Source organism: Rana temporaria, chromosome 4, assembly GCF_905171775.1.
Source record: "Rana temporaria chromosome 4, aRanTem1.1, whole genome shotgun sequence".
Classification (NCBI taxonomy): Eukaryota; Metazoa; Chordata; class Amphibia; order Anura; family Ranidae; genus Rana; species Rana temporaria.
Genome location: NC_053492.1, coordinates 119,713,563 through 119,841,983, shown reverse-complemented (window position 1 = coordinate 119,841,983; position 128,421 = coordinate 119,713,563). Strand labels below are relative to the sequence as shown.

The 128,421-nt window shown below is 43.2% G+C and overlaps 2 protein-coding genes and 1 long non-coding RNA gene across 3 annotated transcripts; 1 reads left to right on the top strand and 2 right to left on the bottom strand.

Annotated features, from left to right (window-relative positions):
• Positions 1 to 4,732: 4,732 nt before the first annotated feature.
• LOC120935317 (nodal homolog 2-A-like) lies at positions 4,733 to 10,243 on the bottom strand. Its single transcript, XM_040347448.1, has 2 exons — positions 9,394 to 10,243; positions 4,733 to 4,915 (listed from the first exon to the last, which is right to left on the bottom strand). Exons 1-2 carry the CDS (start codon positions 10,162 to 10,164, stop codon positions 4,763 to 4,765), a joined length of 924 nt encoding a protein of 307 aa, XP_040203382.1. The 5' UTR covers positions 10,165 to 10,243; the 3' UTR covers positions 4,733 to 4,762.
• A 45,106-nt stretch (positions 10,244 to 55,349) lies between these two features.
• On the bottom strand, positions 55,350 to 71,650 carry LOC120936519. Its single transcript, XR_005748612.1, has 3 exons — positions 71,426 to 71,650; positions 69,690 to 69,886; positions 55,350 to 56,623 (listed from the first exon to the last, which is right to left on the bottom strand). It is a non-coding gene; the product is annotated as an uncharacterized LOC120936519 (long non-coding RNA).
• Positions 71,651 to 79,971: 8,321 nt separating this feature from the next.
• LOC120935645 lies at positions 79,972 to 116,357 on the top strand. The gene is made up of 7 exons (XM_040347698.1): positions 79,972 to 80,134; positions 82,193 to 82,232; positions 85,283 to 85,373; positions 94,550 to 94,623; positions 101,707 to 102,184; positions 108,233 to 108,301; positions 116,272 to 116,357. Exons 1-7 carry the CDS (start codon positions 79,972 to 79,974, stop codon positions 116,305 to 116,307), a joined length of 951 nt encoding a protein of 316 aa, XP_040203632.1. The 3' UTR covers positions 116,308 to 116,357.
• The last annotated feature ends 12,064 nt before the right edge of the window (positions 116,358 to 128,421 follow it).

Genomic DNA, 128,421 nt, shown 5'->3' with positions numbered 1-128,421 from the left:
AAAGAAACGCTCCTCAATATTTGTGTGAGAAAATAAAGCATTACACCCCTAATCACATTCTCTGATCAACTAACCAAAACCTCCTCCACATCCCCAAGTCCCGCTACAAATCAAAGGGAGAACGAAGATTTGCAGTCCAAGGACCACGGCTATGGAACGCTCTACCCACAAACATCCGCATGGAAGAAAACCATCGAGCCTTCAGGAAAAAACTTAAGACTCATCTCTTCTGAAGGAGACTGGATGGAAATAAGTGCCCTGAGGCGATTCAGTTTGCATTTGTATCGCTATACAAGTTATTCACTCACTCACTCACTCACTGCGGCTGAGTGAGGGGTGTACCAAGATGACTGTGACGGAACATCACTTCTGTTACAAGATTTGACGGGTCGCCTAATCTAACGGCACACCGGCGTATGTCAAAAGACATGTACACAAAACATAAAACAAGACATCCGGACGCCAAGTAAATTGACACATGGGGTGCCACCACAGCAATTACCGTATATCGATAAATAACCTTGTTTTATGTTTTGTGTACATGTCTGTATGTTTTGACAGATGCCGGCTTGCTCCCACAGCAATGTTGAGCAACTCTATGCCCATTGCTGTTTTGGTTGTGATTGCAGCACCATGATTTTAGACTACATATCATATATTATTAATAAATGAGTTCTGTTTTTCAACTTACAACAGTCCGCACTCTCTGTCCCTTTTGCAGCCTTCCTCTTTCTTCTTTCCCCCCTCGGGGATAATATATTATTTTTTCTATCGCAGTTCACCTAGTAGACTAGTTAACTGCTTGCTGACCAGCAGCCGCAGTTATATGGCGGCAGGTCAGCTCCCCTGCATGAGAGCTCGTAGCTATACTTTGGCTCTCGCGCAGGCCACTAGGGGCATGTGCGCGCTGCCGGAGGCGCGTGTGCCCCCCCGCTCGCCCCCGACTCCCGTGCCCGGCGGGCACACACGATCGCTCGTTACAGAGCGAGGACCGGAAGCTGTGTGTGTAAACACACAGCTCCCGGTCCTGTCAGGGAGAGAAATGCTGATCTTCTGTTCATACAATGTATGAACAGAAGATCAGTCATTTCCCTTAGTGAGGCCACCCCCCCCTACAGTTAGAACACACCCAGGGAACATACTTAACCCCTTCCCTGCCCCCTAGTGTTAACCCCTTCACTGCCAGTGGCATTTTTATAGTAATCCAATGCATTTTTATAGCACTGATCGCTATAAAAATGCCAATGGTCCCAAAAATGTGTCAAAAGTGTCCAAATTGTCCGCCATAATGTCGCAGTACTGAACAAAAAATCGCTGACCGCCGCCATTACTAGTAAAAAAAAAACATTAATAAAAATGCCATAAATATACCCCCTATTTTGTAACCGCTATAACATTTGCGCAAACCAATCAATAAACGCTTATTGCGATTTTTTTTTTACAAAAAATATATAGAAGATTACGTATCGGCCTAAACTGAGGAAAAAAAACGTTTTTTTATATATCTTTGGAGGATATTTATTATAGCAAAAAGTAAAAAATATTCATTTTTTTCAAAATTGTCACTCTATTTTTGTTTAAAGCGCAAAAACTAAAAACCGCAGAAGTGACCAAATACCACCTAAAGAAAGCTCTATTTGTGGGGAAAAAAGGACACCAATTTTGTTTGGGAGCCATATTGCACGACCACGAAATTGTCAGTTAAAGCGACGCAGTTCCGAATCGCAAAAAGTGCTCTGGTCTTTGACCAGCAATATGGTCCGGGGGTTAAGTGGTTAAAGAACGCACATCCTAGACCCGTCTCAAACTAATGGGAGTGGGGTCCTGTCATTAGGAGCGAGGGTGGAGATATCCACTCATTCTGCCATGGTGTTTGATCAGGATCAGATCTTTTGTTTCCCCTACAGTTTGAATGTTATTCATTCATTAGAAATAGAGTGCTTCGGGAAAATACTGCATTATGACCTCTAGATGTTGCTGAAGATTATAAAAAAAAAATGATCCTAAACTCCATCTAGTGGCCATAATGTGGTATTTTTTCCTGAACCACCTTTTTTTCTGAATAAATAACTTTGAACCTCTTGAGGAAATAGAAAGTGAACATTCCATTTCACCCCATTAGCACAGAACAGATGTACCAGCAGATTTTTTGCACAACTAGCTATGCAATTCTTTTTTTTTTACACCCCCTTGTGTGGACCACTTACTTTAGCCTACAACCTGTCCCTACCATGAATGGGCCAGATGATTACGTTCACCCCCCTCAGTCCTCAGATATTGAGTTATTGATGCACATTTGTGATATTATGTATCATTCCAAACACTTGTTATGCATCCAGTGTGCTATACTGTCTGTTAATTCAGCTTGTATTTGGTTGTCTAGCTCCATGTTTCTTAACCAGGGTGTAGCAGCACCTAGGGTGCCTTCTGGGTTCCCCTGGGGTGTTGTCAGCACAGGATCCAGTTAAGTCTTGGATCTGCATCAGGAGTTGCCATGAAGGGACTTCTGATTTAATGGGGGACCTCTGATGTGATGGGGAGACCTTTGACATGGTGGGGAACCTCTGACATAATGGGGGGCCTCAAATGTGACTGGGGACTTCTGACTTGATGGGGGACCTTTGACATTATGGGGTACCGCTGATGTGATGGGGGGACCTCTGATATAATGAGGGACCTCTGACATGAAAGGAGACTTCCGATGTAATGGGGGACCTCTGATATGATGGGGAAAACCCTGATTTGAAAGGGGGCTTCTGCTGTAAAGTTAATTTCATCAAGGCGGTTGTGTGCTTTGTCCCAGGCTCAGGTTTCTCATTGATAAGTAACATTTACGTTTTTTTACGTTTTAGACTGGGGGCCTAGAGATTATGCTTAATTCAAAGGGTACCTCAACTGAACATAAGATTGAGAACTAATCTAGTTGTCATAAAGCTTTGTTAGAGCAAAAACAATCAAACTTCCTGCTACAATAAATCATTCTACTCAGTCTTTCAGAGTCTTCCATTTATTTAATAAATAATCCAAATTTATAACACAAGTTCTACATATAGCAGCATGTAATGTTTGTCACAGCATGTCCTGTTACTCTCCAAAAAACATTCTTGTGTCACAACATAAGTGTTAATGCCAATGACATGTATAAATAAACAGGCTCCACATGATTTTTATAAGGAAAACTGAAATATTGGACTATTACATAAAGTGCAAATTAGCAATATAAGGGAAGAGTCCACCCAAAACTGACACTCTAGTCTGAAGTAAGCGTTTACTACCATGTTGAATGAGCATCTGGCCAATATTAAAATATCAGTTTTGTGTGAACTGACAGTGTAGGACTTGTATATAGTAAATAAATAACAATACATTATAATATAAAAATAAAATCATGTTAATCATTGATTAACCACTTCTGGACCACCCACTGACATTTTACGTCGCTACTTTGAAAAGGAATACCGTTGTTATGGTAGCAGCTAGCTGCCATAACCCCGGTATTCTCTTCAAGAGCAGGCAGTTCGCTTTGACTCCTTTCACACTGAGGCGCTTTTCAGTCGCTTTCACGCTAAAAAAAGCACCTGAAAGGCTCACGAAAATCTATTTTCATTAAAATCAATGAATGCTTTAACACTGGGGCAGTGCGCTGACAGGGGCAGTGAAAAAACGCCCCTCTCCGTTAAAATGAATGGAAAGCTCTTCAAAAGCACCTGAAAAGCTCTTCAAAAGTGCTCAGTGTTTTTTCCTCGCAGTTTAGTAGCGCCTCAGTGTGAAAAGGGCATTCAAGATAAAAGTAGTATCTGCGGCAGATTTGCCGCGAGATCACGTTTATCGGCGCCGGGAGAGGGCCCAGCCACTTTTTGGTGCCCTCTGCTGCTTACCGGAGCCGCCGGTAGCGGCAGAGGCGATCAGATCCTTCTCCTCCCTGGTATGGAGACGAGTAAGGGGAAGATGGCCCATCCATCTCCATATTATTGCACGGCGGAAGCAACGTCAAAACGGCACTTTTGCCACATAGCTCTTAAAGGGACATTTTTTTATTTTTTTTAAATTACATTTCATTTTTTTTTTTTTTATTATTTCATTTTTTTTTTTTTCATTTTAGTGTAAATATGAGATCTGAGGTCTTTTTGACCCCATATCTCATATTTAAGAGGTCCTGTCATGCTTATTTTCTATTACAAGGGATGTTTACATCCCTTGTAAAAGGAATAAAAGTGACACGATTTTTTTTCAAAGAACAGTGTAAAAATTAAAAATAAAAGGTAAAATATATAAGAAAAAATTTTTAAACGCGCCCCCGTCCCGCTGAGCTTGCGTGGCAGAAGCGAGCGCATACGTGAGTAGCGCACCCATATGAAAACGTTGTTCAAACCACATATGTGAGGTATTACCGTGATTGGTAGAGCGAGAGCAATAATTATAGCCCTAGACCTTCTCTGTAACTCAAAACATGCAACCTATAGATTTTTTAAAACGTCGCCTATGGAGATTTGTACGGGTAAAATTTTGTCGCCATTCTACGTGGGGGGTGGGGGCCTAACTTTACTATTGTCTTATTTTTTCATTCAAAAAAAGTGCGCTTGTAAGACCGCTGCGCAAATACTTATTGCAACAAACTCCATTTTATTCTCTAGGGTGTTAGAAAATATATATATATATATAATGTTTGGGGGTTCTAAGTAATTTACTAGCAAAAAAAAAATGTTTTTAACTAAACACCAAATCTCAGAAAGAGGCTCGGTCTTTAAGTGGTTAAATGCATTCATGTACAACCACAGTCTTCCACAACCATGTCTTCGTGATGTTTGAGGACAATCTTCTCCCTTTCGTACATTAACATGGACAATGGCTTCATTTTTACAGGTGCACACAGCATGCATTCCACTTTATCAGGATTGTTAAATTTCACCAGACTCTGGAAGATAAAAAAAAAAGCATGTTAACTAATGTATTTGTCAGATATTTTAGTTTAAATATTGCAAAATTGATGATTTAAAGAATGTCTTGGCTGCCCATCGGAAATAAACACTACTTAGTACAAGGCTGCTAAAAGCTGAAATCTAATTATCTGGTATGTGTTTTTGTACAGTATTAAACGCCATAAAAAAAAAAAACACACACCTTAGAATTGTAAGGGGATTTTTTTTTCTTATGGACTTTCCACGCCAATATAGATTAAAAATCATAATACATGTAACAAATGTTTAGTGTATCTCCAATATGTCCTTATTTTTTGTAAAATAGCAAAAATTTCGTTTTTTTTTTTTGCATGAAGTGTTAACTGACTGAGCACAAATGAGTAGGATTACGACTGGTCACTTACTATTGTTAAACTGACAGCGTTATATAAGTACCTAAATAATAATAATAGTCTGCATCCTTGAGATCATCACCACCTCTTTTGCTCAGTAAGTAGTGCAGTAAAAACTTAGAAGTCACTTCCAGGCCAGTGATACTATTTAAAGCCTAAATCCATCAATGGAAGCTGCCATTGATGACTTGTTTTTAAAGGCACATGCTCTGTGAGTCCGAGACCCAGAGGACCATATACATAATATCTACCCTGACAGTTCACTGGTTGCCTGTTAGTCCCAAGTTAGTGATGCGCTAATATTGAAGAAAGGATTAGAAATGTCACCTAATACCCTGCGCCTTATATCAATATCAAGTCAACAATGCCAGCTCCTATAGCTTTGCCTTGACATCGTCCCTTCAGAGAAGGATAGCATATAGGGACAGATAATGTAAAACGCATGTTAAAGGGGTTGTAAAGGTTAGTTTTTTATTTTCTAAATTGGTTCCTTTAAAGCGGGGATTCACCCTAAAAAAAAAATCTAACATTACATTGAGCCGAGTTGTGAGAATGACATTATGCTGACCTTTTTTATCCTCTTGCCGTACATACCGTTTTATCTATATTTTCACCGCGGCTTACGGGTATGTAATCTTGCGGGACTGGGCGTTCCTATTCACATGCTAATTGATTGACATGCTTCCCACCGGCACATACAGCGCGTCACGAGTTGCTGAAAGAAGCCGAACGTTGGTGCACAGGCTCCGTATAGAGCCGACTCGCAGTCTGGCTTCTTTCGGCAACTCGTGACGCGCTGTATGCGCCGGTGGGAAGCATGTCAATCAATTAGCATGTGAATAGGAACGCCCAGTCCCGCAGGATTACATACCCGGAAGCCGGGGTGAAAATATAGATAAAACGGTATGTACGGCAAGAGAATAAAAAAGGTCAGCATAATGTCATTCTCACAACTCGGCTCAATGTAATGTTAGAATTTTTTTTTTAGGGTGAACCCCCACTTTAAGCTCGTGCATTGTTGGTTCACTTACCTTTTCCTTCCATTTCCCTTCTAAATGTTTTTTCCTTTGTTTTCTTTGTCTGAATTTCTCACTTCCTGTTCCTCCTCAGTAAGGTGTTCAGTAAGCTGTTCTAAATGACTTTCCACGGCTCGAATGATGGTGGAAAGCTTACTGAGGAGAAACAGGAAGTGAGAAATTCAAACAAAGAAAAAAAACATTTAGAAGGGAAATCGAAGGAAAAGGTAAGTGAACCAACAATGCACTAGCTTAAAGGAACCAATTTAGAAAATAAAAGACGAACCTTTACAACCCCTTTAAGTTGTCCTGATATACTTTTTTTGAAATGTTGGGTGGTATGATAGAATAGTATGACTCAAATGCAGTCCAAAGACTAAGGCTGGGTTCACACTAGTGCAATGTCATATATTGCATGTGATTCGCTCTGCTGTGCACATAACATGCAATGTCTGTGCAATACAAATTTAGCCATACAGTTTGCATGGCTTAAATTGCATTGCATTCACTCCAAAATGATGCAGGGCCCTTTTTTTGGTCCACACCCGCAGCAGTTTGCAGAGAGCAGTGTGAACTGCTTGCGAGTGAGATGTGATGTGGGAACTCGCTCAGGAATCGCACTGGTTCTTGCATCGCACCAGTGTAAACCCGGACTTAAGACACTTAAAGTGGTTGTTAACCCAGCTTTATTAAATGCTCCCATCCTCTCTGCACCATTATAATAATTGTCCCTCTGCCTGTGTTCTGTAAAAAAAAAACTGCACGATTATACCTGTATGAGCTTGGCTCTCGGCGCTGAGCTGATTCCTCTCCTCCCTTGTCTCTCTGGCTCACAGCTGCAGTGGGCGGGGCTGAGCCCTCCCACTGACGTCAGACAGGGAGGAGGGGGAAAAAGGAGAGAGAGAGTGCCGAGCCACCAACAATGAGCTGTGCGCCAGGAACGGAGCTCATACAGGTACAATCCTGCATTTTTTTTTTAAAAACATAGGCACGGGGGCAATTATTATAATGGTGCAGAGAGGATGGGAGCATTTAATAGATGAAATGAGAGCAGCGGGGGGAGGGGGGGCACTGGTATGGGCAGAGACAGGCAGAGGGGGGGGGGACACAGGAGACAGATAGCTGTCTGCGACTGGCAGAATCACGCAAACAGACCATGGTGTCAGGGCTCAGCAGCCATGATTATCGTGGATTGTTTGCAGAGTGGAGGGCATAGCCAGGCAGGATCAGCCAGGTATTTTAGGTTATACGGGGGTCCAAATGACACAGCACAAGCACTGTACTGTATAACATGCTTTAAGGGAACAGGATCTTTATTTTATTTTTCAGGGGGTTAACAAACACTTTAACCACTTCTCTACTTTGGGTGTTTTTCAGATTTGGTGTTTACAAGACTAAAACAGTTTTTTTTTCTAGAAAATTACTTAAAACCCACAAACATTATATATTTATTTTTTTCTAACACCCTAGAAAATAAAATGGCGATCATTGCAATACTTTTTGTCACACCATATTTGCGCAGTGGTCCTACAAGCGCACTTTTTTTGGAAAAAAATCACTTTTTTGAATTACAAAATAAGACAGCAATAAATTTGGCCCAATTTTTTTATATATTGTGAAAGATAATGTTACGCCGAGTAAAATGGTACCCAACATGTCACGCTTACAAATTGCGCCCGCTCGTGGCATGGCGTCAAACTTTTACCCTTAAAAATCTCGATAGGCGACGTTTAAAAAATTCTATAGGTTGCATTTTTTGAGTTACAGAGTAGGTCTAGGGCTATAATTATTGCTCTCGCTCTCACGATCGCGGCGATACCTCACTTGTGTCGTTTGAACACCGTTTTCATATGCGGGCGCTACTCGCGTATGCGTTCGCTTCTGCGCACGAGCTCGTCGGGACGGGGCGCTTTAAAAATTTTTTTTTTTTTTTCTTATTTATTTTTATTTATTTTATTATTTTTTACACTGGGAATGATCACTTTTATTCCTATTACAAGGAATGTAAACATCCCTTGTAATAGAAAAAAGCATGACAGGTCCTCTTAAATATTAGATCTGGGGTCAAAAAGACCTCAGATCTCATATTTAGACTAAAATGCAAAAAAAATAAAAAAAAAATTGAAACTGTCATTTTTTCAAATGACAAAAAAAAAATGTTTCTTTAAGAGGCTGGGCGGGACTGACGTTTTGACGTCACTTCCGCCCAGCAGAGCTATGGGGACGGGCGAAGGAGATTTTTCCTTCAGTCTCGTCCCCAGTCACCAGCCGAACGCACCCGATCTCCTCCTCCACTACCGACGACTCCGGTAAGCGGCGGAGGGCGTGGGAGAGTGGCGGGAGGCCCTCTCCCGCCGCCGATAACGGCGATCTCGCGGCGAATCCGCCGCGGAGACCGCCGTTATCGTTAACAGAACCGCTGACACTAAAGAGTGATACCTCAGTTGTGGCAGCAGCTGCTGCCGTTACCGAGATATCAATCTTTAAAGTTAGGCCGTATAAAGACGTACGGCAGTTTGGAAGTGGTTAATAACTGAGCAGAACCCAGCTGTTCTCTGATTAGAGGTCTACATGCTAGTTCCAGGACAGTGGTTTCTATCACATTACAGCCCTGAAACTGGTGGTGAATGATTATTTCCATCAGACATTCAAGTTGATTTACTAAACACAAGGCATTACACTTTGCAAGGGAATTTGCCCCAGAGTTTAGTGAATAAAGGGAAGCTCTGCTGACTTCCATCATCCAATCATGTGCAAGCACAAATGCTGTTTTTCTTATGTTTTGTGTATGTGATTGGGTATTCTTTGCAAAGCAAAACTCCACCACATTCACTAAGCTTTGGGGCAAATGCCCTTGCAGAGTGGCCAGCCTATTTGTCTTTAGTAAATCAACCCCAATTATTTTACTTCATGATAGCTTTTCATCAAGTATACTGACAATTGAATCAACATATTTGTATAACTCAAACCAAATAATGATTGCAGAAAGTAAAGTATTAGAATATAGATACATATAAATACACTGGTATTGCAAAATACTAGTAGAATAGTCTCCATTGATCTTACCTTTATGTAGGCATGGTTTGATGGTTTGAATAATTCATTCAGAGGTACAGGGCAGGATCCCTCACAGCGGTAGGCGTTATATCTTTTTGGGTAGACAATCTGCTCTCCCCACCCAATTGTTTCAAAATCCACAAACATGTCCACTTTCCTACAGAGATTTCCATTTTCTTCAGCTGTGAAAGGAACACTGTTTCTAATGATGCTTTGCTCTGCATCCCAGCTTCTCCGATGTCTTCTATGGTCAGTTTTCCTAATGGTATCATTTTCTGCTTTGACATACTTTGAGGATTCAACATCCTTGATAATGCTTGGAGACCCATAAAGAGTGAGAGATTGTCTCTCCTTTGAAAACACCACCAGTATGACTTTTTCATTTGCTATTCCATTACATTTAGAGCTTATACTAACATCTGATGTATCGTTGACCTTTTTTGATGCTTTACTAGCAGTTCCAGGGTGGTGAAGGTAGTTCCGAATAATGTTTGTCAGGTTATATGATTTCCATGTAGAATACGGTGTTATAGTTGAGGCGGACTGTAGTGAACCAATGAAGATCCTTTTGCTACCACCTGTGGCATGGTAAATGTTCAGTGTTATGTTGTTAAAGCCTCTCAAAGGTGTTGGGAGTATTCTTAGTTCGGCCAGCTTCAGCTCATTGTTTGCATCAATTGATGTCATGTCAAATGAAATTTCCCAAATACTACCCATTTCAGAACAGTCTGCAGAGACAGGAAGAGAAACATTATAAATAAATGTATAACTTCTAAACATACTGACTATCCCAGATATCCATTTCAGAACAGACACAGACAGGTTCTCTTAGGCCCCGTACAGACGAGCGGACAATCCGATGAAAACGGTCCGCCGGACCGTTTTCATCGGACACGTCCGCTGGGAGATTTCGGTCTGATGGCTGTACACACCATCAAACCGAAATCCGCACGGACAGAGAACGCGGTGACGTAGACAACACCGACGTTCTCTATCGTGCGAGTTCAAAGATTCCACGCATGCGTCGAATCAATTTGACGCATGCGCAGGATTTTTGTCCGCTGGTTAGACGTACTAACCAGCGGACCTGTACGCCGGACAGCTTCCCAGCGGACATGTTTCTTAGCATGCTAAGAAACATTTGTCCGCTGGAAATTTGTCGGATCTGCCGGAAAATTGTCCGGTCGGACGTACACACAACCGAACATGTCTGCTGAAACTGGTCAGCGGACCAGTTTCAGCGGACAGATCCGGTCGTGTGTACGAGGCCTTAGAAACAGACACAGACAAGTTCTCTTAGTTGGAGAAACTGCTGAAAAAGAATTACATTTCTAAAATAGTCACTTCATGTATTTCTCAATTAAAGGCTTCCCTTATACAGTAGCCCTTTCTAGAAAAACTTATATGAAATGATACTGTAATATTTTGATGGAAGTTGAAGTTACCTTATCTGTTGTGATTATATGCATAAAATATCAATCATATCAGTTATATTTTGTCCACTATTTGTATCATACACCTTATAATTGTACATGAGCTGCTAAATTCAATTTGTTTTAAGTGTATAGTAACTATAGCACATTTAGTTTTTTTGGGGAATGGAAACAGATAAATACATACGATGCACATTTTAAATAAATAAGTGAATAAATGTTGAAATTTACATTTATCAATCTACTTAAAGGTTCCAATGTACTACTTAGGTCTGCAGACTTTTACATGCCCTTTAACAATCTGATATTGTTTTCACATTCTGATTCCAGGGCAAAGTAAAATATTGAATGTGGAGAACTTGGCCCTGGAACTACCAAATTAAAGATACCCCTAGCAATTACTATGAGTGAGTATACAGTATATCAGGTATTTGGCACTTCTTCAGGCTTACTCCACACCCAGCTTTGTTTTGAATACACTAAATGTGATTTGCGTTACTGTGTAATTCACATCACAACTGTTTTAGCTTATTGGTTTAGCCATTATAATGCATCATTATATCTAAACAGATGGATAATGTCCAAAAAAACTATGTAAGTAATGTTGGCACAATAGTTCCATAGTCACTTAAGAGAGGGCTCTGTGAGAGAGGAGATGGCATATAACTACAAAATAAATGTTTTGTAGAAAACAGATAAAAGTACAATATGGCACTGGAATGTATAAGAAAAGAAAGTAACAATACTTACGTTTTGCAGTAAGACTTAGCACTGAATCGGATTCAAAGAGAATCGGATGTTCCAGCAAGGGTGAATCTGTGTCATTTCCCATGATGAGGGTCTTGTAGAGCTGCATCATGTACAGAGGAATCTTCATACCATTGAAATTAATGTTTTCATGATGTGTAAAAGAAGCATTCAGTTCCATTCTAGATGCTGTCAGAACATTGATAGCCTTCCTTCTTTCTAAACTTCTAGGTCTTCCCAAGACCAATGTGATTAGTAGTGTGAAGCCCAGGATTGCAGTACATTGCCAGGCCATTTCTGCTCAGCTCCTTCTGCCTCTACAAGCTTAAAAATGTTCCTGGCTTTGGTAGTAACTCTACTAAATCCTAGATAAATCTTCAAGTTTTATAGCCCAGAGCTTCAGTAGTAATTCACACTGAAAATCCCTTGATCTTTGCATGTTCACTCGCTACCTATTGAATGAATTGTTGTATAGATTGGCCTCCTATTGATATTCTAATGACACCTAGGTTCAGTTTATCCAATCATGTCACATAATAATAGTGAAATGACAATAATTAGTTGAGTGCTTATTTTAATGAGGCATTTAATGAATTATTATGTCCTGGCATGTTTCTGCGTTTGTGTCATGATTGGCCAGATCTGGATCAAATAACAGTTTTATAATATGGAAGTCATGAATGAGAGAGTAGAGCAGATTGTGGCCTTGTATGTCATACATTGTTATTACACTCATCTCTGTGCCAAAACTACATTTCCAACTAGATATTAGTTCATTTTGTTGGGGAGATTATTGTATATATTTGTACATAATATTATAAAAATAATATTGCGCATATTTTTATTGTAATTTTAATTTAAGAAACAGAAAAGTGATGGGAGATAAAGACCCATCGAGTCTGCCCGTTTTTTTTGTTATTGTTTTTTTTTTTTTTTTCGTTAACTGTCTTGTCTGACTATAGATCTATGTTTCTCCCAAGCATGTTTGAAGCCATTTACAGTTGACTGTCTCACTATCTCTGCTGGTAATTTATCCCGAGCATCAACTACCCTTTTAGAAAAATTATACTTTCTAAGATTAGTTTTAGGTACGAAGGTGAAGAGACCATGGCATGTCGGCTTCGGATCCCAACTCTAGGCAGTGCTTGAGCCAAGACTTCCTCATGCATTTTCCGTTCTCCATTCAACCTGCCATTCTGGATGGCACGCATGGCAGAGTTGCTGAATAATGTCCTTTCTAGCGGAAAAAGGAAAAAGGAAGTTGCTTTTGACCAACACATAAACCATGCACAGTTAAAGCATTAGGCAGCACCACTGTGCAACTTCCATGTCATGGAAGAATTTATTCCAGCACCCCTTTTTTGCAGGGTGCTTTCTGCATAGTTGCAAGCTTAACTATGTTACTGCTGCCAGGCAGAAAGTGCTTAAGGAGAAAGGTGATTTGATTAAAGGGAAGTTTGTAATTAGAAGTTGATCATTTCTTAGTGCTGAACAATATTTTTGCTTTACTTTTCACCTTTCAGTTTGGGCAGACTGCATACAAGGAAACCTCGCCCTTGAAAGCCTAAAAAATTGAAGATTGTCATGGTAGCTAGAAAATTGAATGGGAAGTGTAGCACAAGCCAAAAATAATCTGAATGAGCATGTTCTAACTGTACAGACTCCATGACCATTTTATCAATAGTACCCATAATATTTTCCATTCTCACCAATTTTTTTGTCCAGTTCAAGGAAAGCTCTGGTATCTGCCTATTTCTTAAGTACAGTGTGGAGATAGCACCGACAATAGTTCAGGCACAGATTTTCCATATATATATTTTTTTCTTACCTAATCCAATAAAATACATACAGAAAATCTCATCTGATGCTACATTACCAGCACAGATTTAAATCTTAGAAATTTATGTTAACTGAAAATCAATTTAGATTGGGCCAATTCTATTTTGTGAAAGTAGTTCACAAGGGTAACAAAGTTTTATGTAGAGACAGAAATTGCCGCTCCCGGCAGGTCTTGTTGGGTGCAAATCTTCTTCTCAGGAACTGAGGGTGTTGGCAATGCACATGGCAAATAAGAACAAAAGATGATCAGGACAGCCGCACTCCAATCCAACGTAACTTTAATGTAAAAAAATGAAAACAGGCACTACAAGTCACAGCAATGGAACCTAGGACCACTGACGCGTTTCACACTAACTTCAGTGTTTACTCATAGAGTAAACACTGAAGTTGGTGTAAAATGCGTCAGCTGTCCTAGGTTCCGTTGCTGTGACTGTAGTGCCTGTTTCCAGTTTTTTACATTAAAGTTACGTTGGATTGGAGTGCGGCTGTCCTGATCATAATTTTTATGTAGGAAAAGATATTGCCATTTAATAACAAATTAATCTAGCAGACATTTTCATATGTGTGAAAACACCAACATAGGGCCAGATCCAGAGAGAGAGTACGCCGGCGTATCTACTGATACGCCGGCGTACTTTCAAATTACACGCGTCGTATCTTTAGTTTGAATCCTCAAACCAAGATACGACAGCATCTGGGTTCGATCCGACAGGTGTACGGCTTCGTGCGCCTTCGGATCGTAGATGCAATACTTCGGCGTCTGCTGGGTGGAGTTTGCGTCGTTTTCCGCGTCGGGTATGCAAATTAGCTTTTTCCGACGATCCACGAACGTACGCGCGGCCATCGCATTCTCTTACGTCGTCTCTAGTCAGCTTTTTCCGGCTTATAGTTAAAGCTGCTATTTTGCGGCGTATAGATAGACTTTCCATGTTAAGTATGGCCGTCATTCCCGCGTCGAAATTTAAATTTTTAATTTATTTTTGCTTAAGTCGTCCGTGAATAGGGATGAACGTAAGTCACGTCTAAGTTCGAAAAATGATGTCATTTCGCGCAAAGCACGCCGATAAATTTCGAAACGGAGCATGCACAGTACAATCGGCGCGGGGACGCGCTTCATTTAAATGAATCACGCCCCCTAATCGCCGATTTGAATTCCGCCGCCAGAAATACACTACGCCGCCGTAACTTTCGGCGCGCAATCTTTCAGGATTGGAACCAAAGCCGGAAAAGTTACGGCGGCGTAGCGTATCTCTGATCCATTTTCTATGTGGATCTGGCCCATTGAGCCTAAATATACTAGACAATGAACAAATACTGGACCCATTAACACAGATGGCCTTTTTTAATAAACAGTTCTTATTCTTAAATGCAGTAAATCCAACTAATCAGAAGTATATGTAAAGATAATTGTTTTTAATTTGGATATTGAAGGGAAAAGTTAAGCGGGCAATACACTGTTAGTGCAAAAAAAGATGTGGATGGAGGATCCCCCTACACCCCCCACTGAAACATTGTACTCTGACAATAGCACCTGTAGCTGCAGACACTGAACAAAGAAAATGTTCCAACATGTCCCTTCGATAGAACTTGATCGAATGATCGACTTTGGTTGACCGTGAATAGCAACACACTAATCAAAATTGTGTGGGTTCCTGCTGAATTAGCAACATTTTGATGGGTATGGCTTTAGACCCTTTGTCGTTTTTTTTTTTTTTTGCCGTCTATGTCTGTAACCTGTGGTTGCAGGAAAGAAAATCGTATAATTTCTGGCCAGCTTAGGATGCAAATTATGTTCACATTGGAGAGATTTGCACTAATTTCTTGTTGTGTCTTCAGGACAGAAAGTGAAGAGAAATCTCCCCACAGATAGCAAACATTTACTTGGTAGGAGTTTTAACTTTCCCTACTCTATGTAAAACTAAAAACAAAAAATATTTGACTTTACCTACTTTAATGTAGTTTTAAAGGCAAAGGTTTTTTTTACCGTAAAGGCTTTCTCTGCATTAAGGTAAAACCCTTCCAATGTTTGTGCTTCCCCCCCAAAACCTTACCTGACGCCACTCTTGATCCAGTACTGTCCCGCTGGCAGCCCCACTCTCCTCTCTCCCTGCAGTCGTGGGCCATTGCATAGCATGTTTATTATTTTAAATACAAAAAAAAGAGTTTTACAATCATTTCAGGAATTAGCACTAGAGAACAAAGAACTCTTGGTGGCTAAGTCTTGAAATGACCCTCAACACTAAATGCCAACAATCATAACAAAACAATCAAGGCATAGAATAGAAGTCAGGCCACTGCCTTATAATCCTGGAAGTATGCTAAAGTTGTACGGTAGTAGCTATGTGAGTGATATATATGTCTATTGAGATGCACACGCCTTTACACGTCTTCTGTCCTAGCTGACTTGACACCTCTAATGATGAGATTATAAGGTGTGAAATGTGCTGTCTACTACAGGTGTGAAAGCCGTCACACTTACAGAGAAAACACTGCAACTTACAGAATTTTCGAGACACTTTCTTCTGAAAAATGGGCTTTACAGATAATACCAGTAAACATTTCATCATCATTCAATCTGGTCTTAAACTAAAAGACTTGTTAGAACCTTTGCTAAATACAAAATATTGTGTTATTTTAAAATATATAACAGATGGAACATCTAATTTTAGATGTGGATTCCAGTTCATGGCACAGTCAGGGTCAGGGTAGAGATCGTTTCAGTGGCTGCAATAGAGTTCTTTACAAACGTATGAATGTGAGTTAAGGACCTTAAGGCCCCGTACACACGACCAAACATGTCTGCTGAAACTGGTCCGCGGGCCAGTTTCAGCAGACATGTTCGGTCGTGTGTAGTTACGAGCGTACAGAATTTCAGCGTACATTTGCCCGCCGGGCCGTTTTTCAGCAGACATTTATTTCCAAACTTGTTTTAAAACCGTCCGCTGAAATCCTGTCCGCATGGACATGTTTGGTGGTTAGTACACAAAAGCAACGTACAAAATCCCCGCGCATGCTCAGACTAAATGAGGCCACGGGAGCGCTCGTTCAGGTAAAACTCACGTTTCTTTGGGATATGGCACATTCGTCAATAGAAAGATTAATTCTAGCAATAGAACACTGAAGAAAACGAGCCAATAAACAACAGTTGATGCCGTCGTTTTATTCATTCTTCTCTTGCTAGAAAAAACCCGTTCTTTTGCTGATGTTATTTCAACTGAGTTGTTCCATACTGAAAAGTGACATTTGTTGCCTGGGATGTAGTAAGATTTTAGCAATCTTTAATAGGCCCGACGTATGATATTTTTTAGGGTCCTCCACATGTATATCTTATTTTTTTATTTTTTAAATGTTTTTCTTTGCCACTTTTTTTGTGTTTATAGTTATGTCACCATTTAGATTTTTGTGTTACCTAATTTTTTATATTTTGCTTTTGTTTGTATATTTTCCTTGCTTATTTCTAAGGTTGTTTCAATTGTCTACCATGTTGGCACACCAAATGCACCCCCCCAAAGGACTTTGTGAAATTTTTAGATGAAACATTGGATTTGTTTGGAATGTTTGATGCGTAAAATAATCCCCACAGTATAACAACCAATAGGCACGTTTTTAAATTAAACAAAAAGCCATTTATTTTGGCAAATCTTAAAAAGGAAATAAAACTGAATGGCAGCACTTGAACAGCTAGCAAAATACATGCAGACTTGCATTTCAAACATGGTGAAGGATAAACTAGCAAACCTCAGGAGGCAAACAAAGTAAAATCTGAAGCAGCAGCACATAACCAAAGGAACCCAAGCTGTGGTAGTCCAAACAAGATGCCATTTGTGGGGGATCAAATGGAAGGCAGGGAATCAACGTCTCCTCTTCCTTGCAACCTTCCTTCCAGGCTGCCTTCCAGCGGATCTTCCCTGGCCCCTTGCAGGTGGGGATGATGTGGCAGCAGGAGGATGGTGTTCAGCAAGCCGGGCCGGGTCACATAGCCCAGTGTCTGTGGTCAGCAGCTCCCTCTCCATCCACCAAAGGGCCTGGTTGATCACGCCCTTTGCCAGTTGCTTCTGCTCCTCCGTCCCTTTGTTCAGATCGTGTGCCAGGGAGGCACTGTAGGCCTCAGTGGGGTTGAGGGGGGCCCTCATGATGGCACTCGCCTCCTTAATCATTTTGAGGCTGGCTTCCTCCACTGGCCCCAATTTCTTCTTTCGGCCTGGTGGCCTAATCTGGAGGGGAGGAGCCTGGCTGGTGGTGGTTGTCCTGGGGAGCTGCTGAACGCCACTGGGCCCGGCCTCCTCCTGGCTGCCACTGACCCCTTCGTCCTGGCTGACAGTGAGGAGAGGATCTGCCACCTCCTGGCTGGTCTCTTCTTCCTGTGTAAAAAAAAGGGACATGTTGTAATATATTTATAAATATAATCACTCACATTTTCATGCATGAATCTACTTTTTTGGGGCTAATTTAAACTTGAACAGACTCTCCCTCTGACCCCTGCAGTTGTCATCCCTGACACCTATTTCTTTGCCCACGAGTTTTGATTTTTTTTTCCCAGCTTGTCTTTTATTTTACAATATCAAGTCAATAATCCAACAATAATTAATATTCTTCGAAAAATAATTAGGAAACTACTATACCTCATCATCGTAGAGGCGCAGATCTGCCTCTCTGTCAGCCAGGCCCTCTTCATCCGACTCTGCAGGGCTGTGGTGATCTGGGGAAGTCCCGCTGGAAGGTAGCGTGGAGGGAAGGCTGGGAGTCAGACTTGACATTGATGGCCTGCCCTCCAGTTGATCCCGCAAAAAAGACATCTGGCTAAAATACCATAGCTTGGGTTCCTTTGGTGGTCTTGCTGCTGCTCCAGATCTTAGCTGCTTTTGGTGAGCTTTGTACGCTCTCCTATATGTGCCCCTGAGGTTGGCAAGTTTATCCTTCACCATGTTGGCACTGCATTCTGGCACCCATGTTCTCATGTATGCTGCTAGCTGCTCAAGTGCTGCCGCTCGTAGGTCCTTGTTGTGGTAATTGGCCTGCTTGGAATCCCACAGGATGGGCATTTCTCGAAATGTATCCAGCAAGTGCTGGATAATGTCTTGGGTCTGCAGTAGATCCATTTATAACTTATTTTATGTGTAATTTTAGTCTAGAATCCAAAAAGAAAAAGAAACCAAAAACACGATTTAAAAAAGGCTCAGCGTTTACATTGATAGAATATGTGGCACAAAATGTAGGACCTATAAAGAAATACAAACGCAGTGTCTCTTGTTTCCAAAATGCTGGCCAGCTCTGCCCCATTGGTTGTACCTAACATTGTTTTGATACATGCCGCCCCTTTGGTTCCATTGCAGTAAATAAGTGGAATCTAGAACCATACCCAATTCTTACAAATGAGAGCATTCATCAAGGCACTATTTCATGTGTAGATATCCTGCCCCTCAGCTTTGATTACATGAAAGACACTTCCTAATGACCTCTGTCCAACCAACACAGAACAAAACTTGGCCTGATCTGAATACACCCTACATAAATTGTAATGAGGTACAGCATTTTTGGCATCTATATTTTGTGATGTCTACAAAAGCATTTGGCTACTAAAATCACATTCTGGGATCCAAGAGACATAATAGCTTAATAAAACTGTGCAACCAACAGACCAAACCCCCATCCCATGGCTCTCCATTTTATAGCCCGCTGCTGATCCCATGTTTAAATTTCTTACCTTCCTCTCTCAAATTGTTTGTTTGTCACGCTCGATTAATGACCGCGTAACCTACGTAATCACGTCGTGCGCCTTTTATACACTCTGCGTATGTATGAAACGCCACCCTCGTCACCTTTGCCATGCCCCTAATCAATTGGAAATGTAAATATGGCGTTAACTGTGTAGGTTCTGGAATCGCGCAAATCTTCTCCGCGTAACCTACGTCAACACGTTATTTGCATTCTCGACACTCCGCATATGCATGAATCCCCGCCCTCATCTCCGCCCATGACGGGACATTTCCTCGTTTCCACGCCCCTAATCTCTGTGGGAAGGAAAGATGGCGATGTCACACGAGCGGGCACGGAGCTCTCATGGCGCAAGTGAAGGGACAGATGCAGGACCGTCCCGATCCAGGCCAAAAAGATATAAAGCCACTAATATGGCTTTCGAAGAAATGGTGGAGTTAGTTTACATCATGAGGAGGAAGGACTATGATGGTGAATTTGGGCCCTACAAAACACCTAACCGCAGAAAGTCACACATTATGGACAAGGTGGCGAGGAGAATGAGGAAGATGTTTGGTGTCACCAGGTCCAAGGAGCAACTCAGGAAGCGTTGGTCCGACTTGAAATTGAGGGAGCCACATCACATGAAGAAGATCCTCAAAATTCTGCGGAAAAGTAAGTCCATATTATTTAAGGGGGGGGGGGGGGAATGTCTGCAAGAATGTGTTGACATGTAGTTTTTGACATCTGCCTCCTTGGCCTGCTTGTACTTTTGAACACGTGTAGATACTGTATTGTGTTTCTGTAAAATAACAACCTTTACCAAATTTCGTGAAAAAGTAACACGCGTTAATATGACATTGTTTCGCAGAAATGCGAGGTTAGTCCAGGAACAACACACCTGGACATGGCTGACTGGCCACAAACTTTGTTAGAAAACATTGTTGAAAAGATAAATCACATAAATTAAATTGAGTGAATGTGACAGCCAAACAAGATTCATTCTCAACAGTGCTAATAAAGCATATGTTATAACATCTGAAAATGCAAAGCACCTGTGTCTCAACAATCAAAGGAGATTTTTTTGTAGGGTTTACGAGAATTAATGTTTTGGGGGGACATCCATGTGTGTCACTTCTTAGCAAAAAAGGGACAGGATCAGAGCTTGGCCTAGAACTCCGCCAAAAATGTAGTATTGCTGAAAGAAGAAACAAACAACAATCCTAGAAAATGTCTCGTCTAAGCAATGTGTGCGATTTCTGCTCTACAATATCTGTGTGCTGATGAGTATACCTTTTGTTTTTTCTTATTTCTTATAGGGGAAAGAAGACGCCAGCAATTGGAGGAGGCAGAGAGGGCCAGACACCCCCAAAATCAAACACCTCCGCATGTGGAGGAGGAGGAGGATGTGGAAGGAAGAGAGGAGGATGTGGAAGGAAGAGAGGAGGATGTGGAAGGAAGAGAGGAGGAAGGAAGAGAGGAGGAAGACTTAAATTTGGAGTTAGAATTCAGGGAAGATGAGGCGGAACTGGACGAAGCAGAATTGAGTGATTTTGAAGGGGTATTGATGGATAAAGAAGGAGTTCTGGAAGAAGATGGAGGAGTTGTGGAAGATGAGGGGGAGGTGGTGGAAGAAGGAGGAGTCGTGGAGGATGAGGCTGAGGTGGTGGAAGAAGGAGGAGTCATAGAAGATGGTGAAATTGTGGATGTGGAAATTATCAGGCCATCAGGTCAGTGTCACCCCAACTTTAATAGGGCCAAAGATCTGCAGATAGGCCGGAAACTCTTTACATATTTTGAATGCCAATTTGTTTCTTTTTAGGGGATGAAGATGGTGTAGCACATTTTTCATGTGCAAGTGCTTCAATAATAGTACAGCAGGTAATGGAGTGCAGCACGGAAATGGACAACATGCGGGAAAGGATGGTCGTCATGGACCAGAATGTTCGAAATGTCATTTTGGAGTGCAGCACGGAAATGGACAACATGCCCCAAAGGATGATAGTCATCGAACAGAATTTCAAAAATATCATTGACATGATGGGCCGTGTCAAAGACTGAAACACTCCCCGCCCATCCCCCGCCCCCCCCAACCATTTTTAATTTTTGTACTTAACAATACGCCAAAATTTCAAGATGCACACACAGTGTGCCAATATGTGCTATCTGCCATCACAGAATATCTATTGTCTGTGCTTTGTGGGTACAAACCCCTCCTCGATCCTCAAGTATTTGAGAGGAAGAAGGGTTTTCTCCCACAAAACACAGACATTGATCACCCATGATGTCAGATAGCACATGTGGCCATTTCTCTGTTTAACCAATGACATTTGGCGAATTCACACTGAATGTGTGCATCTTGAAATTTTGGCGTGTTCCAGTGTGAAAGCACACCATCCATGACTGACTGCTGTTTTGAAAAGATTATTATTTTTGGTGGTGATCTTGTTTTGGTTGTAAACGTTTACAGTTTCAGATCCCAAAACTAACAACAAATCAAAAAAAAAAAAAAAAGGGAACTAAATGAAAGAAAATAAAAGATTTATTGAGATTTCACAATTTTAAGAAGGACCCCCAAAAATATATGTAAATAGCTATATTTTTCGAAAAGATAAATCTCACATTTTTGTTGGGTTAAAAAAATAAAAAAAATATATAAAAAAATACTAACCAAAAAATATTTAGGAGAAAAACACAACCAAATTTTTTTTTAAGGTTAAAAAAATGTTTTTAAATACCCAAAAAATATTATCTTAAAAAAAAAATTTGGAATTGTTTTTGAAAAACACCCCAAAAATATGAGCTAAATAATACATCTTGGTTACAGAAAAACAAACCAAAAAATAAAAAAAGTTTGATGCTCAAAATAAAGAGTTGTACGTTTTGAAGTGTGTATATATATATATATATATATATATATATATATATATATATATATATATATATATATATATATAGAGAGACAAGCCAGCAAATTATTATGTAGATTTGCAAAAATAAAATTATAACATTGTGTTTCTATCAGTATTCTTGCTAATAACTGTAAAAAATAACAAAAAAATTTAAAAAATATGTAATAAAAATATTTTCACCACAAAATTCAGAAAAAATGTTGTAATCAAAAAATGCATATTTTTTTGGGAGTAAGGAATAAAATAAAAATACATTTGGTGACATCAAAAGCTGAAAAATGAGTGGCTTCTTATTTCTCGACTCAATACCCAGTTTGTAGATGAGTGAATAATGTGCAATTGTGGTTATTTACTAAATCTGCCTAACTAAAATTGGCACTAGAAGTGCAGAAGTTAGTTTGAGAACCAGGAAGACAGAAAAAAAGATAAAAAGCATTAATGACAAACAACTGTATAAAGTCCAATGGTCTAATTATTTATTAGTTATGTGAATATTCCTTTCTTTTGTGGGCCGAATTAGAAAGAAATATGATCTGGCATAGCAATGGCCCCCCCACCCATGAAGTACTCAACATATTTGTCGCGTACCTCACGAGCTGATTGGGTGGCCAAGCCAGCGCGACCAGTGTCCAGCCCAGGAATGTTATCTGAGGGTAGTCCTGCCTCAGAGCCCATGGGGGGTAGGTACGACTGGGAGTGCCTGCGTAGAAAATTGTGCAAAATGCAGCAGGCAAATACAATGGTGTTCAATTTATATTCCGCCAGATGTATCGATGTCAGGAACAGGCGGAACCGGTTGGTGAGGATCCCAAAGGCATTCTCGACTACCCTCCGAGCCCTGGACAAACGATAATTGAACACCTTCCTCTCTAAGGTGAGGGTCCTCTGGGGAAAAGGCCGCATTAGGTGAGGTCCAAGCCCGAAAGCCTCGTCCGCTAGGAACACAAACGGAAGTCCTTCCACATTATCTTCATCTGGTGGCAATGCCAGACCACCAGCTTGGAGACGATCATAGAATTCAGTCCGTGAGAACACTCCCCCATCTGACATCCGGCCGTTCTTCCCCACGTCCACATATAGAAACTCATACTGTGCCGACACCACCGCCATCAACACAATACTATAATAACCCTTGTAGTTATAATAGTAGGACCCCGAGTGGGATGGGGGCACTATGCGGACGTGTTTCCCATCTATTGCTCCACCGCAGTTTGGGAAATCCCACCGCTCGGCAAATTGGGAAGCCACAGACTGCCATTCCTGTGGTGTGGAGGGTAGCTGTGGGGACAAACAAAAAAAGAGATTTAGTACTTTGGCACATAAACATTGCAAACATAATCCTACAAGCATCCTTGTGCAAATTCACAGTTTTCAAATAGCTTTTTCAAATTGTGAAGGGAGAATTTTGGGGCACAAATATATAGGCCCACTTAATTAATAAGAGACTCCACAGCCCTCTGATGGGGACAAAAACACTTTTAAGGGGGGGTGGGGGGTGTTTAAACTGTTTAAAAAACAAAAATATTAACTACAAATAGGCAAGGTGGGGGTTGGCCCTAGGATAGCATGCTGGACAGGTTAATATTGGGTAAGGTACAAATATGCAGGTAGGCCAAAATAAAAAGAACATGGCAAGCTTATATCAACATGCATAGGGAGAAAAGGGAACGTTAGTTAAACACACAGCATATCTGGGAAATAAAATAAAAAGTTAGTTGCCCACATTATAAAAGACACATTGTGAGGTTAAAATGAGGAAACTTACCTTAATATACTCCTCCTGCAGAACTTTGATGATGGCAGCACACGTGTCCGGTATGATGACCCCAAGCGCCTGCGGAGAGATGCCTGTCGAGAACTTGAGGTCCTGCAGGCTCCTCCCAGTCGCCAGGTACCGCAACGTGGCAATAAGCCTCTGCTCGGCCGTGATGGCTTGGCGCATCACAGTGTCCTGCCTCGTGATATAGGGGGACAGAAGATCCAGCAGACTGTTGAATACAAGGTCCGTCATGCGTGTGATGCAATTGCCTATATGCTTCAGTCTAATGCTCTCCCTGCTAACTTAATGCTGTGGGTTACAGGTAACAGGTGTTTCATGTGTGATTCATCTCTCTCTGTAAGGACTGTTCATATGTTAAATAAGGCTAGCTTTTGAAAGGCCTTTAATTGTGTGATAACCCTGTCTAAAAACCTAGTGATTCTCAGAGGTGTTAATAGGTGTCAAACTGGAAGCAGACGAAACGTCTGCTTAGGAAACTCAGTGTGTGAAGATGGTTTGTTGTTTAAGGAATGTGCAGTGATTAGACATGATAATTGTTGGTCGGTGCCGACCTGTCTAGAATGTTTTAGTAATTAGCCTTAGTGTGTGATTAGGGGGGGTGGAGATTTCATTGTTGCTTCAATGTCTTGGACTGTATAAAAAGCTGAGAAGAAAAACCATTAAAGTCTGTCTTGTTCTAGCAGTAAGCTTGTCTCATGTGTGGCTTTCTGGGCGATTCCAGGGATATCCCTCCTCGTGGAATATTGGGGTGATTTTCGTTATGGGAAAAAGGGAACGTTGACGGGGATATCATACCAATACCGTCACAATTGGTTGGCAGCGGTGGGATTTTTCCCTTCTATTCCCCTTCACACCCGGATTCCAAGCAGACACTGGAAGAACTACTGGAAGTTCGTGGAAGGATTGCTAGCAACAAAACCAAGCGGGTCATCATAGCAGAATCAATGGAGATAGACCAGGAGGACGGGATTGCAGCAACGCCAGCAGTACAAGAGATGGAGACACCAGTGATTCAGGAGGAGGAATCGCCAGCCAACAAGCTAATGAGAGAGAAGCTAGCGTGGTTCGGCCCGAACCCAACGGCAGATGTGGTGCTGAGAGTGATGGACATGTTAGCGAAGGAGGCTAAAGAAATAAGGGACGCAGAACTACAGTTAAAACTGGCAGCAGTCCAACAAGCAGCCGCACCTTCTCCGAACAGTGAGTACAGCACAGCAGACGCAAGGAAGATTCCGTTTAGCGCTTTTAAAGCTTTTGATGAAAAGGACTGTGAAATTGATAACTACCTGGCGGATTTTGAGCGACAATGTAACCTGCACCGAATAGCTAGAAGAGAGTGGGTTGCAATATTGTCAGGCAAACTGTCAGGCAAAGCTTCTGATGCTTTCCGGACCGTGCCAGATCAGGATATCCATAGCTACGCCAGGGTTAAAGAAGTGCTCCTGGCTCGTTATGCGGTAACCCCAGAGTCCCACCGACAGAAGTTCAGGGACTCACGCAAAACCACGAAAGACTCTTACGCAGAATGGGCATGCCAGTTGTCCCTGTCGGCCTCTAACTGGGTTAACAGCAGCCAGGCCACCACCGCAGAGGACATTTTGCAACTAATGCTCCTGGAGCAATTTTACAATCACATCCAGACGGACGTCAAGGATTGGGTGAGAGATCGCAGGCCCATGACTCTACCAGAGGCCGCGAAGTTGGCGGATGAATATGCGGATACTCGCAAGACAAACCAGGTCACACCACGGGTACAACCCCCACAACCAACGGCGCCCTCACACCCACCAGCCGCTAGATACCAACCGCCTAACAGACCGATGACATATAGCCCTCGCTACCCACGCCAGGAGGACAACGAACAACGCTGCTTCCGGTGCAAACAGTTGGGTCACTTCAAGCAGAATTGCCCCATGAATGACAACACCAGGTCAAATTGGTCTCAACCTGAGTACCGCCCACCAGCAGCAGCCCATTGTGTAGACTCGGCTTGGGATCCCCAGGAGCTGGGTCAGGAAGAACCATTGGGCACCCCTTACGAAGCCCTCATGGTACAATCTGTTATTACGGACAACAGGGAACACCATTGTCAGCTGGTCATGGGCGACAGCCATGAGCCGGAGGGGCCTTGGAGGGAGCTGGGCAGAAAGAGGCACCGCCAGCTACCCTCCAAGAAGAAGAGGTCCTGGAAGTCATATAACCAGCGGACCTGGGAGGAGAAGAAGCGACTGGAGGAGATGGAATCGCAGCGGGCGCCCCAGATGCGGGCCGAGATGTTCGCCAAGGGCCCACCGGTGGCCCCTTACACCACCACCCAGTTCCTGATGATGAAGGACCACGTGGAAAGCCTGCAGGACATGAGCAAGCAGGATCTGATCCGTGAGTACATAGAGCTGGAGGAGTGCATAAGCCGCATGGAGGAGGAGAACAACCACCTGAGGTCACAGCGGGCTGACCCCCCCAGGCTCCATGAACTGGAGATGGAGCTGGAGAAGCTCAAAGAGGAGAACCGGCGGCTGCGGAGGGAGCAGGGGGTGGCTGACCTTATGGGGCTCTGAGTCCCCTCTCTCCCCCCCCCCCGGACTCTGAGCACCAGTGCTACAGCATTTCAACAAATATAACTTTTTCTTTTTACGAATCTCCTGTGACTGTCACTTCAGAGCCATAACCTGCCCCCTCCCATAGCGGGACACCTAGACGGCGGCGCACAGACCCATTCGCCGTCTTCACACTGACTTCTGGTGACTCTGCAGATCACACAAAGACTTGGGGACTGACCGGCGTGTGATCTGACGACCCGGTGACATACCTGAGTCGGGAGCAGTTGCCAAGGGAGGTCAGTTACGCCAAACGGAGTAAACCTCGGACTAAAAGCTCTGAACCCGTCAACCCTACTGGACCAGGGAAGGTCCAACCGGGTTTGCCGTAGCAGGGAGAAAAAGGGGGGCCATTGTGATGCAATTGCCTATATGCTTCAGTCTAATGCTCTCCCTGCTAACTTAATGCTGTGGGTTACAGGTAACAGGTGTTTCATGTGTGATTCATCTCTCTCTGTAAGGACTGTTCATATGTTAAATAAGGCTAGCTTTTGAAAGGCCTTTAATTGTGTGATAACCCTGTCTAAAAACCTAGTGATTCTCAGAGGTGTTAATAGGTGTCAAACTGGAAGCAGACGAAACGTCTGCTTAGGAAACTCAGTGTGTGAAGATGGTTTGTTGTTTAAGGAATGTGCAGTGATTAGACATGATAATTGTTGGTCGGTGCCGACCTGTCTAGAATGTTTTAGTAATTAGCCTTAGTGTGTGATTAGGGGGGGTGGAGATTTCATTGTTGCTTCAATGTCTTGGACTGTATAAAAAGCTGAGAAGAAAAACCATTAAAGTCTGTCTTGTTCTAGCAGTAAGCTTGTCTCATGTGTGGCTTTCTGGGCGATTCCAGGGATATCCCTCCTCGTGGAATATTGGGGTGATTTTCGTTATGGGAAAAAGGGAACGTTGACGGGGATATCATACCAATACCGTCACAATGCGGAGAAAGTTCCTATAGTCATTAGGATTATTCTCCTGGATTTCCCTAAGCAGAGGCATATGTGAGAACTGGTCACGCTGGCGCAACCAATTCTTGGTCCAGAAACGCCTCCGCCCCCTGTTTCTGGCCAAAGTACTGGAATAATGAACATATCCAGCAGCCATCCCATAAACAGCACCAACTCGCGAAAATTGACGCTGCTGCTCCATCATGGCTTCAAACCGGCCGGCTGGTCAGTCAAGAACACACTCCAACAGAAAGCACAATCAAATCCAGCGGTACCTGCAAAGAACGCACGACACACAGATACGATCGCACAGTACGAAGCTGCAAAGCAGAACGAACTGCACGCCTGTACCCGAATGCCAACTACGTACCCACAAGCACACGCACTGAACCAGAAAATACTACCTGCTAAAGCACGGAGACCGAGAAGCGCGAATCAGCTCTAACCAAACCTTCACTAACACGAGCAAAGCCGTAACTAGCAAAAGCGGAACAGAGGGCGTCGCCATTGACTTTGGCCTTTCCCTTTATAGTGACGTCAAACGTGGTTTACGTGCACGCGTTCTGGTCCGCCGGGAAATATGGTCCGCTGGTGTGTACAAGCCAGCGGGCCAAAAGACAAAACAGCCTTGTACGCCGGAAACAGCCCGTCGGACACTTTCCAGCGAACATGTTTGGTCGTGAGTACCCGGCCTAAGAGTGTTAGCTCCTTGAGGGCAGGGACTGATGTGAATGTACAATAAATATGTGTAAAGTGCTGCGTAAATTGAAGGCGCTATATAAGAACCTGTAAGAAATAAATAAAATAAATAAAAAAACATGGATACAAACAGGAGAGCTGAAGACTTTACACACTGAACCTCTCTGCTGTTGCTTAAGGCCTCATTCACGCTTCGGGCCATTCGGGTCCGACCCGCTAAAAACAGACGTATGGGGGCCACGTCCCCATCTGTCCATGCGGATCGGATCGGGTAAGATCTGATGAAAACGGACATGCTGTCCGTTTTCATCAGATCGCTCCATAAGGAGACAGCGGTGCCCGACAAGCCCCTCCCCGCTCAGTGAGCAGAGAGGAGCTTGTCATCCGTCGGCTCAGCGGAGATCTGCGGACTGATCCGCTAAGCCAACGGGAGCAGGCGGACTCCGTAGCGACGAAGTCCGCCAAGTGTGAATGAGGCCTAAAGTGGTTGTAAACTCTAATGACGGAAAAAAAATCCTGCAAGAGAAAGGCATAATGAGCTAGTATGCCTAGCATACTAGCTCATTATGTGTTACTTACCTCAGATCGAAGCCCCCACAGCGGTCCTCGTCTCCCCCTCCGGCCGCCGACATCTCTCCCGGAGTGAATTCCGTGTATCGCTGCTCCGGCGCTGTGATTGGCTGGAGCTGCGATGACGTCACTCCCGCGAATGCGTGCGCAGGAGTCGCCGGTAACGGCACACGGACTGAAGCAATGGCACATAGGTGCCATTGCTTCAGATTGCACCAGTGCGCATGTGCCAATGACATCGGCACATGCAGGGGACAGGGGATATCTCCTAAACTGTGCAGGTTTAGAAGATATCCTTGGTAGCTACAGGTAAGCCTTAATATAGGCTTAGCTGTAGCTTACAACCACTTTAATCAGCAGAATATATTGTTTGTTATCTTGAAAAGCCAATACAACAGAAAAAGTGTAAAAATATTATTTGAAGGCAGTTATTTTTTTGCATATGTAATCCCACATTGCAATTGCAATCCCACATCATGTAACTAGCTGGATAGTGCAACCAATCAGCTTCCAGGTTGTATTGTCAAAGCTTAATTGAACAAGCTGAAGTTAGAAGCTGATTGGGTACCATGCACAGCTGCACCAGATTCTAAAAGCATCAGCTTTAGTAAATCTACCCCTTTGTGTGTGATATATACAGTAATGGCCAAAAATATTGTCACCCCTACATTCCTGTCAGATAATGGACCACTTCGCCCAGAAAATCGTTGCAATTACAAATGTTTAGGCATTCCCATGTTTATTTCCTTTGTTTGTATTGGTATGAAACAAAAAATAGAGAAACAAAAAGCCTAATCTGACACATTCCATGCAAAACTCCAAAAATGGACAGGACAAAAATATTGGCACCCTCAATTTAATATTTGGGAGCACACCCCTTGGAAAAAAATAACTGAAATCAATTGCTTCCTGTAACCATCAATGAGTTTCTTACACCTCTCTACTGGAATTTTGGACCACTCTTCTTTCACCAACTGCTCTAGGGGTCTCTCAGATTGGAAAGGTTTATTTTCCCAACTGGTGTTTTGAGAGCTCTCTATGGGTGCTCTATGGCAGTGGTTCTCAACCCTGTCCTCAAGTACCCACAACAGGCCTAGCTTTGGGAATTTCTCTTAGATCAAATAGCTGTCCAAAATACCAAGCCATTGACTCTGAATTAATGCACCTGTACAAGATGAAGGAGAACCTGCAAACATATCCTGTATGGGGTACTTAAGGACAGGGTTAAGAACCATTGCCCTATGGGATTCAGATCTGGACCTATTGCTGGCCAGTTCAGTACTCTCCAGCGCTTTGTTTTAAACCATTTATGGGTGCTTTTTGATGTGTGATTTGGGTCATTGTCCTGCTGTAAGACCAATGACCACTGACGGAGACCCAACTTTCTGACACTGAGCCCTACATTGCACCCCAGAATTATTTGGTAGTCTTTAGATGTCATATTGCCATGCACACATTCGAGACATCCAGTGCCTGAAGCAGCAAAGCAACCCCAAAACATCAGTGAACCTCCACCATGTTTGACTGTAGGGACTGTATTTTTTTCTTTAACCTCCCTGGCGGTATGATTATGTCTGGAATTTTGTACCAAAAGCGGTACAATTATTTTGCATGGAAATTTGGCGTTTTACATTAGGCCTGTAATTCTTAGGAATAACTCACTTAAATCTGTCCAAACAAGAGTCTAGTAGACATCCCGGGTATGATAAAGTTTGAAACACAAAATCATAAATTATAATATAATAAATAACTATAAATAATTATAACAAATAATAATGTAATTATAATAAAAATTATTCAATAATATAATCAAATCAAAAACACTGAAATTTGCTCAGTTGCAGAATTGTCGCTGTCATTACTTTTATTTTTTTATGACGAATTTCCCAACAAATCGCTATCGCTCAATTCTGCAAGTGATTATTTTATTATATCGTTTTCTAGCTGCTCTAAAATCACTTTTGACATAAAGGGACACTTTTGGTTGCTATGGACAATCTCCAGTTTGCAGGCAGAAAGAACAGTTTTTATTTTATAAAAGTACATGCAGAACACTGGGCAGACCATTAGTAACAAAGGGGGTGTGTATTTTTTACATACAGTACTGTAATCTGTAAGATTACAGTATACTGTATGTAATGTGTTTATTTACTTTTTTGAATTTGGCGCCGTTCGGCGGCACACAGGCACTATGTGAATCGAGCGAGGACGATGCTCGCTCACACAGCGGGGATGCATCGCAGGATCCAGGGACAAGGTAAGTAACTTGTGCCTGTGGATGCTGCGAGGCGGCCCCGAGTCTGGCTCAGGGATACCGCTTTTGGTATTAAAAATTCCCCCCCGAGCCAGACTCGGGATTACCGCTAAGGAGGTTAAAGGCCTCATTTCTTTTTCTGAAAACAGTGGAATGATGTGGGCTTTACCAAAAAGCTGTAATTTTGTTTCATCTGTCCACAGCACATTCTCTCAAAAGGACTTTGGCTTCCTCAGGTATGTTTTGGCATCTCCAATTTGGCTTTTTTATGTTTCTGTGTCAGCAGTGGGGTCCTCCTCCTGGGTCTCCTACCATAGCGTCCCCTTTTCATTCTAATCGCGACGTATCGTGCAAGCTGACAGAGTTGTACCTGGTGCCTGAAGGTCCGCTTGAATTTGTCTGGAAGTTGATCAAGGTTCTTTATCCACCATTTAAACAATACTTTGTTGCAGTCTTTGATCAATTTTTCTCTTTAGTCCACGTCCAGGGAGATTAGCTACAGTGCCATGGGGTGTAAGCTCCTTGACAATGTTGCGCACAGTGGACAAAAAAACATTAAGATCTCTGGAGATGGACTTGTAACCTTGAGATTGTCCATGCTTTTCCACAATTTTTATTCTCCAATCCTCAGACAATTATTTGCTGTTCTTTCTCTTCTCCATGCTTTTTTTACAATTTTGAGAAGGTGCCAATCATCTTGTCCAGTCCATTATTGGAGTTTTGCATGGAATGTATCAGATTTGGCTTTTTGTTTCTCCACTTTTTTGTGTCATACCAATACAAACAAAATAAATAAACATGAGAATGCCTAAACATTTGTAATTGCAACAATTTTTTTGGGCAAAGTGGTGCATTATCTGACAGAAATGCAGGGGTGCCAATATTTTTGCCCATGGCTGTATATATATAGTTTCAATACCTGAATATCTATTTCAGAATTTTGATCATTTGAAAAGCTATAAAAACTTATATACATGATTGACTTAGAATGAGCTCAAAGACTGAAATGAAAATGTCCCTTTTATGCTACAGTGAAATCTGAATTGGGGATTACCAAAAAGTGAGTTGATCTGAAAAACATTTGTAGATGTTAATGGGGAACTACCAAGCTATTTTTATCATTTAGCTCTATTGTGGCATTAATTTCACAGCCCATCAGAAATGTTTCACATTTACTGTATACTACTTGTGCTACGATTTGTTATGTAATTTCCATTACACTTGATTTGTCATAGGTTATTTATTGATTAACATAAAGTGGGAAAAAGACATACGTTCACCTTAAAATATATATATATATATATATATATTATTTTCTCCAGGCGATAACAGGCTATAGTAAATATTCCCTTTACCCCACCCCTCTAAATTGTTCAGTTTGAGGTATTGCTACAAAGCTTCTATGCTGGCTATTCTGATAAGGCTCTCCCTTTAGATTCACCAAAAACATATTGAGGTCAAACCTAAACACTTTCAATTTGTATGCAATCAGGAACTACATAGTTGCACTACATAGTTGAAGGTAAATGTAAAGGAATTTTTATTTTTATTTTTGTTACTGAAATGACTGTTTACAGGGTATAGAGACATAATAGTTAACTGATTCCTTTTCAAATTGATTAGAAATAGATACAAATCAATCATATAATGTACCTCTAGTTTAGTTTTTGCATCTAGTTTAGTTTTTGCATCTAGTTTCGTCTTTGCATGTTATCCTGCCTCTGTGCATGTACAGAGCCATAGAGCAGTGATGGTTTGGAACATGCAACTGTGGTCATCAGGAAACAGACAACCAGGAAGTGTCCACAACAGAGAAGAATTACAGCAACATCAGAGCAAAAACGAACAATGAGGACATGAAACCAGGACTGCAGTAAAGTAAAGGAAGCTATTTAGCAAAAAAAAAAAATTCCTTTAGTGACCCTTTAAGTGCTGTGAGTGCATTAATACGTATTACATTTAATTGTTCTCAACATTACTTTAAACTTGGTATAAACCCAATAACAACAATGTAACTTTCTGATGCATCACCATGGCATCATATGATGGATCGTGGATCCTCTCTTTATACGACTAGCTGACTATAAATTGTAGCCCACTCTCTGCCAATCCCATAATTTTTTTTGTCTTCAGCATCAAGACTAGAATCCCCTAAAAAAAAAAATAACCTTACTGCTCTCTAGATAAACTTAGCTACCCAGGTTTAGCCTCTTCTGGATGAAAGCTATGTAACTTCTAGATGAGTTCCCATAGAGGCCCTCATTCTGTTGGTCTTGGGACTGTACTATTACCTATAATTCAAGTAGATTCTAAATGTGCCAAAATGAGTGGCTTTTTCTTACTGCTGCAACTGTTTTCTCTATGATTCCTCCTCATTGCTTCCTTCTTCTGCTGCTCTGGCCTTCCTAGAAATTGCAGGAGATAGGTGACTGGTGGGATGTGCTGAATATCTTCCCCCACACACAGCAGGAGCTAGATGGTCCCTTCTATAATAAAAATAAACTTTACTTTAACCACTTCAGCCCTGAAAGACTTTACCCGCTTCCTGACCAGAGCACTTTTTACAATTTGGCACTGCGTCACTATAACTGACAATTGCGGGGTCATGCAATGCTGTACCAAAAATAAATTTGCGTCCTTTTTTCCCCACTAATAGAGCTTACTTTTGGTGGTATTTGATCACCTGTGAGGTTTTTATTTTTTGCGCTATAAACAAAAAAACATGTACATTTGAGAAAAAAACGATATGTTTTATTTTTTGCTATAATAAATATCCCCAAAAATTTTTTTAAACAACTAATTTCTTCATCAGTTTAGGCCGCTGGCTCTGATAGACACTTCCAAAACACATCCACCACTGTTATTCAGATAACCGGCACTCAACAGGGGGCTGGCCACCTGAAAAGTGGGCGGCAGCGGCGAGTGACGGCGCAGGAGAGAGGGGGCAGCGCCCACTATGGACGCACCGCCACTGGACTTAAAGATTGCCACTATAATCAATATAGTGTTCCACTTCCAATATAGTGTTAAGCACAACACGCAGGCACTTTTCCTACCTAGTGGGTGGGTGATCAAGATCTAAGATTGAAGCATTTACAAATTTACTGAAATGAGAACTCATCCTTTGCTTTGTGAAAACAGTTGGGTTTCTTGAAATAACCAAAGTATTCCAACCATCTTTGTGTTGCAAAGCGGTTTCAGGGTCTCAGCTTACAGAAATAAAAGTTTATAATGGTTTATATAGACAACAGGATTTGTCATTCATTGATGATAAAATGAATAGACTGTTAGATCAGAAACCTGTCACATTAATATTGGAAGAAGGAGGATATGGTCATGTTGGTTCTTATCTTTTTTTCTCAATAAGTTTTTTATTGAAGTAAAATTTGAGTATCACAGTTATACAAACACTCTCTTTTGTATATGACATAACAATAGAAATAGGAATTCACAGATATGCAATATATCTTAGATCAGTGGTTCTCAACCTTTCTAGTGCTGTGACCCCTTAATAAAATTTCCCAAGTTGTGGGGACCCCTAACAGTAAAATGATTTTCCTATCACGGGTTGTCGGCACAAGTAATTTGCGCCCCTAACCTCCGGACATTTAGCGCTCCCTGAGTTCCTTCCACTCGTACAATATTAAAACCCCTTATAGTACATTTTAGGATGTACCACTCTTTCTCTTTGTTCTCCTTTCTTTCCCTTTTAATTCTCTCTATCCTCATTTCATGTTTGTTTTCACCATCCCTCTCTAGCCATCTTTTTTGTTCTTTCTCTTATTCTTTCTCTCCCTTTTTTTTTGTTCCTCCCCCTCTTTTCCTCTCCCTTCCATGTATTCTCTATTTTTATTCCTTCTCTTACTCCCTGGTGGGCAGTATGGGATCAGTGGCAGTGCTGGCGGGGAGTTGGGATCAGTGGCAGTGCTGGTGGGGAGTTCTGATCAGCCAACTTAGATGCTCTTGATCAAGGTCATCTGCTGATCTGAAAACTGTAGTGGGGACTTTTAAAGGCAACTCTAATCACAGGTAGTGTTACTCACTGTGTCTCCGACTTTGTGGTTTCTCATAGCAGTGACACCTATGCTGAAATCAGCAGATAGGGTCTCCTCCAGCCCCTCCCACTTCACATTCCTCACCAGTCAGCTGACCTCTAGTCCCTGCCCCCCAGCTATGCCGTGAACTAAATGGGCGGCTGTGAAGAGGCTGAGTGGGCGGCCACGTTCTTCAGGAACAGCCCAGGTTTTGGTGACCCCTGGAAAATCCTCATTTGACCCCCAAGGGGGTCCCGACCCCCAGGTTGAGAACCACTGTCTTAGATCTATTGATATTTGAGTGCATTTCTTTTGTTTCAAAGTTATTATAACAAAAGTCAATAACCTAGCAGGATTCCATGGTCACTCGACCAAGGACCAATACTATATAGGTTTTTGATAGCGGGTTACCTGTATTGGAAGAACCGCACACTATTACAAAGCCTTTCCGTCACTCTTGATACCACACCTCTTGAAATCCCTGAACTACCTGAAAGACCCTAGAGATATACCAGAAACTTTCCTGAGAGCACATGTCACGGTATTACCTAAGCCAAATAAAGACCCATTAGAATGTTCCAATTATAGACCAATCTCGCTTCTTAACATAGATCTAAAACTATTCACAAAAGTCCTGGCGAATCGATTGCGGGCGCTACTACACCTATTGAGATTGGGCCAGAACAGGTAGGCTTTATGCAGGGTAGAGAAGCCAGGGACAATGTGACAAAAGCCCTAAATCTAATACACAGAGCACATCGGATGGCTTTGAAGGCATGCTTCTCTCCACTGATGCAGAGAAAGCCTTAGATCGTGTATCGTGGGACTATATGCATGCAACGTGTAACCATATTGGATTGAAACCACATATGTTGTCGTGCATTTCAACAATATATCACAACCCAACGGCAAGAATTAAGGTGAATGGTGAATTATGTTGGTTATTATCTTACAGAATGTTTGCTTTAAGACATAAGTGGGCCAGGGTAAAGATTATGCCTCAAGCCCCCTCCACATCAGAGCCACGCTCATCAGACCCCTCCCTTCACATCAGAGCAAAGCAAGTTTGGACAGAGATCGGGAGGCAGAGTAGGTCCTCTTCTGAATGTTGGGGTTGTGAATACCACCACTCTGGATCAGCATTGTACATTTCCATGTTACAGTTGGACCAGCCACCAGCACCATGGAAATTATTGACTCTATGTGTTCTGGCTGCTTAGTGCCATTGGTTGTTATGATACTGGAGAACAGGCCACTTGTACCATGAAAAAAGCATGACCTAAATTGCTTCAGACTGGGTAAAATCTTGTAGTGGCCCAATGTGACCCACAGGCTGTAGTTTGGAAACCCCTGCTCTGTGTCCCAACTTAATCTGATTCTGTCTGCTATTCAACACAACTGTCCATTCTGGTCAAAAACTGATACATTTTGTCTGTACATGATTTATTAAATTTCTACATCTAATGCACTTGCAATTCATAAACTATCCAGTCTGACTAATATTATTTCCAGTATTTTTTTTTTAATATATATATATACTTTATGCCTTTCTATAATCCATTTCAGAACCCTGCTTTGGGTCCAGTCTGCAATTTTAAGGCATTCTTCTCTTTTTACTGTCCTTTTTTTGGGAATACAGCCATTTATTTAGACGATATACTATGAACAGATAAGTCTATTTTATAGAAGCTAACACTTTAACTACTTTAGTTTATTATGGATCACCTAAGGCCGACCATAGATGGAACAATTTTCTCTCCTACAACCTGTGGTCACTTGATTCCCCCATCAATACAGTCAGTGTGGACCGTCTATGGTCGGCTTAATTCTTATAGCCCCAGGCAAATAGATAGGGTGGCTTTATGTACAGTGTATTCATACCCCCCTTACATTTTCCACACTTTGTCATGTTACAACCAAAAACGTAAAATGTATTTTATTGGGATTTTATGTTATAGACCAACACAAAGTGGCACATGATTGTGAAGTTGAAGTTGAAGGAAAATTATAAATGGTTTTCAAATGTATTTTACGAATAAATATGTGAAAAGTGTGATGTGCATTTTTATTCAGCCCCCCTGAGTCAATACTTTCTAGAACTACCTTTGACTGCAATTATATCTGCAAGTCTTTTTGGGTATGTCTCTACCAGCTTTGCACATCTAGAGAGCCCATTCTTCTTCGCAAAATAATTCAAGCTCTGTCAGATTAGATGGAGAGTGTCTGTGAACAGCAATTTTCAAGTCTTGGCACAGATTCTCAATTGGATTTAGGTCTGGAGTTTGACTGGGCCATTCTAACACATGAATATGAATATGCTTTGATCTAAACCATTCCATTGTAGCCAGCGTTGTAAGTAACGGCGTTTAAATAAACGCCGTTACCTAACGATGCCTCTTTTGAGGGTAACGAGTAATCTACCTGATTACTCGTCCCCTCACGGTAACGCCGTTCCCATTACTTGGGCGGCGTTACCGCAATTACATTTTCCGCCACTAGATGGCAGCAGAGCATCCATCGATGTCACAGACACTACCGCCCGCGATCCTAGCATTGGCCAGTGTGCTGTCATGATGGACATCACAGTGGACCAATGAATGCGATTCGCGGCCGGGACGTGATGACGCGGAGACAAATCGTGCCGATCCCAGTCGATCCTATTGGGTGCCTAGGACGTATCAGCAGACAAGCTCACTGCATAGCAGCGGTATAACATCACGGACACAGCCGGTTCTCCCCGGCTCCCTCCGGCTCCTGAGCTCACACGCTTCACTGACTATCAGCTAAAGACCTACACCAGCCTCCCTGACTGCAGCATAATATTATGATGTAAGTGCTGGATAACTTTACTTTTTATAATAAAATACAGTATACTCAGAGGCACTTTTCTCTTCACTTTTTTCTTGCATATATTGAGCTGGCTTCGCTCCTGGATAGCTGCCCTGATCTACTGCCATCACCTGCACTGGCTCTCCACTGCCATCAACTATAGCCTTTTGGCACCCTGCTGGGACTGATCTTATTATGGACTCATGAATATTCATACCATACACCTCCGTTGTGGTCTGTTATTTTAATTATTTTATATATGCTTTTTACAAGTTTCAGCCCCATAATTGATTGTTTTGCGCAAACACCCTGAGCGCTGTACTCCTCCGCTATATTGGGTGCCTAGGAGGATGCACGGCAGAAGGGCACCGTGATCCACACCACAGAAGGAAGAAGAAACCTGCCGCTTTTCTGTCCCGGCTGTCCTCCCGGAGGGGTAACTGTCCCTGCTGACTGACCAGCGGGGGTGACTATTTGCCAGCATAGAGGGGGTAATGTACTGCCACTGGTCACTGATGCATTGGTGATCAGTGGCAGGTAATTAACCCCTTTGTGCTGCATTAGTGACACCAGTGTCAGTGTTTATTAACCCCTATATGGTGCAGCATGAAAGGGTTCATAAACACTGATACTGGTGTCACTAATGAAGCACAAAGGGGTTAACTGTCACTGGTCACCAATGCATCAGTGACCAATGGTGTATTTCATACTGCCCAACTTCCATACACTCCGCACCCCTCTCATGTACATACCACCCACCTCCATACACTCCGCACCCCTCTCATCTACATACCACCCACCTCCATACACTCCGCACCCCTGTATACTATACTGTATATAGTGTTTTTATTCTTCAATCAGTTAATATAAACATCTTTGATATTAAAGATGTTATAGAACGTAATTGCATTGTAGAATATAAAAAAAAATCTCAAACTAATTACTTTTTTAAAGGAAGATGAGCAACACTGATTGTAGCTCTGGTAGTATGTTTGAATGAATGAATGAATGAAAACTTATATAGCGCAGCACATGCGAATTTAATCGCCTCTGGGCCCATTCCAAAATTCTTTCACACTCAAGCGGTGCACTTGTGGGACGTTTTAATAAAAGTCCTGCAAGCAGCATCTTTGGGGCCGGTTTGGAGCTCTGTAAAAAGCGCTCAAAAAAAGCACTCCAAAAATGCCCCTGCCTGTTGAAACGATTAGGCAGCGCTTCCGAATCGCCTTAAAATCGTTTTGAAATATTTATTATATAAAAGTTTTTATACAGCATTGATTCTTTGTAATGACATGTATTAATTTACTTAAACCTTTCCTTATTTTTAAAACTAGATCTTTAGTATAAATTACATGCTCTTTGGATATCTGTTTTATACCATATCATACTATTTTAGCTGGTGCAGCTGTGCATGGTAACTTATCAGCTTCTAACTTCAGCTTGTTCAATTAAAGGGGTTGTATAGGTTAGATTTTTTTTTAAATAACAAACATGTCATACTTACCTCCACTGTGCAGTTCGTTTTGCACAGAGTGGCCCTGATCCTGCTGTTCTGGGGTTCCACGGCGGCTGTCTCGGGCTCCTCCCTACTAAAGCTAACCCCCTCTGGGAAACTCTTTCCCGAGGGGTTTGGCTTGCGGGTGCACTCCCATGTCATACACTTGGCATCAATAGACACCAAGTGTATGACTCGGTCCCGCCCCCGGCGGCTGCGTCATTGGATGTGATTGACAGTAGCAGGAGTCAATGGCTGCGCTGCAATCAATCTATCCAATCAACGGCCAGACTCCGTGGATAAGAGGACGCTGGGGGACTCGCACAGCAGGTGAAAGGGGTCAGTAAAACGGGGGGGCTGGGGGGCCCATGACAGGGAGTTGTTTTTTCACCTAAATGCACAGGATGCTTTTAGGTGAAAAAACACAAACACAAACCTTTACAACCCCTTTAAGCTTTGACAATAAAATCTGGAAGCTGATTGGTTTGGAGCTTTGGATTATGGTGTGCTACATCAGATTTTGCACTCTTCAGCTTTAGTAAATAACCCCCTTAGTATTTAAGGCTGGAGTTACACTGTTATGAAAATGTGTTTTATGCATCTTGGTACGGTGTGGTGCCATTTTTAACAGCACCTGAATGCACCTTACCCATGCATCTGCATTGCAGAATACCACAACACACAGTAACATTGTAAGTCCTTGTAACAAGGTGACGACAAAGTGCTTGAACAGGGATCTCCATGGAAGGATAACTAGGTATTACAGTAAAACTTTGGTTTGAGAGTAAATTGGTTTGAGAGCGTTTTGCAAGACAAACAAAATGTTTTAATACATTTTGACTTGATATACAAGCAATGTCTTGATATAAGAGTAGCGTCATATCACAACTGAGTATAAAATAGAAGAGAGGCGCCTCTAAGTGTAGCAATATTGTCACATTTAATGAAGGTACAACATTTAGAAACTCACATGGTTGATGATTAAAAGAGGCACATCTAAGTATGCAGGCATCCGGGATAAAGCTATCCACATAGACCATCCTCTGCACCACCATTGATGTTGTCCCTTCCACGAACGGTTCAAGCCTCTCTTTTTAGATTGCTCTACTGTCGGTCACAATTGCAGAATGACATCGGTGAGAGCCGGCGGTGAGGAGGACGATTGATGTGGATCGCTTTACCCCGGATGCCTGCATACTTAGATGTGTCTCTTTTAATCATCAACCATGTGAGTTGCTAAATGTTGTACTTTCATTAAATGTAACCATATTGCTACACTTATAGGTGCCTCTCTTCTCTTGTATACTCTTTAGCTCCTTCTGGATTTTGCTTCTAATCCCGTTGTGGAGGCTTCCATTTGGGGATGAACATTTTATGGTTACACAACTTATCACATTGCTATAATCTTTATATATGGACTATATAGACCGAAGGACTTATGAAAAAAATGGTTGTGTAACAAATCATTTGAGTTTCCATTATTTCCTATGGGAAAATGTTCTTTGATATACAAGTGCTTTGGATTAGAACCATGCTTCTGGAACGAATTATGCTCGCAATCCAAGGTTTTACTGTATTTTAAATGTTCACAATATATCTGTCCCAAACTCTGTCTGCCACTTCACTTAGGTAAAAGTCATACATTTTTCAGCTTTATTAAAATGTTCCATCAGGAAGGACTTTATCTACAGCTCTGTAAATCATTCTGTGTATATCTTTGTAAATTGTAGCCCACCCAGTAAAGTGAATGTGAAGTTTTCCTGGCAGAGTACAGCCAGAATCCCTAACCAAAGATTCACATGACCTATCCAACGTGGTTTAAATCCGCACCTGACAGCTCAGGCAATTAGATGTCTTCTTATCTCATAGTAGGACTTCCCGGACTTTCCAGGAGCCTTTACCCCTAGCCACAATTTAAATAAACATAAAAAAAAAAATTATTATTGCAACATGAGGAAACAGAAAGTTTTGGCAACATATAATAAAACAACATTTAGATAACTTTAACACCACAACATAAATTACGGTAGGTTACTTTCTGTTTGGATCCATTCTTATGAAAATAAGGTCTTCTTTAAGGCAAGAACTGAATATGAAGACTATACACATTTTTTATATCATTAAAGAATGGAAAAGTACAGAATTCGTGCTTTGAAATCATCTTCCATTGTTCTGAGTGCTTTAAAGCGGAAGTTCACCCGAAAAACTATTTTTAACATTAGATTGAGGCTCATTTTGTCAAGGGGAATCGGGTGTTTTTTTTTTTTAAATCAAAGCAGTACTTACCGTTTTAAAGATAGATCTTCTCCGCCGCTTCCGGGTATGGTCTTCGGGACTGAGCGTTCCAATTTGATTGACAGGCTTCTGACAGGCTTCCGACGGTCGCATACAGCGCGTCACGAGTAGCCGAAAGAAGCCATACTGTAGTCCAACCATACTGTAGTCCAACCTATTCTACTGGTAATGTGTGGGGTTTCAAGCATGTTACCATAGCGCACTAGTTGTGAACAGGCCATCAGTAAAAACACTTCCCAATGAAAGCTTCCAATGTATTACATGTTGTCACAGAATTTCATCAGGTTGTCCATTTCCTTTGTACAAATGTGGTTCTTGCATGAAAATATCACTAGGTTAAATATAGTAAATTGATAAGTATCTCCTTGTACTACTCCACAAGGAGGTTAAAAACCAAGTGACTATCATATGGAAAAGTCCTTCATATCACATCAATGGAAAATAAATATTGCCCATCTGAATTACCCAGCTGCATATCTCTTGGAGACCCAGGTAGAGAGATCTTTGCATCCACATTCCCTATTTAACCCACCTGTGACCATTAAACGAGGAGTCAATGTACATTTTTTTTACAAATACTACTTTAGAAAAATTGCAGCAGGATGATTGAGACAACAACAAGATGATTGAGACTTCATGGTGGCTGTGAGTAGGGGTGCAGAGGAAAGATCTCCGGTATGGAAATCTCACCTTTTCTGTAAGCATATGAGTGATTTAGCCCACTAGCATTACTATATATTTAAAAAAATAGTATTGGATGAACTGACCCATTGGTTTCACTTCTCCCACCTACCTTCTCCCCACTTTCTTCTTATTTTACCCTGTGTACGTCACTTTTTTGTATGTTTATGTTTGCTGTTACACGTTTGTCACTGTGTGATTAGTAGGGTGTGGGTCCTCGGGCCTACCCTGAAAGTCTTTGGAGAGGGTGGACATGGCCTTCTGGCTTAGTTCACCCTCTCTCATTGGGGTCTCCCTTCGGGGGAGCCCCACTGAGTACTTGAGTGGGTCTGTTTTGGCAGACCCTCCAGAGAAAGGGTGCTGTCTGGTTTCGGCCAGTCGGACCTAGTGAGTACCTCAGTCCCCTTCTGGAGCCTAACGCCCCGGGGATCAGGGTAAGGTCCTTCTTAGGGAGGATTGTGTAACACCCATTGCACGTTTTGTGTCACTCTGTATGTGCTTGCACTTTTTTTTGCACCGTTTGGGTGTGTTTCACACGCCACTGGCTTTTCAATTTTTTTTTAATAAATCTGTGTGTGTTATATTATGAACTGGAATGCATAAGAAGCAACATAATGACTTGATGCCAGTCTACCCAAACTCATCCAAAATCTTGTTATACTTTGTCTTTGTCTATCTTTCTTATTTGTTCCACTTTTAAAGGGTCACTAAAGGAAAACATTTTTTAGCTGAAATGACTGTTTACAGGGTATAGAGACATAATAGTTAACTGATTCCTTTTAAAAATGATTAAAAATAGATAAAAAACAATCATATAATGTACCTACAGTATAGTTTCGTTTTTGCTGTTGTTTCCTGGTTCTCTGATGTACAGAGACAAAGAGCCAATAGAGGGCAGTGATGCTTTGTAAAGCAAAACTGGATTGGTGCTGACACACAGTAATCACACCTCCTTGATTAGTCACCACAGTGAGAAATCTCCCAGTACTGTGGTGATCAGGAAACAGACAACCAGGAAGTGTCCAGAACAGAGAGGAATTACAGCAACATCAAAGCAAAAACTAACAATGAGGACATGAAACCAGGACTGCAGTAAGGTGAAGGAAGCTATTTAGCTAAAAAAAAAATCCTTTAGTGACCCTTTAAGGCTCCCCACTGTTGTTCAGAGGCGTTTGAGGCTGCATTTACACTTGAACTGAGCATCTTTGGTTGCCTTTGCAGGCTTTTTTTTTCGTGTGTTTGTCTATCATTTTTCTATTATTTTTTTTTTTTTAATTATTTTTTGCCAATAGAAAGCTAGTTACTAGGGAAACGTCATATGTGTGTTTTCATGTGTTTTGCATTTTTTCAGGCTCTCCAATTGAAGTCCACTGGAGGCAAAAATACTTGAAGCTTGTAGCTCAAAGAAGCTCATGTACTTTTTCGACCTTCAAGCTTTAAGTGACACTATGCCCAGATATAATCATACATAACTGAAAACCATGGCATTTTGGATATTGAGCATTTCCAATCTTTAAACTACCAAACGCTCACATGTAATTGGATTCTATAAGCCTGTCCTGGTCAAAAAATTGTGGAACCATATCTCTTTGGTTCCTAAATAAGCCCATGGGTTCTCACAAGTTCATTTTTGGGATCCAAGTACAGAGGTCACATGGATACCAGCATAAACAGAGCTCCGAAGAGAACAAAGCCACGGATGACATACATTGTACTTTCCCTCCCTTCATGTATGTGGTTTAAACACCCTTTTTCCCTTTGTATCGGTTTCAAAGTGTCAGCAATGAACCTTCACTTGACAGGTGACTAACTGAAAAATAAGAGGAGGACTCTCATTTTCCTAATATCATCTCTTAATGTTATTGGCTGAGTAATTATCACAACTATAATTTAAAGGAAATTATTACAGAGAGTGCCATCTACGAAGGGCAGAACTTCAGTGTCCAGGTAAGAATGCCATGAGGAATGTAAATATCTGATGGTTGTTTCTATACAGGAGCGATTACTTTATAGTGAGGGTTTTCCTTTTTTTTTTTTTTTTTTAAATCTTAGGTGATGGGGATTTTTTTTTCTTTTCTGTATATGCAGTAAAAAAATATATTTACCATGTTGGAAATTCTCATGCTTTATTGTCACAGAACATTGAATTACAGTGGATATTTTACACATTGCAGGGATCTTCTTTCTATTTGATATGAAAGTCTTTGTTTCTGTTGATTAGTGTAAAAAATGTGATTCAATGTTCTAGAACAATAAAAGATCAAAACTTCATAGGGTTAATACTTTTTTCTAAAGACTGTATTTATTTTATCCTAAGCATTGTCATGTATATGTGTGGTAGATTACCAGATGGCAGAGTGTGTCTCTGGTTGAGGCAAAACAATAACTTCAGCATGCCCCATAAGTCATAGTAAGAGTATGCTGAAGGATCCATAACTGCTGCAAAGTGGTGGTTTGTCTGCACCAGCAGTATATATTCCACAATGCCTAATGGAGAAAAGGAACATTCAGAGAAAATAATACAAAACATTGGCAGTTGAGCTCCAGGCATAAACTCATGGCCAAAATTGTTGGCACCCCAGAATTTTTTCCAGAAAATCAAGTATTTCTCACAGAAAAGTATTGCAGTAACACATGTTTTGCTATACACACACACGTTTATTCCCTTTGTGTGTATTGGAACAAAACAAAAAAATGGGGGGGGGGGGGGGAAGCAAATTGGACATAATGTCACGCAAAACTCCAAAAATGGGCTGGTCAAAATTCTTGGCACCCTTAACTTAATATTTGGTTGCACACCCTTTGGAAAAAATAACTGAGATCAGTCGCTTCCTATAACCATCAATAAGCTTCTTACACCTCTCACCCGGAATTTTGGATCACTTTTCCTTTGCAAACTACTCCAGGTCTCTCTATTGGAAGGGCGCCTTTTCCCAACAGCAATTTTAGGATCTTTCCACAGGTGTTCAATGGGATTTAGATCTGGACTCATTGCTGGCCACTTTAACCACTTAAGACCCGGACCTTTAGGCAGCTAAAGGACCTGCCCAGTTTTTGCGATTCGGCACTGCGTTGCTTTAACTGACAATTGCGTCCTTTTTTTCCCACAAATAGAGCTTTCTTTTGGTGGTATTTGATCACCTCTGTGGTTTTTATTTTTTGCGCTATAAACAAAAATAGAGCGACAATTTTGAAAATAATGCAATATTTTTTACTTTTTGCTATGATAAATATCCCCCAAAAATATATATTAAAAAAAAAATGTCCTCAGTTTAGGCCGATACGTATTCTTCTACCAGTTTTTTTTTTTTTTTTTTTGAAAATTCTGTTTATTAAAGGTTTTTGCACATATACAAAAAAAAACAACATTCCTTGGCACACCGCCAAGCTTAACTATCGGCCAACATGACCGGGAACACAAAAGCTGTGCCATCGCAGATGGCATATTCAATACAAAACCTTCCTAAATCCTCCCCCCCACCCCCCCTACTCAGTTCCCATCCCCGCCCAACCTTAAATCAGGACACCTTCAGCATCAATACTCCCCTCTGTGGCATGCCACTAACAGCTTCCCCGAAACACCTGGAACAGGAGCTCTACCTCACTTATTCTTCTACCTATTTTTGGTAAAAAAATCGCAATAAGCGTTTATCGATTGGTTTGCGCAAAATTTATAGCATTTACAAAATAGGGGATAGTTTTATTGCATTTTTATCAAAAAAAATTTTTTACTACTAATGACGGCGATCAGCGATTTTTTTCATGACTGCGACATCATGGCAGACACTTCGGACAATTTTGACAAATTTTTGGGACCATTGTCATTTTCACAGCAAAAAATGCATTGTTTACTGTGAAAATGACAATTACAGTTTGGGAGTTAACCACAAGGGGGCGCTGAAGGGGTTAAGTGTGACCTCATTTGTGTTTCTAACTGTAGGGGGTGTGGCTGTAGGTGTGACATCATTGATTGTGTTTCCCTATAAAAGGGATCACTCGATCGATGACGGCGCCATAGTGAAGAAAGGGGAAGCTGTGTTTACACACAGCTCTCCCCGTTCTTCAGCTCCGGGGACCGATCGCGGGACTCCAACGGCGATTGGGTCCCACGGTCACGGAGCTTCGGACCGGGTCGCGTGCCTGCAACCCACGGCTGGGCACTTAAAGAGGACGTACCTGTACGTGCTTGTGCCCAGCATGCCATTCTGCCGACGTATATGTGCAGGAGGCGATCCTTAAGTGGTTAAAACAACCCCAAAACATCATTGAACCTCCGTCATATTTCACTGTAGGTACTGTGTTCTTTTCTTTGTAGGCCTCATTCCGTTTTCGGTAAACAGTAGAATGATGTGCTTTACCAAAAAGCTCTATCCTGGTCTCATCTGTCCACAAGACGTTTTCCCAGAAGGATTTTGGCTTACTCAAGTACATTTTGGCAAACTGTAGTCTTGCTTTTTTATGTCTCTGTGTCAGCAGTGGGGTCCTCCTGGGTCTCCTGCTATAGCGCTTCATTTCATTTAAATGTCGACAGATAGTTTGCGCTGACACTGATGCTCCCTGAGCCTGCAATACAGCTTAAATTTCTTTGGAACTTGTTTGGGGTTGCTTATCCACCATCCGGACTATCCTGCGTTGCAACCTTTCATACATTTTTCTCTTCGGTCCACGCCCAGAGAGATTAGCTACAGTGCCATGGGTTGCAAACTTCTTGATAATGTTGCGCACTGTGGGCAAAGGCAAATCTAGATCTCTGGAGATGGACGTGTAACCTTGAGATTGTTGATATTTTTCCTCAATTTTGGTTCTCAAGTCCTCAGACAGTTCTCTTCTCCTCTTTCTGTTGTCCATGCTTAGTGTGGCACACACAGACACACAATGCAAAGACTAAGTGAACTTCTCTCCTTTTTATCTGCTTTCAGGTGTGATTTTTATATTGCCCACACCTGTTACTTGCCCCAGGTGAGTTTAAAGGTGCATCACATGCTTAAAACATTCTTATTTATCCACAATTTTGAAAGGGTGCCAAGATTTTTGACCAGCCCATTGTTGGAATTTTGTGTGAAATTATGTCCAATTTGCTTTTTTTCCCTCCCTTTTTTGTTTTGTTCCAATACACACAAAGGGAATAAACATGTGTATAGCAAAACATGTGATACTGCAATACTTTTCTGTGAGAAACACTTGATTTTCTGGAAAAATTTCTGGGGTGCCAACAATTTCAGCCATGACTGTATATAAAAAAACAGCTTTTTATTCAGTAATACATTTTTAAATGCATTTTTAACAAATGCAAGCAGTGTAAGCACCTGAATTGTGCTTGGTATTAGCCTCTTGCAGCCCCTGCACATCAGAGCTCAGACTGGGGGAGACAGAAGCAGCACAAGGAAGCAATCACTTGTATTCCTGTGCAATGAGCATGCTGATAGAAGGAAAGAGCAAGGTAAAATATAAGCTTCTCTTATTAGTCACTGTCAGAATGTTGGGAGGAGAACGGTTAAGCCCTGTACACACGATCGTAATTTCCGATCGTTTTTCCATCAGAAATTCCGACCGTGTGTATGTCCCATCTGAATAATTCCGATGAATTCCATCAGAGTTTCGATAGAGAACATGTTCTCTTTTACTCCTATGGAATTCCATCTGTGAGATTGGTCAGACAAAGGTCTGATCGTGTGTATGGGGCTTAAGTGTTGCTAAACTACAGCCAATGGTGCTACTTGGTAGGAATTTCAACTCCTTTGACAAGTAAAAGAACCCTGATACTTTATATGTGTTTCATTTGTGTATTTAGCTGTTTGTCTGGCGTTCAGATTTAAGCAAGTATATTTCTGTTTGTAGAAAATGTCTGAAAAAGACTCCTCTGAAGGGAAAGATCCCAAAGCGCTCCTGAAATGGCACCGCACAGAAATAGCAGTGGCGATTACTGACCTGTTCCCCCTTCTGTATGGTATGATGGACAGAGACCTTGTTTCTGAAGACAAATTTCAGGTAGATGTTATCATCTGCAAGTGTGTATCATAGTGACAAATATGTGACCTGCCATCAAATCTCTCTGGCCTGAAAAAAAATGTGTGCCTAAATTTGTATTCTGATGGCTGGCACCACCGTCATAATACCCAAACAGTGCCTGCAGCCAACAATAATCTACCTGGCTTCTTCGATTTTTTCTTTAAATGAAGGATGTTGTGCAGGAGGAAGCCGACGGGGCCACCCACAGAGTAATCGTTAGCCGACTCACCAGGATTTGGCTGAAATTCACTCCGTTATGGTCAGCTTAAGCTTTCATAACTTTTAGATCACGGGTGTCCAGCCTTTTGACCTTCCTGGGCATCGATGAAATAAGAAGATTGTCTTGGACCACACATAAAATACACTTAGACCCCTTCACACTGGAGTGCCGCTAAAACAGCGCTAAAGCACCGGTCGTTTTTGTGGTGCTATAGCTGCGTTTTAGCGGTGCTTTTCAGGCGCTAGTGGGCCAAGTTTTTTTAAGGTAACGTGACAACAAAATAATACGCTTTTAAGGTGCTTTGGAAGCGCTATCCATTCATTTCAATGGACAGGAGCGTTTTGGGAGCGCTGCCAACCCACCCCAAAGATGCTGCTTGCAGGATTTTTTCCTAACGTACCGCAAGCACACCGCCCGGGTGTGAAAGCACCCATTGCAATAAATGGGAGGCAGTTTTCAGGGGCTATTTCTCGTGCTAAAACGCCTAAAAAACTGCCAAAAGCTCTCCTCGCAGTTTTCCCGTCAGAAAACCCGGTCGTGTCTATGGGGCATCACATTCTTCTTCTGGGGCATGTGTTCACTAAATGTAACCACATTTTTACAAAAAAATCACTCCCCCCCCCCCCCCCCCCCAATTTTACGATTATGTGTTGCATTGCAATCATAGTCATCTTAGGCCACATGCCGCTTTGTGGGCTGCAGGTTGGGCAACCCTGTTTCAGATCTTTGCTTTTGGTAATACAGTTAAAGCTATCAATTTACAGTTAAAATAATTTCTTCCATTACTTTTTTCACAGGAAACTCAGCGGGCAGGTGAAGGGATGGGAGCACAGAAAGCCTTCCATGCTCTTCTTACTTGGCTTCTGACTTGTGACAAGGACAATGTCCGCAGCTTCTGGTCACTCTTATCCTCCGAATATATAATAAAGAGCTACCCCCGTCTCTCAGGAATTCACAAAGCACTACAAACTGGTAACTGTATACTCAATTGTTAACTAAAATGTTATTTTTTTTTAGAAAATATGTTTTTTTTAACGCTTAAGTAACAGGTGACTCAGTCAGTGTGTGGTAAATGACAGCAAATTGTCATCACTACTTACCTTCCTTGATGTAGGGCCACTTTAAGTCTTGCAGCTGCACACCCTTATGGGCTTTTCCTATCCAATCACAGCAATGCCCTTTCCTTGTACTGATTACAGCGTACTTATGGCGTGTTCCTCTGACCTCTGGCTTGTATCCTGGCTTATCCTTGCTACTGCCTGCCCTAACTTCTGGCTTGTATCCTGATTATTCATGTCTAATGCCTTTCTTGACTTCCAGCTTGTAGCCTGGTTATCCATTTCTGCTGCCTGCCCTGGCCTCTCGCTTGTATCCTGAGTATCTATGTCTGCTGCCTGTCCTGACCTCTTGTTTGTATCTTGGATGTCCCTGTCTGCTACTACTGAACTGACCTTTTAATGTTTAAAAAAAAAAGTGCCTTGCAATGCCCCATTCACAACTGACACTAGCCATGCAGGCTGGTGGAAACAATCACGTATAGAGAGTTTTCATACAGACTGTGATAAAACAGCCTGCTGGTGTAAGCAGACAACTCCTGTCCTGGAGCAATGTCGTACAGGGGATTGCTAGAGACTTGTACCATGTCAAATACAAATACTTGCACAAGTTGCATTTATATTCATGATTTACCAGTGAATACAAATCTGTATCTACAGTATCTCACAAAAGTAGGTACACCCCTCACATTTTTGTAAATATTTTATTATATCTTTTCATGTGACAACACTGAAGAAATGACACTCATACAATGTAAAGTAGTGAGTGTACAGCTTTTATAACAGTGTCAATTTGCTGTCCCCTCAAAATAACTCAACACACAGCCATTAATGTTTAAACCACTGGCAAAAAAAGTGAGTACACCCCTAAGTTAAAATGTCCAAATTGAGTCCAATCAGCCATTTTCCCTCCCCGTTGTCATGTGACTCATTAGTGTTACAAGGTCTCAGGTGTGAATTGGGAGCAGATTTGTTAAATTTGGTGTTATTGCTCTCACTCTCTCATACTGGTCACTGAAAGTTCAACAAGGCACCTCATGGCAAATAATTGTTGCACTACATAAAGATGGCCTAGGCCAGTGATGGCGAACCTTGGCACCCCAGATGTTTTGGAACTACATTTCCCATGATGCTCATGCACTCTTCAGTGTAGATGAGCATCATGGGAAATGTAGTTCAAAAACATCCTGGGTGCCAAGCTTCGCCATCACCGGCCTAGGTTATAAGGAGATTGCCAAGACCCTGAAAATGAGCTGCAGCACAGTTGCCAAGACCATACAACAGTTTAACAGGACGGGTTCCACTCAGAACAGGCCTCGCCATGGTTGCCCAAAGAAGTTGAGTGCACATGATTAGCATCATATCCAGAGATTGTCTTTGGGGCAATAGACATATGAGTGCTGCCAGCACTGCTGCCGAGGTTGAAGGGGTCAGCCTGTCAGTGCTCAGCCTATATGCCACACATTGCATCAAATTGGTCTGCATGGCTATCGTCCCAGAAGGAAGCCTCTTCTTAAGAGTATGCTCAAGTAAGGCCCAAACAGTTTGCTGAAGACAAGCAGACTAAGGACATGGATTACTGGCACCATGTCCTGTGGTCCGATGAGACCAAGATAAACTTATTTGGTTCAGATGGTGTCAAGCGTGTGTGGCGGCACCCAGGTGAGGCGTACAAAGACAAGTGTGTCTTTCCTACAGTCAAGCATGGTGGTGGGAGTGTCATGGTCTGGGGCTGCATGAGTGCTGGGGAGTTACAGTTCATTGAGAGAACCATGAATGCCAACATATACTGTGACATACTGAAGCAGAGCATGATCCCCTACCTTCGGCGACTGGGCCGTAGGACAGTATTCCAAGATGATAATAACCCAGAAAAACACTTCCAAGATGACCACTGCCTTGCTAAAGAAGCTGAGGGTAAAGGTGATGGACTGGCCAAGCATGTCTCCAGACCTAAACAATATTGAGCATCTGTGGGGCATCCTCAAACGGAAGGTGGAGGAGCACAAGGTCTCTAACATCCACCAGCTCCATGATGTCATCACAGAGGAGTGAAAGACGACTCCAGTGGCAACATGTGAAGCTCTGGTGAACTCCATACCCAAGAGAGTTAAGGCAGTGCTGGAAAATAATGGTGGCCACAAAAAATATTGACGCTTTGGGCCCAATTTGGACATTTTCACTTAGGGGTGTACTCACTTTTGTTGCCAGCAGTTTAGACAATAATGGCTGTGCGTTATTTTGAGGGGACAGTAAATTTACACTGTTATACAAGCTGTACACTCACTACTTTACATTGTAGCAAAATGTCATTTCTTCAGTGTTGTCACATGAAAATATATTATAAAATATTTACAAAAATGTGAGGGGTGTACTCACTTTTGTGAGATACTGTATGTATGTATTTTATATTTGCTGGAGTTCACCTTTAACTCTCATTTATCAGCATCTGACACCTTATCTCAGCGCAAGGCACGTCGTCATCCTTCTACCACCAAACGGTCAGATCATCATAAAGCTCAGGCAAAACGGAAAGCTGGAAGTGAGGAAAGTGGATCCGCAGCACATTTCTCTTCAACAGGTAAGCTGGGCTGAAGGGGAGGTTAGAAAGACTAGCTTATTTAGCAAAAAACAGTAGTAAAATGTTCACGGTCTAAACCGCTTTTTTTCTGTATTACCATATCTCAAATCAATATGATGTGCATCAAGGCTGGACTGTTTGTGTTGTGACGTGACCAGAATAAGGCCTCTCGCACTGCACTGCAACTTGAAAAGGCTCAGTACAACTTTTTTACTGAGCTAAAATATAGCCCATTAGTTGTTATGTGCCTATGCACAGACACAGGCATGTAAACAAGCGCCCTGCATTCTTCAGTAAAAAAAATTGAAAAATCTTCTTTTTTTGGTCAGTAAATAATCTCATGCGCGCAAATATGTATGAATGCGCACAAATGCGTTTAAATGCCCATTTACGTATTGTGCAGAACGAGAACGCGAGAATAAGTTTTCGTACATTTGAAAACTTATTCTCATGTTCTCATGAACATATTTGCACTCATGAGGCATAAATTACTGACCTTAATAGCAAATACGTGCAAATACATACACAAAGTTTCTGAAAAAGTATACTCAAACAAGAGTATCATGTGCAAGAGGACTAAAAATTGATTTTTTTTTAGTGTAAACCCACAACAGTTAATTCAGTCTATATATGTAGTAATGCATGCTTGTTATACTCACTGTGGCAGTTTGAGCCTGTCTGTTCTGATCCTCCCCTTCTTCCAATGTCCCCAATCCAATTTTGGAGGGTGCATGTGATCAGCACGGGGCCAATCAGCACTGTCCAGAGAGAGGTTCAAGGGTCCTGCAGCCTCTAAGGACAGTCAGTGTGGAATGAAAACTCATTTTACAAGCTTTAACCAGACACTGCTAGAAGTCACAAGACTGATATATACTGCTGATGAGAAAAGGTATTTAGCAGTCTATATTTACAAAAATAATTGCATTCCCATGTTCTGTGTACTGTGGGAGACCGGATATAGTGAATGCAGGTTCCTGGGTTTAGTAACACTATAAGCAAAGCATTATTTTTAAAATAATACTTCTGAATTTAGGCAAAGTGATTTTTTATTTTTTTTGTCAAGAGTAGTGTAGCACTGACCCCCGAAGGAGCTGCTGGTTTAATTTGGGCCTGCACTCTACCAATAAACCCCACTAACTTGGCTCAATCCCCTTGGCACAGCTGTGATGCAATGCAATACAATACAATGTAAGACAATACAAAATACCTGTATTATAACCCCAGGATCCACTGACTGCATTTGGAGTGAGAAAAACAGTACGCCACAACAACTGGATACTTAACCAGAGATATATTTTACTGTGAAATATGCAAATAAGTGATTACAGTAATTGTGCTGTCATCTCAACGTAAGACGACAGCACAATTGATTTAAACATAAGCTATTTGAAAACAGTATACATAAACATTTTATACCTGGGAGCTCCCCCTACTTTATTAGCTATGCGTGAGATCTCACTTAAAGTACTTGGTCTTGGATCTTCTTTTCTTCGCTAGCTAAAGTGATTTGTAATCCACAGTTTTGATGAGTCAAATTGAAGTGAAAATGCTCCTGGTGTAACTGCAACAACTATTTTAAAATCGCTTGAAACGTCAAATTAGATAGGCCTCAAGCCTTCTCAGTTTCAGTTCCTCTGTGGAACTATAAATCCCAGTGAGGCCTGTATATGAGTCTAACTGCGTGTAAACTTAGCAAACTGTGGGTCGTGACCCGCTCACCCACTGGATCGGAGCTCCGGGTAGTAACTTTTGTTCAGGGTCCTGTGACTGCAACTTGCTTCTCCGTCAGCTCTGCTGGATGGATCCGGTTCTCCCATGCTCGGATGAGTGTCTCTCGGTCTCTGCAATCCGGCCACTGTCCTCTAGCTCTCCAAGCTCAGCCTTCGCTCCCCAGCAGCTCGGCATCAGCATCCAGAAGCCTTTTTGTTTACACTCCTGTCTCCCCTCGTCTCCAAGGCAACCCAAAATCCTCAACCAAACATCTCTCTGCATTACCAGTATTTGGGTCACTAGATGGCTCCAAATACTTAAACATAGCAATGTCCATAGACGTTGTATTAAAGTATGCAAACACACATCAATATACAAGAATGTCAGCGCTACAGTAGTTTGGGACTTTACCTGATTTTGTGACCTTGTTGCATGTGCACTATAGAGTGCTGGCATTTAAAATGTGCACACCTATGCTGCTTCTCCAATGCTATTAAAGGGGTTGTAAAGGTTAATTTTTTTTTTTTTAAATAACAAACATGTTTTACTTACCTCCACTGTGCAGCTCGTGGCCCCGATCCTGGTCTTATGGGGTCCCTCGGCGACTGTCTCTGCTCCTCCGGCATCAGCTAACCCCCTTAATGGGAAGCTCTCTCCCAAGGGGGTTAGCTTGCAGGCGCGCTCCCGTGATACAGCCAGTGGCTATAGCCACCGACTGTATCACTCGGCCCCGCCATATCATTGGTTTAATTAACAGCAGCGGGACCCAATGACTGCGCTGCTATCAATTATCCAATGAATGCGCCAAAAAGCCCGGTCAAGAAGCCTGCTCGTTCACGATGCGGGACTTTCGAGGGCTCAGGTAAGTAAACAGGGGGCTGGGGGGCCGGCAAACATCATATTTTTTCAGGTGAACAAACATGAACCTTTACAGCCCCTTTAACTAATGTCTAAACCAGCCACACTCAGAAGTGGCATGGGCTTATCACAAAGGGCTTATCACTAAAAATGGGCTTGGCATTGTAAATTCTGACGCTCTCATTTTCTTTTTTAACCACTTGCCTACAGGGCACTTTCACCCCCTTCCTGCCCAGGCCATTTTTCAGCTTTTAGCGCTGTCAAACTTTGAATGACAATTGTGTTGTCGTGCAAGGCTGTACCCAAATGAAATGTTTATAATTTTTTTCCCCACAAATAGAGCTTTATTTTGGTGGTATTTGATCACCTCTGCGGTCTTTATTAATTGCGCTATAAACAAAAGAAGGACAAGTTTGAAAAAAAAACACAATATTTTTAAAAAGTTTCTATAATAAATATCCAATTTTGTTTTCCTCAGTTTTGGCCGATATGTGTTCTTCTACATATTTTTGGTAAAAAATCGCAATAAGCGTATATTGATTGGTTTGCGCAAAAGTTATAGCGGCTACAAAATAGGGGATAGGTTTAAAGCATATTTATTATTTATTTATTTTTTACTAGTAATGGCGGCGATCTGTGATTGTTATCGTGACTGCGATATTGTGGCTGACACATTGGACATTTTTGGGACCATTCACATTTATACAGCAATCCGTGCTATAAAAATGCATTGATTGCTGTATAAATATGACTGGCAGGGAAGGGGTTAACACTAGGGTACAGATGACGTCAGCACACGAAACTGGTCGAGCACAGATAGCAGAACGCCATAACACTTCCTGCTAGCATCAATGCCTTTTTAACTTTGCCAAATTGTGAGTACCCACTTTTTAAGTTTTATCAATAAACCTTTTTATAAACGATAAGACACTATTTGGGTCTTTTTTCTTCTGTACATGAGCCACACTGAAAAACAGCAGCAGCACAAGGGACGTTTTAATCGCCAGAGTGCTACACAGTGGCATAAACTGTGAAGGCTTCATACCCCAAGAGGGGGTGGAATATCCGGTGAGTGCAGGCTTTGCAGGGACACAAAGTGCAGTGACCACCTACTGAAAGAAGAGTGTTACTTTCACTGGGCACTAAGCATGCATTATATAATTCAGCACATGTGGGAACATTCAGGATTTGTGGTTTACCTGCCAACATGGACTTTTATGTGATTACAAAAGTTGTTTACAATTGATTGCATTAGCACTATTTATGCACTTTTTTGCATTGCACAAATTGATCATTTATTGTGACATTTTTCACATTGCACCATTGCACGTATGCACTTTAAAATCATTTAAATTATTTACATTTTCATATTTTTATTCCACAAGTGTCATTTTTAGTTTATTTATGGGAATGCAATAGAATAGCACGACATCTACTACTATTTTTTCCCTACACTTTTACTTCCCCAGGTGGCAGTAACAGGTAGAGGCTGCAATTCAATTAATTTTCCTTGGAACAACACACATATACATATAGCACCTGCTAGTAAACATATTCCATAGCACGGAATCATACATATCAACAAGAAAAATAAAAAACAGCATTTTATCTTGCACATGATTGGATGACAAAATCAGTAGAGCTTCTCCTCGTTCCAGATCTTCCCCTCAGATCTACAGCGGCTGAACTTTCAGTGCACTTGTAGTGCAAAGTGGATTTGCCTTTCGTAAATAACCCCCAATCTGTCAATCTGAGAAATGAGTTATATAACGATAGTAAAGCAAGGCATGCAGATGCTGATAACATTAGTGCTCAATAAGGTGCTCATGGTGGTTTTAGCTAAAGAAGAAACATAAAAGTCTGAATTAAATACTGCTTCTGAATTTCTGATAATTAACCCTATTTCTGTTCAAAATATATCCTAAGTTCGCAATTGATTTTATTATAACTGATTGGTTACTCTTTATGCCGACCAGGAACACCTTCCAAATCCAAGTTACCTCGTAAATCTGAAAAAAATGACAAGATGGGGATATCAGAGCTATCTCAAGTACAATGTAAGTAACATGAATTACTAACTAAGTAGATCGATTTGCTTATCTTCAGATGTGATATACAGTACAAGACAAAAAATACAAAGTTTTAAAAACTGAACTCTATGGACAGATGGAAGGAAAACTGTTGGTTATAACATCTAATACATTTTGCCATAGAGTGCATCCTACCAAGTCCTTCTTCAGGGGTGTAGTAGATACCTGGTAAGCGGGTGTGAATAGGTAGAAATGTACAGGAGGTGCTTTTTCCGCACACATAGGGCCAGATTCATTTAGACTTACGACTGGCATATCAGTAGATACGCCGTCGTAAGTCCGAATCCGCGCCGTCGCAACTTTAAGCGTATGCTCAAACTGAGATACACTTAAATGTTGCTAAGATACGGCCGGCAGAATTTTTCTATGCCGTCGTATCTTAACTGCCTATTTACGCTGGCCGCTAGGGGCGTGTACGCTGATTTACGCCTAGAATATGTAAATCAGCAAGATACGCCTATTCACGAACGTACGCTTGCCAGTCGCAGTAAAGATACGCCGTTTACGTAAGGCGTTTTCAGGCGTAAAGATAAACCACCAAAAACATGGCGCAGCCGTAACTTCGGCCGCAAAATCTTTCTGAATACCATACTCGCCTCTCAAAGTTACTGGCGGCGTAGCGTATTGGAGATACGCTATGCCCGCATAAAGGTATCTGAATCTAGCCCATACTATTTACATCTATGTCACTTTTTCTTTTTTTTTATTAATTCATCTTTTATTATTATTTTTTCCCATTACAATAACATTTACATTCCAAAAGAAAAACATAAATGTATACATATACAGATAATGAGAGGTAGTTCCCCATGTGTTTTCCATATTGCCTCCCTTTATTAATAGAAACAAATTAAATAAAAATGATTAATACATGGGACAGGGATGGGATGGGAGGAGGGGGATAAAGAGGATATATATAAATATATAGAGAGAGGGAGAGGGAGAGAGAGGGATAAAGTGTAATGTGAAGTACTTTGCTTACTGTCTTCCAGTGATAATATTTTATGTGTTTCTTTTTATTTAAGTATGTGTCTATCCTAAAGAAAGAAAAAGAAGGGGGAAGGGAGAAGGGAAAAAAAAGGACGTGATAAGGATAGGGGTTACTCTTCTCCTTCCCTTTGTACCCTAAGATTATCCCCTTTAACTAAATTTTTGTCATATTCGTGTGTGTCTGCCAAATTTTCCTTTTTTTTGTGTTCATATATATTGTTCAAACCTTACGTGTTTTAAATATATATATGTTAATATCGTGTCTCTCCTCTTGTCTCCACCTACTCATCCCCCCCCCCCCCAAAAAAAGGAGGGGCAATCTCTCACCATTAACACATAACATTTAATCCTATACTTAATCTTAAAATGTTGCAGTTCATTCCTCATCCATCTTCCTAATATCAGGTATCCTCTAAGACAAGGCTCAAAATTTCAAGTCCTGAGCTACTAGCCAGGCCTCAAGAGTTACTCGCCACCAGTTGCCCCACCTAATTCATACACTGCCCTGCGCCTAATTGCACCCGTAAACACGCCCTCGTAGATTATCTCATGGAATGACAATGTTTTATGCAGAATCAAGTTACAACATTAAATATTACCAACAACAACTTAAAAAAAATTGCACAGGGCACTGGGGGCAGACCAGAGGGACAGGACACTGGGGGCAGACCAGAGGGACAGGGCACTGGGGGCAGACCAGAGGGACAGGGCACTGGGGGCAGACCAGAGGGACAGGGCACTAGAACTGGGTCTCTTCCCCATTCTCTTGCTGTCTCCTCTGCAACTCCCACCCATCCTCTCTCTCTCTCCCATTCATCTCATCATCAGGAGCCTGTGTGTGCGGCTCCACGCTTGCATGTCCCCACTTCCCCCTTTTATTCAGGCTGGCAGAGAGGAGAGGAGCTGCAGCACAGTGGGAGGGAGTACTATCCAGCGCTGAGATCCACACAACTGCACAGCCATTGACACCATAGCACAGTGCACATTGACCCTGCACAGCACACATTGAGACCAGTCTGTTCACAGTGCTCAGGCTGAACTGCTGGACACTTGCATAGAGCACAAGGAGAAGAAAACTGCACAAACTAGAAGGCTGCCGCTCTCATGTCAGGGCAACTTTCAGTGAGCGCTGCACCGGAGTGGTAATTTTTGCAATCCTCCACCTCACTCATTACTTTCTGCTCTCCTGCTACATTGGTCGGGGGAGGGGGGCAGGCTCAGAGAGGTCATACTGTTAGGTCCCATGGCTTAATGAGAATTGTAAGGAGAGCACCTGTGTACTGCTCTGCCTGTGCGCGGCTCAACAGACTACTTTTCCCGAGCATGCACCTTTCCTCTTCGGCCGCCAATCTCATCGGGACTCTAAGTGTAGGCACAGATTGGAGGGAGATTGGTCATGCAGCCCTGTCATCACTCGCCCCCAGCTTAAATCTACTCGCCAAATGCTAGTAGGCGAGTGGAAATTTTGAGGGCTGCTCTAAGAGGTATCTAGACATTCGACAGAATCGGCCAATCTAGTTTTATCTCCATCTATTTCTTGGGCATGTTTTTTCCAGCCTACACATGTTTTTTTTTATTTCTCCTGTTGGTTTCTAGTCTTGTGCACCCATCTTTCCACCTCCATTATTCCATGTACTTCCCTTTTCCATTCTGCTAAGGTGAGGCACGTGACCTGTTTCCAATACCTAGGTATCAACCTCTTAGCTGCATTTAGTAGATGTGGTATAATACTATTTTATACGATTTAAAAAGTGCCATGGTGTTAACTCTATAGGTTTCTTAGTCATTTTCTTGATCCATGGGGCTATTTCTTCAAAGAATACTCTAATCTTTGGGGAAGACCACCAAAAGTAGAGGAAGGTGCCCTTTTCTTTACAACCCCTCCAACAGCGGTTATCTGCGGTTGGGTATATCTGTGCTAGTCGTGCCAGGGTCCGATACCATCTGGCCAGGAACTTGTATGACATCTCCTGGATAGATGAACTTACGGACGATGAGTGCGTTACTTCCATACATTTTTTTTTTTTAGATTTAGTAAATGTACAGCTTAGTTATTTTTCCCATTCTTGAATAAAGTAAGGGGTTGAGGTATTTTTCCACTGAGTATTAATTCATACATTTGGGACAATAAGTGATTAGGTTTTGACATCTTCTTCATACACATGTTCTCGAACACAGTTAGGGAGATTAGGGTCCTTACTTGAGGTTTGAGTTTTTTTAAGAAATCTAGCATTTGATAGTATCTCCACCCGCCATCGCCATATCCCCTTGAGATGATACCAGTTCCGCTTGAGGGATAAGAACTCCTATCGGGATGTACCTTAGGCACATTGTGTTCCCATCTGATTCCCACGGGCCCAACGCTCCCTTTTCCTCCCCAAGGGGGGAACCATGGATAACCTCCCAGTGGGGCCAGTGGAGATGTTCTAGGGGCATATTTGCCAGTTTTATTAATTCTGTCCCACATTTTGACAATCCTCTCGCCTTAGGCGGGATCCATGGTGCTCCCTCTAAGTTTCTCCCTGCCATGTTTTTCTCGATTGAGACTCATGCTTTATCCACGGAGTCATGGCACCAATTTAATATGCGTACCAGAGACATTGCTTTGTAATACAGTGTCTGTATTACAATGTCTGGTAGCCCCGTAGAATGTCATATTCTATTCTAGCATTTCCGTCCTTCCATATAAAGGATATAAATGCTTTAAGTATCTTTTTAAAGAATGTTTGGGGAAGCTGTATGGGTACAGTATACAGGACATATATTAATCTAGGTATTACATTAATTTTAAGAGTGTTTATTCTGCCAGCCCATGTTAGTGTGTGGCCTTTACATCTATTCAGATCCTCTATTATTTCCGCAACCAGGGAACTATAGTTACGTTCATATATAAGTTTTGCATCTGCAGTGATATGGACTCCCAGGTAATACAACGATTCTCGATTCCATATAAACGCATAGCTGTTTTGCAAAGATGTAGCTAGTAGTACTGGCACATGGCTAGGTAATAGCCATCTATCTATAGGTACATCTATGTCACTTACTGGGCAATGGGGTTTATTTACTAAAAGCAAATAGGCTGTTCACTTTGCAATGGAAGTTTCACTTTCCAAGGGAATTTTCCCCAAAGCTTAGTGAATGAGATGAAGCTATGTTGACTTCCATCATCTAATCATGTGCACGTGTAGCCTTCTTTTGGTTGGGAGATATGAGAAATGGTTCTCCCCAAACAGGATATTGCACTTAGCTAGGTAAATAAGAGAACTGAAACCTTTGCTAAGTGGAAAATTGGGTTTGATAATAAAGTTGGCAGTGCCTCCGCCTAGGACAGGGCCTCTGTGAACAGAGGGGATTCCCTTCCTGGTAAATGTATTCAATGAAAGTACTGGGGAGCAGGGTCACTACAGCAGCCAGCATAAGCATTAACCAAAGGTATATAGATGCACACCAGTATGGAAATAATACAAGCTTTATAGACTAATATAACTATATATACTAGTATATAATAGTACATCCACTACATCCAATGTACAACTGGGTGTTAGCAGCAAAGGCCCCAGTAAGGGTCCTGGTGGAATAGTGCACATGTACTGGGTATATATAGCAATTAAGATACATCTAGATGAATGTTGCACCAAAGCCCATTTGCATGGGCCCCTGAAGATGATCGTGATGCTGCATTTTTCTTTGTACTGGAGACCTGAAAAAAGGATCAGCAGCGATGGGGAGATCCTCAACTGTTGTCAAACAGCCTGGAACACAGCCTCTCACATGTAGAAACTGTGATGTGGCACTGGAAAGTGAACAGCTTATTTGCCTTTAGTAGATTTCCCCCATTTAGGTAGATTCAGAGAGATGGGCTTAAAGGAACACTAAAGGTTCGTTTTTTATTAGATCAATTGATTGCTGTAAGCTAGAGCATTTAAATATCACTTACCTTGTTTTTCCTTTTGACCTCCAAAATACAGTAATCCAGGTTTGAAAATGCTATTTCCTGTCTCTCCTCTTCTTGCTTTCCACCAGCATCTGAACTGTTTTGCATGGTGGAAAGCAGAATGTGCTCTCTTATCCCTCACAGGCATGGAGGCTAAGCCTAATGGGAACTGCAGTTCCCATTAGGCCGTGATGTAGCAAGAATGAATACGCGCCGCAAACCAGGAAGTCAGTGAGAATAATGATTCAGGAGTGACGGAGGTGAATAAAACAGCTCGATTTCAACAGGTATCAAACTAGTTATAATGCAAAACATTACTTTTTACTTTATCAGCTACTGTCAGACTTTAATTTAAGAGGAAAATATTTTTGTCTTTACAACCCCCTTTAACTTTGCGGCGGCGTAGCTTAGCCTGTTTAGGCTACGCCGCCGTAAGTTAGCGAGGCAAGTACTCGATTCTCAAAGTACTTGCCTGCTAAGTTACGGTGGCGTAGCCTAAAACGGGCGGGCATAAGGGCGCCTAATTCAAATGTGTCTAAGAGGGCGTGTTTTATGTTAATGGGGCTTGACCTGATGTTTTTGAAGTTTTTTTTTACTGCGCATGCGCCGTGCGCCTACATTTCCCAGTATGCATTGCGGCTACGTCCGCCGCACGGGCCTATTGATTTCGATGTGGAGGTAAACAACGTAAATCCCTATTCACGGACGACTTACTCAAACAACGTAAAAAAAAAAAATTTCGAAGCGGGAACGGCGGCCATACTTTAACATTACTATTCCATCTACAAGATGGAATAACTTTAGGCCTGATATTGCCTTACGGAAACGGCGTAAATGTACTGCGGCAGCCGGGCGTACGTTCATGAATCGGCGTATCTACTAATTTACATATTCGACGCCGACCGCAATGGAAGCGCCACCTAGCGGCCAGCCTTATTATTGCAACCTAAGATAGGACGGCGCAAGCCGTCCTATCTTAGATATGTTTAAGCGTATCTCTGTTTGAGAATACACTTAAACATAAGTCGGCGTAGATTCTGAGTTAGGTCGGCTTATCTACTGATAAGCCAGCCTAACTCTTTGTGAATCTACCTATATGTCTCTAATTTTCATTTCTCTATTTATTATTTGAATGTCCCTCACCTAAAAAAAAATGCTGGGACAGAAAATTATTTTAAGCAAAGATTAATGCCGCATACACACGACTGTATTTCATGATGAGAAAAATTAAATTTTTTAAATTGGTCATTAAAAACGATCGTGTGTAGGCTCAAGAGCATTTTTTCTCGACGAGAAAAATGGGCATTAAAAATTTAGGGCCAGATTCACAAAGCACTTACGCCGACGTATCTAGAGATGCGTGGCGTAATTGAAAAATGCGCCACGCGTATTTTTGCGCCTGATCCTCAAAACGAAATACGCCTGAAAAACAGTTTTTTCCGTCCTACCTAAAATAATTACACCGGCGCTTCTTCGAGCGCAAAATACGCTAGACACACCATTGTTTTGCTAGGCAAAGATGCAAATGAGGGAGATAAGGCGATCCACAAAATTAGGTGTGTGCGGCGTAGGCTACGCCCTGTGCGCATCTGTTAGTTTCCCGGAGTAAAGTTACACTTTATAAAAGGTGCCTTAACTTTGCTCCAGCCGTGTAAAGGACAGCTAAAGCAACACCATTAAGGAAGAGCTGAGCACACACACTTGCCGGACTACAATCTGTATGCCACCATGCCAGGGGCATCCATGCTCATAACTATACTAGTGACTTTTGTAACCGAGGGTACCCCCTCTTCTGAGGGAACAGCAGCCAGGAGACGCCTCGCAGAATGCATCTTTGCACAGTAAGCACACACATTAATCATGGCACAATGAGAATGCACGCATGCACACCCACTGTGGTCCCTAGCACAGACACATCACATGCACATCTAATTGGATTGGACCCTAGAAAACCACATGGTATTAGGGAGCAGCAACGCCACGCCACAGCTCCAATTATGTCACTGTGCATTCATACACCTTTCACACGGACCTGGGATCACTTCTCCCTGGTCCTGGGGATCCCTAATCCACCAAAACTGAGGGTGACACCCTTTTTCACCAGGAATGTCACCCCCACATTCATACATCATTCACACACATAAACCAATTTAGAATCACACTAAAAATTCTGAAAAAAAAATAAAATAAAGAAAAGTACACCCAAAATCTCAATGGCGGCGGCGTGAGCTACGCCTGGGCCGGCCACGGGCACGGGCCCTCAGGGGAGACTCATGGGGGGGGCAGGGGAATGAGGAGCCTCATGGGGGTGAAGCACGGGAAGGAGAAGCCTCATGGGGGGGAAGCACGGGAAGGAGGAGCCTCATGGGGGGGGAAGCATGGGAAGGAGGAGCCTCCCCGGGTGGCTGCCCACCTGCTGGCCTGCCCTCCAAGGCCACGGCAATCCTGGTCAGGCCCAGAGTGAGGGCTGCCGTGTTGGCCTGGAGAGCCTGGGTGTTGTCCTGGACAGCCTAGGTCAGGGCAGTCACCTCAAGGGCCACGCCTGTTGTGGCGGCCTGCAGCTCACTGAAACAGTTGATGAATGCGACAGTATTTGTGCCCACGTCACTGACTGAATCCTTGATGGCGGCCAGGCTTTCCTCCATCTGGGCCAAAGTCCGGCTGACCTGACCCAGATGTTGTGTCTGACGAGCCTGGTCCCTCTGCAGATTTGCAGGCAGGAATTTGGCCACCCCCCTGGTCTTCTGGGTGGCCTTCCTGCCTGCAGTTGAGGCTTGTGGCCTGGGAGGAGGGGAGCCCCCTGGGGGGGGCCTGTTAGGGGAGGAGTGGGAGGGACTACCCCTGATGGCGGCCTGACTGCCTCCAGCTGAGGCTTGTGGCCTGGGAGGAGGGGAGCCCCCTGGGGGGGCAGCCCTGTTCGGGGAGGAGTGGGAGGGACTACCCCTGATGGTGGCCTGACTGCTGTCAGGCGCAAGGGAATCCTGATCCCAACACAGCCTCACTTCTCGGGCAATCTCCATCCGGTCATCCTCATCCTTCTCCCCCTGAACCTCCTCATGAGGGGAGTTGTGGCCACTCCCCTGCCCTGGGGACTCCGGACTTTCATTCATTCATTCATTCATATATATATATATATATATATTTATACAGTCATGGCCAAAATTGTTGGCACCCCAGAAGTTTTTTTCCAGAAAATCAAGTATTTCTCACAGAAAAGTATTGCAGTAACACGTGTTTTGCTATACACATATTTATCCCCTTTGTGTGTATTGGAACAAAACGAAAAAATGGAGGGAAAAAAGCAAATTGGACATAATGTCACACAAAACTCCAAAAATGGGCTGGTCAAAATTCTTGGCACCCTTTCAAAATTGTGGATAAATAAGATTGTTTCAAGCATGTGATGCTCCTTTAAACTCACCTGGGGCAAGTAACAGGTGTGGGCAATATAAAAATCACACCTAAAAGCAGATAAAAAGGAGAGAAGTTTACTTAGTCTTTGCATTGTGTGTCTGTGTGTGCCTCACTAAGCATGGACAACAGAAAGAGGAGAAGAGAACTGTCTGAGGACTTGATAACCAAAATTGTGTAAAAATATCAACAATCTCAAGGTTACAAGTCCATCTCCAGAGATCTAGATTTGCCTTTGTCCACAGTGCACAACATTATCAAGAAGTTTGCAACCCATGGCACTGTAGCTAATCTCTCTGGGCGTGGACGGAAGAGAAAAATTGATGAAAGGTTGCAACGCAGGATAGTCCAGATGGTGGATAAGCAGCCCCAAACAAGTTCCAAGGAAATTCAAGCTGTCCTGCAGGCTCAGGGAGCATCAGTGTCAGCGCCAACTATCCGCCGATATTTAAATGAAATGAAACGCTACAAATAAGACTACAGTTTGCCAAAATGTACATGAGTAAGCCAAAATCCTTCTGGGAAAACGTCTTGTGGACAGATGAGACCAAGATAGAGCTTTTTGGTAAAGCACATCATTCTACTGTTTACCGAAAACAGAATGAGGCCTACAAAGAAAAGAACACAGTACCTACAGTAAAATATGGTGGAGGTTCAATGATGTTTTGGGGTTGTTTTGCTGCCTCTGGCACTGGGTGCCTTGAATGTGTGCAAGTCATCATGAAATCTGAGGATTACCAAAGGATTCTGGATCACACTGTACAGCCCAGTGTCAGAAAGCTGGGTTTGCGTTCGAGATCTTGGGTCTTCCAGCAGGACAATGACCCCAAACATACGTCAAAAAGCACACAGAAATGGATGGCAACAAAGCGCTGGAGAGTTCTAAAGTGTCCAGCATGGAGTCCAGATCTAAATCCCATTGAACACCTGTGGAGAGATCTTAAAATTGCTGTTGGGAAAAAGGGCCCTTCCAAAAAGAGAGACCTGGAGCACTTTGCAAAGGAAGAGTGGTCCAAAATCCTGGGTGAGAGGTGTTAGAAGCTTATTGATGGTTATGGGAAGCGACTGATTTAAATTATTTTTTCCAAAGAGTGTGCAACCAAATATTAAGTTAAGGGTGCCAAGAATTTTGACCAGCCAATTTTTGGAGTTTTGTGTGACATTGGGCCAGATTCACATACATTTGCGGCCGTGTAACGTAACCCGTTTACGTTACACCGCCGCAAGTTTCCAGTTTTAGTGCCCGATCCACAAAGCACTTACCTGGAAACTTGCGGCGGTGTATCATAAATACGTCCGGCGCAAGGCGGGCCAATTCAAATGGGTGTGTGCCATTTAAATTAGGCGCGCTCCCGCGCCGGACCTACTGCGCATGCTCCGTTTTGCAATTCCCGTCGTGCTTTGCGCGCAGTGACGTCATTTTTTCGAACGGCGACGCGCGTAGCGTAATTCCGTATTCCGGCATGGCTTACGCAAATGACGTTCATTTTTCGACGCGGGAACGACGGCCATACTTTATACAGCAATACGATTGCTGTGTAAAGTTAAGGCAGGTCAAATAACGACTAACTTTGCGACGGGAAACTAGACTAGCGAACGCGAAAATCCGTCGTGAATCGCCTTAACTCCTAATTTGCATACCCGACGCTGGTTTACGATGCAAACTCCCCCCAGCGGCGGCCGCGGTACTGCATCCTAAGATCCGACAGTGTAAAACAATTACACCTGTCGGATCTTATGGATATCTATGCGTAACTGATTCTATGAATCAGTCGCATAGATAGAAACAGAGATACGACGGCGTATCAGGAGATACGCCGTCGTATCTCTTTTGTGAATCTGGCCCATTATGTCCAATTTTCTTTTTTTCCTCCCTTTTTTTGTTTTGTTCCAATACACACAAAGGGAATACACATGTGTATAGCAAAACATGTGTTACTGCAATACTTTTTTGTGAGAAATACTTGATTTTCTGGAAAAAGTTCTGGGGTGCCAACAATTTCGGCCATGACTGTATATATACATATATATATATATAATGTATATCATTGCTGATATATCTGAGTAATAAAACTTAATTTTTTTGTAATATTTTTTTAAAGGTAAAAGAGGACAACATAAAATTAGTGCGATATTTGACACTCTTTTTGATAAATGAATGCATCAATATCTGATTGGTTGGATGTAGTAGAAATTCTTAATGAATTCTCAAGGTGCTTTGATTCTAATTTTTCCCTTTGTGTGCTTCATCCTTGACAGTAGCTGCTCACAAATATAGGTGCTGCCGAGAACTGATGATATGAATAAGGCATGATTGTGAAGCGTGAGATATTTTTCTTCGGGAAGATAAAATTGATAAAAGTCCAGTAGAGAGACACTGTAAATTTTTTCTTCAGCTGCGTGTATTCACTAAGTGTAAACGCATTTTTTTTAACCACTTCCTACCGGACAGACGTCCATGGACGTTCTTGACTTTAAGCGGGGATATCTGAATGATGCCTGCAGCTACAGGCATCTGTCAGATATCGTCTTTTAAAGCCGGCGATTCTGAGCACCGTAAGAATGATCATAGCGGCCAGGGCAGGACTTAGGGTGGTGGGGGCCCCTGGGCTTGAGTTACTTTCGGGCCCCCACGGGACCTTTTCGCGCCCAAAAAGTTTTCTTTTAAGCGCGCCACTCTGATACCATTTGTCCGTTTGTTACATTACGGCAGTAAACAAGGCACTACATAACTGCAAATAACAATAACCAGTCAGCAAACCTCAAGATCACTGACATTTAATTTATAAAATAAATAAAAAATGTCATTGCAGGGCAGGGCCAGGTAAAAATGCTAGACCAATCAACAAACTTTAAATGAAAAATTAAAGAGGAAGTAAACTCAGCACTTCATATCAGGCTTTTCATGCCATGTAATGTGTAACATTATTTACAATATTGCCCCGTCTAACATATGTAAAAACAATTCTTACTGTGTTTAAGTCATTTTTAATAAATTCCACTTCCGGGATTAGGCTGCGCCTGCACCATCTTGTGTATTTATTGTTCTCTAGTCCCCTGTGTAAATCACGTCCGCCCTTCCTTGCTGAAATCTTGCGCATGTGTGATTGTATGTTTACCCAGTCTCTTTCTTGACCAACTTTAGTACGGCAACCAAGCGAGGAAGCTGAGAATGACTGCCAAGTCTTGCGTGTCTGCTAAGCTGTTCCGCTAAGAGCGGAACTCTCAGACACAGCATAATGTTGAAATGGGAACGGCACACACAGAGCGTGCCGTGACTCAGTGGACGGGAAGCGCATGTGGTGGAGAAATAATCAAACATTGCAGGATGAAATACAAGAAGAAGAAAAAAGTAAGGAGACTTTAACAGGCAGGGGCCCCCTATTGGGAGGGGCCCATGGGCTTGAGCCCAGTCAAGCCCAATGGTAAGTCCAGCCCTGATAGCGGCTGTTCTGCCGCTTTATCGTTCTTACAGGCGGCGAGAGGAGACGTCCCCCCTCCTCCCGTTGCCCTCCGGTGCTTCTACCAACTCACCGCTACGATAGGTGAGTTGGAGAACAGATCCCCAGATGCCTACCATAGAGATTTCCGGTTGACCACATGGTCGCCAGAGTCTCTATGATCGCTCGGAGGCCGGTCGCGATGTTATGACGTCACGCTCGGCCTCTGCATTCAAAAGAACAACCCCATATCTCACTGTAAAGAGGACCTGTCATGCTTATTCCTATTACAAGGGATGTTTACATTCCTTGTAATAGGAATAAAAGTGATCAATTTTTTTTTTAAAGTGTCAAAGCAAAAAGTTTAAAGTAAAATTAACAATAATTTTTTTTTAAAGTGCCCCTGTCCCCGGTAGCTCACGTGCAGAAGCGAACGCATACGTAAGTCCCGCCCTCATATGAAAACGATGTTCAGACCACACATGTGAGGTATTGCCGTGAACGTTAGAGTGAGAGCAATAATTCTAGCCCTAGACCTCCTCTGTAAATCAAAACATGTAACCAATAAAAAAAATTAAAGCGTCGCCCATGAGGATTTTTAAGTACTGAAGTTTGGCACCCTTCCACGAGCGTGTGCAATTTTGAAGGATGACATGTTAGGTATCTATTTACTCGGCGTAACATCATCTTTCACATTATGCAAAAAAATTGGGCTAACTTAAATGTTTTGTTATTTTTTAATTCATGAAAAAAAAAGCGTTTGAAAAATGATTGCGCAAATACCGTGCGAGGTAAAACGTTGCAATGACCGCCATTTTATTCCCTAGGGTGTCTGCTAAAAAAACATATATATATAGTGTTTGGGGGTTCTGAGTAATTTGTAGGAGAGGAGTGCCAGAACAGGCACGGTAAGGAAGTGGTTAATGAAAAAATAAATAAAAAATCAACATTACAGTTTACAATTTTGTGTTGGGCCACATGCGGCCCTTGGGCAGCAGGTTGAACACCCCTGGGTTATAGTCATATTACCATTAGTGACGTTTTATTTTGTAGAGCACCATAGAAAGTCATATAGCCATTTGATGTGGTTTAGAAGTCATGTGACTGGCAGCATAATTTTCTCATTGGAGAAAAAAAAAATCAGCAATTTATATAATATTTTCTGTTTATTTTATTAAAATTTTACCTTACATTCATTGCTCAGTCTCACCTTTAATGTAAATTTGACTTTTGGGTCATGACACCCATAGATCCTCCAAAAATCCTGACTTCATTGACTGGGGGTGAAGGGAAGCCTGTTGTTCTCACCATCAGCAAACCAGCAGTGGACAAGAAAACTAACACAGGTAACTTCAGCAGCATTTGGACTTTTTATTAGTTTAATTTGTTGATTCAAGGCTGAGCTAACTATATAAAAGATCAGCGAGGGAAAAATAAGTAGTTTATCAAGTGGTCTGGTCCAATTAGGATAATAAACAATAAATCTATATATATAAAACTCAACGTGTGTGTGTATGTATATGTATGTTCCAGCATCACGTCCAAACGGCTAAAGATATTAACATGAAACTTGGCACACATGTTACTTATATGTCAGCAACAAACATAGGATAGGTGGTTTAACCCTTACCCACCCCCATTTGCCATGGTCGGGGTTTTTCTTTAAAGTCCCATTCAACTCTATGGGAAATACATGTTACTTCATGTTCCAGCATTACGTCCAAACGGCTAAAGATATTAACATGAAACTTGGCACACATGTTACTTATATGTCAGCAACAAACATAGGATAGGTGGTTTAACCCTTACCCACCCCCATTTGCCATGGTCGGGGTTTTCCTTTAAAGTCCCATTCAACTCTATGGGAAATACATGTTACTTCATAACTTCCAAACGGCTGTAGATATTTCGATAACACTTGGTCACATGTTACTTATATGTCCACTTAAACTATAGGATAGTTAATTTACCCCTTAACTACCCCCATTTGTGAGGGTCTGGGTTTTTGTTTAAAGTCCCATGCAAATCAATAGGAAATGTATGTTCCCACATAACTTCTGTACGCCTGGAGATATTTCAATAATACCTGGTACACATATTACTTATACGCCAAATAAAAATATATGACAGTTAAATTAACCCTTACCTACACCCTTATATAAAAGATGGGTATATTTATATTACTATGATTTTCCTCCCCAAAAGGTTAAGATAGGAAGACCGGGCAACGCCGGGTATTCAGCTAGTTAACAATAAAATAAAAGAACGTTTAACAAAAATAAAGCATTATGCTGTCTTTCTATATAGTATAAAATACTAATCACAATAGTAGGATTAATATTAATAATAAATAATAGCTTTCAAATGAATTATTAAAAGTTACGTTTAAAGGACCACTAAAGGAATTTTTTTCTATTTTTTTAAAATAACAAACATGTTATACTTACCTCCACTGTGCAGCTCGTTTTGCACAGAGTGGCCCCGAACCTGGTCTTCTGGGGTCCCTCAGCAGCTGTCTCGGCTTCCCCCCGCAAGGACTCAACACCTTCATGCGAGCGAGCTTGCATGGTGTTGAGTGCTTGCGGGCGCAATGCCGTGATACAGTCGGCGGCCATAGCCGCTCACGGTATCACTCGGCTCCACCCCCCGGCGCACTGTGTCATTGGATGTGATTGACAGCAGCGCAAGCCAATGGCTGCGCTGCTTTCAATCAACCAATGAATGAGCCAGGAAGACGGCCGAGAAGCCTGCTTGTTCACGGCGCGGGACTTTCGAGGGGTCAGGTAAGTAATCGGGGGGGCTGGGGCACTAAAACTTGGATGTTTTTTCACCTTAATGCATAAAATGTATTAAGGTGAAAAAACATTTACCTTTACAACCCCTTTAACATAATTTTTAGAGGTTATTATTTGTGCAATTATTTGTGTAAACTGAAAGAAATTTCACCTGATAGCAGCCAGACCTTCAGTCATCTTTTCATCGTTCCATCTATTAAATCTTCTGCCCTTGTTGTTTTGCACATTGAAGAAAGAACATATTGCTGCTATGTTCACAGCGTGATTGCATTTTTGCACATTGTTTGGACTTGGTTGGACTGCATTTTTTATTTGCAGTTTGCACAAGTTTTTGTTTTGCACACTAAAGCCCTGTACACACTGTTATGCCCCTCACTACACGTGACTGAGGTGTATTCGGGCACACTGTTAACTCCTCTCATACCAATGCATTCCAGTAGGCGCAGAATCCTTTTGAACTTTTATTAGTACAAGATAGAGTAAAACTGTAATAGATACAAACAAATATAAATTAATAAATGATCATATAATTAGTGCCTCCCTATCTAACTATCTAGCTAGAGACACAAATGGTGAACATACCCCAGATGGATCTGGATGGGTAGCGTAGAACAGAACTCGGCAGTCCATCTGCTTGCTTCCAGAGTGAAAAAGGAAAAGGCCTGAAGAGGAAGATGCAAGGCATGCTGGGAATGAAACACGGAGGCTTGCATGGGCCAAACCTAACCAGCTATTCTAACTGACTGCTTTGGAACATAAATAGTGCAGTTAAACAAAATGGCCATTAGATGGCAGCGTAGATTTAATTTAGTTAAATCAAAGTCAATGTAAAGATTATAAGCCTTGTTAACCACTTCCTGACCGCCTCATGTAGATATACGTCGGCAGAATGGCACGGACAGGCACATCAACGTACCTGTACGTGCCTGCCTAGACGTGGGTCGGGGGTCCGATCGGGACCCCCCCCGCTACACGCGGCGGTCGGGTTCCCTCGGGGAGCGATCCGGGACGACGGCGCGGCTATTTGTTTATAGCCGCTCCGTCGCGATCGCTCCCCGGAGCTGAAGAACGGGGAGAGCCGTATGTAAACACGGCTTCCCCGTGCTTCACTATGGCGCTGCATCGATCGAGTGATCCCTTTTATAGGGGAGACTCGATCGATGACGTCATTCCTACAGCCACACCCCCCTACAGTTGTAAACACACACTAAGTGTACACTAAATCCTACAGCGCCACCTGTGGTTAACTCCCAAACTGCAACTGTCATTTTCACAATAAAGAATGCAATTTAAATGCATTTTTTGCTGTGAAAAAGACAATGGTCCCAAAAATGTGTCAAAATTGTCCGAAGTGTCCGCCATAATGTCGCAGTCACGAAAAAAATCGCTGATCGACGCCATTAGTAGTAAAAAAAAAAAAAAATAATAAAAATGCAATAAAACTATCCCCTATTTTGTAAACGCTATACATTTTGCGCAAACCAATCGATAAACGCTTATTGCAATTTTTTTTACCAAAAATAGGTAGAAGAATACGTATCGGCCTAAACTGAGGAAAAAAATAAAATTTTATATATGTTTTAGGGGGATATTTATTATAGCAAAAAGTAAAAAATATTGAATTTTTTTCAAAATTGTCGCTCTATTTTTGTTTATAGCGCAAAAAATAAAAACCGCAGAGGTGATCAAATACCACCAAAAGAAAGCTCTATTTGTGGGGAAAAAAGGACGCCAATTTTGTTTGGGAGCCACGTCGCACGACCGAGGAATTGTCTGTTAAAGCGACGCAGTCCCGAACTGTAAAAACACCTTGGGTCTTTAGGCAGCATATTGGTCTGGGGCTTAAGTGGTTAATGAAGGCATGACGCACACGATCGGTTTGTTTGATGAAAACGGACCGATGGACTGTTTTCATCGGACAAACCGATCTTGTGTGTGCCCCATCGGTTTGTTTTCCAAATGTTTTAAAATTTTCCTATGGATAAAAAAACGATATAAAAAAAAGATCGTCTGTGTGGAAGTCCATCAGTCAAAAATCCATGCATGCTCAGAATCAAGTCGACGCATGCTCGGAAGCATTGAACTTAATTTTTCTCAGCACGTCGTAGTGTTTTACGTCACCGCGTTTGGACACGGTCGGATTTTTGACTGATGGTGTGTAGGCAAGACTAATGAAAGTCAGCTTCATCGGATATCCGACGAAAAAATCCATCGGATTAGATTCCATCAGATATCCGATCGTATGTACAGGGCTTTATACAGTTGCACTTAGCTTTTTGCACTCTGCATAGAAACTATAAGTCCGATTTTTCACATTTATTTTGTAATCTTGCACAGCTTATTTATGTACACCAGTGTACACTGGATCATTTTATATATTTTACTTGTTCATATCTTTGAAGATTATGTTTGTGTGATTAGCATTTATGGACTTTGGCACTTTGTGATAACAGTTAGTTTTATACTTTATGTGTTTTTACTCATAGTAGGAATTATTTACTAGGAACAGCGCAGCAAACACCCCCCCCCCCCCCTTTTCTATAATAATATAGATATTGATACGTGTCCATCTAAGACTACCCTGGGTACAGCTGAGCCAGGGCTAGACTGAGGCAGAGACATATGAGGCATTCGCCTTAGTCACCTTGCTGCAGGGTGTGGAGCTGTAGCAGGAACCTCTGTCATCTTTACATTGTCCAACCCTGTCTTGCACGATGTAGAACATTCTGCTGTCAGTGTGACAGCTGCTCTTTCTGTAAACAGAGTACTATACCTGACTGTCAAGGAGCTTCTTTGCATTCATTTGTGTGACAAACTAGGAGACCAGATAGAGAGCACACACAGGCAAATCACATGGAACCGGGAGTGCAGGCATTTATTGAAGGACTTAGGTGTATGCTAGGGGTTGCAATATGACATAGTACAGAAAGACAGTCCACAGGGTGGCAATATGGCACTGCACAAGTTAATGATTCACAAAGTAGCAATGGGGCACAGCATTGATAAAAAGTCCACAGGTAGTTATATTAGGGTGACCAGACATCCCCAGTTTCAGGGGACAGTCCCCTGATTGAAGACACTGTCCCCGGACCAAGTCTGTCCCTGGTTTTGTCCCCAGATTGGATTTAATAGGGGGCAGGAGCAATTTCAAAGACAATTAGTGCAGAATGAAAATAAAAAAATTAGAATTACACCCCCCCGCTCCGCCGTGCCTACTAGCTTAGGGGGGTTGTATTTTTCCCATTATTTGTGCCCCTTTCTGATGATCATGTGCTGGTCGGAGTGGAGGGAATATTTCTTCAGCTTCGCTCGCATGTTCTTCTGCCTTGGCTCAAATCCTGGCCAGCCACCTGCCTATCTCCTTGCCTTCCCTGACAAAGTGATCTTCCTCCACTTCCCACCCAGTAGTAGCCGGGGCTCGAAGAGTAAGACTTGAGAGGCTGTGAGGCGGGCGGCAACGGGCAGAGAGTTGCTGATTGTTGCCATTACTAGTAAGAAAAAATGTGTCCCCGGATTTATTTAAAAAAATCTGGTCACCTTAAGTTATATGGCACAGTAAAGAGAAATGAGGGGCAGAAGGGTTCAAAGACTCACACTGCGGAAGTCTGACTGACCTGGGTAGTGGGTGACGGGGTCCTGGCGTCAGGGGGGGGGTCAAGGAAGGGCATTCTACATAGTGTGCAGGTAGGGCAATCCACTGAGGACTCTGAGCACAAAGCAGAGAAAGCAGGCAGGGCAATCCACAGAGGGAAAAGAGAAGTACACACCGCTCCAAGGCTTTCTGCAATTAAGGATCTCCTAATATTGTTGTGGAAACAAAACCAGGTGCCTGCCAAGGCACGCAACCTAGGAAGTCCATACAAATGAAAAGAGAGAGCGGAACATTCAGTGATGAAATTTTTTTTTGTTGTTTATTGTAGAATCAAGAGATTAAAAACATGACACACAAGGGATCCACAATGTTCACTGACGCGTTTCACACAAAGTGCTTAATCAGGACACTGAGCACCAAGCAGAAAGGGCAGGCAGGGCAATCCACAGAGGACTCTGGGCACATAGTAGAGAAGACAGGCAGGGCAATCCAGCACACAGGGTAGTAATCCAGGCACAGCAGGGTAGACAGCAATGTGGCACAGCAAAGGCCAGATGACTCACTAGCTGAACCTCAGCCAAGAGATGATCCAGGTAGGGCAGCAGGAAAGGGAGGTCCAGAGGACAGATGGCAAAGGTCATTCACAGGGTGATTGTGGGTTTTCAGAGGGCTGGGTGTCCTGGCTTCAGCTTCAGGACCACACAGGTAGCAATGTGGGAGAAATAGTCCACAGAGTAGCAATGTGGAACCCGCAAGGGGAAATAGACCACAGAACAGTAAATACAGCCAATACAGAACTGCAAGTCTCATCAGTCCTAGTGTACATCCGGGTAGCGGTCCTAAACACCTTCTAGTCTCCCTCCAGTGGAACCCCAAAACATAGGTTCCCCTGTACCCATCACTGGGGGAAGCTCTGAAAAGTCTGACGCTTTTCTGCCAGCATAAGAAAATGCTATTGTGCTTTGAATTCAGCCATGACCTTGGCACCAGACTGCCGGTGCCAAGATGTCTGGCTTTCCCCAGGTACAGGATACAATGACGTCTGTGCCACCTGCTGAGAGTATCCACACCTCCTTACCCCCCTGTGTGGGAAAAAGAACTTGCAGATCAGTTATGCAGATAAGCTGACTTCTTTACGCCTGGCTTCTGCATTTGAGATTATTGCTTTTACACCAAAAAACAAACAAAACAAAAAAAAATGAATATTCCTAAATACAGTCTGTGTTTGCAATGCTAAATTAAACAGCTTTTGGGAGGGGTGGGTTCATTTTGGCATCCTCACCTTGTGTCACAGGAACTTGTCCTGTGACAAGGTAACCCTGCTGTATAATTTCACAGCAGAAGGAAAAAAGGTGGTTTAAGGAAATGGAAAAATTGTGGATCTACTGCCTCAAAAGGTAACACAACTATGATACAAATGAGGCATATAAACAAAATTGGTGTATTAATGCTAGTAAAAGACTGCACCATATGTTTAATTCTCTATTTTGTCCAAGATTCCACTTTAAACAGAGCACCATGAATTTTGTGGCATCTGGTCTGCTCACTTTCAGCTTTTTGCTCACTCTTCAGATATACCAAAGGTCTTGCCCTACAGATACCTACTGTATGGATCTGTATGGGTATCTTCTAGAGTTTAGTATGGACAAGTCTTGTACGTGTATTGTAAGTCCTAATAAATAACACATGCATTGTAAGAAAGCACTAAAAAACATGGGTTGCCTCTTGGCTTAGTTATCTTCTTTTATATTTGATGATGGCAATTTATCTGGTTAAAGGTGGTCATATGGACTGGTCGATATTTGGCCCCATTCAGCAGGGACCAGCTGAATCTCGATCAGTGTGGGACAAACCATGCCCAACAGAAGTTAATTGTTTGATCAACTTCTGTCATAGGGACATGCTGGAAAGCTTTTGTCGATGAAGTGCAGAAACCAATCCGCTACAGCCACTGATCAGGACTACCCATGGGGGGTCCTGGTGTCAGAATAAAATGCCCTGGGAGGATAGCTCCATCCACCTCCTTTGTATGAATAGAGAAATCTATTAGTTTGTTTTTGTCTTTTTCATTCCGCCCACCAGCTTTAGTTTTCAGTAAAATTACCTTTTATTTGATATGTAAGCATTATTGAAAAGTTTCCATTTTCTCTGCTTTTCCGGGACTGCCGTTAAAGGGTAATTTCTGGGACATTTTTAGTCTAGAAAGTGGCCCAGGTTTTGAACATCTTCTTGAACAATAAAAATTAATCTTTAACTACAAAAGAAATCTGTTGTCTCTTCATAAATTCTAGTTTAACAAAGATATTGATACATGTTCAGTATTTTAAATGTGTAAAGATATATTTAGTATAATTCAAGTATATAACCATGTCATACATTTGTATATAGTGCTCCATGCGCTTCATAGACAGTATTTTGTGTTAAAACATTAGAAATGTTTACAGCTACAATAAGGAAATGTTTCTATGCTTTTTTTATTTAAAACTACCCTAATTTCATTGACAATTCAATAAATTACCAGTTCTGTCATAGGCTAAAAACATTCTAATACTCAGACAGGGCAAGACCAAAGGAAACAGAACTGGAGAGCGTAGATCAGAGCCGCAACCATCCGCTAAAGCTGACCCTTCGTCCAAAACCACCCTCTGGTCTTGTAAGCTCTAATAATATATATTATTATATTAATGTTTAGTTATGAAAAACAAAATATATGAATGAAGAAAAGCCAATGCGTTTGGATGCTAAGGTCCAAGGATTTTCTTTAATGATAATAATATTACTAAAATATATATATATAATTGGGCACTGACATTTATAAGTTGATCCAGGGAAAATCCGATTGCCTCTTGGGGGTCAGGAAGGAAATTTTTCCCTTGCTGGAGGCAAATTGGATTGGGTTGCTTGGGTTTTTCGCCTTCCTCTGGATCAACTGTGGGTATAGGATTGGGTATATGGGATTGTTTGATAATATTTTTTGTTTATTTCTTTTTATGGCTGATCTAGATGGACGTGTCTTTTTTAAACCTGACTAACTATGTAACTATGTAACTTTCAAGTTAATTTGTATAGGCTTTTGTTTTCATCGAAGCTGTATTTCTTCCCCATGCAAATCAGTGCGTGCAAAAAAAATAAAAATAAAATCGGCATGAAGCAACAAAATGAACATGGCAAATAATCAAGTTAGAAGCGATTCAAACCAACCTACAGGCACATACTTCCGTTGGGGCGTATCATGTAAAGTGTTGGTGCTTGCGCCCTATTCATGTACCTGTTACAGACTGTCCATGCCTGCACTGAGGGAGGAATGGCCACACTGAACACTTCTTCCTCAGTACAGTCACTTCCGCCCTCCCTCCACGGCCAATGCGCCCATCACACTAACATGTGTATGGCTGAGGAGTTTTGTAGTGGGGTGGAAGGAACCTGATGGGGACCTGAGAAACTAGTTCTCCATCAGGTCAACTGGACTTTTGATTGACAGCACATGGCAGTGGGCAGATCAATAGTTGCTATTCATTCCAATAGCAGCTTTTGAATGCACCCTGTGCCGTGCGCTGTCAGTTGAAGGTAAACCAAACCCGATGAAGCCTCTAATCTCCCAGTTCCCCAGCAGCCTCTGCCCATCCAGTGACTAGTAATTTACCAAATATGAGCATTGCCCATATTTAGGCAATGACATCACCTGAATACCTTGCATTGGTTACCTGTTCGTGAGCTGGTTCTGTTTAAAGTTAGCTGTTTTATGCATAGGATAGTCCATGGAGGTGGACCAGAGTACCTCCGGAAAAAATTCACACGATATGCTCCTACGTTCAGCGGGACAAACGAATGTCGTTGTCCCCACGGTGAGGAAACAGACGAGGAGGACGTGCTTTCTCGGTGCAGGGGGGTAAGGTTTGGAATAAATTAACGTTGGCCCTAAAAAACACCATCAATTTGCTAAGCTTCAGGAAGAGTTTGAAGACCTTGCTCTTCCAGAAGTGTTATGGGGGCCTATAGGCCACTGCATCCTGGCCAGTTAAGGATCTAGATTAAGAAGATCAGAATCTCCATGCTCACTATGAGTCATACGCATCGAGGCCCATGGGTAAGACTGCGTTTATAAGCATTTTTTATTATTATTATTAACAGGGCTTTTTTTCAGCAGGAACGCGGGGGAATGAATGGTGCTTGGAGGTGGGTAGGGGGTGGAGAAAATAAATGGTGCTCGGAGGTGGGGAGGTGGTGGAACCAAGGAATGGTGCTTGGAGGTGGGTAGGGGTGGACACAAGAGGTGACTCGGAAGGAGGGAGTTCCTGCACCTACTCTCTGAGAAAAAATACTCTGTGAATATCACTTTGAAGACTGGTATTTGTCATTTATGGACCACACAAACGTGCACTGTTATATACTATGCATGTATTATCTAGGTTGTAAATGAGAAATTCTTCAAAATTGTCTCTTTAAGGCAGTTATGGTATATTTTCTCTCTGCTGATGCTAAATTACAGTCTGTCTTGTTTTCAATTTCTAGATTGGGATCATAACTCCTCCACAATCTGATTCCGAAGTACCAAATCATCAGGTACTTAAGGTAGAGCTAGAGGCAAAACTTTTTAATTTTTTTCATTTTACAAAGAGTAAAGTTTTTTGTTTTGTTATTGGGGAGATCTCCCTGTACTTCCTGTCCCAGAGCTAGAACCGGAAGTGAGAGGAAGTCCCTCCAAAGTGAGGGGGAATCTGTTTTGGTCACCAGAACAAGTGTCACCATTTGAAGATTTCTCCTCTATTACTGTTCTGGTGACCACTCAAATTTGGGATTTTCTTTCACCTTCACTTTTAGTATTTGCATGCTTAATAATGGTCAACTGTTACGTACCTGCCGGATGAGCCTGACGTGCAGTGGGAAGGCCCCAGCTCAAGGGCCACCGATGTTGCAACAGTGGCCGCAAGAGCCTGGCGGTGTATGGGTGCCTGGTTCGTCTTTGTTCTTGTCAGTCCAGCTGGTGCAGCAGGAAACAGGACGCAGGATGGTAGATGCAGGGCTGGGGAGACACTGAATACGTAGTCAGACAAGCCAGGTGTGGTAACAGACGATCAGATGTAGGTATAAATGACAGGCAGAGAATGGTCAGGATCCAGGCAAAGTTTGGCAACAGGATATCAAGCAGTGTAGAGCTGAGCGTGGTCACAAGGCAGGCTGGGATCAGGATAACAGAGATTAATCGCAGTCAAACAAGCCGGGTCAAACACAGGAAACAGATCAGATCACAGGAAGTCACGGGAACAGGTATGAACTGCAGATCAGGCAGCGAAGACACTGTGCTGCTGAGGTGTTTAAATAGGGCAGCCTGTTGTCAATCACTGAACTCGGTATGCACCATTAACCCATAAGTGGCAGATCAATGACAGGTCAACAGGGCAAACAGAGAGAGTGAACTCCCCTATTGGGGACACAGACAGCAATTGGAACCAGTCAGGTGTTCCAGAAGGTTAACCTCTTGCTGCTCAAATAATGAATATGTGTGGCTTCAGAGGGGGAGCTTCAGCACCCACATGCCACACATATGCTTTCTCGCAGGGCTGGTACTACCAATAGACAAACTAGGCCCCCTGGAGCAGAGAACCAGGAAGGGGGGGGGGGTGCTGATGAAAAAAAAAACAAGTGCAGTCTCTTCTCTCCTGACGCGAGATAATAATATATCCATCGGGGCCCTTAACGGCTGTAATGCAGAAAAAAAAGTCTGGGGGGGCCCCTTACAGGTGTAATGCAATAAATAAAAAAAACGGGAGAGGGGCCGGCCCGGCCCCTGGGAACCATCGGGCCCCTTACAGGTGTAATGCCTGTACCCCCCTAATGGCAGCCCTGAACTAGGCAGCCACACTGTTACCTAGGGCACCCGGCCACTGGTGTTCCTACTCTCTTCTCTCTGCAGCAAGCAACTAAATCTCATCATCAGCAGGCAGCCACAACTCCATTCGCACATAGTGTCAGAGGTGCAGCGACATCGGAGGACTGTGTCTGTGCCCATAATCCTGAATGAAAGGAAGCAAGGAAGCATTCATTGATGGCCACTGGTAGATTGCATTTGATGGCCTCTGGTAGGCTGCATTGATGGGCACTGGTGAGGCTACATTTGATGGGCGTTGGTGAGGCTGCATTTGATGGGAGCTGGTAGGTTGCATTGATGGGTGCTGGTGGGCTGCATTTGATGGCCACTACATTTAAAAAGGTGGGGTATACATGGGCAGGGCAAAAGGGAGGGGAGTCAGGGGTGGAGCCAAGGGTGGGGGGGCGGCAAAATGAGGTTTCACCTAGGGTGTCAAAAATCATTGCACCAGCCCTGCTTTCATGCATAGTTGAGATTTCTCTACTGGGAGTGCTCTCATCGGGCCCCTTACAGGTGTAATGCCTGTACCCCCCTGATTGTAGCATTGAACTAGGCAGCCCTGACTGATGGCAGCCCTGACTGAACTGTAATAGACAGCTCTTGGTCTCTTGTTATGATTGGGAGCCAGCAGGATGTGCTTCCAATCATGTGACCACTGTGACAGCCTTTCACAATGGTCATGTAATTGGGAAGTCTGTCCTGCTATAGACCCACTTAAAGGGATGCCTGGGCTGGGCAGGAAGGGGTTAAGTAAGCTCTTCCTGTCCCCACATGACAGTGCCTGGGCCTCGTAGTTGGCTAATTAGACCCCAAGCGTAGTATTTTAGGGAGCCTGAAAATTGTAGCATGTACCCCATATCATGATGCACTTAGTTTTTCAGAGGGATGAAATGGTGGATCAGGTCAGTGCTGTTGTCACTTGGTAGGTATTTGAAGGGTCTTATTTAATGGAAGATCCCTCAAGGGATATTTTTAGCAGCGAGATAAGTATTTGAAAAGCAAAATATTATATTATAATATAAAAATTGGTATTTATTTATTGGCTAAATGATATCAAAAATATTTTCCATAATTGCATAGAAATCGTAAAAAAAATGTTCTGACCCTAACACTGACAACATATTCATTAAAAATTTTGAAAAATACACATGTAAACTATTTGTAATTTTGTAGAGCTTCATATCATCCCTATGCGTTTAGACCTTTCTTGGTCTTCTTCCCCCTTCTTCACCCCAGCTCGTCCATGGAGGGCAGGTGAGCAGCATGTGGACAGTCCGGGACCATTGAGGCTTGGGTGTGCTTTTAAAAAAACAGCAATTCGTCTGGCCACAGGACATGGCTTCCTCATTGAAAAGTGTTAGGCATATATACTACTCTGTTATATTAGAATATACTAAATTATATAAATGATGTATCTATAAACATAATAATTTGTAAACCTTTTCTTTCTCACATAGTAAATAATCCCCTGAAGAAGACCAAGAAAGGTCGAAACGCGTATGGATTATGTGAAGCTCTACAAAATTACAAAGAGTTTACATAACATGAGTTATGTGTAGTTTTTCAATTTTTTAATGAGTATGTTGTCAATGTTAGGGTCAAAATTGTTTTTTTACGATTTCTATGTAATTTCGAAAAAAATAATTGATATCATTTAACTAATAAATAAATACCAATTTTTATGTAACATCTTTTGCTTTTCAAATACTTATCTCGCTGCTAAAAAAAACCCCTTTTGAGGGATCTTCCATTAAATACTACAAATTGTGCAGCATCCACAACTCACATATGTGTTATCTATTTTTTTGAAGAGTCTTATTAGTCATTTTACATACCGGGTAAGAAGGATGGTCAGGGATGACAGGCATTCTTTAGATCTTAGGAAAGCTATTCAACTTGTTAAATACGTCTAGTCTATTCCATATTCAGCTTCATGTACTTGTCATGTGTTGGCTGTCACTGTACTCAACACCAATTTGGTTTTCTGCCATTCACAGAGTAACGATGACGAGTGCTCAGTGTGTAGGGATGGTGGAGAGCTATTATGCTGCGATGGTTGTCCTCGTTCTTTTCACCTGTCGTGTCTGGTACCACCACTTAGCCACATTCCAAGGTACACACTACACAATCTAATTCAAATTTCAGTCATCTTTTAATTGCTATAAAATACTAATACCATATTGTCTGCTTTTGTGTAATGCTATTTTTCGAGAAATGTTTTAGATATTGAATTTAAAGTAAAACTAAAAGGCAAAAACTTTTTTTTATTTTATTTTTAGTTTTGGGTAGAGTGGAGAGGGATTAGAATGCTACTCAGTTTTTATTGCTATCTTTGCCCCTATTAAGGTGATTCATCCTCTCTATTTGTTTACCATTATCTTCGAAAGTAAAAGTAAAAGAAGATCCCAAATTTTGGGTTGTACCTGGAAAAGTAATACAAAGGAAATCTTCCAATGGGGACACTAGTTCTGGTGACCTGGGGGTCCCCAATGAATTATCTTAACCGTTTCAATACAGGGCAAGTTTACCCCCTTCCTGCCCAGGCCAATTTTCAACTTTCAGAGCTCTCACATATTGAATAACAATTGCATGGTCATGCAACACTGTACCCATATGACAATTTTATAATTTCCTTCCCACAATTAGAGCTTTCGTTTGGTGGTATTTAATCATCGCTGGGGTTTCTTTTTTTTTTTTCCTAAAAAAAAAAGAGAAAAAAGACTGAATATTTTGAAAAAATAAATAAATACTTTCTTTTCTTAGGTTATATCAATATATTTTATAAATTGAAGTAATTTTTCTCCTTCACTGATGGGCACTTATAGGCTGCACTGATGAGGCGTCCCTTATGGGCACTGATTAGGTGGCACTAATGAGGAGGCACTAATATGCCACACTGATGGGCACTGATATGCGGCACTGAGCACTGATGGGCACTGATAGGTGGTACCGATAGAGCAATGATAGGCAGCACTGATTGGTGTCACTGATGGGCACTGCTGTGGCTGCACTTATGATCAGTGCCCTGATTACCTTTACAGTCTCCCCTGCGAGGAGAAATGCCGCTGACTGTCTCTCCTCGCCTCACACTTTGTCAGTGTGAAGAGAGGATAGCCGATAAACTGCATTTTACATGGGTAAAGAGCCGCATTATTGTCTCTTTACCGAGTACGGAGTCACGCTGTGTCCTAGGGACATGGTGCGACTGCGATCACAGCTCTGCACGCCCTCACTGGAGCGTGAGAGTGGTGCCACAGGGGCGACGTCATATGATGTCGCCCCCTGAACGAGAGGGGATCCTGCCGGCCATCATTTTACTATATAGTTAATTTGCCGGGATTTCATTTCACTTCCTGTTTGGTTATGGGACAGGAAGTGAAGGGAAATCTCTGCAATGGGACACAGATGGCAAAAAAAATGCTTAAATGAACCCTGTATATATGACCTTTTTCTTGATTTAAAATCAGAGTCTTTATCATGTTACACATGCATTGTTGTTTGTTTGTCTTTAAATCATTTTGTCCCTTCCTCACTCTGTATCTAGAAGATGCTCTGTACTGTAATGCCCTGTACACACGATCGGTTCATCTGATGAAAATGGTCTGATGGATTTTTTCATCAGATATCCAATGAAGCTGACTTTCATCAGTCCTGCCTACACACCATCAGTTAAAAAAACGATCGTGTCAGAACGCGGTGACGTAAAACACAACGACATGCTGAGAAAAATGAAGTTCAATGCTTCCGAGCATGCGTCGACTTGATTCTGAGCATGCATGGATTTTTAACCGATGGACGTGCCCACAGACGATCGTTTTTTTCTATCGGTTTTATAACCATCAGATAATTTTAAAACAAGTTCCTAGTTTTTTCACCGATGGATAAAAAAAACGATGGGGCCCACACACGATCGGTTCGTCTGATGAAAAGCGGTCCATCAGACCGTTTTCATCAGACGAACCGATCGTGTGTACACGGCATAAGTATTACCCTCTTTTTAGTATATCTTCAGTTTCTGTTTGGAGCACATGTGATTGCTGGAGCTATATATATTATGATTATTTGACCTTTCTGATGTTCATCTGTTATTATCTGCACAAGTTTTGGATTAAAGATTTCTACGATCTGAAAGATGTAATTTGGATTGAGTAACTGTCTGCTAATTCTACTAAGACTGTAAGTTACAGCTATCTTGCCACAACTGGATCAGTTATAGAGATCACGCTTTCAGTGCTTAGATTGGAGAGGCAGAACAGTCTAAGAACAGATACCCAGTGCAAAAAATAACCTGGTTATATTTGGTAAGAGTCTCAAAAAATGGGACATTCCTCTAATATGCAAGTACTGACTTTCTGTTAAAAGTCACACTGAGCCCTGCCCTTGCCTGCCTCCAGTGTCCCATGATTTCTTCACCAGTTACAATAGGCAGCCCCATCAGTTATAGGGTATAGGATGGGGCAGGTTAGAATTCCAAGAGTCCATACAGAATAACTTTATATATGGTGTGAATTTGTGGCCCATAAGTATTTTCCTTGTTTCCTTATTAGTGGTACATGGAGATGTGCATCTTGCAATGCAGAAGGAGAAATACCACCTAAACAAATGCACAATGCTGAACCTGAAGCTTCATTGATGTCAGTAAGTATCAGATGATTCAGCACCGGGCTGCTATAGATCTACTGTACAATAACTAGAACAGACATCATGATGTCACTTTGCCCCGCCTCTACACTTTGTCCAGTCAGAGAATGCTTTGTGCGAAGGGGGCTTTTATCTGGCTCGGAGGGGGCCACGGGTCTACTGTTCACACCACTGTTCTAAAAGGTCCCACAGGTATCATACACCTATTGTTAAACCCAAGCTGCACCAATGTAAATATGTACATACCTGAAATTCATCTTAAATATACTGTATTGCAGCTTACCAATCGTTAAATGTTTTCTCTTGTTTTTCACCTGGCGATCCTAGCAGTAAGTCTGTTTTTTTTTTTCAAATTCCAAATTCAATTCAATTTAAAAAAAGTGGAACTGAAGACTTCTTATAATAGACTGCGAGCAACAAAAACACTTACCTTCCTGCTCGCAGTTCTCTCCGGCATGTAAACTGAGCTGTGCATGGGCAGTTCAGCTTACAGCACTGGAGCTGTCCTGTGTGCTGTGATGACTGACTCCTGCATAGGGATGAGCTTCGTATTCGAGTCGACTCGAACATCGTATGTCCGATCGTTCATGCAATATTACGAACGTTTTGGGCCGTTCGCGCCAAATTCGAGTTACGTTTCACAGCCCATAATTCACTGCGGCATCGCAGTGCATTGCTGGCTGATGATTGACCAAGCATGCACTATGACCCACATGCTTGGCCAATCACAGCTTGCAAAAAACAGAGAGCCATAATTGGCCAAAGCCAGGGTGGCTTTGGCCAATTATGGCTCAGGGGGTTTAGTACACGCCCCACACTATAAAAGGCCGCCTGCAGGTCAGCCTTGTGTAGTGTGTTGCAGTGGTTAAGAGAAAACAGAGAGAGACAGAGAGAGTGTCATTTTTTGCAGGTAGATAGAGAAGGCAGGCTAGTCAGTTAAAGTTACAGTGTGTAGAGGATATATATGCATCCCAGGTGTTGTATATATATTTATGCACTGTATAGTTTAGCTAGATCAGCTCTTCCTAATTTACTGGCAGGCAGGCAGGTGATTGTGCTAGGTGCAGTATTCTCACGTGGTGTATTGCCTGTGTCCTCTGCAGTGTGCACCATAAAGCTACGTGGTGTGTGTACTGTCTGTGCTATTTTCTTTTTTTCTTTTTTCTTTAAAACCACTTCAGCCTTTACCAAAATTCTCGAGACCAGCTCATGATTTGATGCTTCTTACGTCTCTGTTCACGGTTTGCATCATATGTTGTATTTTATGCAGCCAAAAAGTATCTCTAGCATCAATGGTGCTTAGAAAATGTTTTTTTTTTTTTTTACATTTGAAATATATAAATATATCACCTTCCCGCTAGGGTGATAGGGTCTTACCCATACTCCTTTATTATCTGCCCCCTAGCTGAGAAGGTCAAACAAAGCTCATATATAAGACATTTTCCCCCCGGCCTCCCCCCCTCCCCCTCGTGGCTCCCAAGAATCTACTGCCTTTCCGTATAAAGGATACTTATAAGTTTAACAATAATGTGCAAATTATTTATATATTTGGAAACTAAGATATCTAACTTTGTTTAAGGTCCACTTGTATTTTATGCCTTAGGATACTATATTCTCAGGGTATTAATGACTAGGGAACTCTCAGTCCCTCAACGTAGCTCCATGTTTTTTTGTACTCTGTCCACTTTTTCCATTTTTCCTTGAAATCGCTGTTTGTTTCTGATAGGCTCTCCTTTAACTCTTCCAACCTGTAAGTTTCCTCCACTGCATCTATCCAGATCCAGATCTGTGGGCTTTCAGTTTCCTGCCACTTTTTTGGTATAAGCCTCTTTGCTGCATTGAGCAGGTGAGGTAGAAGGGACTGCTTATATCTTTTGATGCCCTCTTGACTACCGTGTGCTATTTTTCTCAATTATTTCCATCCATATTGCAGGGACCAGACATTACATTAAAGCCGCAAGCAGTTTTAAATTACTTTATTCTTATAGTAATCTCATTATGTGCAGGGACAGTTCTAAACACGTGCCACTTCACAGGAATACTATAGACACCCAGCAGGTACAATATTTAAATGAATTTTTCATATTTTTTTTTATTTAAGCATCATTAAATTTACTGCTCCAGAAAAAACGACCGTTTTTAAAACTTTTTTTCCATTGATACATGTTCCCTGGGGCAAGACCCGGGTTCTCAAAGACGTTTTCACAATCATACTATAGACACCCAGCAGTTACAATATTTAAAGGAATTTTTCATATATATTTTTTTTTTTTTATTTAAGCATCATTTAAATCACTGCTCCAGAAAAAAAAACGTTTTTAAAAAAAATTTCTCTTACCACCTTCCAGGACGGCACCCGAGAGATGATGGCTCCTCCTGCAGGAAACACAATCACATGACAGTTTAAAAGGCCCCGCCCTTCCCCTTGCTCCTCAGTATTGATTGTGTTTCTCCAACACAGCGACACGTTTGTTTTGTTTATGGAAACCTAGAGACCGGGGAGGGTCGAAGGTACCCCTGTGAGACAGGTTTAAGGGAGGCCGGGGAGGGCTGAACTTACCTGTAGACTTCGGTCCAAACTCACAGGTCGCCCTATGGAAGCACCAGTGCTCTGAGCTGCGGGGAGGTGAGCCATCACTGCGTGCTATCAAATCCACCACCATTCGAATCGCCGTTTTCCCGGGTCTCCAGACGTAAAAACGCCGCGCTCCAGGCCTCATTCTGAGACAGGAACTGCATCACAGGAAGTGGGCGGTTCCGGACGGCGTAACCCGGAAGTTCCCAGTGGAGCGAGGAGACAGCGTGGGTGGTGGACGGGTCGGCTTGCGGTGACCAGTACAGGAGTACCGACAGCCAGGGCCGAGTCACCCTCCTCATGGAAGAGGACGGAAAGACCGACACGACCGCTGGCAGATCCAGGTCGGGGGGCGGTAAGTACCAATCCCCCTGGAAAGGGAGGGGGGAAGTGGTGAGAGTTCCCAAACTTTTAGGGAACGACCGGAGCAGGATCTGGTCCCTTCTCGTCTACTTCCTCCCCTCCCCAGTACAGCCAGCAGTCTTGGGGAAAGACAATTTAAATGTACATTTCATGTCTTTTCAGAAACCCCCAGCGGACCCCAGGAGGCCTCAGCTCAGTCTCCTTCCGCTACAGGCCATAGTTCCTCTAAAAAATGTGGGAATTGTAGAGAGAAGCTCCCCAAGTCCTACACAAAACCTTTCTGCTACAAATGTATTAATATACTGGCGGGAAAGGAGGCTGCTGCCATGATGAAGAGTTTTCTCTCATCCATGCAAACAGAAATGTTAGCAACAGTCAAAGCCTTTCGGGAGGCAGCCGGGCAGTCGGCACAGACTGAAACAGAGAAACTTACCCCTAAGGAAGGCACTTCCTCTCAGGAGACCCCCTTTTCTAAGGGCCCAAGTGTTTTCTTTACACCCTCACAAAATCCCCCTTTGGGGGAAGCAGATGGTGAAGAGAGTGAGGTAGCCAGTCTACCTAGGTCTAGGCACAGCTCAGGGGAGGTAGATGGAGACTCCATTAGTCAGTCTCAGGAGGACACACGTCCAAGAAAACACCTCTTTGCTGTAGAAGATCTAGAGAGTCTCCTCCAGGCTATCTACGCCACAGAGGAAATTCCTGAGACCCCTAAACCTACCTCAGCACAGGATAAAGTTTATAGGGGCCTGAGTGACGCTCAATCTAAAGTATTCCCCCTGCACAAATCCCTCAAGGAGTTAGTCCTTCAGGAGTGGAGAGACCCTGAAAGGAGAATAATCAAACAAAAAACCTGGAAAAGAAGGTTCCCCTTCTCCCAGGAAGATGAGGAAGTTTTTTTTAAGCTTCCTAGACTTGATGCGGCTTTGTCGCAAGTCACTAAATTGTCTGATCTCTCCTTTGAGGATACAGGTAACATCAAGGATGTGATGGACCGTCGAGCAGAGTCTCTCCTTAGGAAAGCCTGGGAGGCCAATGCGGCAGCACTAAGCCCAGCCTTAGCAGCAGCATGTGTAGCTAGGAATACAGATGTTTGGGTAGAGACACTCACCGACCACCTCGCCCAGAATTCGGAGGCGGAGGAGGTAGTTGAGTCACTTACAGTAGTAAGGAAGGCGATTGCTTACCTAGCAGATGCAGCTACGGAATCTGCAAGGGCAGCAGCCAAGACAGCAGCCCTCATTAACTCTACTAGGAGGGCAGTTTGGATCAAGGCCTGGGAAGGAGATGCTACATCCAAGGGAAAACTCTGTGGCATCCCCTTTCAAGGTTCCCTGTTGTTTGGGAAAGACCTGGATGATGTCCTGGCTAGGTCATCAGAAAAAGGTAAAAAATTCCCAGTTAAACCCAAAAAAGAAGGTTTCAAGAAAACTTTTCGAGGCCCCCAGGGGCAGGGTAGACAAAAAGCCAAAAAGGAACCTTTCAGGCGTTGGAACTTTGGCAAAGGGAACAGGAAGAACAACCTCCTTTTCCCTCCTCCAAAACCCAGCGACAAACCGTCCAAGTGACGACGTAGTCAGAGTGGGGGGTCGACTATCTCAATTCCTTCCCCTATGGGAAAAAATTTCGAACAGTCATTACATCTGCCAAATAATTCAAAAAGGCTATCGCCTAGAATTTCTGGCTACACCCCCCACCATGATCACCATTACTCACCTTCCCAGGGATACCCTGAAAAGGTCTGCCCTCTTGGAGGGCATACAGGACTTAGCCAAACAACTAGTGGTAGTACCAGTACCAAAAGCTCAGCAGTACCAGGGATTTTATTCCCATATTTTCGTAGTACGGAAACCCTCCGGGAAATACCGTCTAATAGTAAACTTGAGAAACCTGAACAAGTTTCTAGAATACAAAAAGTTTGCTATGGAAAGTATTTATTCGGTAAGAAAGAACCTCATGAAGGAGGCCTTCTTGGTGACCCTAGATCTCAAAGATGCCTATCTCCACGTGCCAATCCACGTGGATCACCAGGTATATCTGAGGTTTGCGGTCGTGGTGGAAGGAGAAACCTTCCACTGGCAGTTCAGAGTACTACCATTCGGGCTAACCTCCAGCCCAAGGATTTTTACAAAACTCCTAGCAGAAGCGGTGGCATACCTGCACCTTCAGGGCATATCCCTTATACCTTATTTAGACGACTTGCTGATTTCAGGAAAATCAGCCGCCCAAGTCACGCTGGATGCCAACAAAGCAATGGCACTCCTAGAGAGCCTAGGGTGGATAATCAACATAGAAAAATCCTCCCTCAACCCAGAACAGGTCAAGACCTTCCTGGGATACGTAGTGGACACCAGGCAGCAGAGACTCTTCTTACCAGAAGAAAAAGTTTTAAAACTAGCCTCAGCAGTCGGGAACCTTATCAAAAACCCCAAACTCTCCAGACGAAATGTTCTGAGAGTTCTAGGCCTGATGTCAGCAAGCATCCCAGCGGTGGTTTGGGCTCAGCTTCATGCAAGGGCATTACACTTCTTCTTCCTGTCCTCATGGGACAAAAGGAAAGAGTCCTTAGATCAGGATATACTACTCACCCCCCAGGTTCTGTCCTCCCTGGAGTGGTGGACATCTCCCCAAAACCTGAGGGGAGGGCGACCGTGGGCTCAGTGGAACCCAGTGAAGGTTACCACGGATGCCAGTTCCTAGGGGTGGGGCGCCCACCTGGAGGGGAAAAAAGCGCAGGGGCAATGGGACAGCTCACTAGCTCGCAGGTCATCCAATTACAAAGAACTCAGAGCAGTGGGGGAAGCCTTAATAGCCTTCCAGGAAGACATCAGAGGCAGAGAAGTCCAAGTAAGCTCAGACAACTCTACAGTAGTAGCGTACCTAGGTCACCAGGGAGGGACCAGGTCCAGTCCCCTACTAGAACTTTCCAGGGAAATACTAACCTGGGCAGAAGAAAGAGTACTCTCTATCTCAGCCATATACATAAAGGGGACGAGCAATATAGAAGCAGACTTCCTCAGCCGTCACAAGTTGAGGGAGGAGGAATGGGAACTGAACCCAGAGGTGTTTCAACACCTAGTCCAGTATTTCGGGGAACCGGAAATAGACTTGTTTGCCAACAGACTAAACAGGAAGGTAGAAAGGTATTTCTCGATTTCCTGGGAACTACAGTCGGAAGGTCTGGATGCGCTATCCCAGACCTGGCGCTTCGGGCTGGCCTATGCCTTCCCGCCGGTAGCGCTCATTCCGCGAGTTCTTCAGAAACTCAGCAGGTCTCCAGGCCAGATTCTTCTGATAGCACCATGGTGGCCAAAAAGAACTTGGTTCGCAAACCTAAGAGCCATGGCAATGGTGGAGCCTCTGAAGCTCCCGTACAGGGCAGATCTCCTCAGGCAGGGCCCAGTACTCCATCCAAAGCCGGAATTCTTCCAGCTAGCAGCCTGGTTAGTGAGCGCCAGATTCTAGAACGTAAAAGGCTGCTCAGAGAGGGTCATAGATACCCTTCTCATGAGCAGAAAACCAGTAACTCAAAAAATTTACCAAAAGGTATGGAAGACCTTCTGTTCCTGGCGTAAGGAAAGACAGGTAGCTTCAACTTCTATCCCGGTTATCCTGGACTTCCTCCAGGATGGGGTAGATTTAGGATTAAAAGTTAGTACCCTTCGGGTCCAAATAACGGCTCTTTCAGTCTATCTGGATAAAAGATTGGCGAAAGAGGACCTTATAAAACGTTTCTTGTTAGCTAGAGAAAGAATTTCTCCAGTCCAAAAATATAATTGTCCGCCTTGGGACTTAACTAGGGTGTTAGAGGCGTTATATATACACCCATTCGAACCTCTGGAAGAGGTTCCCCTTAAGTTTCTAACCTTAAAGTTGACTTTTTTGTTAGCCATTACTTCGGCCAGGAGGGTAGGGGATTTGCAGGCGCTATCCATGAAAGAACCCTTCCTGAGGGTACAGCCAGATAGGATCACCCTCAGAGCAGACCCCCTGTACCTGCCGAAGGTGGCATCCCTATTTCATAGGACGCAAGACATACTATTGCCGTCCTTTTGTTCTGAACCAAAGAACGAAAAAGAAAAGAAATTTCATTTGTTAGACGTGAGAAGGTGTCTTCTCATTTATCTAGAGAGAACTAAAAGTTTTAGAAGATCTAACCACCTGCTAGTTCTACACGCTGGGCCCAGGAAGGGACTGCAGGCATCAAAAGCCTCAGTCTCAAGATGGATTAGAGAAGCAATATCCAAAGCCTATGTATGTACTGGAGCAACAGCTCCCAAAAAGATCAAGGCTCACTCTACCAGAGCCATAGCAACTTCCTGGGCTGAGAAAGCAGGGGCCTCCTGGGAACAAATCCGCAGTGCGGCCACCTGGTCCAGCCATCATACATTCCTGAAGCACTACCGTGTGGAAATGTTGTCACAGCAAGACTTAGCCTTTGGTCGAAAGGTGCTACAAGCTGTGGTCCCACCCTGAAGGTAGGCCTGTGTTTATTACTCAATTATCCTCTCGGGTGCCGTCCTGGAAGGTGGTAAGAGAAAACCAACGTTAGACCTACCGGTAACGGTATTTCTATGAACCTTCCAGGACGGCAGGCCTACTTCCCACCCTATGTGGAGGGAAAAAAGGTAAGTACCTATAAGGACTACGTCCCTTGTGAACCAGTTCAGGATTACTCTATTGCATACTGAAGAGCAAGGGGAAGGGAGGGGCCTTTTAAACTGTCATGTGATTGTGTTTCCTGCAGGAGGAGCCATCATCTCTCGGGTGCCGTCCTGGAAGGTTCATAGAAATACCGTTACCGGTAGGTCTAACGTTGGTTTTCCATTGATACATGTTCCCTGGGGCAAGACCCAGGTTCTCAAAGACGTTTTACGACAATAACTTGCATATTAGGCTTTAAAATGAGCACTTTTGAATTTGAATGTTCGAGTCCCACAGACGTTAATGTTCGCGCGAAGATTCTGGTGCGAACCGAACGGGGGGGGGGGGGGGGGGATGTTCGGCTCATCTGTCTCGCCTATCGCGCTTATCATGGGACGGGCCCACAATACCTGAATTCCTTGATAACGCGATACACCCCTGCACGAGGACTTAGATCACTTACAGCTGGTCTCGTCACTTGTCCATCTGCTCGCCTGCTTACCTTCGGGGGTAGACGCTTTTCTGTGAGAGCAACGGCCCTATGGAATAGTCTCCCTGTTTCTATCCGGTCTCTCCCCTCCATTATGGCCTTTCGTAAAAGGATAAAAACTTGGTTTTTTGAGGGAAAAGCAGGCTGAGTCACGTTAGTTTTCCCTGTTGTTCCTTGGTAGTTTGCTTTTTTGTGCTCTCCTTTTTTCTTTTCCTTCTATTTTCTTTCCCTGACTTGATTTATCTATTTACAGGTATGTCTTCTGCGCTTAGACGCTTCCCTGACGGGTCAGTATTTGGCGCATTACAAATCCAATAAATCAATCAATCAATCAATCAATCATCCCTACTCCTGCACATATGAAGGAGTTACATTATCCTGAGCTGGTCAATGGAGATACCCAGACTGGCACCCGGAGAAAAAATGCCATTGCCAGCGAGGGACCCGGACTTTTAGAGAGGAGATCGTTTTAATGACTTTTTGATCCACTTTAGAAGACCAAGCTGCTTATATAACTTTTTACATTTATTTGATATTTAATGTGGTATTAAACCCAAAACCAAAAATTGAATTTATGACAGCATACCGATCTTTAGATGTGGTATCTGCTTTAGTTTTCTTTTTTGGGCTTTTTCCCACTGTTCTCACCTGTGATCTGCCCAGTAACACACCTCCTGTAGATTGCCTCCACTCTGGATGAATGAGCACAGGAGTCACTTTTGTACAAAGGCATTGTTAGTCTGGGGAAAGGTAGTCTTGGATGTACTAGCAGATTTAAATCCACTAACACACCAACGTTAAATTCCAGATCACAATTTATAGGCAGTTACAGCAAACAGCAGACCTTTTTAAGCACCTCTGTCAGTAGTTAATGGTTTGTCTTATTCATGTAAACTGATACATCTGCAGAAGAGCTTGTTTTTTGAAACAACAGAATTACTAGCTGGATCACCAGATGAAAAGAAAAATAAGAAAGCCTAAACAAAGAAAATGAATGCAGACATCACATCTAAGAATTGGTAAGCTACAATATAATAAATGTTTGCTTTTGGGTTTAATACTGACAATTCTTTTCACACTTGATATCTTGTCCTACCATTATAGGGACCTCAAGAGAAAATGCACCAAGAAAGCAGCAAGGATTGCCACGTGTTGCCAGAGAAACATGGGACTTTCAGGTAGTAGACACTTTAATTTGGTTAAAATCAGGTTTCCAGTGTGCAGACAACTATGATTAAAACTGATACGTTGTAGCCAATACAACCATGGCAATACAGGGGCTGGTCGGTACACTGTTAGTATCACATTTCCAACACTTATTTAATCCGCTTCACAAGAATTAATTGATTCCTAATTGATGAATAACGATCAATACCCTAGGATCGAGCATGTGATTATAGCAGCTAGAGAGGCTTACTTAGCATTCTCACCTTCTTCATCTGGGGAGGGAGAGGACTGTTATCAGTCTCTACAGAGCAGAATCCATACAGTTTGTGAAAATCCTTTCCATTCACTGTATATAATTGACCGAGGCACAATCGACTAAGCTGTTACAGCCATCATTTGCCATAACAACCATTATATTCAACAAAGAGAGCTAATCTGAACTGGAAAAGTCTTTAACATGGCTGAAAATAAAGACTGTTATGGCAAATAACACATGCATTATGACTTGAATTGAGCCTATTGAGAGGATTCCACTTTAAAGCCCAAATCAGGCACAGTGATTTTTACATTTTTGAAACGGTCATTATTTTGGTATATGCGTCTTATCGAAATAAGTGTGTAAAAGTTATTACCTTTTGTACCACTTGCCCTCCTTTTTAGATTGTAAGCTCTAACAAGCAGGGCCCTCTGATCCCCACTGTATAAATTACATAGTAAGTCAGGTTGAAAAAAGACACAAGTCCATCTAGTCAACCAAAAAAACGAAATAAAAAAAAACATATAATCCCATATACACAATCGTATACCCACAGTTGATCCAGAGGAAGGCAAAAAACCCTAGCAAAGCATGATCTAATTTGATACAGCAGGGGCCAAAAATTCCTTCCTGATCCCCAGAGAGACAATCAAATATTCCCTGGATCAACTTTACCTATAAATGTCAGTACCCAGTTATATTATGTGTTATGTATATTATTGTATTATAACTTTTTGTCTGCCCTCATGTTGTAAAGCGCTGCGCAAACTGTTGGCGCTATATAAATCCTGTATAATAATAATAAGCACCCACTGAGCAGCTGCCAGAAAATAGTACTGATGTGACGCCTCCCAACTCTAATGCCGCGTATGATGAGAAAATGCAATTTTTTTAATTGGTCATTAACCTCTTGACCACTGGGCACTTAAACCCCCTTCCTAACCAGACCAATTTTCAGCTTTCGGTGCTCTCACAATTTGAATGACAATTACTCAGTCATACAACATTGTACCCATTTGAAATTTTTGTCCTTTTTTTCACACAAATAGAGCTTTCTTTTGGTGGTATTTGATCACCTCTGGGTTTTTTATTTTTTGCGCTATAAAAGAAAAACGACAGAAAATTCTGTAAAAAAAAAAAAACTTGTTTCTGTCATATTCGCAGGTTATTTCTCACACACAGCATATGCTTACCACGAATTACACCCCAAAACACATTCTGCTATTCCTCCCGAGTATGGCGATACCCCATGTGTGCGACTTTTACACGGCGTGGCCACATAGAGAGGCCCAACATGCAGGGAGCGCCATCAGGCGTTCTGGAACACCCAGACCAATTCTTACAATTACATAGAACCCCAAAACATTATATATGCAGAGTATTGGGGTATTGCGGAGTATTGGGGTATTGCGGAGTATTGGGGTATTGCGGAGTATCGCGCAGGGTATTGGGGTATTGCAGAGTATTGGGGTATTGCAGAGTATTGCGCAGGGTATTGCAGAGTATCGAGGTATTGCAGAGTATGGGGTATTGCCAGAGTATGGGGTATTGCCAGAGTATGGGGTATTGCCAGAGTATGGGGTATTGCCAGAGCATGGGGTATTGCCAGAGCATGGGGTATTGCCAGAGCATGGGGTATTGCCAGAGCATGGGGTATTGCAAGAGCATGGGGTATTTGCAGAGTATTGCGCAGGGATAGCTGAGCTGGGATGGATCTGTGACTGCAGTTGTCCAGCCACAGCACTGCTGGACACCCTGCGCTCCCCCCCCCCTCCTCTCGCACTGTACCGAACGGTACAGAGAGGGGAGGGAGGAACCGGCGTCATCAAATGACGCCGGTTTGTTTACAAGTGATCGCTCCGTCATTTGACGGAGCGATCACGTGGTAAACGGCCGCCATCAGCTGCAATTTACCGTGATCCGTGATGCGCCGGGTCTTCTAGACCCGGCTAGCAGGGACACTTCCGCGAGCGCGCCCCAGGGGACGCGCAAACGCGGAAGTGCACGAGGACGTCCCAGGGACGTCCTGTCACAGTAACTTGACCGCGCTGTAGCAGTATTTTTGCTATAGCGCGGTCGGCAAGAGGTTAAAAACGGCACTTGCCTGTAAAGTTGCGGCGGCGTAGCGTAAATCCCTCCGGCGCAAGCCCGCCTAATTCAAATGATCCCGGTAGGGGGCGTGGGTCATTTAAATTATGCGCGTTCCCGCGCCAAACGTATTGCGCATGCTCCGTTTTGAAATTTCCCGCGGTGCTTTGCGCGAAATCACGTCGCACCCACGTCATTTTTTGAACGTAGACGTGAGTTACGTCCTTTTCTATTCACGGACGACTTACGCAAAAAAAAAAATCTAAATTCGACGCGGGAACGACGGCCATACTTTAACATGGCAGGTCTATCTATACGCCACGAAATAGCATCTTTAACTATACGCCGGGAAAAGCCGACTAGCGACGACGTAAGAGAATGCGACGGCCGCGCGTACCTTCGTGAATCGCCGGAAAAAGCGAATTAGCATACACGACGCGGAAAACGACGCGAACTCCACCCAGCGGGCGCCGAAGTATTGCACCTACGATCCGAAGGCGTACAAAGCCGTACGCCTGTCGGATCGAAGCCAGAAGCCATCGTATCTTGATTTGAGGATTCAAACTAAAGATACGACGCGGCAAATTTGAAAGTACGCCGGTGTATCAGTATATACGCCGGCGTACTTCTTCTGTGAATCTGGCCCATAGTTTTTTTCATGCCGAAAAATGATCGTGTGTACGCGGCATAACAGACTGAAAAGCACGAAGACTAAAAAATGCAAATCGTCTCTCACCAAACTTTTACTAACAAGAAATTAGCAAAAGCAGCCCCAAGGGTGGCGCCATCCAAATGGAACTTCCCCTTTATAGTGTCGTTGTATGTGTTGTACGTCACCGTGCTTTGAGCGAGCATTTTTTTTTCACGATTGTGTGTATGCAAGGCAGGCTTGACAAGAATCACGTCGAGAAAAACGTAGTTTTTTCCCATGACATTAAAAACGGTTGTGTGTACGCGCCATTAGTTTGAGTTCACACTGTCATTAAGAGCAGACGTTTAAAAGGCATTTGACAGGCGTTAAAAACGCCCCTCAAACACCTATGCCCAAGATATAATAGACAGCACATTGTGCTGTTCACACTAACCGTTAGCGTTGCGCCTCTTCTAAATTAAAGCCTCATGTCAATTTAGGCGGGGTTTGAAGCCTTTCAACTCCTCCCATTCAAGTCTATGGTAACACTCCGCAAATGCTCTGGCAGGTGTTTTCGACGTGGTTTGGTGCGGTTGTAGCGCGTTAAAATTCATTGTGGAGTAGTTTTAACACGCCCTAAAGCCTCGTACACACGCTCGGTTTTCTCGGCAAGAACCAGCTGGCAGAGCTTTCTTGCCGAATAAACCGAGCGTGTGTACGAGGCTTTCAGGTTTCTCATCTGGAAATCTGCCCAGAATCTCGATGCAAAAAATAGAGATCCTGCTCTCTATTTTCTCGTCAAGATTTTTTTCATCCTGTTTCCCGACGAGGAAAGCGAGCGTCTGTATACTTACCTGTCGCCGTGGAAACCCGCACATGCTCGAAATGACTTTAACGCATGTGCGGTAGCTTCCATTGCCTAGGTAGGGTGAAGCAAGATGGCGGCAAGTGCATGCTCGTCGTACGCGATGACGTCACTGCGTTCTTGCCTTTTAAAAGAACCGCGGTTCTTTTGAAAGAGGTGTGTGTACACTCGGGCGGCAAGAGATTCTTGCCAAGAATCTCGTCAGGAATAACAACGTTTTTTTCCTGACTACATTCTTGGCCGCATGTACGGGGCTTAACACTCATCAAACGCTATGAAATCAAGCATAGGGAATTTAGGGAGTACTTTTAATGCTTGGAAAATGCCCCATTCTAAAGCTCATTGACGCCTTAGTAAATGTGTGAACAAGCCCTTAGCCGTTCACAAAGCACAGACTGATGAAACTGTGGCTGTGCTTTGTAAATGGCCAAGCAGTGGAGAAACAGAGGCACAACACCAGTATGATTGTCTGTAATAGGTATCTCTGGCTATGTGCCCCACCAGCTGCTCAGTGGAGCTTTTACACACTTATTTCAGTAAGACATGTACAGTGAAACCTTGGAATGCGAGGATAATTTGTTCCAGAAACATGCTTGTAATCCAAAGCACTTGTATATCAAAGCATTTTTTTTACATAGTATAAAAGAGAAGAGAGACACCTCCAAGTGAAGCAATAAGTTGCTAAATGTTGTACCTTCATTAAATGTAACCATATTGCTACAATTAGAGACGCCTCTCTTCTCTTTTATACTCAGTTGTGACATGACGCTACTCTAATATCAAGACATCGCTTGTATATCAAAGCAAAATGTATTAAAACATTTTGCTTGTCTTGCAAAATTCTCTCAAACCAAGTTACTCTCAAACCAAGGTTTTACTGTATTACTTTTCAAACAGTGGTTTTATGAAATAGTAAAGGATTAAAAAAAAAAATCTAAACATTTACTGTGCTTGGAGTTGGGTATTAGAATGGTGACATTCAGGGTGACATGGGCTGGGATGTGATGCAGGGATCACAGCAGAAATAAGTGGGCACTTTACTTTGAACATACTAAAATAATTAGCAAATAAAATATTTAGAAAATAAGCAGTATAGTAGCTCCAGGAAGAATATGATATTATACTTTTCAAATCTTAATAATTGAAGAATCCTCAGTTCACAGTCTAAGGAACACCATTCTACTAATTTTACAAACTGCTTCCTCAAATTTGGGAATTGTAAATAAAAGTGACACTAAATTCTATTCAAGTGTGTAGCCCTCTTTTGGGGTGCCTTGAGGTTTTATGATGTCATCAGTGTTGAAAAGAAGGGTGTTGATCTCCTGCACAGCATCCTTGAGAGAGAGGGAGAGAAACATTGGAATACTAGTTAGTACCAGTGTACAAATGTGTATTTGCTTTGGAAGAATAAATTACCTCTAATGTTGGGTGTCCTACATGTGTTGATGCTGACGCATTATGTAAAACTATTAGGGCTCATTTACACTTGCTTCGGCTTCAACACACATTAACGGCTAGTTTACACTTTCTTCAAAACAAGGCTATGCACAGGCTTTGTTAAAGCTCTCTGAACACTTTTACTAAATAAAATGGTTAGCTTACAGTACTGTTTACACCTGCTTTTGCTTTGCTTTGGCTTTGCTTAAAAAATTATACCCCATGTAGGTTTAGTGGTGCTTCAAAGGGTCTTCAAAGCCTCCATAGAAGTCTATGGTAAAGCTTGCCTGAAGCCCCACCTAAACCTCACCGAAGCCCCATCGAAGCTTCACCAAAGCCTCCTCGAAGCCCCATCGAAACCCCAAGCAAAATGAAGGTGTAAACAGGACTGTAAGCTAACCATTATTTTTAGTGACAGAGGGTTTGATTGGCGTTCAGAGAGCTTTAACAAAGTGTATCCGAAGCAATGTTTTGAAGCAAGCGTAAACTAGCACTTTAGAATAGTTTTTTACATTTTAGAATTGGGTGCCTTGACAGTCTGTCTATCATTTTAACCACTTAAGTACCGGAAGGACTTGTCCTCCTAATGACCAGGCCATTTTTTGCGATACGGCACTGCGTCGATTTAAATGACGATGTACCCAAAGGAAATTTATGGGTTTTTTTCACAAATAGAGCATTCTTTTGGTGGTATTTAATCACCTCTGCAGTATTCATTTTTTGCGCTATAAACAAAAAAAGAGCGACAATTTTGAAAAAAATATATATTTTTTACTTTTTTCTATAATAAATATCCCCCCAAAAATGTGCAAAAAAAATGTCTTCCTCAGTTTAAGCCAATATGTATTCTGCTACATGTTTTTGGTAAAATAAATTGCAATAAGCGTATATTGATTGGTTAGCGCAAACATCAAAGCATCTACAAACTATGGGATAGATTTATAGCATTTTTACTTTTTTTTTTTTACTTGTAATGGCGATGATCTGTGATTTTTAGCGGGACTGCGACATTGCAGCAGACAAATCAGACACGTTTGACACTTTTTTGGGACCATTGACATATATACAGCGATCAGAGCTAAAAATAGCCACTGATTACTGTATAAATGTCACTGGCAGGGAAGGGGTTAACACTAGGGGGCAATCAAGGGGTTAAGTGTGTTCCCTGGGAGGTCTTGCTGACTGAAGGAGAGAGATCGCTGTTCCTAATCACTAGGATTAGACTATCTCTCTCTCTCCTCCCCTGACAGAATGGGGATCTGTTTGTTTACATTGAAAGATCCCTGTTCTGCCTGTCTCTGGAGCGATCGCGGGTGGACGACGGACATCGAGTCCACTGGACACTCTGGTTGGCTTCCCCGCTTGCGCATGCCCACAAATCGCTGTGTACGCGCCCTACGTATAATGATGGCGATTCGTGCAGGGGAGCCAACCTGCCACAGTACAACTGCAGCGGGCGGTCCGTAACTAGTTAAAGGGTGCCCTGACTGAAAAAAGGTTGAGAATCACTTATCTAACCAAAATAAGTCAATAGTCTGAATGACCCTCATTTTTGGGTAGGTCGATCCCCTTGCTGGATTTGTCTGTATAAATAGCATACAAACTACTACAAATATTAGTGGATACTGATCCGTAAAAAATAAATAAAAAAAATGTATGTAGGTGAGCTATAAAGTAGAGTGCTCTTATAAGCTAAATAAAAAAATGCCTTTGTGTAAAACAGCAAATAATGTCTTCCATCTAGCTTGTTCCTATTGTCATGCAACAGTTTGCAATATCCCTGATATATATATAATGCTTGTTTTTTGTCATCACAGTGCAGTACAGGACATAGAGTACAGTTGTGATCAGCCGACCATGTATCATCAGGCTACACCCCAGACAAAAATCTGCTCCACATCCCAGGCTTGTCCACAGCCACCACCACTACACAACTTCCATCAGCTCATACCTAAACTCCAGAATGAGCCTCAGCTGTCATCTCACAGTTGTCCCTCTGAATCATCTGGGCAGAATTACCCACAGCTCCCATTTGGGCAACAAATGAGAAACTCACAGAAAATTCCAACTACCACACATGCTGTCCAGCGCTATATAGCAACAACTGCTCAGATTCCTCCTCCCAACACTGACAGCAGTCACACACATGCCACATGTAACCACACTGAGACCAGACATGATTATGGTGCAGTACATCAGAGTGAAAGGCACCCTCTCCCTACCTCCAGAACAGAAGCTCCAGGGTCATCAGCTCGGGCGGAAATGGTCCAAAACTCTGGAACCTTACAGACAGAGGTGAGTTGGGTAAAAGATCCAATAATACAAGAATCCAATCTGATTACAAAGCAGGATATTGATTTTAAGTGATATGCAATTATAAATAGTTCAACATATCCCATTAATAGGTTTACCTACACTTAAAGGGGTTGTAAAGGTACAATTTGTTCCCCCTAAATAGCTTCCTTTACCTGAGTGCAGTCCTCCTTCACTTACCTCATTCTTCCATTTTGCTTTTAAATGTCCTTATTTCTTCTGAGAAATCCTCACTTCCTGTTCTTCTGTCTGTAACTCCACACAGTAATGCAAGGCTTTCTCCCTGGTGTGGAGTGTCGTGCTTGCCCCCTCTCTTGGACTACAGGAGAGTCAGGACACTCTCTACGTTGCAGATAGAGAAAGGAGCTGTGTGTTAGTGAGCGTCCTGACTCTCCTGTAGTCCAAGGGAGGGGACAAGCACGACACTCCACACCAGGGAGAAAGCCTTGCATTATTGTGTGGAGTTAGACAGAAGAACAGGAAGTGAGAATTTCTCAGAAGAAATAAGGACATTTAAAGGCAAAATCGAAGGATGAGGTAAGTGAAGGAGGACTGCAGTAGGGTAAAGGAAGCTATTTAGGGAAAAAAAATTGTACCTTTACAACCCCTTTAATCAATTGTGAGAGAAGCTGATATGTATTACCAGAACCTGACACCTTAATAAACTGTCTGTCTGTGTTACTGCACAATGCCAGTATATAACATTTTGGGCACCCTCTAGTGCCTACACCTGGGGGTCTCTAAACTATGATTTTATCTGGTTCCCAGCTATCGTCAGTGGCCCCTCACACAGGCCTTCAAGCCTGCAGTCTCTGTTTCTCCCCAACATCCCCTGACTGTGCTGTCATTGTAACGACTGCCTGCCTCCTAACAGCCAATTTTGGAAGTCCCCCTTACATCAGAGTTCCAATATACATGAAAATAGTCATCAAAGTCCCCCCCATGACAGTCCCCCATCAGAGCCCTCCCTTACATCAGGACCCAGATCAGAGCCCCTCCTTACAAGGAAATCCCCCATCAGATGGGCTCTGATGTAAAAGGGACTTAGACAGGCCCAAGTTATATTTTCAATTCGTCATCTGTTCCTAATGAAAATCATGCTGATTACATAAGCTTAAAGTAAAACTTATTTATTCATTTAAATTGTGTTTGTCCATGTATAAAAACAGATTTGTGTTAGTCCTCAAAATTTTGTTAAATATTATGTACCCCCGTAGGAGCCGCTGATTTGTTGTTGGGATCGGCATATTAAGTTACCTTGGTGTGGTCTAGGGGTGTAGTTGGAGAACAAAGTAGTGAGCGAAGGTCCAGACAGTGAATAGAGGTTTTCCAATGCTTTATTTCCAGGCCAACACGGCCAACATCAACTTCAATGGGAAGAGAAAGGTTGATGAAGAGAGGGAGAAAACTTTGCAGTATCAGGCCTGGATATGAACCGAGCAATCCTGCTCGCAGTAGTATCAAATTATTGTTCGTCGCCACTCTAGCCAGAATGGGTGAAGTGCCCCCGGACAGACCCCTATCTCAAGCCTGGCAGCCGAGGTGTCACTTTGGATTAAGGTGACCAGATTTTTAAAATGAAATCCGGGGACATATTTTTTCTTTACTAGTAATGGCAACAATCAGCGACTCTCTGCCCGTCGCCGCCCGCCTCACAGCCTCTCAAGTCTTACTCTTCGGGCCCCAGCTACTACTGGATGGGGAGCTAAGGAAGATCACTCCGTCAGGGAAGGCAAGGAGATAGGCAGGTGGCTGGCCAGGATTTGAGCCAAGGCAGAAGAACATGCGAGCGAAGCTGAATGGGCATGCACCCAAAACTGAAGAAATATTCCCTCCGCTCCGGCCAGCACATGATCATCTGAAAGGGGCACAGATAATGGGAAAAATACAACCCCCCTATGCTAGTAGGCACGGCGGAGCGGGGGGGTGTAATTCTATTTTTTTTATTTTAATTCTGCACTGATTGTCTTTGAAATTGCCCCTGCCCCCTATTAAATCCAATCTGGGGACAAAACCAGGAACAGACTTGGTCCGGGGACAGTGTCCTCAATCAGGGGACTGTCCCCTGAAACTGGGGATGTCTGGTCACCCTACTTTAGATTACTGGGAGGAACAGGTCTCTGTCACAGGCCTGGCTCTAGGGCCTCTGCCACAGGCCTATTATTTTAAGCGAACTGAATAGATGAATGGAGCGAATCCTCCCAGTAGATTTCAACAAAGGTCACCGGATGACAGCAAAACGTACCTGTCAGCATTCCGGTCACTAGATCCCCGATTGGTTCCTTCAAGCCCTGTTGGACAACCTGCCTCCGGGTTCTCCTCAAGCCGACCCCCCAATCGAACGGCACCCAGCCTGGGATCCTCTCAAAAGAACTGGGGATCCAGTAAGTCACTGGAGTCCCCTTTTTCCTCCGAATGAAGTTCTGTGTAGCTTGCAATTTTGGCCAGGTGGGCCGCGCTGGCGGGGTCCATGGATGCGCGCACCCTGAAGGTGGATGCCGCACCTGGAACCGGAACCGGGACCCCGCCAAGATTTTTTAGCACATGACCCCTGTCACAGATATACTCTCCCCCAGCATGCCCCACGAGGGAAAACTCCTCTAATTGGCTGCTGGGGAAACCTGGTTCTGCCAAAACCCCTCTGGTGCCAACTGCTGGCCAGGGATGGCACTGCATCCCTGGAGTACAGGCTGACCCAGTGGACATTTCTGGAATGACAGGAAGTCCCAATTTAGTAAATTGTGAATGGGAGCAAACTAACTCTCCCACTCCCCACTAACTTTAGCGTAGTGCCCATACTGAAAGTAAGGGGGCGCTACAATTAAATGTGACTTTAGTACTGAAAAGTATGTAAGAGCCACTTAAAAAGGTTGTAACCCTCCCTATAACATTTGTACCTATAGCTAAGCCTATAATAAGGCTTACCTATAGGAAGAGTAAATATCTCCTAAACGTGCGTCGTTTAGGAGATATTTACTGTAAACTGTACCGTTGATGTCATCAGTGCATGCGTTCTGAAGGAACGGCCGACTGTGCCCTTTCTTCAGGACCGTGTGCCATGACTGGTGGTTCCCGTGTGCATGTGCGGGAGTGACGTCATGCGGCTCCAGCCAGTCACATAGTCGGAGTCCGCAACCCCCAGAAGGAAGATGGGCGAACATGCATGCGGCCTGCAGCCGTGACGGTGCGGGCTTCATTTGTAGGCAAGAGTCACACAATGTGCTAGTAAGCGATGCATACTAGCACATTATGCCTTTCCATTGCAGAGAGGGTTTACTTCCTCCTTAAGTGATTTAGTAACCGGTCGCAAAAAATTGCCTGGTAACAAAAATTCACCAAAAAAACGGCATGTGGTCACACACCAGTCCATAATAGGCTCTTTGGTCTGGTATGGATTTGGAGGGGATACTCACTCTGCGCCCCCCAACCCAAAGGCACCTTCCCCCCATGTTGATGGGGAAAAGGGTCTCTTCCCAACAACCCTGGCTGGTGGTTGTCGGGGTCTGCGGGAGGGGGCCTATCAGAATCTAGAAACCCCCTTTAACAAGGGGGCCCCCAGATCCCACCACCCTCCTATGTAAATGGGTATCGGGTACATCGTACCCCTACCCATTCCCCCAAAAAGCTGTGAAATGTAAAAAAAAAAGAGCCAGTTTTTGACAAGTCCTTTATTAAAAAAAATAGCTCTGTCTTCTCCCCAAGCCGTCTTCTCCCGCCGTCATCCCTCCCGGTGCTGTCTTTTGCCTGAGCTGTCTTCTCCCGCCGCCGTCTTCTCCTGCCGCCGTCTCTCCCGCCGATGCACCTGTGGATCAGTGTGGAAGCAGCCCAATAGCCCGTTTTTATAGGTGCTAATATGGCCTTTGCAAAAGTGCAGTGTATGTGATGTTTAATATACTGACATTTTCCTCTTTAACCTCTCCTGGACCGCCCCACACAGATATACTGCGGAAGGGCAGCCCTCCTGAGCAAAATCAGTTACCTTTATGTGATTTGGTGCACTGAGTCTGGGGCATGCGCCACGGGCAACCCGCTCCTGCTGTGATTGAACATAGCGGGAGCCAATCAGCGGGTCCTGGTCCATTCTCAGGAGAGTCAGAACGGTGGTTTGCCTATGTAAACAAGGCAGATCCCTTTTCTGTGAGAGGGGAATGGGCTGATCCTGTGTTCCTGCTAGGCAGGGACATGGATCTGCACATTGCTCTGGTCAAAGCACATTCCCCACAGTTAGTAAGCACACCCAGGGAACTCATTTTGCCCCTGATGTTAACTCCTTCCCTGCCAGTGTTATTAGTACAGTGACGGTGGATTTTTTTTTTAGCACTGATCACTGTATTACTGTCACTGGTCCTCAAAAAAGTGTCTGAAGTGTCAATTAGGTGTCAGATTTGTCTGCCGCAATGTCACAGTCCCGCTAAAAATAGCTAATCGCCGCCATTACTAGAAAAAAAATAATTCATAAATATATCCCATAGTTTGTAGATGCTATAACTTTTTCGCAACCCAATCAATATATACTTATTGGGATATTTATTACCAAAAACATGTAGCAGAATCAATTTTGGCCTAAATTGATAAATAAATTAGATTTTTTACATTTTTTATTGGGTATGTTTTATAGCATAAAGTAAAAAATATATATATATATATATTTTTTTTTAATTGTCAGTCTTTTCTTTGTTTATAGCACACAAAGTGCAAAGGTGATCAAATACCACCAAAAGAAAGCTCTATTTGTGGGGAAAAAAAAGAACATCAATTTTATTTAGGTACAGCGTCACACAAATTGTCAGTTAAAGTAACGCAGTGCCGTATTGCAGATAATGACCTGGTCATGAAGGGGGTAAAACCTTCCACAGCTGAAGTGGGTAAAGTGTTTGTAACCATAAAAAAAAAATGGACCCTGTTCCTTTAAAGCATTTTATACACAGACCGGTTACTAAATCACTTAAGGAGGAAGTAAACTGACCACGGTTTATCATGGCTGCTGAGCCCTGACACAGTAATCAGTTTACGTGCCTCCGTCATCCACCATGTCTCCTCTCTCCCCTGATCCCCCTCCCTGCCTGCCAGCTCCGTCCACTACCCAATCCTCCCCTCCTGCTGGTAAAATAATAGTGTTATATCTCTACAATCCCCTCTGTTAGATAATAACGTGCCCCACTGTATGTCATTTATTTTAAAATAAGCCAATATCTACCTAAATTCAGAGTGTCTCCCAGCACTTACATGACTCCTCTGCTCTCTCTCCTCCCCTCCTCCCGGCTGACATCAGCGGGGGGTTCTTGGCCCTTCTTCATACTGCCCTGCCATTTTGATTTACCCATGGCTACTTATAACACAACATTTACTCTCAAAAATGATTTGTCAGCAGTTCTAAATAGAGCCAGATATATTTACTTCCCCTCGTGGATAAATTAGAAAGGTGTCACTGTGGGAACTGAGAAGGGTTAGTGGCCTAAACCTCTCTCCATTTCTGTAAAAAATCCACATGCTCTAGTCTAGAGAAAAGATTACCATATGTAGGTAAGAAGTTGTTTTGGTTCAGACCTGTAATGGAAGGTCAATAGCTCACAGCTGGAATTTGGCTACAAAAAAGCGATGAAACATCATGAGGCACTGCAGTACCGCAACGCCTCTTGGAACCTGCATTTGGGGTGTCGTTAACTTAACATTGACAACCTCTGCAGATCACAACTGCAATGCATTTTGAACGTGGTACGGGAAACGTACACATATTGCGGATTTACCTCACTGCGCTCTAGTGTGAACCTTGCCTAATATGCAAGTTGTTAGATTAGACATAAGAAAAGGGTTTTTGAAAAATGATATGCTGCATAGTAAAAAAAACTATTATAAATAAATTTTTCATGTGAAAAATAAACGTTGTAAAAAGCTCATGCCACATGATTCAGCATTGATAATGTATCTGTTGTATGTATCTACCTGACCTTATACTGTACTGTATGTTTTAATGAACTCTAATTCCGGGTACAAATTACAATGGTTCTTCTGTTATACCTCTTTCCTCAGGCACTAACTGAAACTATTGGCAGCAACCTGACATTGAGCCGACATGAGCTGGAATGTCTCATCACTGAGGTAAATGTCCTGGTTACGGTATCAGTTTTGTATACTTATCCCTCACATTATATATTTTAGTATTACTGACACTTTTCCGATAAAGTTCAGTAATAAGTATTGTTTGGTTAATATAAACACATTTGAAATAAGTATGAACATGTGGTTCACATCGCTTTTATATCTAGCTGACCACAAACTTTTTCTTTCCTGTGTACTTAAAATAGCACTTCTCTTTTCTACACATACACTATACATTTTAGTGCATTTATTCTCTAGAACTTTATGGTGAAACACCGATATTTCCAGATATTTAAGTATATTTAATTCATTACAAAGAAATAAAAGTAGATTTACAGGCTGGTTAATTAAAGATTATTGCATGGAGAAAAATGCACCAATTTCTAAATGCACACTTATTTACAGTGCCTTGAAAAGTATTCATACCCCTTGAAATGTTCCACATTTTGTCATGTTACAACCAAAAACGTAAATGTATTTTATTGGGATTTTATAGACCGGGCGTCACTAAATGGCGGACCGCGGTCCGATTCCGGCCCCAGTGGCCATTCTACCCGGACCGCAGCCTCGCCTGTGTGTCTCTGTGGCCGGCTCGCCCGCCTGCCGATGCCGCTATATACACAGCATGGCAGGCGCAGCAGGTCTGTGCCGTCTCTGCACTCCCCACACTGCCTGTCTGCCTTATTCACACAAACATGAATCACGACCGCGCTGGACAATGGGCGGGACTTTTTAAGTTAAAAAGTGGGTGATTGGTTGCTAGGCAGCGGGTCGGTCCCAGCAACAAATCACTCGCTTTAAATGGGAAATGTCCCGCCCATTGTCCAGAGCGGCCACGCTCCATGTCCTGTGTGAATAAGGTAGGTTTTCTGTGGGGAGGGGGAGTGTTGTGCTGTGCAGGACAGGACAGGACAGGGGTTTACTATTGAGAGGATTGTGATGGGGGGGAGTCAGTCTGCGATGGGGGGGTCTGTAATTGTAGGGAGGGGGTTGTTCAGTCTGTGATGGGGGGGTCTGTGAATTTGGGGGGTCCGTCTGATTGGTGGGTCAGTCTGTGATAGGGGGTCTGATTTGGGGGGGTCAGTCTGTGATAGGGAGATCTGTGATTGTGGGGGGTTCAGTCTAAGATGGGGTGTTCTGTGATTGTGGGTGGGGGGGTTCAGTTTGTAATTGGGGGGGGGAGTTAAGTCTGATTTGGGGGGTCAGTCTGTGATAGGAGGTCTGTGATTTGGGGGGTCAGTCTGTGATTGGTGGGTCAGTCTGTGATGGGGGGGATCTGTGATTGTGGGGGGGTTCAGTCTGTGATGGGGTGGTCTGTAATTGGGGAGGTATGTGATTGTGGGGGGGGGGTTCAGTCTGTGATTGTGGGGGGATCAGTCTATGATAGTAGGGTCTGTGATTGGGGGGTTCAGTCTGTGATTGGGGGGGGGGTCAGTCTGTGATGGGGTGGTCTGTAATTGGGGAGGTCTGTGATTGTGGGGGGGGGTTCAGTCTGTGATTGTGGGGGGATCAGTCTATGATAGTAGGGTCTGTGATTGGGGGGTTCAGTCTGTGATTGGGGGGGGGTCAGTCTGTGATGGGGTGGTCTGTGAATTTGGGGGGCCAGTCTGTGATTGGTGGGTCAGTCTGTTATAGGGGGTCTGATTTGGGGGGTCAGTCTGTGATGGGGGGGATCTGTGTTTGTGGGGGGTTCAGTCTGTGATGGGGTGTTCTGCGATTGTGGGGGGTTCAGTTTGTAATTGGGGGGGGATCAGTCTGATGTGGGGTCTGATTTGGGGGGGGGGTTGTGATTGTGGGGGGGTTCAGTCTGTGATGGGGTGATCTGTGATTGTGGGGGGTCCATCTGTGATTGGGGGGGGGTCCATCTGTGATTGGGGGATCAGTCTGTGATAGGGGGTCTGTGATTTGGGGGATCTGATTTGGGGGGTCAGCCTGTGATAGGGGATCTGTGATTGTGGGGGTTCAGTCTGTGATTGGGGGGTCCATCTGTGATTGTGGGGAATCAGTCTGTGCTGGGGGTGTCCATCTGTGATTGGGGGGGGGATCGGTATGTGATGGGGGTCTGTGATTTGGGGGGTCAGTCTGGGATGGGAGATCTGTGATTTGGGGGGTCAGTCTGTAATGGGGGGTTTGTGATGAGGCAGGGGGATGTGATGTAAGGGGGGGGGCTGTGGACACTGATGTAAAAGGGGTTCTATGATTTCTGCACTGGCAAATGTCAGGTTTTCTATGTGTCCTGTTCACATTGAAACAGCGCCCCTGCGTGCTGAGCAGTGTGGTGCAAAATGCATTCTGTTTCTATGCACCGCAACTGATCTGTGCTGCATAAAAATGAAAGAAATGTATTTTGAGATTTTTATGTCGATTTCGATGGTGTGTGGGTCTTAAAGGTGTGTGCATGTGTGTGGTGGGGGGGGCGCTGTGAAGTGGAGGATATCATGTGGCGTCATAGCACCAATATGACATTCGGACCTCCGCTGGAAGAATTTTTTTCCGACCGGACCCCCGTGAATTTTAATTCACTACCCCTGTTATAGACCAACACAAAGTGGCACATAATTGTGAAGTGAAAGGAAAATGATAAATGGTTTTCAAAATGTTTTACAAATAAATATGTGAAAAGTGTGGCGTGCATTTGTATTCAGCCCCCCTGAGTCAATTCTTTATAGAACTACCTTTTGCTGCGATTACAGCTGCAAGTCTTTTTGGGGATGTCTCTACCAGATTTGCGCATATAGAGTGACATTTCTGCCCATTGTTCTTTGCAAAATAGCTCAAGCTCTGTCAGATTGGATGGAGAGCGTCTGTGAACAGCAATTTTCAAGTCTTGCCACAGATTCTCAATTGGATTTAAGTCTGGGCTTTGACTGGGCCATTCTAACACATGAATATGCTTTGATCTAAACCAGGGGTCTCCAAACTTTCTGAAGAAAGGGCCAGTTTACTGTCCTTTAGCATTTGGGGGGGCAAGACTGTGCCCAGTGGAAGTAAACAATGCCTGATCTTCGGTATTATGGGGAGAAATACAGTGTCAGTTGGAGGAAGAGGGAATAATGCCCAATTATTGCTGTCAGTGGCAGGAATTATGCCCCATTCTTGGTGCCAATGGCAGGAATAATGCCTCAAGGGCTGGACAGAGGCAAGAAAGGGGCCGCATCTGACCCTAGGGTCGCAGTTTGGAGACCACTGATCTAAACCATTCCATTGTAGCTCTGGCTGTATGTTTAGGGTCGGTGTCCTACTGGAAGGTGAACCTCCACGCCAGTCTCAAGACTTTTGCAGACTGTTTTTTCCTAAGCTTGCCCTGTATTTGGCTCCATTTATCTTCCCATAAATTCTGACAAGTTTCCTGCCCCTACTGAAGAAAAGCATCCCCACAACTTGATGCTGCCACCACCATGTTTTACTGTGGGGATGGTGTGTTCAGGGTGGTGTGCAGTGTTAGTTTTCCACAACACATATAGCCAGATTCAGGTAGAGCGGCGCTTCTTTGTTCCGGCGTATCGCATCTCATATGCGCTACGCCAACGTAACTCTGAGGCCCCATACTCACGAGCAAACATGTCTGCTGAAACTGGCCCGCAGGCCAGTTTCAGCAGACATGTTTGGTCGTGTGTGGGCGCGAGCGGGCCGAATTCCAGCAAACATTTGCCCGCCGGGCCTTTTCCCAGCAGACAAATATTCCTGGACTTGTTTTAAAACAGTCCGCTGGAATTCAGCCCGCTCGGACATGTACGGTCGTCAGTACAGACCTACCGTACATGTCCAGGCGCCCGCCGTCCCTCGCATGCGTCGAATGACTTCGACGCATGCGTGGAAGCATTTTAAAGGCGGGCCGCCCACGTCGCCGCGTCATTGTCGCGGCGACACCGCGTCATCGACGCGGCGACACCGCGGACACGCCCCGCGTATTGTTTACGCGCGGACTTCTGTACGATGGTGTGTACAACCATCGTACAGAAGCCCTCTGGCAGACATGTATGGTGGAAACGGTCCGACGGACCGCTTTCACCATACATGTTTGTCCGTGTGTACCCGGCCTTAGAGGAAGAGCTGTATTCACAAAGCACTTGCTCCCAAAGTTACGTCGGCGTAGGGAAAATGGGCCGGCGTAAGCCCGCCTAATTCAAATTAGGCAGGCAGTGGGCGTACTACATGTAAATTAACCGTGACCCCATGTAAATGAAGGGCCGTTGGTACGGCGCATGCGCGCGCATGCTCAGAATCACGTCGCAAATACTCCCTACGATACGACGGCTCAATGCGTACGACGTGAACCTAACTTACGCCCAGCCCCATTCACGTACGACTTACGTAAACGACGTAAAAGCCAACGGCAGTTCCGACGTCCATACAGGTCCATACACCTATAGAGGTGTTTTATCTTTATGCCAGCGTATGTCTTACGTAAACGGCGTAGCTTACTGCGACGGGCGTACGTACGTACGTACGTACGTACGTTCGTGAAACAGCGTATCAAGCTCATTTACATTTTCAACGCGTAAATCAACGGAAACGCCCCTAGCGGCCAGCGTAAATATGCACCCAAGATACAATGGCGTAGGAGACTTACGTTGGTCGTATCTTGGCAACATTCAGGCGTAGCTCATTTTAAGAATGAGCGCATAGATACGACGGTGCATTTTCAGACTTACAACGGCATATCTACTGATACGTCGGCGTAAGTCTCTGTAAATCTGGGCCATAGCGTTTTGCTTTTAGGCCAAAAAGTTCCATTTTGGTCTCATTTGACCAGAGCACCTTCTTCCACATATTTGCTGTGTCCACCACATGGCTTCTGGCAAACTGCAAACGGGACTTCTTATGGCTTTCAACAATGGTTTCCTTCTTACCACTCTTCAATAAAGGCCAGATTTGTGGAGTGCACCACTAATAGTTGTCCTGTGTACAGATTCTCCCACCTGAGCTATGCATCTCTGCAGCTTCTCCAGAGTTACCATGGGCCTTTTGGCTGCTTCTCTGATTAATGCTCTCCTTGATTGGCCTTTTAGTATAGGTGGATGGTCATGTCTTGGTAGTTTTGCAGTTGTGCCATACTCGTTCCATTTTTAAATGATGGATTGAACAGTGCTCCGTGAGAGGTTCAAAGCTTGGGATATTTTTTTATAACCTAACCCTGATTTAAACTTCTCCACAACTGTATCCCTGACCTGTCTGGTGTGTTCCTTGGCATTCATGATGCTATTTGTTCACTAAGGTTCTCTAACAAACCTCAGAGGGCTTCACAGAACAACTGTATATATACTGAGATTAAATTACACCAGGTGGACTCTATTTACTAATTAGGTGACTTCTGAAGGTAATTGGTTCCACTAGATTTTTTTAGGGGTATCAGAGTAAAGGGGGCTGAATACAAATGCACGCCACACTTTTCAGATATTTATTTATAAAAAGTTTGGAAAACCATTTATAATTTTCCTTCCACTTCACAATTATGTGCCACTTTGTGTTGATCTATCACACAAAATCCCAATAAAATACATTTACGTTTTGGTTGTAACATGACAAAATGTGGAAAATTTCAAGAGGTATGAATACTTTTGCAAGGCACTGTAGCGTTTTATGCACCAAGTAAATAAAAGTTTTGCACAGCAATGAATTTGTTGCATGATGGTAGTGTGCTGTTTGTCTCCTGCAGTTCCACTCTTTACTGTCCGTCCATACACATTCATCACTCCTCCCCCTTCTGCAGTGCTGTTTCGTACTGCCTGGCCATACACATGCACTTCTCTTGCCCCTCCTGCAGTGCTGCTCCTGCTGTCCCTCCATACACATCTCCTCTTCCTCCTACAGAGCAGCTCCTCATTGTCTGGTTTGTACACATCCGCCTCTCCACCCCCTCCTGCGGTCCTGCTCCTCACTACCTGGCCATACTCATCCATCTCCCCCCCCCCTCCTGCAGTGCTGCTCCTCGCTGTCTGTTCATACACATCCTTCTCTCCTCCCCCTCCTGCAGTGCCGCTCCTCGCTGTCCATCCATACACATCCATCTCTCCTCCCCCTCCTGCAGTGCTGCTCCTCACTGCCCATCTATACACATGCATCTCTCCATCCCTTCTTGCAGTGCTGCTCCTCGCTGTCTGTCCATACACATTGACCTCTACTTCCTCTCCTGCAGTGCTGCTCCTCGCTGCGTTCCATACACATTCATCTCTCCTCCCCCTCCTGCAGTGTTGCTCCTCGCTGTCCATCCATACACATCCATCTCTCCTCCCCCTCCTGCAGTGCTGCTATTTGCTGTCCATCCATACACATCAATCTCTCCTCCCCCTCCTGCAGTGCTGCTCCCCACTGTCCATCCATACACATCCATCTCTCCTCCCCCTCCTGCAGTACTGCTATTCGCTGTCCATCAATACATATCCATCTCTCCTCCCCCTTCTGCAGTGCTGCTATTCGCTGTCTATCCATACACATCCATCTGTCCTCCCCCTCTTGCAGTGCTGCTATTCACTGTCCATCCATACACATCCATCTCTCCTCCCCCTCCTGCGGTACTGCTATTCTCTGTCCATCCATACACATCCATCTCTCCTCCCCCTCCTGCAGTGCTGCTCCTCGCTGCCTGTCTATACACATCCATCTCCCCTCCCCCTCCTACAGTGCTGCTCTTTGCTGTCTATCCATACACATCCATCTCTCCTCCCCCTCCTGCATTACTGCTTCTCATTATCTATCCATACACATCCATCTCTCCTCCCCCTCCTGCATTACTGCTTCTCGCTGTCCATCCATATACATCTGCCTCTCCTCCCCTCATGCAGTGCTGCTCCTCTCTGTCCATCCATATACATCTGCCTCTCCTCCCCCTCCTGCAGTGCTGCTCCTCTCTGTCCATCCATATACATCTGCCTCTCCTCCCCCTCCTGCAGTGCTGCTCCTCACTGTCCATCCATATACATCTGCCTCTCCTCCCCCTCCTGCAGTGCTGCTCCTCTCTGTCCATCCATACACATCTGCCTCTCCTCCCCTCTTGCAGTGCTGCTCCTCACTGTCCATCCATATACATCTGCCTCTCCTCCCCCTCCTGCAGTGCTGCTCCTCTCTGTCCATCCATATACATCTGCCTCTCCTCCCCTCCTGCAGTGCTGCTCCTCTCTGTCCATCCATATACATCTGCCTCTCCTCCCCCTCCTGCAGTGCTGCTCCTCACTGTCCATCCATATACATCTGCCTCTCCTCCCCCTCCTGCAGTGCTGCTCCTCTCTGTCCATCCATATACATCTGCCTCTCCTCCCCCTCCTGCAGTGCTGCTCCTCACTGTCCATCCATATACATCTGCCTCTCCTCCCCCTCCTGCAGTGCTGCTCCTCTCTGTCCATCCATATACATCTGCCTCTCCTCCCCCTCCTGCAGTGCTGCTCCTCGCTGTCCATCCATACACATCTGCCTCTCCTCCCCTCTTGCAGTGCTGCTCCTCACTGTCCATCCAGCTGATCTCTTATATTGAATTTTTTTTTTTTACTGAGTGCCAATAGTACAGCTATCACTATACTTTGGGTGCTCTGACAGGAATGACGCTGCTTTTTTTTAGACAGCAGTTAAGCAGTCCATACACGATTTGAATCTCAGCCAGTTCCTACTGATCGAGAGTCAAACCCTGTATGGGCAGGCTGAATGCACCAAGTTGATCGATCGATCCTGTGTAGGTAAAATAGCACTTCTCTTTTCTACACATACAGTATACATTTTAGTGCATTCATTCTCTAGAACTGCATGGTGAAATGCTGATATTTCCAGATATTTAGGTATATTTTATTCATTACAAAGTAATAAAAGATATACAGGGGGATTATTTAGAGCTGTATTTAGCAGATTTGACTCCCAGAGGTGTCTGTTAAACCAACAATGATAAATTAAAAAAGAAAACATTCTGTTGGATTGCTCTGTCTTGTGATTGGTTGCGTGCTCTTTTCCCCTAACAAAGCTCATTTGATTGCTTCTTACAGTGGGCCTTCCAGAATATGAGCCGGCCAATGATGTGATCTGAGAGCACCTTGATTTCTGCCTTGATTAAAGTAATCTGAAGAACAAATGACTTGTTTTTTTTTTTGTTTACTAATCAATACTGATATGGAAATTGCTTCATATTTCATATTTTTCTTGCTTTTAACAATAAAGTAATTTCCATGTTATAAAGAGTTAAAATGTTAAATTCAAAATCTAAATCAACATAAAAGTAACTATACACTTTGTAAATGACAACACATTTGGCAAGTATTTTTGAATCCAGTTTGTTTGACTGTTTTTTTTACACTATTTCTATGCAATGTTTTCTTGTTTAAAGGAAACCTTTAGTCATAAATTAGACTTTTACATCAATGCCACAATAACCGTGACCTCAACAATAACAGCTGTATCAACAATCTTATGACATTGTGCTTGAAGCATATTAAACAAGGAGGAACAGCTTCATACAACAATGGTTTATTATATGATGTTATAATTTTACATCGTACATAAGGTATTATTATACTGAACACTGACTACTTGTTTATTTTAAAGTGTGAGTAAAGTGTGAGTCCACTCCTTAAATAAGTATAAGTATAGCACTCACACTGGAGAGGCCGCTAAAAATAAATCAGGTCTTACAGTGCCTTGCAAAAGTATTAATACCCCTTTAGATTTTTCACAATTTGTCATATTACAACCAAAAACATAAATGTATTTTATTGGGATTTTATGTGATAGACCAACACAAAGTGGCACTTATTGTGAAGTGGAGGAAAAAGAATAAATGGTTTTCCAAACTTTTTATAAATAAATACCTGAAAAGTGTGGCGTGCATTTGTATTCAGTCCCTTTTATTCTGATACCCCTAACCAAAATCTAGTGGAACCAATTACCTTCAGATGTCACCTAAGGCCCCATACACACGATAGAATCCATCCGCTGAAAAATCCCAGCGAATGGGTTTCAGCGGATAGATCCTATGGTGTGTACACTCCAGCGGATCTGTTTCCGCGGATATTTATCCCCTGGGATGGATTTCCAGCGGATAAATATTTGATGACATGCTATCAAATCTATCCGCTGGAATCCATCCCAACGGATGGATCCGCTGGTCTGTACAGACTCACCGGATCCATCCGTCCGAAGGCATCCCCCGCATGCGTCGTAATGATTCGACGCATGCGTGGAATTCCTTATATGACAGCGTCGCGCACGTCGCCGCGTCATAATCGCGGCGACGACACGTCATCACCAGAGGATTTCGGCGCGTGTGTATGGGGCCTAAGGGTGGCCCATATCCTAGTGGAAGGGAAAATATCAAAATGCAAGATCTAGGATCCGAATATGAACATAAGTGGCTGCAATACCAACAATTGAAAACATATATTGCAACAAATATAGTATTACCTTTAATAAATAGACCAAAAACTAAATTTAAACAAATCCTAATAGACGAACAAAAACCAACCAAGAAAATATCTAAAGTATACGGTTTATTACTACCTTCCGGACCCATTAGAGAATTAATAGGAATGAAAAAAATGGGAAAAATAAATAGGTAGAACAATATCAGAGATAGAGTGGGAAAAAATATTTTTAATAATTCATAAAACATCATTAGCAGCTAAGTACCAATAAAGAAACTATAAAATAGCAATGAGATGGTATTGGAGGCCAGTAGCGTTAAATAAAATAAATAGCACACAAACAGATATCTGTTGGAGATGTAAGGTCGAAAGGGGGACTATGGATCACATCTGGTATGGCTGTCACTTGGTAAGAAATTTTTGGGAAAAGGTTCATGACATATATAGGAAAGTGTCGGGAGTAGAGAGGAATTGAAATATGGATATTTTCTTGTTATCCTCTATTCCAGACACTATAGAGAATATTAAGAAAGGTATTTTTCATCATATGACAACAGCAGCTAGAACAATAATAGCTTGTAACAGGAGAAATAATAATAGTCCAAATATAGTGGAGTGGATATGTGAAATGAACGAAATACAACATATGGAAAGACAGATTAGAGAAGAAGGATGTATAAATAGTCAAATGCCAGTAATATGACAAAAATAGGATGAATTTTGGCTCTCAGAAGGAATGAAACAATATACATAAAGGGTGAATTAGGATCAGGGGATAGGCAAAAGAAACAGAAGCTGATAGAGAAATAAGGGGGAAGAGAAGAGGGGTATCCTTTTTTTTTTTTGTGATGAGTGCACAGGGAAGATGGGGGAATAGGGAGTGGATGAATGTTGAAGGGCATTGTATTTTAAAGTTAAAGCAATCTGTATTAATCAAGATTTGGTATATTGAATAATTTATATGAATCATGTATATTGTAAGTGAATCTTGCATAATGTAAAAGTTTTATATCTGAAGAAAAATGTAATAAAAAGAAATTGAAAACAGATGTCACCTAATTAGTAATCTGGTGTAATTTCATCTCAGTATAAATACAGCTGTGCTGTGAAGCCCTTTTGAGGTTTGTTAGAAAACCTTAGTGAACAAACAGCATCATGAAGGCCAAGCAACACACCAGACAGGTCAGGGATAAAGTTGTGGAGAAGTTTAAAGCGGGGTTAGGTTATAAAAAAATATCCCAAGCTTTGAAATCCCTCACGGAGCACTGTTCAATCTATCACTCGAAAATGGCACAACTGCAAACATACCAAGAAATGGCCAGTCACCTAAACTGATAGGCCAGGGAAGGAGAGGATTAATCAGAGAAGCATCCAAGAGGCCCATGGTAACTCTGGAGAAGCTGCAGAGATCCACAGCTCAGATGGGAGAATCTGTCCACAGGACAACTATAAGTTGTGCACTCCACAAATCTGGCCTTTATGGAAGAGTGGTAAGAAGAAAGCTATTGTTGAAAGGAAGCCATAAGAAGTCCTGTTTACAGTTTGTGAGAAGCCATGTGGGGGACACAGCAAACATGTGGAAGAAGGTGCTCTGGTCAGATGTGACCAAACGTGAACATTTTGGCCTAAAAGCAAAACGCTATGTGTTGCGGAAAACTAACACTGCACGTTTTATTTGCAATTTTTTTTTGTCCCCATTGTTCAGGGTATTTTGTTATATACAGTATATGTTAGTTATTGTAATTGATGCTGTTACTCCTAGTAGATGGATCTTTATCCCTCTGTATGATGCACAGGAAAATCATACATTTCATTCTCGAGGAAGCGAAAGTGAATAAAACATTTGTTGGATGAATGTCACAGACATTTGCCTAGCCCTCAAAAATTCTGACTGTATTTATCTTAAAGTGCTTGTAAACTCTCCATCAAAACTTTAGCACATTGTAATTCACATTAGTAATACTATTGATCGCTGCCTGTTACACTCTCCTTACTTGTGTAATCTTCTTACAATCCGTCCCGCAATGTCACCGGCGCATGTGCTGCCCTTTTTTTTATACACGCGGCGCTTCCTGGTTCTCCCCTTGTAACTGAGACGTCGTTCAAGGAAGAGGATTGGATAGCCCGCGATCATGAGATTTTGAAAGGGGAAATGATAAGCTGTGGAAAATACATCCATAGGGGAGAAAAAAAACATTACCAAAGGTGGTGCAGCCTATTACCGAAAGACAATTTTATTTAAAACACCAAAAAATAGTAAGTAAGAAGCGTTTTTACAAACATTACCCTGTTCAATGATTGATAATGACATTATATAAAAAATAAAAATGCAATGCAAAGTTTACTTGCTCTTTAATACATTGATTTTCTATGATTGTCAGCTCCATCTACTGCCCATAATGCCGTGTTGTCCTGATTGAGGTATTTTGGAAAAATATGTTTATTACAGCCACTAGATGGAGCTGCTGATCCTAGGAAATCAACAAATTAAAGTGGAACATTATGGCAAATATAAAAAATGGATGAACAGACAGGATTTTTAATGCAGAAGAGACATGCATTAAAGCTGCTTGCCTGCCTGTCTGTCCCTGTACAGTACACACGCAGCTCATTGCACAAATTTGGCAATGCCAAGCTGACTGAACTCCTGCGAATGCGTGGGAGTGAGGTTATGTCAGCCAGGCCAATGAAAGCAGCCGGCAATCAATACCCAGAAGCCAGCTGCCCAAACATGTCAGTGGCCTGTCGAGAGCTCCGGGAAGCTGCAATGTTGGACTGAAGGTGAGTTTAGTTCGGCTTTAAAGTGGTTGTAAAGGCGTAAGGTTTTTACCTTCCACAATCAGATCCCCGGAAGCCCCTCCTTAATACCATTCTGGTTCCGGCGCTGTGCCCTGAGAGCAGCAGCGCTATTCCCACCCTCTCTCTCCTAACATGACTCAGAGGCAGCATCAGGAGCCATTGGCTCCTGCTGTGGGCAATCAAATCCTGTGAGGAGGGAGCGGGGGACGGGGCCAAGCCAGGATATATGCATCTATGGATGCACACATCCCAGCTTAGAATTGAGCCTGCAGAAGGACCCCCATAGCAAGTGGCTTGCTATGCAGGGGACACGAAGAGAGGAGGAGCCAAAACTTCCGGCAGGGACCCTAAAAAATAAGATTTCACGGAGCAGGTAGGTATCACATGTTTATTATTTTAGGGGGAAAAAACACAAGCCTTTACAATCACTTACAGCAAAATGTGAATGCTTGTGACATTCCTCCAATATTTTTTTATACATAGAACTCTTGTTGTTGGCTGTAGTTTATAAGCTACTTAAAATTTATTTAAAGCGGATGTGCCAGTATAAAAAAATATTAAAAGCCAGCAGCTACAAATACTGCAGCCACTGACTTTTAATATTAGGACACTTACCTGTCCTGGAGTCCAGCGCCGTCCGCCATCCTCAGTGAGGGAACCAGGAAGTGAAGCACTCCGGCTTCACTACCCGGTTCCCTACGGCGCATGCGCGAGTCGCGCTGCGCCCGTCGATTGGCTGACACGCTGTGTGCTGGGAGCCGAGTGTTCCCAGCACACAACGGGCGACAGACGGGAAGTCAGAAAAACCTGTCTTTTGCCCGTAGTGTGTGGCCGGAAGTGGGTGCAAATACACTGGATATTTGATATAAGGGTAACCGGTAACGGTTACCCTTTCATCAAATATCCAGTGTGCATGCAGCTACAGACAATGGCCCGGATTCAGATACATTGGAGTATCTATCGGCGGGGCGTAACGTATCTCAGATACGTTACGCCGCCGTAAATTAGGGCGCAAGTTCCGTATTCAGAAAGAACTTGCGCCCTAAGTTACGGCGGCGTAACGTATGAGGTCCGGCGTAAGCCCGCCTAATTCAAATCGTCATTGCTTTAGACGTGAACGTAACTTACGTACAGCCCTATTCGCAAACGACTTACGCAAACGACGTAAAATTTTCAAAATTCGGCGCGGGAACGACGTCCATACTTAACATAGGATACCCCTCATATAGCAGGGGTAACTTTAAGCCAGAAAAAGCCTAACGTAAACGACGTAAAAATATGCGCCGGGCGGACGTACGTTTCTGAATCGGTGTATCTACCTAATTTGCATATTTGATGCGGAAATCTACGGAAGCGCCACCTAGCGGCCAGCGTAAATATGCAGCCTAAGATACGACGGTGTAAGAGCCTTACGCCGGCCGTATCTTAGTAAAATTCTGGCGTATCTTGCTTTCTGAATACAGAAAGAAGATACGCCGGCGCTTCGTAGCACTTACGCGGCGTATCAATAGATACGCCGGCGTAAAGGCTATCTGAATCCGGGCCAATGGCTGCAGTGACCAAAATACTACCCAGCATCTGCTGGAATACATTGCAAAGTAAGCTAACTAAAATTTCCAGAAAAAACAGAAAAGTATCTAACTCAACAAGTCTTCTGATTATCTGCAGTTCAAAAAAAATTGTAAGCGTGACCATTTCAGCACTCCCATGTATGGTGCACTGTTGATAATTGAGCTGCTTTAGTGCTTATAGACAGAGATTGAGCAAGCTGGACATTTCCTGTGCTATGCTGGTTGTTCCCCTTCAGCTGGAAAAAGGGGAACCAGCTTTGACATTTGAAAGACATGTGTAAATCATAGAGATTATATGACAGCTCTTTGCATCAATGCAATAAAAATCTGGGAAATCTACCGTCATCTACTCTTCTCAGAGCGTGAGCTATCAGTCTTACAATATTACTTCCTACAACACACAAAATCACAAACCAGCGTCGTTGATGTAAAAAACAGGTATAATTATGGACTCTGTAGTACCTGAAGACATAAATGATTTCTGCTGAATTGGTTTTAAATCATTAGGTTTGGGAGCCAATCTGAATATTTAAGCGCTGCGCAAACTGTTGGCGCTATATAAATCCTGTATAATAATAATAATAATAATAATATTTGTGGGTATTGTACATAGAAAGATTCAAGTGTATGCCCATAGGTACACTGGGGAATGGCAACATTCGGCTTAACGTGTAACTAAACTTTCTCAATCAACATTGACAATTTAGCATTTTTATGCGGCTAGCATTAGTAAGTAGATAGGAAAGTATAATATGTTTACTTGTGTAGCACCCTGCTCCCAATGAGTGGGCGCCATGTGTTAAAATTGTAGTTATCTGAGCAGTAGTTGGTTTAGAAGGATTGTGTCTAAATTATGGCTCTGTCTCAGTTCAGCTGGTTGCACGATTTTCCTCCTGACGATGGGTGTCGCTGTCACCGCTGGTCAGGGTTGGAAAGGCAACAGGATGGATGCATTGGGTACCTCTTTTCCCAGAAGCAGCCCAGAGGGCGTGGTGAATCCGCTGTGCATTCTGGGAGAGGGTACTTAGGGGACAGACACCATTTTGTGGGGTTCGTCTTCTGATACTCACCTGAGGGCCCTCCTGGCCTCAGGAATGTGTTGGCAGTTTCCGTCTCGGGGCCACGTTTTCGCAACTGAAATGTAGGCCCAGGAGTCACTGGGGCCTACTGATCCAGGGATGATCCTGTGTTGCCTTACCTGATGGACGGGATCGAGCAATTGGGGACTCAATTGGAGGATGTATCCGGATCAAAATTTACCTCACAGTGCTGCCGGAACGGGTGAGAGATCCTGGCACTCAGAGCTGTGTTCTTTTTCTTCAGAAGCTAGGGTTAGCTGGGTAGTGAGGGGTTGCACAAGTCTGTGGCAGAGACTATTGGGCAAATCCTAAGTTCACCTAGTCTGTGGCAGAGACTAATGAACAAATTCTACTACCAAGTCTGTGGCAGAGACTTTCTTTTGATCAAGCTTCACACCGGCTGCTAGGACAGTGATGGTGGGCCTATCCGGTGGTTGCTGAGTCCAGCGTGGAGACAGTTGTTCCTCTGGACCTAGGAGAATGTCCGTGATCTGCAAGTAAGATACCTGAGTCCTTCCCATCCCTCTATCCCTCTGTTGGAAAGTTTATTCAATAAAACCCTTGAAAGAGACTTTGTGTTGGTGCAGACATTTCTTCCGGATAACTCTTCGAGGAGAACCCCTGAGACGAACGCAAGGAAACCAGCAGCTCCTACGGGGGTAGTGCTACACTTATATTTACCTTTATTCTTACATTTCTTTAGTGGCTTCCTGGTTTCTGGCCTAAGCCAAGATAATGTCATACATGACCACCATTGAGGCAGTACAGTCAGCCCTCCTGTATGGGGCCTGGGCCACATCAGTTCAGCAGGGCAGCCCAAGCACCTGACGTGTAGGGCCGGCTGTACTGCCTTGTACCAATCCCCCTGTCACAGTCAAGGGTCAGGCTTGAAGGCCAGTAGGAAGTGCAAAGGCATGAGTTAAGGCGGACCTTCAATGCATCTGAGCACCACAAACCAAAGGCATTATTTAATTCAGTTTTATTATTCAAAGCAAACTCCCTCATCCATCCATGTCTCCATGCTATACTTTGCTGAGAAATCACTTTGAAAACACCTCCTAGCATTTCTAGCTGAGCTCTTAGCTCTAGCATGCATACAGGAGGGTGTGCTTAGCTGAGAAAGCCCCTCCTCCCCAACCTGAAGACTCCTGGGATGTACACGTAATTTGCCTAGGCAAGAAACCAGAAAGCAACTGAAAAAATGTAAGCAGAACGGTGCGCTAGCAGGACGGTAAAAAAAGTCCTGCTAGCAGCATCTTTGGAGCGGTGAAGGAGCGGTGTGTATACCACGCCTCCACCGCTCCTGCCCATTGAAATCAATGGGCACCGCGGCTATACCATTGGCAAAGCGCTGCTGCAGCAGCGCTTTGCTGTGGTTTTAACCCTTTCTCGGCCGCTAGCGGGGGTTAAAATCAAAGAATATCCCCGCAAATACGACAGTATCGCCGCTTTACCGCCGATGCCCCAGTGTGAAAGGGGCCAAAGACAAGGTAGTTGGAGCATTCCAACATCTCAGTGGGTTTAGCAGGAACAGTAATTGCCTAACACAAAAGAGGTGTCGGGTTCAGATCCAGGCCCTTATAAACCCTGTGGCTTCTCTTGCAGCACTGTCAGCTTCTCCTCCTTTGCCAGCTGCAACTGTTGTAGGATTCAGGATGAAGGGGGCAGTATATATGTCAGTTTTACCACCTGCTTCCTTTTGTGAATGAACACAGTGAATGATTGCTTCATAACTGAAACATAGTAAGCGGTATTTACTATGCTTAATTTTGTAAATTAACAGGATTACTCTGTACAAAGAGTTTCCTTTTCATTCTCCTGCAGTGCAGCTGAGGCTGCAGAGAAAGGTATTGAGAGATCTACGTCCTCAGTCCTTTTCTCTGTCTTAAAAGTGAGATAGCAGAGGTCTATTTAGAACCCTGATATTTATCCAAAGTCCTCCTAACAGAGCTGTTAAAAATGTAAAAAATCAAGAAATAAATAAAATAAAACTGAAGCGAAATCCATGTACACATCGCTCTATAAAGAACATTTGACAGGCAGTGAGGAGGCATTTTATTGCCTCAACACATCCTACTTTTTTTTTTTTAATCAAAATAAAGTATTTTATTGAGACAAAGTAAACATACGTTACATTACATGTAGGATACACGGCATTTAAAAACAGGAATACAAACTCTACATTTATTAGTAAAGATCTGTAGTCAGGCCGTAAGCCTACGACCTGATTAGACGTTTTATCTAGCTTTTTAGTATGTACCCGTGTCTCATGTCCAGTGGTATACATACTCCACCATTTATTTTGGTACTCTAATGTATCCTATGCCCATTCCTACCACCGTGTTTCCAAGCCTTACAGAATTCCGAAAACATGTATGTTCTACTGCACCTTTCTCTGCTGTCCTCTATCCCTGTAGGAGCCTATCCATAATTAGTTCCGCTGGCCCTAGGCCCGGTGTATCCAACCACGGTTGCCATAATGAATAGAATTTTTTTGATGCCTGTCTATGTTGGTATGTGATTTTCTCTCGTATCAGCATGTTGTTCACCATCTTTACCCAGAGTCTTTCAGTAGGCACTCTGGGGGTGATCCAATATCTTGCAATAGCTCTCCGGGCCGCATACAGCAGCCGAAGCACAGCCGTGTGTCCACTGGGGGGGAGAGAAGGCACCTCCAGTGCCCCAAGGAGACACACCATCGGATCTCTCGGCACCGGAAAGCCATATGCTTGTGATATAGTATTCGTTACATAGTACCAGTATCTAAAAAGTTTTGGACATTTCCACATCATGTGAAGTAAGTCCCCTTCATGTGCGTTACATTTTGGGCATAATGGAGAGTCTCTTATTCCCCACTTAAAAAGACGAGCAGGTGTCTTGTAGACCCTGTGAAACAGGTATAGGTGCGATAATCTGTGTTGTGCCGAGACTGATACCAGCGGGGTTGAAGTCAAGCATAATTCCCATGTATCCCCGTCTATGGGGCCTAAGTCTCTTTCCCAGCCCCTTCTACAAGGTAGTGTCGCCGCATTGTGGGTGATCCCAATCAGTCTGGAGTAGACCCGTGAGATCATACCCTTCTTATCTCTATTTGCTATAAAATCAGTGTGTAGGGGGTGCTTTGATATTGAAATAGGGACAAGGCTACTCTCGCTCTGGATGGCGTGTCTTAGTTGCAGGTATTTGTAGAACTGCGTTCTAGCAAGTAGGAATTCGTTTTCTAGATCAGAGAAGGACTTCAGGGCTGAGCCCACATATAGCTGAGCAATATAGTGAATTCCTGCCCTGGTCCATTGTCCAAATCCCTCCAATTTAGAGAGCTCTTTGTAGTAGCGATTCTGCCAAATGGGTGTAAGGGGACAAACCCCCTTGAATTTAAAGATGGATCTAGTGTATTTCCATAGTGTGTTCAATAATACAACGGTTGGCAGTGTTTGTTCTAGGTGTGGGAGCCCTGCCTCTAAGTGTGATATAGTCGGTAGTAGAGAACCCTGTGGTATCAGTGGTGTCCGTACCGGGTCGCCCACATCTACCTCCCCCCAGTTCCCTAAGTGCTGTAGTTGCGATGCTACAAAATAGTACCGAGCGTGTGGAACCGCCATGCCCCCTTGATCCTTAGCTAATTGTAGTGTTTTGAGACTAATTCTTGCCACTTTACTGCCCCAGATCAGATCCCTGAACTGAGCATCTATCTGTGCAAACCATTTGTGTGGAATCCACACCGGAGAGTTGTGGAAAACATACAAAAGTTGTGGGGCCCACACCATTTTAATAAGGTTTGCCCTACCCGTGACCGAAAGGGAAAGTTTTTTCCAGGCCGCACACTTCTGTCTGAGCTTTAACAGCAAAGGGGTCAAGTTCAATGAGAGATATTGTGTGGGATCCGGGGTCACCTGAATACCCAAATATCTAAATTCCTTGACCATCAGTACATCTTTAGCACATTCAGGCAGAGGACTTATTATGGGGTCTAGAGGCATGAGAACAGACTTGTTCCAATTAATACTGAAGCCTGATAGTTCCCCGAAGTCCGCGATTAAGGACATCGCATTCTCCAGAGACCTACCAGTATCTCCTAGGTAAATTAGCGTGTCATCTGCGAATAAGGAGATTACATCTTGCCCGGCACCCCTGGTAAAGCCAGTTATGCCAGGCGAGGCACGCATGTGGATCGCCAAGGGTTCCAGCGCCAGGGCGAACAGCAGGGGGGAAAGTGGACACCCCTGCCGCGTCCCCCTGAACAGCCGGAAGGAGTCTGAGACCTCTCCATTGATTCTCATTCTGGCCCTCGGCGATCCATACAACAGTTGAACCCACTTCAAGAAGGAGGGACCCACTCCAAATCTATCTAGCACTTCCCACAAATATGGCCATTCCACACTATCAAATGCCTTGGCCGCGTCCAAGGAGAAAATAGCCCTATTGCCTGGGTTGTCCACTGGTATTTGCATATTAAGAAATAATCTTCGCAGATTTTGTGCGGTTGATCTAGTGGGGATAAATCCCGATTGGTCCCTATGAACCACACGGTGGATACATTTAGTTAGTCTAGTGGCCAGGACCCTAGCTAGGAGTTTCACATCGAACGTGAGCAGTGATATTGGTCTGTACGAGTCCGGGGAAAGGGGATCCTTCCCCGGCTTCAGTAGGACCACTATGAGGGCCTCGTCCATAGAGGAGGGTAGCCTTCCATCCTCAAAGGCCGCATTATACACCTTTAGCAATATGGGTATAAGTTGTTCAGAGTATCTGCCATAAACCTCAGAGGGAAGACCATCAGCCCCGGGCGCCTTTCCATTATGGGCTAGTGCCGATGCGTTGAGAAGCTCTTCCCTGGTCAGGGGGGCATTGAGCATAGCCATATCTGAGGCAGGGATACGTGGCATCTGATATTTATCTAGGAATGAATGTATCTGATCGGTAGTGGGACTAACCTTCGACGTATAGACGCCCTGGAAGAAACTTTTAAAGCATTCTATGATGGATTGTGTGGACTGACATACCACCCCCCTAGCATCAGTAATCGCAGTGATATGTGACGGCGACTGTTGGGATCTAGCTAATATCGCTAATAGGTGGCCTGTATTTTCTCCCTCCTCGAAGTGTCTTTGCTGCAAAAAGAACCTTTTGTTTTCAGCCAGCTGCAACGAAAGGTCTTTGAGCATGGACTGGGCGGCCAGCCATCTTCTCTTATTATCCTCTGAGGGATTTGCTATATAGTCTGTTTCAGAGTGGTGGGCATCCGCCAGGACCCGAGTCTCCCATTCCTTAGTATTAGTCTTAATAGTATTAATAGCTCTAATGAGTTGGCCCCTCAAGTAGGCCTTTGC

What these genes read in the sequence shown, in the direction of transcription:
- LOC120935317 (XM_040347448.1), bottom strand. Translation starts at nt 10,164, where the DNA reads ATGTTTAGAAGTTATACATTTATTTATAATGTTTCTCTTCCTGTCTCT. An exon ending in CAAACCATGCCTACATAAAG is followed by an intron (nt 4,916 to 9,393) that starts GTAAGATCAATG and finishes TTTATCTTCCAG; the next exon opens with AGTCTGGTGAAATTTAACAA.
- LOC120935645 (XM_040347698.1), top strand. Translation starts at nt 79,972, where the DNA reads ATGGTCAGGATCCAGGCAAAGTTTGGCAACAGGATATCAAGCAGTGTA. An exon ending in CTGAAGCTTCATTGATGTCA is followed by an intron (nt 85,374 to 94,549) that starts GTAAGTATCAGA and finishes CTACCATTATAG; the next exon opens with GGACCTCAAGAGAAAATGCA. An exon ending in CTGGAACCTTACAGACAGAG is followed by an intron (nt 102,185 to 108,232) that starts GTGAGTTGGGTA and finishes CTCTTTCCTCAG; the next exon opens with GCACTAACTGAAACTATTGG.